This window comes from Synchiropus splendidus, chromosome 3, assembly GCF_027744825.2.
Source record: "Synchiropus splendidus isolate RoL2022-P1 chromosome 3, RoL_Sspl_1.0, whole genome shotgun sequence".
NCBI lineage: Eukaryota > Metazoa > Chordata > Actinopteri > Syngnathiformes > Callionymidae > Synchiropus > Synchiropus splendidus.
In genome coordinates this window covers 17,241,021-17,372,748 of record NC_071336.1, presented here as the reverse complement: position 1 = coordinate 17,372,748, position 131,728 = coordinate 17,241,021, and the positions used below count along the sequence as shown (strand labels likewise).

Sequence of the window (131,728 nt, the reverse complement as noted above, 5' to 3'; positions counted from 1 at the left end):
AGTTATTTTAAATAAATAAGTCCTAATATATACTTTGCCATATTGCCCAGCCCTTTCTTGAGTCATTTCTAAAACAAATGCAATTGTTTTTGCTAATAGCATGTCAAAATAGCTGAGTGTCAGTAGCTATTATCTTTCACAAATGAAAATTGACTTTCTACACAATCAGGCTTTGCCTTAGGTATCTTGAGTGCTGCGCCTCCGGATTTTTTTTCAATGAACGAAGCGTGCTGTGACCTTGGAGGACAAACACAGCAAACGCTGTATAAGTGCTCTTGAATGGTAAAATGATATTGTTGTCAAATGATGTGAGTGAATGTCTAATTATAAAAACTGCATAAAAACTGGTGAAGAAACGCCCCACTGGAATGTATTCCTGCTGGTTTGTCTCCTTACAACCGTCCTATTTCACAGACAAGTGAGAACACTGTTGCCAATTCATATAAGTGATAGTTTCATGTTCTAATCGCCATCATCTCTATGAACAAAAGGAAGTGTCTGTAGGTGGCCAGGACCAGTGGCACAAGCAAAGCATCAGCGTCAGATGTCCTTGATCGAGCCTGAGGTGGGGGAGCAGACAGGCTGTGAGTGACGCCGGCTTATTTCCTCACGTCGTTAATTACCTTCATTAAAGTTTAAGGGGCAGACACAAGTGCACTGTTTGATTTATTCTGTCAATCACAGCCAATCCGGGTTCATCGAGTAAACATCCCCCACGGATCAGGTCTTCTGTCAGAGTTTTATTCCGGCTGTACGTCAAGGTTGGATGAAGCAAGGCGCCAGTGTCCGAGGGAACAGCGTAAGATTATATTGGATTTTGACATTACGCTTAAAAAAGGGCATGGCATGAGACTAGAGGTGCTGAAGGAAAACAAACCTGATAGGAGAATGGACCAGATCTATCTGAGATGCAACATGAGAAATCCTTCTCTCATTATGATGCAGCTCAGATGCTGCGCTCGGCCTTGAAGCCGTGTGTGCTGGATGTCAAATGAGGCGGGGGAGGCTTGATTGGAGTCAAGGCTCTGCTGGTGGAAAACTCAGCAGTGACGACCACTGGGAGCTAATTGGTCTTTGGCATTTAACACATTGTCGAAGGGGGTGTCGGGAAACATGACCTGGTGTGCTTCAAGTCACACTTATGAATAACACAGTTGGATCATTCATGGACAACAGGAGAGGGTGGCGGGGAGGCAACAGGTTGATCTGGTTAGCCAACGTTTCTGCGGAGTGTCTGATGAATTTATCGATGCTCAGCCCAAGGCGATTGAGTCTTTACAAGTCACAAAAGTGCTGAGGTTTGTTATCGTTGGGATTGTGTTTGTCATAAACAAATAAAACCTATCCAGCAATGTGAGTTGTGAGTGAGGGCATCAGTAAGACAAGAAAAAACTAGAACGGTGGTTTTCTCACTGTAATTCTTTTTAACATTATGACAGTTGTTAAAACAAATTTCTCTGGCAGATTATGTTACATTTTTCTACATATTAATATACACCCACATCCCTCCACTCCGCTAGTTTTATTGCATGCTATTTTATGTCCACATGAAGAGTTTTCCACAGTCGACATGAAGAAATCCCGTCACGTAAAGATACTCATTGTCATCAAGTCGAACTTCCTTTCATAGCTTCTGTTTTGCTTTGTTGGGTCACAAATGAAGTCACTTTATTTTACAGCTTGGTAGTAGCTGTACTCCAGTTGATAGTACAGCTACTGTTGACTGACAGACTACAATCAGTTTTCAGTAATAAATAAGTTCCTCTAATAAGTCTCATGCAAAATTCTGTTTAGAATAATGACAGGATTTCAGACCTCTGCCAAAGGTTCATTTCTATCCAATATTATGGCTCAATATTTGTTTTCTCTGGCATTTAAAGTATCAGTGGCATCAATAATGAATTTAAATCAGCTGAAGGGGGCAGAACAAAACTGGTGCTGCAGCTCAAGTCTTAACAAAGAGTCATTACTTAAAGACACGAACTGAAATTTTTACTGAAATCCGTTGAGCAATTTCGATGTTATTTCACTGACAGACAGACGAATGAGGGTGACATAACCTTCCTGGCGGTTATCATCAATATTGTCATTGACAATCAGCGAAACACACTCACTGATTCAGTCAAGGTTAGATGGTCTGAATAAAAGAATGCTATTCATGTAAGAAGAGAAAGAGATGTGTGGGATGAGTGCTACATGACTGTTGTTCAGCAGCACAGAAGATAATGCTGGGAATTGTACAAAATGGTTCGACCATGAGTCTTTTCATCCGAATAACTATATTCACTCACCTTCCCCAAATTTAACTTCAAACTTCGAGTCTGAAAATGGTTGAAAAGTGGGCGACAGCAGTTCTTGGTCAAAAGGTTTAACTTCAAACAAGTCTCCGTTATACAGGAACGCACTCACTCTATGACAATGATCAGTCTCAGGTACAAACTGGGAGTGGTTTTTGGACCATATGTACTTGTTAATCTCACCTGAACTGGTGGTTTGAACTATCAAGGTAATGGACGTAGGTGGAACGTTAGGCAGACAAAAGTGCATGGCGTCAACTAAAAAAATGCAAAGTACTGAGAATGTAATGTGATGGTAACATCAAATATGAGAACACATTAAAGACAAAATGAGGACACGACAAATTTACATGGCAAGATAAGATGAATTATTGTAATAATATATAACAATACGAGAAGAGGAGACCGTGATGAAATCATTTAGGATTTACTGACACAATAAAAATGATCTGTGAAGACGAGAAATAGATGGGAAATAAAATGAGTGGAGCTGCGGATAATAAAAAGATGACACACAGCAATGAAATGAATGGCATGAATGCATGATGAGATGGAAGATGAATGCTCTCCATGTGGCAGTCTGTTGTATTAGTAAGTCATTTAATAACAATAGCCATAAAAATGATTACATTCAGGTCATTAATTTAGTGATCAGAAACACTCAGGAGTGAATCAGGCAGGTCTTGTGGCATCCCAGCAAATATCTCCTAGTTTATTTGAAGGCAAATATTTAAAGTGAAACATGTAAGTGAACAGGAAGAAATCCCAAAATTGTTTGTGAAAAGGAATGCACCTTTGGAATCTGCGGTAACTTTCATCAGTTGTTGTCAAATGTATCCTGGAGCTGCGAGCTGATGCAAATATGTTATTTATTTCAAATCAATGCAGCACCAAGGTCGCATCTGTGTTTATGAAAAAATCATAGCAGGCATTTACGTCGGCCCAGAGATGACGAACAAGTCACTGACGTGCACACATGATCCAGGTGCCTCTGTGGCACAGCTGCCCCATGTGACCTCAGAGCTGGACATTCTCGACCTTCCACGGGCCAAAGTCCAGAAGCTTCCAAGGTACTTTGATGCTTCCTGCTCTTCAGTGGACAGCGCTGGATTTCAGCTTTAAAAAAATCCAGACCTAGATGAAAGAAGAGAGGTAAAGCAAAAGCAACAGTGTGCTGATTGTCACCAACCTCAGTTCACAAAAAATATTCCATACTTGTTTTGTATAACATCATTTTCTTAGCTATATATTCTATGTGACATTTTGCTTTTAGCACAGAATGTTTTCTATGGCATATGATTCAACTTTATCAGAAGCAACTTTATTGCCATAAAATAAAATAAAATAAAATATTTTATATACAGTAGATGTATTCATGTTAAAGCTAAGCCACTTCAGTTTCCCAGTCAGTAATGATTGATTCCTTCATATGGTGTTCTGTGAGAGTCTGTTACCGAGTCCTCGAGCAGAGCAGCTATGGGAGTCCCACGGTGGATGGATTGGAAGAAGGGCAGCAAAGGCGGACGTAAGCGTTGTTTACTTCCCACTTCGAGGTTGAAAATATTTCTGAAATCGCCTATATGCGGATGTGGGTCTAACAAAAAAAGAGAGATTGTGCAACGTTTAGTTCTGTCTCTGCCTGTCAGTGGTCGTGATGCTCCGGCAGACCACATGAGAGACGAGGCTGCTGCCAAAGGATTCTCTTGCTGCCTTCATGTGCAAAAGGCTGGAGAGTGCTAATGGCAGGAACGCTTTGTGTTTATTAATCTGATTTTGGGAAGAAATTGAGCTTTTCATATTGGAACACAGTGAAAAGAGAGGAAGAAAAAAGTGACACATTTCTCTCAGCATCTTGATCCTTTTAGGGAGAATCACATTTTTATCCGGTCAGACAATCCTCACACTCATCTGCAGACGTGGTGCCTCAGCCACTGAAATCCATCTATATCGAAAAAGACAGGCTTGATGGATGCACGGTGGAGGGGAAGACGTGTGCTGCTGTTGCACTCCACCATTTTTATTTCATTATTACTTGCACTGAAACGCCTCACCACCAACATCCCTCTACACCAACTGCTTGTTGTGATGTAATCACTCAGGGAAATAATGTGATGAATAATAAGATGACCTCAGATGATCATCTGCTTCATCTCAGGTGCTGCTACTTGGCTGTGAACATTCTTGAAATAACTTCTTCTTCATTGTTTTCCAGCCCCTAAAAAAATGTAAAATTAAACAATATGTTAACAAAAAAACATTTTAAGTGTATAGTCTTTTGGAGTATCTAGTTTATGATGTTTAAGTACAAAATACAGAAGTTGCATTATTTTTCTTCTGTCTGTTTGCATGGCGGCCCCTCACCACAGTCGCAGCATATATTGTACGTGGCCCCTGAGGAAATGTCCACCCCTGCTTTGCTGTGTAAACGTGCAACATGTTTGCTTTCGACTCAGCAGCACGTCATCACACACCAAACTAAAAGACTGTGGAGCATCCATTGTGAGATGATTCTCATTGGTCCAAGATTGGGTCCATGACTAAGGTGGCCATTCTCACAGGTCTAAAATTCTAGGTAATTAAGTTTAAACTAATGCCTGTCACAGTCCCACCTCTGGTAACAAATCCTTCCCATTTTTATGTGTTGTGCCGATATATTTCACAGAATGCTGTGAACTTTTATTGGAACCATTCGTGAAGGGAATGATGGCAATGTACAGTACATGATGAGACAATAGCTGTTTGCAACCTTGGACACACAGTAGGATCAACACATTGATTCCTGTTTCTTTTCTTTCATTTGTCTGTCTTTATCCTATAATAACAAACAATGACTCCTCCGTGCTCGCATCTTAGGAAAGGAACCGCTGATTTACAGCACATGGGCCAAAAATCAACAAGACAGATCATGTAGTTTCAATCTGTTAAATAAGTCGAGACTTAAAATGCAACTGGGGTTCAACTTGAAATGTTCAAACTTAAGGTTAATTATTTGAAAGCCTGTATCAGTTCATTATAATGCAGCAATGTTACCCATGATAAAGTGAAGTTCCACCAGACAACCTACTGACATTATTATTCAATTTTGCATAAAAAAAAAAAAATCAATTTCAGCTTGAGTAAGAGTTAAGTAAGTGGCTCTCAATTGTCTCTGACTAACTACTACTTCCGCTAATCACCGGCTAAATCAGGCTACATTTTGGTCGATCTTATTCTCATTCAACAGAATTGACTGTCAGAAGGGCCGGCAGTGACACACAGTGACAGTGCGAATGACGACAGAATTCAACCAGCTAATGGTCAAGGCCTCGGTGGAGCCCAAAGTAATGAGGAATCGTAATCACTGAGTGGCTTCAGGACTTTTTATTGTTGGACAGTTCATATACCTACCTGCCACTTGGACCTGGTCCAACCGATCAAGCGCGCACACCTTAACCAACGAGGTGTCAGCTGAAACAAGCAACACCAAACTGACAATCAAGGGATTGCAGCGCTTAGACACCTTAGAACACCCCTGAGACTGGACTCTAAGTCGCATTTTCGGAGGAAGCTTATTTTTACAAAGTCTGTTGCATGAAGCAGTAACACCATGAAGGTCTTCCTGGAAAGTCATTTGTATTCATCATTCCCAATATAATGTTGCACAGAACACAGCCAAGAAGCTGTATAAAGCTCTGATGACAGGAAACCTGCTGGCTTTTAACCATGAGTATAGCACCAGAGTATAGTCCACAAAGTACTGGTGGTTTCTATCTATCTATCAAAGCCACTAGTCAAAGATATTCAACACACATCTTCCCAAACCTAGACGCACATACTTAGACTTTACATGCACAGCAACAGATTGCGATGTGGATCTGTGGACGAGGTGTTTGAAGGCAGACACACTGACAGTCGGATGTGTGCAGGTTAACAACCAGTTCAAGCAAACATCATCAAAACTGGCCATAGTTGATGGTCAAACAAGTCCCATCTGGTCAGTAGCACTCTTTATAACAAGCAGGAAGCCTTGGTGTGCTCAGATGTTCCCTTTAATACACTGCTGCTGAACTAGGCAAACAAATGAATGTTGTGTAAAACAAAGATGTCATGGCCTCTCTTTATTGACTTTTACAGAGACTCATCTCGGTGTGATTTGTCCTCAGACAAATATAGATGAGATGAATGCAACGCTCCAGTCCGTCCATCTGAGTCGCCCGTGGTATTTGAAGCCAGATGAAAGCACAGCATGGCAGAAATGTCAATGTTTGCTAAATATTTCATCCATGTGTCGTGAACGATGAATAGTCATGTAGCGGGTGTGATCCCACCAGAGTTAACCAACAACCAAATTAGCAATTGGATTTCCACTTCAAAGCACGCACGGGTGTTTGTTGCTCAGGAGTGGCAGCTTTTGGAAGCAGAGGGTGTGGCGCTGCACATAGTCCTATGATGCTTACGACTGTGACTTTAAAGTTTTGAATGCTGATTCACTGTACATTTTATTAGACTGAGCATATGTCCTGGTGAGTTCCGTCAAACCAGATCCTGTAATGCACATGTGACTGAAGCTTCGTTTCATCTTTAACATCAATCATATACAAACTAAATTTGTGTTGGGTATTTTGTGTATTCAAGATCCAGAGCTTTGAAGTCTCAAATCAGCAGCAGTTGACCCAACAAACACACATACAAAATGCTGCTGACAGACTGCCAAATACTACAGTGCATGATTTGTGAATACATGTTCAACCAACATTGTATTGTGAGTCAAGTTATGACCCAAAATACACACTAATGAAACTAACTTACTCAAGTCAATAGTTGGACGCAGACCATAACTCTGCCTCCGCTTCCCATCTGTGTAGTTTGTTGTGAGTGTGGTCCTCTTAATAAAATAGGGTACACACATCAAGATTTTCAAAATCAAAAGACATTTTTTAATTAATCAGAGACCCAACACCACACAGATTAAAAAATCTATATGGTCTTGATGTCTGTGGTGCTCTCCATTAATGTCAACGCAGCTCACCACATATCACCAGTATTTAGATTTAGTAGCTCGCCATCCAAGCCGGAAACATTGAGGAAACTTTGCAACAACCAGAAAGTACACGCAACATGGGATGCCAGGAGTTTTTTTTTAAGGGAAAATGTCAAAAGATAAAGAAGAATTACTAAATGCCCAAAAAAACAACCACTGCTAAAAAATGAAAATTTCATTCCGAGCTTCATGCCGCCAAGACAGTGAGACCTGTCCCATCATACCAATACAGGTGTTTAATTTACACTGAAGTACTTAAATGCGCTGTGTCTGCTGTGTGTATCCTGTGCGAACGTGAACTCATAAGGTTTCTGGGGAGCGAATATTGTGAGAAATGAAAATAGTTCCTGAAAAGAATCTAAAAACCATCTAGCAGTGTTAAAAGGGTTTCGTGTGGTGGGAAGTCATTTCGTCCAGCTGTAATCACACGCTCCTTCTTTCAGTTACCACCCGAAGCTTGTGACCGCGGGTGAGGTAAATAGGAAACTATAAATCCTGGACAATAAGCTAGAATTCGGACATGGGTAGCGACACTCAAGTGTGCCTTCTGATCTGGCTTTCTTCTGTTGACTTGTTTATCGTTCCACACCATTCTCACTGTAACCTGAAATACCAAATGGAGGCCATCTTCACGGCACTGTGCAGCAATTAAACCTTCAGCTACATCCTCCCACAACTGATGCAAGTCGTTGACTCACGACAACATGGAGAAGTGAGCGCTCCGACTGACCAGCGATCGATGGAGGATTTAATATCTGTCAGCGAGAACCGTGATTGGCTCATCTCGGAAGGATGTAATGGTGGTGTGGTCACTCGGTGAAAGCTTTATAAATACTTAATTTAGTGGTGAGATACTTATTTACCATAGATCACGAAACATTACAGTCACCGGATTGATCCTGAACGGCCTTTACTCTGAGTGATGCTCAGACGCTGTCAGATCAGTAATTGTTTCATCTGGATCCTGTTTGCGAATAGAGACAAGCAGCTCAATAGCAATTGATTTTATGTTAAAGAAAATAATAAAATGCAACGTTATTGCGGCAAAAAGATCTGATTGAAGATAGCTTTTCGGAAAAGTTAGGAGCCTTTTCTCTGAAACATTTGAAATCCAGAGAAATCATTCAATTGTGGAGAGGCTCGTCCAACATGAGGCAACCACATGAGGAGATACGCTCTCTTCTGTCAGTGCAGTTTCCTTCCAGTCCAAATAAATTTGAGGTTGACTGATGACATTGCAGTGTGTCTGCATGTGTCCTGTAATAGACTGTCAACCTCTCCAAGCCCCGCAAATCCACAGGAGAATTCAAGATCACATCCTTTTTACTTGGACTTGTCATTGATTTATTCAGCAAACTGATTCTGCATGTCTGTAGTACCAAGTGTTCCTCCACCAAGTGATGCGCCACTGTTGACACCAACTGTGTTTACATGGTCTTAGATTAACTCTTTTGCAATCCACCTGTGATCAACATGGATATATTTCAACATTATGTGTTTCATAAACCACATAAACAGCTGTGATCATTTTAATAACCGTCTCTAAATAACAACTAAACCAATTTAAATGATATCAGTGGGGCATACGCTCACTATCAATGAACACAGGAATATAGATGTTTTTCTATGAACATAAACTCTTTGAAACAGGCATGAGGAGGACACAGAAATGCTGCAGGAGGCTGCTTCTCATGAACAGTTTTCTTAATCTACAAACACACTCATGACAGAGGTCAGAGAGGACTATAAAAACAGCTGAGTTTTTGAACAATGAAGTCGGGGATGATGGTGATCAGGTGGAGATGAAGCAAGAATCAGACAGTAAGGACTCAAGTGATGCTAAGAATGAGCTGCTGCCCAAATTCACCGTGGGACTTCACCTTGCAAAGAGCAACTAGCTACACCTCTCTGAACACAGTCGGCCCAAAGAACTACTTCAAATTCAGGACAACACAAAAAATTCCCTATCAGTAAGTACATAGTGCTTTAAAGCTCCCTGTCACAAAAAGTATATGTCATTACTGTATCACTACTGTTTCACATTCACAGCGTTTTCTTTGACAGCTTCATTTATTAACCAATATGAAGTAAGTTCTAATCACAGAACTAACATTGAGCCAAATTTGTTTTGACAAGCTTCGATCGGAGATGAAGCGGGAAAGTCAATATTGGAACTACAAATGAAACAAGGTCATCATGTTTGCGAGCACGATCACTGTATCACCTGTATGAGGACATTTGGTGCTGCTGTTGTTTGAAGAACTCCTTGTTTCCTCTCCAGCGTGAACTAAATTGATTTTTTATTGACCTGTTCTTGTTATTCATTGATGCATGCATCATAAATGAACTTACTTAAAGGCAAGACATCATAAAGATTCATAAATGAGAAGGTTTTTTACTTATTAAGTGCAGATTTCTCCTCATTAATGACAATTTTAGAATCAAACTACTGTCAGGTTCAAAGGTGACACCTGAAAAGATGGGCCAAGAGAGAACTTGGCTTTTGTTATCAACATGTAATAGAGTGGAAACATCATAAGGATTATCATGAAGGTTTGGATGTCATTTTTTTAGGGTTTAAATGTAGAAATCATGGTGAAATAATGGCAGAAAAAAGAAAGAAAAAAAACCCATAATATTAATATAATATATATATTATTATATAATATATAAAAATGTATGTTATTCATAATGACTGATTTTCAAACCAGAGTTAAACAAGAGCCAAATGCAGAACAGCATCTCGCTTCATCTGATTTGACCTGGTAGTTGCTCACACTGTTAGCACTTTGTGAGGTGATAGTTAAGATGCGATATCGCTCCACTGAGCTTGTTGACAATGTATTAACTAATCCCACTGCTGCCACCAACATAGCTGAGCAGGTGGACTGGGGTGTAGAAGCCGATGCTCTTTATCAGAACGAAAACAATTCAGCACCCACACCCACTCCTTGCCACACCTGAATAGACAACCCAAGATGGCTTCCTTGAGTCTGAATAGGAAGTAGAAGAATCACTTTTGCTGTGATGCCCCTTCCACCACAGTCCAGCCTCGCTGCCAGTCTGGTGACAGCACTAGTTTGAAACAGCTGAAGCAAGAGACCTGAACATTCTATGTAACAATAGATAATGATGATGTATTGTTGCTAGTTTATGGTAATCACTAGTAGATACTGGTGCACGTCATGCAAGTTTGCAAAAAAATTCATAGTATCTGCCAATAGGGGTAATATCACAGAACTGTCCACCCACCATTTATCACCTTGAACATTTTGCGACAGCAGATAGTGAGTTGTTTGAGATTTTAAAGTTCAATTATGATAGAATTGGAGTTTATATTTTTTTCCTGAGAGAAAATACTCAACATAAAGTTAAAGAATAAACTGAATGATTGTACCATTATTATAAAAAGTTTTCTTGATATTGTGAATATCATTATTGTGATTTTTATCCCCCACGATTAGCGTGAATAGAAAATCAGATGGATGGATGGATGGATGGATGGATGGATGGATGGATGGAAGCTTTTTAGACGGAGACTCCAACAGCGGCAGAACAGCAGGTTGTAGGATGTGACACCTTCCAAAATCAAGCTCTCTTGACGTGAGTGGACCAGAAGTGGAAAGTCCTCTCTGCAGGTGAGCAGCAGGAAACAAGTCACAGGATGAAGAATCCAATTTAAAGACTCAACAGTCTGTAACAGAAGAGACAGAACACTGATAAGGGGAGGAACACAGAAACACTATATGGATCAAAAGTCAAATTTTGTACATGTGTAATCACCCCTTTATGAAATGAATATCGACATGGATGCTTTAGCCTAACTTGTAATGCAGTGTCCACTATTACAGTAGAAATAGCAGAAACTGGAGGAACTGCACAGAGACAAGTGTGTCATCCCTTCAACATCTGTTCACTCGCTGCTGGTTTACTGGTGGATAAATAAACAAATGAGTCACCAGATTTGCATTTGGCTGTATAATAACGCAGACAATATTCTGGCATCAGAAAGGCTTGTTATCATCTGCCACCAGCGAGTTGTGTGGCCTGTGGGCTTAAAGTCAGTTCTGATTATGCCAAATATGATCAGGAAAACAGCAACATGGATGACTGTTGACCAAAAGATGAACTAGATAATAGAATTAAAACATGTTCCTATGTCTTTAAAACTGGTTTGTATTCTTTTATTCTTTAATTATATTATTATTATACCTCTCAAGACAAGATGAGGAATCCATCGAAATAAACTAAGCTTTTTGAATCTCAGATAGAGGATGGAGTTGAACAAAGAGGCTTTTCAAAGCTCACAAACAGATGCAGGGCTTCTTCTAAAGAACATGAATATGATTCTGTGTATCTGATAACAGTATGCTGTGTGGCACATGTGTGGAACACCCTCCTGCCACAACCTCCGAAGAAGCATGCCATACCATGGGTGCAGAATAGTACTTTGTTCAAACTACTGCCATGCTAAACTAAATGTAGTTTTACAAACATCAAAGTAGCTTTGATTTGATACGCTTGTTGTAAGTTTCTTTGGATAGAAGACTTGAACTGTTAATGTGGGCCTGACTCAAAAATATGATTTTATCAATATCCCCTCAGGTGAAAATAATCTCCAAGTGGTGTGAGGCCTCTTCAGTGACGATTTGCGAGTGCTGTCCCATCTGTTCCCGGTCGACAGGGGATGTTGAATTAACCCAACACCTCTGTCCTCCCTATTTCACAGATTGTAAAGAGTGTAATGAGGATGAAATGCTCTTCAACAAGGATGAATCGTGTTTGAGATACTCCAGATATGTAACGTGGACGCAGGTGGTCAGATGTGATCAGACTGGCTAAGCATTTTAAATGATAATTTTAGTTATGTTAATCCCAACGGCAGTAACATTATGCATGCAATACCAGAGACAGCACCAGTGAATCAGGCTTTCTTGGATGACATCTTGAACATTGATGGCCTGCTGAGCTCAGGCCAATGTTTGGTGTGGATTTTGCATTAGTGTAAGCATTAGATCGCTTATTCCAGTCACGCGCTTCACAGTGGCAGTCTGCTGGAGCTTCATAACTAAAATATGTAAGCAGATGTTCATGGAGTCTTCAAGTCACACTGAGATTGTCGGAGATGAGCAGTGACGCCTCAGCCTCCGTGTCGGCCACAGAGACCCATTCATGAATGTGTAAGAGCAGAGGAGAGCGCTGGTTGAGTCCTCACTGTCAGAACAAAACAAAATCATATTCATTCCTGAACAGAACACAATGTTCCGATAATTGCATGTGCGACTGAAAAAGTGACTGTCTTATGAATAATTGGGTGTGTTTGAGGATAATGACTCACTCATAATCTTACCAGCAGACTGTACTACATTTATACAGTCTAGATTATACTACAATTTTGCAGCAAAGCTAGCGGAGAGCCTCTCTTAAGAAAACAAGATTTGATGTATGAACGTGTATTTGGAAAGGAACCAATCACTATCTAGTTGCTTTGTCAAATTTTTTATATATTTCTGGTGAAACCTTCAGTTAGCACACACACATGCACACATGGGCTTGTTTATCTTACTTTGTGGGGAGCAATTCTTGACAAAACACTCCCCTTGTGAGGACCGTATGATATTTTGGGGACATTTGGCTGGACCCCACGATGTTTAGCCTAAATTCAATTTGAGGATGAAGACTTCAAAATAACTGCATCAGTTTTACAATAGCACAATAAATCACAATGGTGGTTATATTCAAGTTTTTATATCACCTTATTTAAACTAAAGCTCTTTTCATGTCTTGAAAATATTTGTATAAGAATTACAATTTTATAATAATTTCAAATACATTCAGAGTAGTGGAAACCCTGACCATTGTGGAGCGAAAAACATCCTTGAACAAAAGCAAACAGATGCTTTTGTTCAGGGATTCCTCCATGTTTGTTGTTGTTGTTATCATCCTAGCTGCGACGTGTCTTGTGCATCAGTGTGATCAGTGGACCAGGACTTATAAAGGTTCTGTGTTGTCTGTTTTTAACAAATTAAATTAAATTAAAGTGCTGACCAGCACATCTTACAGATGACCATCCCTCATCATCCAGTGGCTCTCCGTCCTGTCATCCCCTGTTCTCTTTACACCCAGTGCCAACAGTCACACAGGTGCTCACGCGAGCCATGCTGCCTTCGCATCAAGCAGCATCCACCACGGCACACACATCCCCACAATGTTCTCCTGCTGCTCTCGGAAATAGACAAAATATATTGCTCTTACATACAATTGCTAATTTCTTCTCTGCCACACTCCAACACCTTCAGCACCACCTCATGTGACGCTGTTGATGCTAGGTGAGAATAGGCTTCCACAGTATCATTAAACGTTATGCTCATGTACAGTAATTATATTTAAGTCTGTGATCCATTTTGCCAAACCTTCTTTCACAATTTTTTTCTGAATGTCCCTTAGGCGCAGAAATGTCCAAGCACCAGCCTGTGGGGTCCTCTGTGGCCCTCGTTCCGATTTTAGGACTTAAGTCGTGCGACCACTGATATCCCTGCACATGCACGTGAGAGAGATGCTGCACACTGAAAGAGCCGGAGGAGAATCATTCACCTCCTTCAGTGTCTCAGTCTCCTGCTGTTTCTTATTCCTGGTGCAAACACTTGACTGTGGTAAATGTGTGCGCCTGCTCTGGTATATCCATGATGCCACCACTGTGCAACCCTGCTGCTCTGCATCCTGTCGCTTGCGAGCTGAAAAGGTCAATACAGGTAAGATCACAGCTCGGCAGGACAGGTAACTCGTCATTATCTTCTCCAGCAAACACTCTACAGTGGCCCAGAGCCAGAGCCATCACTGGGGGCTTCAGATCTACAAGTTGAAACTGAGCCAGAGGTCAAGCGCTGCTCTCATTTCCATCTGCCTCTTTGTCACCATATGTTCTTTAGTGAACAATGTCTCAGTGACACACTTTTATCAAGAACCTGCTCTAAGGTCAAGGAGAGCTGGAATAGTACGACCAAAAGGATAAAAACCCACCAGTATACTGTAGAGAGACAAAGTGTACTCTGCAGTGCCACACGTCTGATTTGCCAGTTTTCCACCAAAAAGCTAATAATTGTTAGTTTTGATTGCTGCAATTGTAATTACAACAACCATCACCAGTTGCTCATGTCAGCAACTATGTTTTTATTATGCCATTGCATTCTTAATGAGTCACTGACAAGACTCTGGAATTGTTCCTATATATAAATCATATATCATTTACAAAGTTGGTCTGATGAATTATAACCCTAAATAAGTGTAAAACTGAATTCAAATTCAGCACAGTGCTGCTCTAAGCGAGGACCAGAAATGTGTCGAAAACGTGCCTTGGTGAGTAGAATAAGATCCTATCGACGCATCAGTAAACAAGGCCTTCAGCTTCAGTATCAAAGAGATGTCAAAGTGTCGAGTGGCAGTGGGATATTCTAATCCTGCCCGTCAGCACGTAATCCCGTTATCCCCCAAAAGATGAAGAGTGTCAAAAGAAATGGGTGAAGCAACCTAATGAGGGGCAAGCGGTAACCACAAGCATCATCAATATGAAAAACTCTGTGATCATTCGGCCTGAAAGTTTGCCTCACCCAGGTTCTGAAACTGACTGCAATGCAGTGTGGTTTTCACACATAAACAAACAGGAATGTATCATCAAAGAGCATGACACACAGTTCATCTTTATTTTTATCCGACTCTAACGCCGCAGCGTAAGACACTTCATCCTCTGACAGCCGTCCAGAACGACTTGGTTTGAATGAAAATAAGTCCTTTGTTTACATGAACCTGCTCTTCTTCCTCAAAACCTGCTGAGAAATTGCTCCAATCTTCGCTGATATTGCTCGCGATTTCCTCCGCTGTTTACAGAGTTGGTACCTCCGATTACGTCACAAGATGGTGCCAGCTAGTTTTGAGTCTCTGAAAGATGATTGTGGGTAGATCAGATGGTGCAACTGGTCTTTTAAATGGGAGGTTTTGGAGCAAGCAAGGGACAGCCGTTTACTGCAAAAATGGATGGGAATTATGCCGCTGTTTGGCTGGCTATCTGCAAGTTATCATTGAAGACAAACCCCGTTCCTTACGCTGGAACCCACGGAACATTGTGGGAATGTGGCTGGAAAAGAAGACAGATCATCCAGTCGAGTACAGAACTCCAAATAGTTTATGAAATACCATCTTTGTGCTCCTCACATGAACAAGAATACGTTTGATCGATGTGGGAAGTGAAGCTAGCTGTGAGAGTCTAAATGATGGTCTGTACTGGGTTATTCCGTTAAAAAAAGCACACATACCCAAAAATGGAGTCACCAATGACCAGCGTGGTCGGAGAGAAAAGTGAGGCATTATATTGTGGCAATAACTGAAACCTGGAAATGATATTTTCCATAACTCTATGTCAACTTTTCAAAGAAATTAAATCAATAATATGAAACTAATGAAATGAGGTCTCTTTTGTTGTTTGAGTAAAATGCCATGCCATGACTCAGAGTGATGAAATAAATACAATGCTGATCAAGAAAGGCCCAAGAATGAATTTCCCGTAGTGTGATGAATTCACTGAACAGGTTTCTGATTGCAGGGTTGTGTGCGAGAAGTAATTCAAAATCAAGCTTCTCTTGTGACCTATTAAATAGAAACTAGTTAAAGGTTTTTAAAACTAAAACACATCCAAACCTATTTTTTTCACTCTGAAAGGCAGAGAATATATTGAAAACATCGAACATTACATCTTTCAAAGTGGCAAAGCAGCATGTGACCCACTTGATGATTTTTTTTTTACTCTACATGTTATCATTTAGATACAAAGATCAAAGGCAGCAAAGGGATTTAAAAGGTGATAAATCATTTTGCGCGATGAGCTGGTTAAACCTGACTCTCTGACTGAGGTGTTGTTCTGAACCACTGTACACCTCAGTCCATAGATCTCTGTGTCTCTCCAGGGAAATAGAATGGTGGTTTTCATTCACAGGGCTACTGAGGGAGAAAATGAGACACCTTAAAAAAAAAAAAAAAAAAACAAGAACTTTGACGTCACAAGTCAGATTTCTTAATATCTTTCAATCTCCACATCAACATCATCATCATCAATTCAAATTGATCGTATAAAGCAACTACTTCCTGCCAATGTTTGACAATGGCTGTGCTCTTGTGAGCATCACATGCCTGGGTCATACACGATATCTCGCCATCTTGCTGCGTAGCCCCGTCTGTCTCATCCATGTTAGTAGGTTTTCTTTGTTAACAGTAGCAGCTGCTAGACGTGTATTGACTCAGAGTCATTATCCTCGTGTGTATATGACGTATCAAGCTCACTAGTCAAGCTCAGCCAAGTTTTTTTTTAATGATCTTGACTCGTCATTTTGTTATGAGCTGCCTGTCAAAATTCAATTATACTGTCAGAGGTTACCGGCTCATCGGCCGATGGATTTTAATAAAAACTGAAGGGCTTTGATAAGAGCCTCAGCAATTAACAGAGCCAAGGCGACGAACATGGCTTTGTTTACTCCCCTCTGTAATTGTATCTGCAGCCTCAATCACAAATTGATGAGGCCCCTCTTCACCTGGCTTCACACCGATCTATAGTGGTTTGGTTTGAGCTGGAGTATAGGACAGTGGGAAGTGTCCGCTGTCGTCTCTCTCTCACATGGTTTGCTCTAAGTTGACATGTTTTTTTTTTCTCCTAAGCAAAAGCCTCCTGGAGCTGAAACCAAATGTCACCCAGGACCCCAACCGAGCAATTCTAACCTTGTGTTACCTTTCCCCACCAGGTGCTCCTACATCTCCATGTCACTCTTGTGTTGTTGCCCACTGACATGCCAGTGGGTCACTGTCTCACTTCTTCTTATTATACAACACATCATCAAGTTTTAGATCAGTGACCAGGATGTGTATGAACTGTTGCACTCTTGCATTACAGGTATGTCGCCAGTAACTCATGCTTTGTGTGTAGAGTCGGTTTTATTTTCAGTTATTTATCCTAAAGCCTCAAACAAGACTATGTTCGGGTTCTCTTTACTCCTCTGCAGTGCCCTTATCGGAGCGGTTTGGTAATATTCTCACCGTACAGATGACCCTGGCATTTTTATTTGATGTCTGCTGATGTTCATGATATTTCTTCGTTTCACTACATAGCCACCCTTATTTTTCAATGTCATCTTCCTGCCTCGTACTCACTTATCTCTGCTCCTGCAGCCAGTCACCATGTAAGCCACTCCTGTCTGGGATAACAAAGTGCTCCAGAGCCCTGGAAAGCAGTGGCTGAATTGACGGCATGTCATCAGTGTCTCATATCAATGACTCATCGAGGCCTGCATGCCCCGAACTGTCACCGGCCTGTCGCTCTCTATCTCACTGAGCTGCTCCACCTCGGAGTCTCTGAGCGCCGGACTCCAACACGATCTGAGCAAAAGTTACACAAGACGGGAACGCGTCCAAAACGCATGCTGACGTCACTTTGATGCATGTGGAAGGACACTTCACCTTCAGTAGTGAGAGATTTAAGATATTTCGTGCTGCATCTCGAAGCTGCATGCTTGAAGTAACACTATTTACAGTCTCTTACCTTCTGGATTAAAATACAAGAACTGCTATGAGGGGACCAGACAAGTTCATTTGTACCATACCGTTCATACTGTACTTCAAATGTGCATAAAAGACAAGAAGTAATTTTCCTCTTTGAAATGTTAAAAATAATTTTGTCTGGCATAGAAATTATATTACAAATTCTTAACTAATGTTTAACTCTCTTAGCGTAATCTCTTTTAATCTCTTTCCTCATTGATGTTTTGTTTACGACATCACATTGCACCATGTGGTGCTCCTAGAATTGGTACACCGAAAATGTTCCCTGTGAACGGAGTTTATTCTGTTTTGCTTGGTTCAGTTCTTTATTTTTCTCTGCCATGTATTAATTAAAATTATTGTGCTTTAAGTCCCCCTAAAAATTAAAAGAGAATATTCTACACAGTTCATGGATCGTAAATCACTGTTGTGTAATTGGATTAACCGGTGTAAAAGATGTAATATCAGGTATACATCAAGCTAAGGTCATAAGGTATTTGAAAGTTATGTCTGCATAGCTATTTATGAGAGGTGTCTGACGAATTAGCAGTTTGAATCTTAATTGACAGAAACACAAATGAGGGGAGACGGCCCTGGACGGCGGACACTATCAAGAGGAAATGTAAGATTGACTCAGACTGAACTCAGATCAGATTATTAAGATGCTTCGGTGGCAGCTGTTGGCTGTTCTTTCGTCTTCGTCTTTGAACAACACATTTAAAATTCTAATTATTTTGGGCTAATAACGGTCACTAGTGGGGGAGGAAGATGTTTTCTGAGTCTTATTTCTGATGTCAGGATATTCCTATAGAGACAGGAGCTCTTATAAACTGAATGAGCTGCATATAAATAACTGAAGGCTGGTGTCCATTTATTGCCTTTGATCACCTTCTGACATATAACAGCGCAATGATGTGTTGGAGAAGACAGTTTGGGGGTGCACTTGATCAATTGAACCCCAATAATAAATGAGACATGGAAAAGTCTCTCTGTCGCCGCTGTCTCAGCTGACCTTAAAGTCATTAGAGATGTTTCCGGTGAAAGGCTTTAAAGGTGAGACTCATTAATCTTTGCTGACTTTTTTGAAGACAACTCTTTATCAGCAAGCATTTAGATAAAGGACCATACTGTGATCCTCAGAGGAGAGATCCTTCGTCTGAAGAGAACATTATTTCACACTGATGTTGCACACATTTGGTTGAGGTTTTCCTTATTCTTCTCTGCACCATTTTCAGATCATCTTCGTGATAAACTTTGACAGATTAATGCCTTCATATGCTGAAAATTGGGTTTTATTTCATGTCATTTTATTGTGGAAAAAATCCTACTCGTTCATTATATACTACTATTTGAGTTTAAGCTCATCTAAGTAGTATAGTATAGACAATTATTAATGGAGGGACCTTTATTGTTCAAGTGTGGAGGCTCAATCTATACCCACCGATCACCTGTCCTATAAAACGCTATTTATCTGACTGTATCGCAACACAGAGTCCTCAGAGTCGATATTCAACAACCCCCTGGATTTTTTTCTGGGAAGCTGAAATCCATATTCTGGGTTGAGCAGCCTGTTTAAACAGTTGAACTACCGGCAATGTTGTTTATACTCAGACTCATTGAACAGATGCTATTTTTAGCGTTCAAACCCTGTAGAGGCTGACAATAACAAGTCTCTCTATGTGTGTTTGTGGGTGGGTGGGTGACTGATTTAATTTAAATTTTTTCAGTAAATTATTATTTACAATCACTTTGGTGCATCCCAGAATATTGTTTCAGCCTGCCTGGCAAATTAATTCATCATTCGATGCATATGAAGGGAATAATGTCTTTCATAGGGTCAGTGATACATGACGGTTCAGGTGAATGTGCATGCAATAGCTCTCCAATGTGTTTTCTTAGTCTGTTTTTGATTAATTTTAATAAGGATAGACGTATTGAATATGACTATTAGCATGATAATACTGTCTAGCTAAGAGCAGTATATGTTTATTAACAGTAGATTTTCACATACAGGCCACACGGAGGTTCGTCATTTTTGCATATTTTGACACAAAAAACTGTCAAACATTGTCCATTTGCCACACACAAGATTAAAACTAAATACTTCAAAATTTCAATGAGATTAAGTGATCAGATTCATCTTGTTAGCCTTTTTTTCCCATCAAACTTTTCACTTGTAAACTTTCAGCTCTGAAGTTAACAAGAAATATGGGGTCGTAAGCTCAGTGTCATATTGACCTTTGCTTGAAACAGCGGAGACCTTTGCTTGTTTGTTAGAAATAGCTTTGTATTCTGCAGTATCCTTCCCCTGCAGTCGTCGATCAAAAGCTGACTTCAAATCTTAAAACTTATCTGCTAACTAATCTGCTTTAAGTAGTATTGTTCACAGAAAAAAATGATGAATGGGATTGGGGCTGTAAACACTTTTCTTTTTTTTGAGACAATTCTAAATATGGATATTTCTCTCTAGAATCAATATTATTCAGTATTTTTCCACATTCTTGCCGGCAGCAATGATAAACGCTAGAGTTAGAAACTTCTTTAGTTTAGAAACTTGCTCTACAGATCAGCCAGTCACAAACACAAGTTTAATATTCAAGGCATTTATTTTGAAACCCAAATAAAACAAGAATTGTATACTGTAATTGTATACGAACGACTCCTTGATGGACCCATGTAGCTATTGCAAGGGTTATCACGTGCTGCCGACTGCTGTGATCCAGGGACGCACTGTAGCATAGAACTGTTGAATGCAGCTCAGGCAGTGTTTTCTGAGCAGACAAACTATTTAACCCCAAGGTTTTCCAGACGGAGGATCTTCCACCTTGCTGTTGCACATACACGGAATTGAGCATCTATTAAGAGTGAGTAATACTCCACCGAACACTCATAAATATTATTGTTACTATCACTCATATATTATTTCCAGGGGTCAAATAAGAAAATTATAATCCAAATGATCAATACTATCCATTCATACTACCAGTAGAATCGCTCACTGCTGAAACATTTGTCATGCACTCTTATTGTTCATCCTCGAGTATTTGGAAAACTTGTCAATTTATTTCAGTGGCAGTATGGTGGCTATTAAGAATGAAACATTTTTTTAGCGCGGTTGTCCATTGAGGGGAGAATAGTCTAAAACAATTGAAAAAATACGATCTTCTTCAAATGCACCCAAAACCTTTGATTCTGTTGACTTTGATGCACCTGATCTCAATGTTAATATGAGACAAACGCACTGCAGACCCAACAATGAGAGTTGAAGTATTAAATCCATCAAATGTTTGCTATAAATAAGACTGCCTGTCACTGCATTTAATATCTGTATTTAATAAGCCCATGTTCACTTTAGTGTTTTCACACACTGAACTTTCAATCGGCTCAGTTAAGCAGTTGTTGTGATGCATTCATTTCATCATTTTCAGTTCCTCCCACAGGATGGAAACTTCTGTTTATGTGTCTCATAAAAACATCCTGCAGAAATGTCAGTAAATTGACCCGTCAGTGACACAAATCAATAACTCAAGTTCATTAGAAGTTCATTAGAAGACTTCTGTAAATGCACCGCAGCACCCAGGCTAGTGGAGCTCTCATCTGCTGTCAATGGGATCCATCTGACAGCACATCTACTAAAATTCTGTAGGTTAGTGGCAAGATGGAACTGGAACTATGCATGAATGTAATATAGTACAATACATAAGTTTGATCGAATTAGGACGTGAAACAAGTTCTTCGACGAATTTAGCGTTGTGTTGTGCTACATCCTGAGGCACCATGATACAATGACACACCATCTTCTGTACATTTCATTGCAGACAGTTTTGAGGAGTCTGCTGTACAGTCGTCTTTAGGTTCAATAGTTTGTAGTAAACAAAAAGCTACAGCTCAAGTTTATATCACCATAACAGCGCCGAGAAGCAAGAGAGTCAAAACTCTGCCTTTGTGTGTATGTTCTAGGATAAGATCTTTAGATATGTGATGTGTGATTATCTTTGGAGGAGGCCACCCATCTGAACTATGTGGTTCAAATTAAAAAGTCCAAGTAAGCAACTCTGTCCGTCTTCAGTGCACCAGCCAAGCATCTTAGCGTCACACAATGGCGCCAGCGTTTGACCCAGTTACGACAGCCAAACATGGTTGCTATGGTCTGCATCTCTACGTCATTGCTGGTAGCAAAATTTTTATGTAATTTCTCTCTATGTTATTTCTCTATCTGTCTATGCAGAATAAAAACCGCTCTAATGGTTGAATTACGTCATTAACACTTAAAGTGTTCCCTGTTTCCAAATGTCTATTTATTTCCACAACTGTTTCCTTTTACATTTCAACATTTTCTACCACTTTTATTACTTCATTGTGGCACAATTCTGCTGTTAATTCCGCTGTTGATTAATTTCAATTCTGCTTTATTGTTAAACGCACTGGACACCATTCCATTCTTTCCATGCTTCAGTTTTCCAGGAGAAATTTTCAAGTGAAATACACAGACAGAGGAGCTGACCCCATGGAACCAGCAGAGCAGGAGGGTTTGTTGAAAAACATTTTAGTATTACACATGAATTACAATTACACTTTTACTGTTGATGTGAGTTATTATTGAAATTATCAATGTCAATTTGCCCAACAGCAGTGCACCTCTGCAGTGCTTACCAAATATAGCCATCTAAAAATAACACACTGATCTCTCCCAGTGCAACAAAGCCGACATATTTGTAAATCAAGCACAGAGTGATTTCCTGTCTGCTGTCATCCTCCTGTCAGCCAGTCCGACACCTGAGCTGCTAATATTCCCCAATTTATCTCCTTCAGCGACTTTCTTTGGCCCGGCTGCTCGTGTTCCGCGCAGTCTTTCTCCTCCTGGTCTCTCTGACACCCTTTCCCTGACATACTCTGGAGCCTGACAGACAGATCTGTTTCATGAGAGGTTTCCTCTCAATTAATATGGACGTGGACCCCCGTCTGTCCATCGGATTTCGGGCTTCACTGACACTGACAAAACTCCACAAAAGGCTGTGAAGAATTGGACAATCTAAATGAGGTGAATTATTCTGAAGCGGACAGGTTTTCAAAGTTTGCTGTCTAATATTTAGGGGGTGTTAAACCCTCTTAGGAAGTTTGGCTCGGTCCATGTCCATAGAGAGAATCCAATATAGAGCAAAGTGGAAGAGCTGTTTTGTACTGAAATGACAAAGTTTTCCATTGTGTCAGCGTGTGTTTAACATCTTTGAGGGAGACAACATTCCATCCTCGAGTAGGTGAAATCTCTTCTGAATAAATGGTACACAACTGAGATAGTAGCAAGGGAAGATGGATGACCTTCCGCCCTCCAGGGCGGGAGGTCATCAGAGAAACTGACCTTCATCCCAGCAGCTTCAAACTGAACTACATCATGACAGAGAATAGATCCTGGGGACGAGAGACGAACAGCAGCCCTGGCAGAGTCCACTCCCCACTAGGAACCTGGAATGCAACCTGGCCACGAGCATCGCCACTTTGAAGTGAAAGAATGAACATCATAAATAAAGGCACCTGCTTGCAACATCGTCAGATTTGTCCATTTAGTCCATGAATTAATTGCTGAATGGGACAAACATAAACCAGGACTTGTCATCTTGAGATGAAGCAGCCAGGTGAGGAGGCTGCTACCGAAACGGGCAGAAATTATTTCCAGCTAAAATTATAATCCTTTCCAGGAACTATGTCCCACTCTAAGAACCGCCGCTCAAGAAACCGATAATCGTTTAAATATTCCTTTAACAGTGATTTTGATCTACAACTTCAACTTTTCAGGGTAAAAGAGGCGAGGAAGGAGATCTTGTAGTTCATCACGTCTGTGACAGGACATGCTTCATCCACTGGCGCCAGGAAAATGAGAGCGGTGACATCATTTGCTAATGTATTAGGCTTTTATAGCGTGACTGCCCAGGAGCTTAAAATAGAAAAAAGGTTACGCTAAGCTGAGGAAAGGAGACAAATAATAATGTTTAGAAAACTGTGTTTTAAAAAATGAAGATGTGGAATGGATTAACTGTTGAACTATGGTACTTTTGAAAGGTAAAGCTGTGTTACAGAATGTTCAGCACACACTGGTGTTACACTTTGGATCAGCGTCCTGGTATGTTTTTTAAAAACTTGTGATTGTCACGCTCCCCTCACGCTGACTTCATTAGCGTTCGTGTCTGTCTCTCTTCTGTGGTCGCCATATGTCATCGTCAAAACAGCCCAGCTCACACCATCAGACGCTCCCTGCCTCAAGAGACCACCAGCTCATTAGAAAGGTTGTGGCGAATAGGAAAATTGCAGCTTAATGGTGATACTGATGGTTTCTGGTGTGACTCAGGAAGTTGCTTCATAAACACAAGGTAATCTCCACCACTGTGCATATTAGTACATGATGTTCTTGAAACTGACAAGGCTGTGTACCAATGCTTTATAAATGCATTGATTTTTGGAAACCTTTGTTTGTGCCCAAATATTGAAGCAGATGACAAAAATAAAAGTTTAGTCCGAGGAGCTTAGGTCCAGAGTGTCCCCTGCCTCTATATCCATGTAGTGAATGAGAAATGTAATGACTGTTTCACGGTGTGATAGAAAGCACTGATGAGGAGGAATTGTTGAGCTCTCCAGCACACAATTCTATTTTAGTTAAGCCGACTGAGAATTTGGATGAAAATAAAAATTAGGTTGAGACAGGTCTCTCTGCCAGTGTGGTACGTGATTTGGTCCATCACTGCGAATACTTTTGATATTCCGTTCAGCGTCAGCTGGATGCCATGTAAATACTTTGATCATCATCTGGGGCCACAGTGTGTCAAAGATTACTGAAAAGGTAAAACACAAAAATAGTTGTGCAGGGAATTAAAAGCATTGCTCCACAGGAGAAGCTGTTTTATCTCTCCAAGTACGCCACCAGGCTCCCAGTGTATAAAGGTTCCAGCATGCACTGGGACGACAGATCAAAAGAATAGAAGTGGAACTGCTTTCCCATATTAAAAAAAGAAAACAAAAACACATTAAATTAAAGCAAGTTGAGAGTTGATGTGTCTGAAGTAGCTCCGTCCTCACAGCTGAAAGAGGATTATTGAGACGCACAATAAAACATAAAGCACAAACGTTCTCAGAGCACAGACATCCATGCAGCTTCATCTTCTGAATCTGTGCGTAACTTTTTATTTTAAACACAGGCAAACAAACTGACAGACAAACCGACATCATAGAAAATATAATCTAACAGGTGGAGGTCCAGAGCTTTGCACAAGTACAGATATTTGGTCACAACTTCAACATGTGATCGACATAGCAATGCTATACTTCTTCGTTGCATACCACTTGCCTTCTTTTGGGTTCCCAAAAAAGGGTTGTCCACTTTATTTCTTCTCCATTTTTAATTGGGATTTTCTTTTTCTTTTTTCTTTTTTTTGTAAGCGCCATTGCTGATTTGTACAGAGCCCCAGACCTGACTTGGCAAAAAAAAAAAAAAAAAACGTTGCCACAAAGTAAGTAGAAAGTGAAATACTAATTCAAGGGAACTCACTTTCGCAGTGTAATAGAAAGCACTAATGAAGAGGAATTGTTGACCTCTTGAGCACACAATTATATTTTAGTTAAGACGACTGAGAATTTGTATCAAATAAAAATTTGGTTGAGACAAGTGTCTCTGCCAGTGTGGTACGTGATTTGGTCCATCACTGCGAATGCTTTTGATATTCCTTTCAGCGTCAGCAGGATGACATACAGAGCCCCAGACCTTGGCAAAAAAAAATTTAAATCGTGACCACGAAGAATGTAAAATGTGAAATACTAATTTGAGGGAACTAAGTACAAATTCGTGGGCACAAAGTACTGACTCGAACGAAATGAAATACTAAATTGTGGCCAAGTATTCAAAGTATGGCTTTCTGGTCATCCCTGTGATTCACTAGGTTGCAGGTTCACGTAAATAACAAGGTCATGAAAGTACCCTCCCATTAAATAAACAGAACTGGTGCCACAATACTACATATATCATCGTGCCACACAATTGTCTCTACCTTAAAGAAGAGGCGCTAATGAGGGCGCTAGAGAAGGTGCGCCTCGGATTACTATTTGGTGGGCACGTTTTACTTATTTCGTGGCCATGATTTTTTTTTCCTTGCCATGTCAGGTATGGGCCTTTGTCTGGGCATGTTTGTAGTTAATTGATTTTGCAAACCTCGTAACACTGACCTCTACAGTAAATCAGCAGTTTGAAATAAAGATATTATAGAGTGTTCAGATTTTTTCCCCGTCCACTGTGGTATCACAGTGTCTACTACTGACAATGCATCCCAGCACTTTCATCCTTCATCACGGCAGCGGAGCAGCAATGCATCCGTCTTCAGGAAAGTGCTGTGCTTGTTACTCTGATCGGAAGACGAAAGCACAGAGCAGGTGGCCAACACACTGTTAGTGAGGCGCCAGTTCTCAGTGTGAAGACTGGCGCTAACCTTGAGTCTGTAATCTACTAGGCGCAGACCAAATGACTGAAGCATTTCACTTCCTTTGATTCTTATTGAAATCCCCATCCAGTCAATTCATGAGCTCTAAGGAATCACTCCAACATTGACACTCCCCTTGCTGTCATGTCGCCCTGAGTCTCCACATTTGTACGGTGTGAGAGGCCAAACTGATATCTTCTTATCTGACCATCAACACAGATTTACAGAGTCTTTCAATAGGATCATGTCAGACTTATGTTTTGTAAATGATTATATCAGAGGGATATAGAGATTTATGAAGACAAAGCTAGGGACATAGGAAAGAAAGCTGAAAGCTTGGGCACATGGAGAGGAGAGACAGGAGAGGTAGTATATGGAGCTACCATGAAAACAAGGAGGAAGACCACCACACATGTTCATGGATGTGATAACGGAGGGTAGGCGGGACTGGAGGGGTAAGAGGTTTTTTTTTTTTTTTTCGTGCTGAGGTCTGAATTTGTGAAACTGTGCATCTAATTGGACTCTGAGAGGGATCACACAGATTGTTTTCTATAGCCGGGCCATCTGTTGAGAATTTGTTGCAGCCATATTGGGGTTATGTTGGCCCTCGTTCCTCCATAGCAACCAAAATGTCAGACGGTGCAGTCCTTCACAGAGAGAGAGGGAGAAACGTGTAACGTTTCTGTTGGGCTTCAAATCTTACGACCACGTTGGACCACGTGAGATGATCCCTGCAGACGCACTCGAAGACAGCATTCATATTTGGTGTAACATGCCACAATGATCCAACCGTGAGGTCTGCCTGCCATAGCTGAACCATTAGGGGCCACACTCGCTCACCCACTCCCTTCTCTTTGGGGCCCATTCCTTGTATTTTCTATTGACAATGATTTGGCTATAAATGACAGTACCACAGCGAAGTTAGATGTTAGAGCACCCTTCAAGCTATTGTGATTTACTGATGATTAAAACGAAAATGTGTGAGCTTGTCTTTCCTTCTTTGTGGGGACCAATTCTCTAGCTGGACCCCACAATGTTAGGCCTGAATTTGAGGATGAAGACTTCAAAATATCTGGGTCATTATATATGGGCTTGGTTCAGAGTCCTGGTTAAGGTTAGCCATTTGTTTTGGATGGTTAGGTTGAGGGTGAGAGGCTGGGGACAGGGTTATGCCAATGATAAACTTTGCAATGTCCCCACAAGGATAGAAATCCAAGTGTGTGTGTTTTTTTAATCATTTTTTAATCACTGTTTTTGAAAAACAGTTTCTACAATCGGTGGATCAGCTGGGTTTTTTACTGAGGATTACTGAACAGTGCTCCAGAGACATTATCAGAGGTCAAACATACAAAAAACAAACCAAAAATAAATAAATGAATAACTGAATAGTCATATTTTATCTTTTAAATAGTCTGTGTCGGCGTTGGTCTCATCCTCCTCATTGGTTGTGGGTCTCTGTATGCTGAGGTCTCGACATGGTCTTACAGTAACGCAACGCAGTCTTGACCACTACAAATAATACTTGCATGAATCCCAATGAGTCAAAACAAAAATCTGTATTTGAAAAGGAACAAAGATTGCTAAGACCTTATTTGGGCCTGCTGCAGACAAATATGAGCAAAAGCATTATATATTAAGAGGAACAATGCCCAAATCCTCCATGACACCTCTTCTTCAAAATGTAACAACTGTATTATAATCTTCCACCCACAGCCGAGGTGTGGAAGTGTTTTTCAATGGATGGAAATTCTGCAGCCACACTTCTCCCCACTTCTTTCACGGTAAATTGCATATTCCCTTGAGATAGAGTGCGATGACGTCAAACTTTTGCCATTCATGGTTCCTGCATATTCATGCTCAAGGTCTGGTATTGACTGTCAGATCGAGTCTGTGTGGAAATCAAGTGTAGCTGGTGAGTGTCAGTGGTGCGCGAGTGCTGATGAAGCCTGCCAACAGAAAGGAAATTAAGTCACTGAATTAAAGGTCATGACTGAGAATAAAGTTACACCGGTTTTATCCAACTGTTAAAGGATGGGAACGCAGCCAATTTGACGGCAGTATGTGTCTCATAAGGTCTTTACTTAAACATCTTTGTATGTGTTTCAGCGTGAATCTATGGAAACATGGCGGCCATGCAACGAACATAAACGTGGTGGGGCGAAACCCCGCGTGGAGACTGCAGAGTAACTATCTCTGGAGCTGCCCTGCCCCCTAGTGGTTGAGGAATTGTTCTGCGTGCATCCCAACTCCAAACCATGAGTTTGACCAAGGGCGTCATGCCATGCCCGTTGACTCTGACTTAGATAGGTCAAAGAAACCGTGTCCACTTTTCATAACACATTTGGCTTTTATATGATATCGTCCGTATACTTCATAATGTTGAGCGTCCTGTTCGACTGTTTGTCCTGCTTGTATTGTTGCTCGGATAACCGTAAATGTTGTTAAAGCCAATGGCGACATCAAGTGGGCAAATTATGAATTGCTATTTTTTTTCGATGTGTCGTGACGAAAACATTCACTGAGTAACTATTTTAAATGTTGTTGCCATAGTGGAACCAGAGACAATTGTATGATTAGTAAGCGAAAGAATAATTTTCATTAACACAATATTTAAGATCACGTGTCACCAGTGTTTGTTTGCTCAGACACATACACACACACAGACCCCATATGACATGAGTAAGCACTGGTGAAGCGGCCCACCATCCAAGATAAAACAGTTGTTGTGCACTAAATGAACTTATGCACACACATAATTCATACTGCAAGAGGTTCAACAACAGTCAGAGAAACTTCATCACACCTAGTGGCGAACATACAAACCAGTTTCATTTCAAACGCCAGGTGATGTCCAAGCCATGAGCATGGGATTTCAGTGAAGGAACTGCTTGGTGCAAGTTTTTTTTTTTTTTTTTTTTTTTTTTTTGAAACACTTAATAAACGTGTTTTTCCCTCCTGCATGGTTTCCGTATACATCACACCAGAGATGCTGGTGAAACAGAGGTCTACTTACTTACTTACTACACTCAGTTTTGACCATCTGGTTAAAATAGATTCAAATTCTCCAAGCATGAAAATATAAAAAAAAAATTGGTAGCTTCTTTAATGCCATATAATATCAACATACGGTTTATCAACATGGGTAAAACCGAGGAGCTGGTGGTGGGCCTCTGTCAGGGCCAACACTCTCTGATATCTGGTATGGAGAGGATGGCATCATACAGGCACCGGGGTGTGAACCTTAACTGACAAACTGGACTGGACTATAAACACGGATGCTCTTTTTAACAAAAAGGCAGAGTTGGCTGTTCCTGCTACGGAGGCAGAGAGACTGCTCCTGAGGACCTTCTACGCCTCTGTGGTGGCACCAGCTGTGGAGTCATCTGCTGGGCGGGTAGTATTACAGACAGGGGCAGAAAGAGGCTGGACAGACTGGGGAAGAGGGTCGGCTCAGTCCCGGGCTACTCTCTCCAGTCGGTGGAGGAGGGGGGAGACTGTGGCCAAACTGTCATCCATGATGGCCAACCTGTCTCACCCCCTCCAGGACACCCAGGAGCTATGTCGACGTTAATTTCTGTCCGGTGCTGTCAGGTTGTACAGCAGTAAAAGCTGATGGACTGACTGATGACCATTCTTGATCATTGGTTTATTATCTATCTCTTTATACAATTTATTGTTTATATCATAATTTATCATTATATATGTGGTATATATTTACTTATCTTTACTTAGATTGTATTTATTTTGTCATAATTGTTTATACATTATAGATATTTATTTGTCTTGTATTGATAGTTTGTGACTTCACTTTTGTTTTCCAGATGTTCGTCGTGTACCTTCAATGTCTTTGATACGTGTCAGTGTCTTCGTTGTCATTGGCTGCTGTAACATGTTGAGTTTTCCCATTGTGTGGCTAATCTAACACACACATCTAATCTAATCTAATCTTAGTATTACTCGATCCTTTTATGTGCATTGTTGAATAAGAGAGCGTGTACAGGCTCACAAACTGCTGTTTGTAATTACGTAAAAAAAGTGGAACATGAAAACTGTTCGAAGTGGACAACCCTCACATAGGCGATCTTTGAACCCAGTAAAAATTGGATGGTTCACTACCCATCAGTCACCGCGGTAACTGCCTGTCCAGCTGTTCGGTACCTCGACAACATTCGGATTCTCTTGGTTGCTGCCGGCACTTCGACTCTCGAGGCTTTCCAGTCCCGTATCCAGGTGACCCGCAGACCTGTCTAGGTCGGATGCTGCGTACGGCGGGGAGGTGTACCTGGAGGAGGAGAAGAGACCCCGAATGAGAAGCTTCCGGTGCGACCACAGGAGTCGTCTTCTGCTCAGCTAAAGAGGTTAGCATGCTAACATAGCTGAAATGTTCTTTAATCTGTGCACCTATAACCACAACAGAGCGTGCACGCGTGTGCTGTGTTTTAACTGTTGGTGTTGTGTTAGAGGAACGTCCTGTGCCGCTAAGCTAAAGGCTAAATATATTTGTTTTCTTGGTGTTGGGTAATGGCATTAGTGGCATTTAACATTATCCCGCATCCGTGCTTTGTGGTGACAGGTATAATCTCGACAATCAAAGTAATCGTTCGATAGTATTATTTGGGGGGAAACCACGGTCAATATTGTATTTACGATCGACTTAACGTAGTCCACAGCTATGTGTTTAGTTGTCTTTTGATCTGATATGAGACTTACAGCATTAATAGGTATTCATGCGGAAGATAGATATTCGGTGGGCTGGTTAATATATTGGTCGTTGTCACAGTGTCTTGCGATGCAGCAGTTCTTTTAATTTTATTTTCCAGAAAACTAACAAGAGGTTAGAAATGCAGGCGTAAACAATGTCCTGCGTGTAAACCTGGAAATATGGCCGTTTGATTGGTCCGTCGCCGGAGTTCGCAATGCTGATTGGTCCAGTCGTCAATCGCTCAAACTATGGCCTCAACTCCATAAATGCCGTGGTAAAATGCGCTCAGTGACACAATTGGCCTTTTGGTTTGTGTCCTCAAAGTCAAACTGTGTTGTGTTTGAACTGCGGCAAGAAACGGACTTTCACTTATTATGTAGCTTGTCTTTAATGTGCCTTCAAATCTAAAAACTACGAGGTCTGGAAGGAATTTTATCAAAGGTAAACAATATTATATATTATAATATTATTAAGAGACTGTGAATTACTAAGTTTGTGCTGCCCATTTTCAATGGTGGAGTTAAGGGTGTATTTTAATGCAAAATTTAACTTGTCAGGAATTTGGGATGGAACAGGTGAGATGATATGAAGCCGTATTTGAGTTTTTTTTTTTTTCTTTTTTTTTAGTTTAGCAAATTTCAATAGCGCCTCCACCCCTCCGTGGTGTGATGTACAATCACAATCAGGTCAACTTTTTTTTTTTTTAAGTAAACTCACCATGCAATCTGAAAGCTGAACCATGATGAAGAAATTCAACTTCAAGTAAACATTTACAACCTTCTGATAAAAGTTCTAATAATTACTGGAACATGTTATTCTAACAATATGTTTCATTATGCTACTTATATCCTGCTTTGGGGAACTTGAGGACCATTGACTCTGTTTTTTAGACTTAAATGTGAACCATGTCTTTTAAGTTTTGATGACTTTGACCTTATTTTTACATTTAATTTTTACTAGTACAAGAAAAGAAGGAAATACAATTTTTTACTGTATGTAGAGATTCATTGAGGATTGTTTTAAAATTAGGACTTGTTGGAAATGCACCTTGCCTGTATCTCCGTGCGTCCATTTGCTCGTGAGAATGACTGCCAAGAATCCAACAATATATATATCCAAAAAATGTGTTCCCTGACAGAGGAGTCTAATACATAAGCAGAATTCTGGGTCAGCAACTACGCCTGACTTGGCCTTAGCAGTAGTCCGGTAGAGCGACAAAAAACTATCTGAGGTCTTGACCCATTTATACACAAAAGTTTCTCCACGTGGGCTCCGTCCTAGTCTGATTGGTCCTCAGGCGTTGACGCCAGTGCCAGTCACTGGCTCCCTCGTAACCATGGCAACAAACACAAGGCACACTCCCCTACTCCGGACCCAGGTGGCTGTTATCAGGACCAGCTCCTTCCAGCCCTGGAGAAGATAGTACTTTCCAGCGTCCTCCGTCTAACCTTGGACCCTCTAATAAGTCACAATGTCTGCTCAGGCCTCCAGTATCTGCTTCACTCCCGTCTTTGTACTCCACCTGTAACTTCTCTTTCTCACGCACACTCAGCCATACACTCTCATTCAGCATTCCTCCATCTGTAAATAACTTCTTTATTAGTAACACAAGCAATTCCAACAGTAGTAATATTGTATAATAAATGCACAATTCCCATTAGAGTGCACAACTGGGATCTAATATCAATCAAAAGTCCCTAAAATCAGCATAATACGGGATGACTTTAAATTTGATTGCATATAACAAGTTATCATTCATGCAACTTGTGTGCAGAATGTGCTTATCATGATTCTTTATGAAACTGTGCCTCTCTTTTAGACAGGTATGCTGTGCTAGTTAAGGTTTTTTCTTTACAAAAGAAACTTTATCACGCCAACCGACTCAAGAGCTTTCCTTCTTTGTACAGGTGATGGTTCCAACTCGTATGAAGCTCCGTGTTCGGCGCCGGGCAAATGTTTCTGCTGATGCTGCTGGAGATGACAGGCCATCAGAAGAGGAGCCACGGAACAGAGCAAGTGCCAGCCGCAGCAGAAGGAAGAAGACTAGCAATTCATCCACAGCTATCGGAGCGTCAAGCTCACCTCCTCCCTCTTCGTCTGCCTCCGCGTCTGCACGGACTTTGGCACCCGAGGAGGCTTCACCAGACTCTAAGTGCCCCATCTGCCTAGACCGCTTCAATAACTTGGCATACCTGGACCTCTGCTTGCACCGTTTCTGCTTCCCCTGTATTCAGGAATGGTCCCATAACAAGGCTGAATGTCCTCTCTGTAAGCAGCCATTTACCTCCATCCTGCACTCTGTCCGTGCAGAAGGCGAGTTCAAGGAATATGTGCTGCGTCCACAGCCTACAAACAGAAGTGATGCAGTCACTGTTGCTACAGTAGCAACAGTAGGGAGCGACCACCAGATGAGACTGATGCTGAGGAGGCACAGAGCAAATGATGGTGGCGAGACAACCAGTCGGCGGCGTAGGAGGGTGAGAGGTGGACAGAATCCGAACGGAGCTGATCGACCAGCTGTGTGGGAGTGGTACCTGGATCCTCCTATGATTCCCCACCATCCTGTCCCTCCCGCAAGTGCTGGGGATTTTGAAGAGGGTGAGGTCCCTGATGCAAGATCAAGGGTGGACGCTGAGCGTGGTGTAATATTTGATGGTTTGACTGCTCTTGGCGGGACTGCAGCGTCTGTCGCGCCAAACAACCGTGCCTCACGCCGTTTAATGAGCCGCTTAGCGGCACGACTACGCGTGCAGCGAGAAGGTGGCTTAGTGCGCCCCCTGAGGGAAAGGGAGGCGATTGCTTTCCGTCGCTCCCTCTATCGTAGCAGCATTCAAGTCACTGGCATTGCTGGAATCAATGGCCACCAACAGCAACAGGACGTATCAGCTGAAAGCTTTCGATGCAACCCAGTTGCACTGCACAGGCTCCGCCCCTGGCTTCGGCGAGAGCTCACGGTGCTCTATGGTGCTCATAGCTCATTAGTTGATATTGTGCAGCGCTTCATCATGTCCTGTCTGGTGCGCCACGGCCTGCAGGAGGTGCGTGTCCTGGAGGATGAGATGCGTCCTTTTCTACTGGCCCGAACGAACCACTTTTTGCATGAATTGGTCTGCTTTGCTCGCTCGCCGCTAAGCCTGGACTTGTACGACCAACAGGCTGTGTACGAGCCTCTGTCTGCAGCTATGGAGATCGATGGCTCAAGCACTAGCTCAGACAGCAGCTCGGTCATTGCCATATCGGAGGGTGAGGAGAATGCGGAGACAACCACCATGAGACCAGAAGAGGAGCTTTTAGGTGATGTGGCCAGAGATCGTGCTAATGGCATCCATTCAGGAAGCAATCTTAGTTTGTCTGGGTGGGACGACGACACCCCTGGGCCCTCCTACTCCACCGCCGAGCAGTCAAGTACACTTCCCTCAGATTCACTGAGGCCTCCATCCAAGGCTAATGAGAATGCGAAAGAGAAGCCTGCAGACGAGGAGGGAGAGGAAGAGTGTCTCATTATTGGCTACAAGAAACCTATTGCAGAGAGAACTCCTGAACTTGTGCAGCTGTCGTCTGACTCCGAGGTAGACGATGAGAAGAAGGTGGAGACGGCTGCAGACAAGACTCCACCTCCTTCATACTTGCCTGCAATTTCTGCCTCCACGTCAGGTGCCTGCCAGGATGAGCAGCAGTCCAGTGTGTCGAAGGAGGCGCAAGAGAAAGGCTCTCGTCTGCATCCCGACTCCTGGTCAGATTCTTCTGACAGCAGTGCGATATCCGTATGTGCCATCAGTCCACCAGAGGCGACGTGGAGCAAACAGAGGCACAAACTAAACGGAAAGCGCTCTCATTGTGACGCGTCAAGAGAGAGAAGAAAGGTTAAGAAAAGAAAAGCGGATCGCCCTCATCATCTCAGGAAACATGGAGCTCATTCCAACCGTGACCATTCCCGCTCTTCTTCCCCTTTGTACTCCAGCATTGATTCCAACTCCCCGGCGTCCCCTAGTCTGCTGCATTCCCGAAGAGATTACTTCTACTCACAGGATTCTCCATTCGCCTCTTCCTTCTCCTCCTCCTCCTCCTCCTCCTCGCCATCATCATTCTGTTCATCCCCTCGGCCTACATCACCCATCTTGAACACGTCTACCACCCCGTCAATGTCACCTGGATTCCAGGATCACTGTGAAGAGAAGCCTGGCGGGAAGAGGAAGTACAAGAGTCGGCATCTTGAAGATGATCCATGCTACAAGCCACCTGGATCCCGAAATCAAGGGAAAAGAAAAAGAGGGGAACGTGAAAGAAAAACGAGGGAGAGATCTTCAACTCGTGCTCGCAGAGTGGGCAACAGTGGCAGAAGGTGAGGACTTACGAGTCTGTTTCTGAGCATTGGCTAACAACCAACTGTGTATACGGAGGAAAGCCAGCTAGAATGTTTTGCTTTCTCTTGATGGCAGAAGCAGGAGGTGTCAGGAGGAGCGGAGCCCTAGTGTGGAGATCATCTATGAAGGCACCGTCAACTCCACAACACGGGCCAGCCATAAGCCTCACAAGAGACGCAAGAGAACACAGCAGAACAGGTACTTCACTGTCTTGTAGTAGCACCCGACCTGGATTGTAACTGTTTTCTCTTTCCGCTCCCTCAGTTGTCCACTCATCATCACCATTGACAGTGACGAGAGCCAGGCTGGCGTCATCAGCGAGGGCAGTGGCTGCAGCAGCCCAATCAGCAGTCAGAAGACAGTGGATTTCTCGGACATCCCTCCACTCCCATTGGCTCCATCTGAAAGTGTGGGTACGACCGTGGATAATGATGCGGCTGAACTTCCCGCTGACATCCTGGAAAGACGATCCGACGGGTCTGAGGTGGAGTCTTTCCAAAGGTCCAAGTCTCAAAACCTGCTCACACTTGACAGCGACTTTGACCTGGATGTGACTGATGATCGGGACCTGCCTCCTGTCCGGCCAGGGCCAGTCAGAAATGACTTGAGAGGCACTGAAAGAGGAGGTGTTGGCGTGGAGGCTGGAGGGCCTGAAGATGTGCCTTCATATTCCGACCTGCTTGTCAAAGTTCTGAATGATTTGGAGGGTCTGGCTGCCAAAAGCGGAGCCCACTTGAACTCTGCCGCCAGGTGTGTGCCCGAAACAACCAAATCTGAAGCGGCCGCCAAACGATCAGGAGAAGAGACCTCGGATGCGGTGCGGCTTCATAGCTCCTTCCTGCCTTTGCCGCCTCTCCAGCTGCACAAAGCAGAATGTCCTCAGCAGCTGAAAGAGACAGGCCCCATCCAAACACACAGTAATGCACCACCACCCTTAAAGTACAAAAATTCTGGTAGTCCCACATCTTACCGTGAAGTCATCCCACCCATCACATCACTGAAACAACATTTTGCACAGACTCTGGCTCTCAAACAGCAGGGGTCCTGTACAAGTCCCGCAGCTGAATCCCTTAGCCTGCTTTTACCTGATCCGCTCTCTTCAGCCAACTCCCACATGCTTCCTTGTCCTTCTCGTGGCACCTCAGTCTCCCGACATCAGCCCTTTTCCTCTCATCTGAGTGTTGCCTCACCAGGTCACAGATACACAACTGTGTCCCCTGTTGAAAGAGATGATCAAACATTGTCCTCCAAAGAGAAACCGACCTTGAGCAAATCTACCTCTGAAAGTGTCAGAACATGTGCTTCCAGTCCGGCAGTGCCCTCTGACTTCCAGTTGTCCAGCGAAGCTCCAACTGCGGTCCCGTTGATGGAAAGCGCTGGCAGCTTGAACAGCACTTGTTCGCTTGTTCCCTCAGCTGTGCTAACTGCTTCTGAGAGATTTTCCCCTGCTCTGCACACTCGCTCTCCAGAACCAGACTCCTACACTGTTGCCAGTCCACATGAGGAGAGGGAGCCACTGCATGCCAACAATACTCTTCACAAACACTTGAATCACCAATCTGCTGCCTCCAAAAACCAGCTCCTATCAACAAAACCACAGACGGACTCCAAATCTCTCAACCACTATGAGCCGGGACCACTTGCCCATTCTTCCACACTGCACGTTCCCTCACACCTTCATACTCCATCGCCCACACACACTTGATCGAAAATCATCCAGCAGTTCAAAGGTGCAGAGACTTATATAAAAAAATGTTCTTTCCTAATTTTGTAAAAAAAAAAAAAAAATCAACATGGAACTTCTCCATTAGTTTTGTTTCTACATATATTTTCAAATGTGGTTGGTTACTTTCATTTTGATTTGTCAAGTGTCATTCAACATTCCTTTAGAGTTTTAACTCTCATCGTACAGAAGCGGTATGTCACAGTTGAAGGTGTGTGATGACTCGTGAGATTTGTTTAAATATGGTTTTAGGCTGATCCTGATGGGTAGGGCGCTGGCTGGTCATCTAGCGGACTCGTACTCAATTTACAATGCAAGATGTTTGTCTGCAAACACATTGATGCTGTTGAACTAAAGAGCCAGTGTTGCAACCTGATGGTGAACTGTTCTATTCCCTCACGTGGAGATCACTGTGATGTCCCCTAGTCAGCAGTGTCAGGACATGCCTCGAGTGTGAACTGAACGATTGTTCAATTTATCTAAATTGGTTTCAGCCATCTTCCTATATTCAGTAAATGCAACTATAAAACAGAAAAGGATGTTTCTGCTCTCACCTCAACTCATGTTCTTTACTGAAAATAAAAGATTTTTCTTGTTCACTGTTGTTAACTACATTTTTGTCAGCCCACTTTCATTTACCTTATTATTCATATCTGTAGCTTCTTGGAAGAGCTAGTGTCCGATAGTTCTATCTCATAGAAGTTGATACCATGTCTTAATACTGAGTCAAACTAGATCGCTCAGAAAAAAAATCTAAATTAACTTCTGATTTGTATGATGATCACTAGAAAGGCCTCACTCGGGACTTTTAGTTCCAGTAAGTGTAAGCATCTGAAGTAAGGCTCGATATAAGACAGCGCTTTTCACATACATATTTTTTTAATTCATACGAATTTTTAAAGGGTGATTTAGTGTAATTAATGCAGTGGCGTTAATGCTTATTTTACATGTGTTGAGTTGACTCATTTTCCAAAACGAATAGTAGAAATGACACATGTATTCTAATTCCAATTTTTTTTTAAATAAAGTTTGTACGGATGCACAGACATTGTGACGACAATAAGTCAGTCTGGGATGACAATTCTTTACTTCACTGTTTAACCTAGACGCCAACCTTTGCTGGCATCTTGCTGCACATGACTGAAAATTGGAGGGTGGCATTTGGCACAGCCTGGTGTTTTTTTTTTTGTTTTTGTTTTTTTTTGTTGAATGTGTTGAATTTGAAAGTCTGCGAATTTAAAAATACTTATTTTAAAAACTTTTTGGAAAATGATTATGTGTAAAAAATTTCGAATTCAACTCCAATTTTGAAATGCATCTATACAAATAAGATAAATAAACCGTTTTTTTTTTTTTTTTTTAATTCAACTACTCAATATTCTGATTGCACTTCCATGCAGATCAATTTTTTTTACCTGTTTTAATTGTGCAATGTCTGGGACTGAATGGCGTCTAATGTCGACTGTCGCTAATATCACACTAAGAATTTCACTTCTGATCCGTTTGAAATCCTCCAGGGTTTCGCCACTAGATGGCGACTCCACCCGTCCGTTCTTGCCCAGCAGAAACCGAGCAGCGTGGAAATAATGAGCCCAGGGGGAGCGGGAGTCTCACACTGATTAAGACGATCAGGGTCCATTAAATGGCTTTCAAACACGGTGCGGTGGGCCGGCGCCAAGTTTTGACTGATGAGAGACGCGGGGACCACTCAGGCAAGTGCAGAAATGGCAGAAAGAAAAGATTGAAAGGGAGAAGCTGGGTGCCCAGGTTGTTGTTTTCATGGCTTCACTTCCATAGTTTCAGTGTCGTTGTATTCCGGCTGCCATCAGTGGGTGAATCACTGTGTAGAAGAGGGGCTTGAGGTGGCCCTTTTTACTGGGATTTTCGGTAGCTGATCCGGAGTGGCATGTCCAAGTGGCTGGAGAGTTGCCAGGTGGCAGGCTCCTACATCAGTGGGAGTGGAGGGCAGCAGTCCAGCGGAACTGACTGCGATCTGCTCCTTTGTACAAGGATAACTCAGTGCATTGACAGGGTCTCCAACAGGCCACCTCCTGCTCAGAGTGCGAGACACTAACTTCACGAGGGGCCCTAAAGCAGCCGGCACTGTGATGGAAGATCAGCACCGTGCAGCTGGGCGAGAACAGCAGAACTGGCAGATCAGCCAGTGGAGCCTTGTGCTCGGTCCAGATGAGTATGTGTGGCAGGCGTGAGAAACGCAGCAGCGCTTCATCTGAAGCGGCTGGAGTGTGTTCAGTGGGCCACCACTGCCACATCTCATCGCCGTTGGTTCAAGAGCCATCTGGTTCCACCGACTCAGATCTGGTAGGAAATCTTGACCTGGATCTGATCTTCTGACTTTTCATTCGAGTGAGACTCAAATGTTCCCGTGGCTCTCTCACATATGATGCCACTCATGTCACTAAAAATGAAGAGCTCTGGGATGCAGCCTTGCGCATCACCCGTGAACCTTTCAGGAGTCATGATCCGATAAAAAGGTCACGCAGGAGTCATCAAACCTACCGGCCATCATTGACTCATGTTCACTGCTGAATGGGTGCAGAGAACTTCAAATCTCATATCACTAGGGGATAAAGACTCAGTCCTATGCTAAATAAGGAGGTGTTTAAACCATGTGATGGGCTGAGACCAGCCACTGAGACTGACTTTACATTGACTGCACAAATGAGACGCGCTAAAATGCCGTCTTTATAATCATCAAGCCTGCAACCAAGTGGTGTTGAGAAGACATGGTGGCGCCCGCCTTTGTTGGGAGCAGCTTCTGTGTGCATTCATGACACATCCTGATCACATGTCCAAATTATTGTATTAGAACTCGGCACCTTTGCACTTAAAAGCTCCACCCACATTCTGGAACATCGGTGGTGGGCCATTGTTAGCGCTGTTGCCAGGCAACACGGTGCACCGTTGTCAGGGACAACCAGCCTTTCTGTCTCCTGCTCTCTGATAGCAACACCATTACTGAGATGACAAGCCCACACACATACTCATATTACTACAGTTGTGGGGACATGACGCACACCTCAACCTCTGCTCAAAACCGCTCTAAGAGCAGCTGTGGCTTTTAAACCATGCCTGGTCCATCTATATTCCACTCTAGTTTTTTTGTTCTATATTAGCTAGGCCCCTGGAAGAGACCAGCAAACACGCCTTCCGTCTCGAGGTAGCACAAACATAAAGGCATATTGCTCATTGTCATGCCAGCGCACACACACATTATTATGCACCATATTATATGATGCAACCACCTGACATCCATATTGCTTCGGCATGTGCTTGCTAATCTTTAAATGCCTCGCATGACGGAAAACATAAGCGTCTCTCCTGGACTCAGCAGCCGAACGTTTCTAGATTTGTTTTGATCGTCGACGGAAAAACAATTAAACGTGAGACACGTTGTTGTTCAACAAAAACGTGGGCTGCGAACGTGCCGTGGCTTCTGAACCTGCATCAGATGATGCGTCGCAGGAGCCAGATCTGAGAGGTTTTACCGTGAATCAAGGGTAAAATGGAAGGCGAGATGCTTCCAGATGCTTTGATCACAGTGATGGCTGTCGACGCGAGCTGCTTTAGGTTTTCAATCGTTGCTATGTTTAGCGTTTTGTATAGCCACGGAGGTGCCAGTTCTGATGTTTCATGACAGTTTCTGAGGTCAGGATGGACTGGACTGGTTTGTCTTCCTGTAGCCTGATTCAAGAGAGAAATGTGGAAGTAGTAGTTTTAGTGGCATCAGCTTGTGGAAAGCTGTCAGGTGATAAGCGGACTGAAGAGCGGCATAGTTGTTGGCGTCAAAATAAAGTTAGGTACTGGAGGTTTAAATTACATGGTGATAGAGGAAGGCAATGTTAAGAGGATAGACAGCAGGGGTTATGTGTGCCATCGGATATTGAATATGAATTTCTCATACTGAGTTTTTTTCAGCATGATTTCAAGCAGTTACATTGAAATGTAATGCTATTTAAAATGATCATAATTTGATTTATGATGAATATCATAATATCATATTCAATATCCGATGGCACAGATGCAAACAGGATATGTTAAGATGGAGGACTTTCAGCGGTGCCCCCTGGTGAGTAATGCAAACACAAACAAGAAATGAAGGCGATGCGTTGAGAAACTGGTGGCAGAACTTAAAATAAATCCCATTTGATCTGGTCCAATGTTTTTGATCTTCTGCGAGTCAGATTGATATGACTGTGTGGGTGTGGCAAAGCCTGTCGATGAAGTTTGCGCTCAAAGGCAGTTGCGGTGTTTTACCTGCTTCGTTTCAATCCAAGAAAGTTTCACCTGGACAAAACATTTCACTTGTCAGCAGGTCCTACTGTAACAGGCCTTTCATTGACAGTGGACTTGAACCGGGGGCCTTCCAAGAACAAGGTGACACAATCCTTCATGGTCCATGCAACGGCACGCGACCATGTCTCTTAGTCTCCCTGGAGATGTGCATGTGTTTGCTTGTGGTGGTTGAACGTACAGAAATAATGTATACTTAAACAAAAAGTGCCCACATAACAGCCCACTTCAGTTCAACAGCTGCAAGTGTGCGTTGAAGGAGGGAATGCTCCGATGCAGGTGCTGAAGACAATTGATTCTCAAAAGATGGAGGACTGATAGACGTGTCATCTCACACTGGGAAGGTCCTGGGTTCACATGCTCTGAAGACCTGCCTCTTGTCAAAAACTGAAACCGGGAACATTTTGACCCCTAAATTCTGATACGAGTCCCATAATTATCTCAAGTCTAAGCTGAGATGAAGACCTCCATTAGAAACATGCGTCCCATGTGAGTTGGAGAAAACAGACGTACCGGAAATGACATGTTTAATGTGGAATGATCACATCTGATCTCTCTCAGTTCAGTCCAAAGACCTTGTGGATCCACAGTTTAGCTCAGCCCAGCCCCATGCATACAAGCGGCGCTGCTAGAAGAACTGGTTCTGGACTCTCTTTGAGGTCCAAAAGAGGGTTTCTGTGAGACTTCCTGGATTATCGTGGGTGAAGGTGCCAAATTAGAAGGAAAACAATGATCAAAGTTCTACAACAGCAGAGGATGCAGTGAGATTGTGTTCTACTTTTTACATGGCAAAAATACAACAGAGCCCTGAGAAGATTCTAACTTCAGACGTAATTAGAATTCTGCAGTTCCCCTCTGTGGACCGTGGAGAGAGTTGAGAAGCAGGTCATATTTCAGCCTGAGCGCTGCCCGATAAAAATCAATCTAGGTGCCTTTGATATTGTCAAGGAGGAGGTAGACAGAAGAGACAGTGATGTGGCATCTGTAGTCCGATACTGCGGTGAAGTTGTAGTCCTTGATAACAGTCCTGGATCACTCCCTGCTGAGGTGGGCCTGTTGTCCCTCAGTGGTGAAGTGTCGCGTTTGAGGTTCACGTGTCGTCGGGATTTGGTCGATCTGCTGTCACAGCAAGAGTCCAGTCGAGGCCTGAATCTCTCACGTCTCGCGGGCGGGTGGGGAGGGGGGCAGTTTGGCCAGAGTGATTGTTGAAATGAATCTGTCTGATCCAGGGAACAAGATGTTCGCGAACTCTGCTTGTATTTTCCGTTCTGGTTTCAATTAGCATTCGAAGCCCATTCAGAAACCCAGCTTTGGGCAGGAGAGCAAATGGCAAGCGCTCACTATGATCACCTTTAAAGGCTAAATTATGTTGTCAGTAGAATTTGTAAAAAAAAAAAAAAAGAAAAACGACTTTTGATGAAAACATTTTGTGAGAGAAAGGTTGAGCGTAACCAAACTGCCCCCACTGACTTCCATTCTCCTTCCTTTGAGGAGATGCTGGAAACCTTCAGCTGACAGTACAAAGTCTTTAGATTGGGGCCTCTCGATCGGCTAGAAGAACCATCGGAACGCCTCACCTGTGGGGACGGACGGCGGTCGCTGCGAAGAGAGAGGCGTGAAGAGTAAATTAGTTTGACTTTTCACTGGTTACGAGGGTGAAAGAGAACAGCACAGATGGTCATGTTGTAGGGTAGAAAGATGCCAGAGAATGACACATGTTTCACCATCAAATCCAGACCTGGAAACGCTTGTTCCATGCCAACTCACCGCTCTGTCAACCATATTTGAACTGGTGAGCATTGTCAACTGCAACTAAGACTCAAGGTAAGTAAATCCGGCCTCTGAAGCCAAAATGTCCAAACACCAGCGTCACATCTGACTGACCGAACATCCACACCATTCCAGTGCAGTGTGTTCCAAAAGCTCTTTCGGCACCAGGATGTTTTGGCTGCGGTTGGAGAAAGCTGTCTTTCTATTTTTAGATAAAAGAACGCCAAACCTACTTTAAAAAACTTGTGATCATTGTCTGTCAGGTTGACATGAAAACTGGAAATGATGAGGCAAGAGTGTGAAACCACCTGCTCTCCCTCTCTCTCACACACACACACACACACTCCCTGTCACTTGACGTTAGCTTCCACCGGTCCAATTAGCGTGTAAATGAGGGAGATTAGAGCCGCTAATTCACCGTCTTTTTAACACACACACGCTGGTACCGAAGTGTGTGTGTGTGTGTGTGGATGCTGAAGGAATAATTAGTGATAGTTTGTGGAGACTCCCACAGGAGGAAGCGGGAGATGTATGGAGCCATCAGCGAGGTCGGATGCCGATGCCAATAAATTATTGATTTACACTAATTCTTCGTGCACACACACTCGCACAGGCCGCACGGTTGTCGAGACCATAAATATTGTTCTCTCCCCTTTACCCTGCTCTATCGCTGTGAATCACTGGCGAGAGAGACGGAGATGTGTGTGTGTGCTGAGCTGTGCTGGCTCGTGTGTTTGGAAGGCTGCCAGACGCTCAGCAGGGACAAGCTCTCACTTTTCACCACCCACCATCTGCACAGCGCTCACACTCCGAAACACACACACACTCACGCAGTGGGGTGAGGAATGCCGTTGCTCGCAGTGATCTGGGTTAAGTGAGCCAGGCCACGGGAACACACATGCGTGACAAGCGCACACACACACACACACACACACACAGCGAGTGGACTCCCTGGGTGCAGCCATTCAAGTGCTTTGTTTTGTCTCCTCTCCCGTAGGGCCAGGTTACACGAGCGGCAGGCTCATGGAACCTGATCAACGTCCCCATTGCAGTTACCTGGCCTCCTAAATTGTTTTAAAACACAAGCCACGTTCCTTTTTCTAAGTGAACATCAGAGGCTTCATTCCAGGGATCCTTGTTGTGTTGTGTGTGAGTGACACAAGTGCACAAGTTACAACTCTCTGTCCAGCCGTGTGCCCTCACCTCCAGTGAGCCTCCGCCTCCCGGTTTCTTCTTCAGCTCTTCACATTTCCTGAACTTGCAGATCTGGTGACCCGTCTTCCTGTTTCTACAGGAGGAGCACACGCCACAGTTGATGAGCCGCCGACACGGACCGCATACTCCGCAACGTTTCCTTTTCCTTTTGGCCACTGCCCCGGACGAGGAGGAGGAGGATGAAGACATGACCACACCGGTGGCTGTCACCCCTGAAGAAGAGGGCGAGGAGGAGGAGGGGCAGGGTGAGGGGTTGGCATGCTGTTGGCAGTCCGTCAGCGCTCGCTGGCTGCTGGTCATCTGAAAGGCGCTGCTGGTGTCCGAGATCCCGCTGCCTGCTGATCCCATTGCCATCACAATGACACCAGGGGGTAACCCCAGACCCCCCAAAAAACTGCCGCTCATAACTCCTCCACCATTGCAGCTCCCTCCTTCAGAGAGACCCATCATGTCCGGGTGGACTTGCTTGTTCATGACCCCACAGTCTGCGCCTCCTCCATAACCCGGTAGAAAGTTTCCGTTGCTCGGCGCCATGGCGGGGTGGTGCGCTGCTCCCTGGGCGACAGGAAGTGAGGTGGCAGTATGTCCGTGTTTCTCTACTCCCGCCGCCTCACTGCTGCTCCCGCCTTCTGCCCTCGACCCTCCACTGCTATGATGCATGCTTGCACTGTGTGGGTTTGTGGAAGCCATGTGGCCCGCCGTGGTCGCGGACGGGTGGTGAAGCGGGTGATGGTGATGCGCCGGCGCAGTTGCCACCGGTTTGGGCCGACCCCAGAACATGGCAGCCGGGTGGTTCATGTTGACGTTCATGTTTTCGTGGCAACCCCACGGCGCAGTTGCCATTGCACCCAGTCGAGTGGCGGCAGGAGGGAAGATCGGCGTCGCCGCTGCCAAGCGAGCTGCCAGTTTGGCAGACTGAGGAAAGTTTGTCACGTTCATGTTGACGTTGCTTTTGTAGAAATTGGCGATGGAGGAGCGGTACCGGTCCATCTCGGTGGTGTAATCCAGCATGGGAGCCAAAGTCGACATCTGAAACAAACATTACCAATGGAATGAAAGATAATCGCCAACTATGTGTATTCATTTGTGTCAGGTTGGAGTTTTACACAAAGTTCATTGAAACAGAAATGCATTTTTTTAAAGAGATGCTTCAAGTGAGGAAGAGAAAAATGTATTATTATTATGTTTTAAGTAAATAGAATGGAGTGGATTTTTACAAACCCTAATCTTCCAGATTTACCCAATGAGAGGCAATGTAAGATGTTGCACAATGAGGATAAACCCAACTGTTAAAAGTCATAAGGCAAGTTCATGCTTTGTAAATTGTGGAGTGGGTTGCTTGGATTTTACACACCGGCAACGGATGATGAGAGCGATTGTACTTGCTCCTCCTGGAACCATGAATTGCCCAGATGTTATGGTTGTACAACAACAAATCTCTATTTGACTGTGGGTAGTGGCATCAAAAGAAGTCCAGCCGTCATCTGTTAAAGCCACTCACCTGTCCCTGCCCACTGTAGCTGGGGTGGTTGGGGTGGTGATGGGCCGAGGTGGAGCTTCTCTGGAGCATAGACGAGAGGTCACTCTCCACACAAACACCACTCGTCATGCCCGACATGACGGAAACTCGCTCACACTTTAAGCTGGCGACCTGTTGCTTCTATGCCGTTGAAACTCCTTGTTCTGGGAGATAAAAGTGAAAAGTTAGTCGGCTTGATGAAAACCTAGGTGCACTCCTGTGCTCTGTTTGGACCCGGGTTCAGGTTCAAGAGGCTTGCTAAGTGACCTAGCTTCAATCTGCTTCACCTTTGAGTGTTTGAGTTGAGCGTTTTAACAGGCATTGACACTGACAGTCACAAGGATCACTCCTGTTTTTGCTGTGCATCCCAGATAGCCAGATGCCTCTGTGGCCTTGCATTCATAAAAAGAAGCAAAAACAATCTCCAACCTGATTTGTGAGCTATGTCTTGGCTGGTGCATTTGAAGTTCCACTGAATGCAGAACTGTGCCTCAGTGGTGAATACGGTAAGAAAGGAAACAATAAGCCTGATATCCACTCAAGTTTTCGCGTCACCACAACATAAAAATCCAGTTTAAAATACTGCCATACATTAACTATTGCATTGTGTCACTGAAAACATCTGCTATACCTTTTTACACCAACACCAAAGCTCATCTGCGACACTTAGTGGTCTTTCCTGATATCTACTGATTCACAGTAGAACAAAGAAGGAGCCACGGTTAGTTTACGCTTAGCTCACACAAGCAGTTCATCTTTAGGATTTCAAGTTTTGAGGCGAGATGTCGAACCCATGTCATCATTCATTCTACACTTTGGACCATTGACACTTCCGTCCCAACCTACGTAAAATAAGCTTAAACCAGGGATGGGCAAACTGGTCCTCAAAGGGCCGGTGCAGTGCAGGTTATTGCTCCAACCGATAATGCGCACAGTTTAACCAACAAGGCCAGCTGAAACAAGCAACACCAGACTGACCATCAACGGATGGCACTACTAAGACACTCCTTCTGTGAAAAGGTTTCCTCTTGAATGACTGGAAGAAAAAACCTGCACCCACTGCAGCCCTTTGTGGAACACTTTGCTCACCCCTGGCCTGAACCATGTGGTGAGGGTTGGCCTGATCTGCTGGTGGCCATGATCTAGCTCTGCAACAACTCTGTCCCACAACTCTGAGACGCAGATGTCTTATAGGCTGCTCAGGTGACGTCTCAAGATTGTGATTCGGACTGTGCAAGAACTTCTGCAGTGTTTATGGCCAGCGAAATGTACATATAAATACTTTATTTCCGACCCAAATTCAGATCAGTCATTTATATGAAAGATTGTTCCCACAATTTGTGTGTGTGACTGTGTGAGAAATGACACCTGACAGGTGATTTTTTGCAGAAGGACAGGTGCACACTGACCTCTGACCTCTCTAAACCCATTCAGTCAAGTGTGTGATCTTCTGTGTGTGTGCGCGTGTGTGTGACTGCCAAAGACAGAACATGAGTGTGTACACACGTCGCCGTCCCTCAAGAGTGAGTCTTTGTGTGCGCGTGTTTGCGCGTGTGTGTCAGCAGCAGGCACTGAGAAAATGTGTGTCAGTGTGTGTCTCCCTCTGCACAGAGACACGCACACACACACACAAACACACAATCCCTCACCACCCTCCGCTTCTCCCTCCAGGCGTAACTAATTACCAAGTCTGGTCAAGCGGGCCACGCGAGCTCCGACAGAGGGTCACGGTGGCCGCCAACCGCAAGGGGAGAAACGACTCTCCCAGGCGACACATCAACACCCTCCCCTCCCCCTCCCCCCAGGCAAAGAGCAAGGAAGCCAAGGATGAGGATAAGAGGGAGGGATGGAGAGGGTGAGAGAAGGAGGGGGGGTCAATCGGGAAAAAAACACAGATCCGATAACAGCCGATAAATACCGTGAACACAGCATGCAGTCCGACAGAGGAGGAGAAAACAAGAAGATGGACGGCGCGTGTTACTGCTACTTACCAGGCCCGCGAGGAGGAGGAGGAGGAAGAGGAGGAGGAGGGTGATGAGGAGAAAAGGAGGAAAGAGGAAAAGAGGAAGAAGACCGTCTGGGAATTAGCCCGCCACGGATCATGGCTGGCGGGGAAGGAGACAGAGAGAGAGGAGGGGGGGAGAGGAGCACCAGGAGGGATTTGTCGGTCTGTCAGTACCAAGGAGAAAAGGAGGAGGAGAGGGAGGAGGAAAAAGAAGAGGGAGGGTGGAGGCGGGGGTGGGGGTTGACGGATAACGGGGGGCGGATGGATAATCACCTGGGCTTGGCACAAGCGAGCGCGAGGCGGGAAGGAGGGAGAGGGAGAGGTGTTAAATTAGCCAGGTCGAGGAGGAAGCGTCTGTTTGGGACCCTGCAGGGTGGGAAGAAAAAAAGACGCACGAGAGGGAAGAAAGGATGGAGAGACGGAGGAGGGGGTGACGAATAATGGTGGAGGTTATGAACGGATACATCGTCCCCGCCAACAGTGAAGGTTGAGGGGAGGGGGCGAGCAAGGGGCGAGGGAGGTGGCAGGAGGTACAGCCGCTGATGTTCAAGGAAAAAAAAGGAGTGTGTGTGTGTGTGTGACTGCGCGCGTGTGTGTGTGTGTGCGAGACCATATGCGTGCGTGAGCGTCAGTGTGTTGGCTTGTGCCCTCCACCGTGTCTGCTGCTGCTGGCGCCGCCCGTGGCCACGCGCCGCGTGCGCAGTATGAGCAGTTTGATTGGCTCAGAGGGAGGTGAGAGGAAAACAGAAGGCGTGAGAGACTGCTGCCGATTGGCTGGCTGGGAGAAATCCACACGTCTGAGAGAGAGAGAGAGGATGGATGAGCGCGAGAAGGCGGTGAGCTGAATGGACAGTTCAACTTGGAGAATTCAAGTTGAACTGGTGCAAAAAAAGAGGGAAAAGGACAACTATGTGTTTGTAAACATGAATTCCTTACTGACTCATCATGAACGGTTCCAATTCAATTTACTTTTTGGTTCACCTGATGAGAATTGATGCATTAGATAGAAAAAAGTTGTATGAACAAACTAGTTTATATTTGAGTCACTGTACCAAATCGAATTCCTCTAATCAAAATTATATAGGAACCAAACTCCATAATTTATTGCATTTATTTTCAGGACAAATATTCGCAACTTATTTTGTATCAATTCAATATATCGATTAAAATGTAAACGAATGAATCGCTTAGCAAGCAGACAGCCATTGGCGATGATACGGTTGTGTATTTATACAGATCAGCAGTCAAATGGATTTGGACCAGCGCATGACTCACAGACTGACGGGAATGTTGCAGTAACACAGTGTATTGAAGCAACTTTGAAAGCTGAAATACTGACCAAGGTCTTTATGAGACTCGGCCTCAAACCAGTCACCCTCTCTTGCTTACTTTTCTGCTGAGCCAAGACGTCCCATAGCCAGAGTGGAAGCGTTACTTCCTGCTGAGCACTGCAATGAGAAAATACGTCACAATGTCTGATATCGGTAAGAACTGCCTGCGACTCTTCAAACAGCGGTACTGAGCGCAATGAATGAATGTTTCAAGTGCCGTTCATACAAAACTGTTTACATGCCTTTATTGTATCCAACATTATGGGATGTATTGTCCTGTAATATGGGTTTTTACTTTATGAGGCATGTCTTTGAAAGTAATGTATTGTTTTTACTTGTTTGTGTCGACAAGACTGTAACGCTTCTTAAACAGGTGACACGTCACCCTCTAGTGGCGATATAGTGAAATCGCAACGACGACCAGACCCCATCTTTATCACGAATTCCTCGTTTAAAATGCGTTTTTTGTCAAGAAAATACGTGAGACAGCCATGTGATGTTTTGGATTCAGTACCCCCTTTTCTTGGAATTAACATAAAATAATGAGCAGATGACGTCGCAGGTATGTGAGCTTTTCGATTAGCCCATTTGCTAACGCGATTAGCGTTGTGGCTTTTGGGCTTGATGCGGGTGGAAGCAGGCCGCTAAAGGGACATAAAGCTCTCGTCTTTTAAAATACATATAGTTTGGCGTGTAGTGTGTGATGGTCAAGTACAACCAAACCTCTTAGCGCCCTTGCTGTCATAGCTTCTGGTTGTAAACAAAGCTTCCGAACGCGTGACTTCGAACGATTGACGCTGAAGTGTCCGGAATAAACCCAAAGTATGAGTAAGATTTCAGTCGGCATCATCATAATATCAGCCTTATGTAGATCCGAAGCGCCTGTTATTATCAGGCGTTGGTGGTATAGTGGTTAGCATAGCTGCCTTCCAAGCAGTTGACCCGGGTTCGATTCCCGGCCAACGCAGGTTTTTTTTTCCTCAACAGTTTCATTTTATATTACTGATACAAATGATTGCATATGCGTGGTAATCTAAAACCAACAGTGTATATCATCTCTTGATTCATTGACAAAATACCTACAAATGAAAAACCCACACTGTCTCTCAGAGCGTTTCACACCTATGAACTGCATTGGCAGGCTGCTACTAAACAGTGATGCCAAAAACGAACAACAACCTCTGATAATGTCAGTCATTTCGATCTGTTGTTTATTTTTGTCTTGAATTTGTTCTGTGACATAGCTAACTCTCAGCTTCTCCAGGCGCCAATCACAGAAGTAAAACATTTGTATGTTTATGCATGTCTTGTTTTTTTGTGTTGTTTTCATTCAAATTCCAAACAGGGCCTGTCATGAAATGTTTTTTTTTAAATTACAGCTCTCTACCTAGGAACAGACAACCACTCACACACGACTGGATTAGCATGTTAACCGGTGGGAGGAAACTAGAGTGCCCACACAAGCAAGAAGAAAGTAAACCACTGCCCTGAGCTGGGATCCTCTTGCTGTGAGTGTTAACCACTATACTACCGTGCAGCTCTGAAGGACATTGAATTTCCATTATGAGTTCACAATTATTTGCGTTGTCTTGAAGGTGATTCAAAAGTGGTACAAGCAATTACACGCTCTGACGTGAACTCCACTACAGCCATGGGCAGATACTTCTACAGTGAGATTGACATCAAGAGGCCTTGGCATCAAGTGCTTGCTGCTTTCTGGCAGCGCTACCCAAACCCTTACAGGTACAGTTTGTCGCAGCACATGTGACTTATTGTCACACACCTATGTAGGTTAGTGCTGTGCTACAGTCAAGGTTTAACTCAGATCAACTCACAATTTGTCGTTGTGCACTAGCACCCATGTCCTGACAGAGGATGTGCTGTTTCGCGAGGTCACCCACGACAATCACCTGGTGTCACGACGACTGCTGACAAAGACCAACCGGCTTCCGCGCTGGGCAGAGCGCGTGTTTCCCGCTCACATGGGCCGAGCTGTCTATGTCCTGGAGGACTCGATCGTGGACCCACAGTCACGCACACTCACCACCAAGACCTGGAACCTCAACCACAACAAACTGATGGTCGGTAAACGTCTGATTCCTGTGAAGTATGTCAAGCAGTACACATGTTTTCATTCAGAGTTGGTGAGTTTCTGATCTCCTGCTGGCAGACTGTGGTGGAGCAGAGTTTGTATGTTGAGGACGACCATCAGGAATCCTGCACCAAACTGAGGAGGGAGGCCTGGATCTCCTCAGCTGTGTACGGACTCACCCGCCCTATTCAGGTGATATTCATGATAAGTAAAACCACAGCACTGAGGTGCTTAATGTCCACACTTTCTCTGTTTGATTGAGCTGGAGCTTGTTTTAATTGACATTTACAATAAGAAAAGACACTATCAAAGGTCCAATTCTCCCTCCCTTTCATGATGTATTTACTGGCTAAGAACGTCACGAGCTTGTCATAAGACCCTTCCTTGTCGATCAGGAATTTGGACTCGCCAGGTTAAGAAGCAACCAAGCCGAGGCCCTGAAGGGCCTGGAGTTTGCACTGGCCAAGCTGGAGGGTGAGACACAAGTTATCGCCAGGTGATGAGTCTTTATTATAACTAGGAAAATACATCTTTTTTGTGTCAACATGATGACTGTACATCACCGTGTCACGTTAGGTGGCTTCAAGTATAAAATAATAGGTATTAAGCTTAGTTTTATTGTGTTATTACCATGATGCCTGAATATTGCATGCTTGAATGGGATTCCAAACAAGGGGCACTGGCTTCTATCCAACTCTGTAAGAGTTGCCGAAATGGGATTACAGATAGATCAGGAAATTCCCACCATGTTCATTTATGGCTCCCCCTCGTGGATTAAAGAGGTATTACATAAAGTATTAAAAATAAATTGGAACTTTGTGTCTTCTGAATGAGGATTTGAAATTGGTGAGCAATATATTGTCTTAACTCTACACATCAGACACGTCACAGAATATTGTATAGTGGAAAATGTCAGCAGGATCAAGGCAAATTTAAATCAGGGACTTAACTGTCTTTGACAGCTTTCATCATTTAACTATACTCTCGCATTATTTTTGTCTTCAGCAGCAACCACAGCGATTCATCTGAGACACACTTGTCAAAGCCCACACCAACCCAAAACCCCAAAGAGTTTGTCTAACCCTGGAATATGAATCTACAAAGAACTTAGGTGGAAGACAAAAAAGAAAACTATCACAAACTATGTCCATAAATGAAGATTTGTATCATAACAAAAACCTCCTGAACAGAGGCTTCATGTTAATACTATTAATATTTTTGGCAGGTGAATATGGACATTGTGCCTGTTGTATTTTGCACAAATGCCTGGTTATGTGAAATTTATATTTACTGTTTGTTATGAAGTGTGTTTACAGACACGAGGTATGCAGATATTGGGAGCACTGTTCTACAGTACTTAACTGAATCTTGAGTGGTTCATCTATATTCAGTTTATTATTCAGTTTTATTATCATTATCATGCCCCTATTTATTATCATTTCCTTTCGCAACGTGCTCTAACAAATACATTTGTGTGATCTTTTTTGAGTCCCAGCGTTTCACTTTGATGTCACGAGTATTCCAAAAGCATTGCAACCATCAACTCCATCAAATCACTGATTCCATGTAGGTTCCCACTCACACCAGAACTGGACCCAGAGTGAGCATTACCGGCTGTTGCAAGCTGTTTTGACTCAGAATGATGATACCTGAATGGAAGTCATGAAGCAAAAGTGACTGTCAGTGCACTACACTCAACAACCATCACACACTGTGAACATCAGTGCTTTACCAACACATTGCTGACCAAAAGTTTGGGAGTTAAAAGTGCATTTATTTGAACCAGCCATATCTCTTCAAATCGATGGCATGAAATTATGGAAATAAAAATGACACTTCACCTGATATTTATCATTTAAATATAATGAATTTTGCTTTGGATAAAACATCACAATAGTGTCTGCCATTGACATCATAACAAATACAACAAATTAAATGTAGATTTAACGGAATAAAGACTCGTCCAACAGAATCTCAGCACAAGAACATTTGGCTTGGAGTTTCAGTTGGTAACAGAGTGAAGACATTTTGGTATTATCAGGAGCTTAACGGTTATTCATAGGCTAATGTTCACTTCAGCGTAACAGAAAAACAAAAAGTGCAAAATCATCATCATCAGGGAAGTAAACCGCTACATTTTCAACAACAACAATCACATTTGCAGGTTCTCACTCAAGAAGGAAGAAAAAACATTTCAAGATCACACATATTGGTAGAGCTATGTCTAAAACTAGCCGGTAAAAACATTTCAACAGAACCATTCCACGCACAACACTTGTATTGTATTGTTCAAGCCTCTTGAGTTTAATATCTACTGCTGACACAGATACACAGGAGTCACCGGAGGACATGTCCTGGAGATGGACCTTGACTGTAACACAGTCGATGTGCTTGGACCGACCTCCACTTCTGTGTATCCTTCGTCACTCCAGCTGCATGGCAAATCTACGCAGACTGGAGTGAAGTGCAACACGCTTTGGTTTCACTTAAATGGGAAGGTGCCGGGTGTTCAGAAAACCATTTCTGGCATAGAAGTGCGCTCTGGCGATCACATCATTGGCAAAGTCCCCACAGGGAGTGTCTCTGTCCACGTTTTCAGAGGGTTTTAAACTGAGGACTTTGTCCTCACCTATGATGTAGCTGGCTAAGGCACCTGGAACACACAAGAAACATTTGTTTTCTCACTTTCCTGCTACTTCAAATGCATGATGGTGATGTTGCTTCTTCTTCTTCATTGACATTTGGGTGTTTCCCATCAGAAGTTGCCACAGCAAGTCAGCCTCCTGCACCTCAACCTATCTTGCTCACACTACACTCTTCGTGTCCTCCTAAAATATAGGCTTGTAACTGTACAAATATTCAGCCCTTCAGTGCAGTTCGTACACGGACCACTCAGGGTACGCGCAAAAGTGGTTTAATACGTGTTCCTACACGGTCTGCAAAGCGGTTGCACACCACAGTCCATAAGCAGCATGGCAGCCTCAACAATTCAACAACGGGAGCTGTGTTGAGACTATGATCTGGCAGGTCACTTTATGAAGTGAGCACTGGTGCGTGCTTCGATGACCTGGCTGCTGACATCTGAAGTCTAGCAACCACCCACACCACGTCACTACCACTGAAACTGGTTCGCACGGTTCATTTCCAGATTGAAGCGAAAACCAAATGCAATAGAGCAACGCTGTTGCACTGTAGGAATCTTTTTAGTAAGTATCGAACCATCCACCCTTTAACAGGAGCATTGAGGCACACACACTTATAATAGTGAGTGAGGAGGCATCAGTGCTTACGGTCTCTGAATTTGTGAATGAAAAATAATTTGATGTTCAAATAAAATAAAAATAATACAATAATAAAAATAATGGTTTAAAGTTGGGTTTTTTATGGGCATTTGTATTTTATAAAATTTTATTTAGAACATTATTTTAAAAGAAACCTGTAATGCTGCACCTATGAGCAAAAGAAGTTACTGAATAAAAAATGCATTTGTGTCCCTTGCTGTAGCAGAACCGTACTGAAGTTTTTGTCTACCGCTACACACCTGAAATATTATTTATTAAGAGCTCATTTTGGTCGAGTGCTTCTGTACGGAAACAGAGATTTGCTCGGGTAGTCTACGTTAAAACCGCAGTAGAACACACTAGCACTAATATAGCTGAAAGGCATGACAGGATAGGAAAGTTAGGAGAACGGCAGCTTGTGCTACAGCAGAATTCCACATGTAATCACTAAGTACTTGCAGACTGAGTGACCTTCAATGTGGAACATAAGTGTCAATATCGCAGCACCAATTATCAATATGAAGGTCATTCAGGCGGCATGTTGGCATGGATGGATAATTTGGACTTTTCAAAAATACCTTTGAGCCACTGCTCTCTGTTCCACTTTGGACGCACTCGCCACATAGTCTTGAGGAGCTGAATGAAGAAGGTGACTCCCTGCCTGATGTGGTCCCTGCTGCGTGGTTCACCGGACACTGCCTGGTAGTAGCGGTTGACCTGAAGTGAAATGGGAAAATAGAAATGAAGCCACATTATAATCACAAGTCCAGGTAATAATGACAAAGGGTGGGGGTCATTGTTGGGCCCAGCTACTTCCGTTGCTGTGTTTATTTTGGGGTTTGAAGAAGAGAGCTGTGCTGAGATCAGCATGAGGAAGTGTCTAGAAAAGTGTCAAGACAGGGTGTGCCAGGTCAGACGGTGGACAATGGTCCACTGGTGTGTATGTTTGTTCCTAACAGATCAAATAGCATTAGCATTAGTTTCACGTACAATATTCAACCTTTTGACCCCAGGCTGTGTTCTGAGGTCATGACAATTGTTAGAGTTTAGCAGTAGCCTGCAGTGAGACACACACGGGAAAACCTAATCATTCTAAAGTATTTATTGATTTAATCTCAAAGTTCCACATCTGTAAGTTATATTGTTGCTCAGCCGCAATATTCCTGTGAAATTCCGATAAAAACCTGCCAAGCCCAAGACCTCACCTGCATCAGTCCGTAGCAGTTCTCATCACCTAACCCGAACCCGTTGGCACGAAGTTGGGTTCCAGCATTAGACTGTCTAGAGATGATTCCAGCGATTAGACATGGCGCTACCTTGAGACTGCAGGAGGTGACAAGGTGATAGTCAGAGGAGGTTCAAGTTTTACCATCATTTGTTCCTTTATCAACCATAGCCACACTCTGGACAGGATCTCAGGTGGGCACTAACCACTTAAGGAATAATAAGGAATTACGTCAAAACATTTTTCAAAGCGTGTTCTGGAGGCAGTCCATAAATAAAAGATGATATAAAAATACAATGATGAAAACAAGTAGGTATATCAACAGCTCCAACCCGCAACAGGCCATTTCACGCAGGAAAATATTAGAAAAAGAGAAAACCAGGAAACTCTCATCTTTAGCTCTCAGTACTGTCAAGTAAAAGCGCATGTGTGTGTGTGTGTGTATGCATGTTGTAGACCAAATCTCTGACAGTGAGAATGGCAGCGGAAGTCTCAACACCTTCTTAAGGTCAACGCTGACAGGAATGACTTGTTGATTCTACCAGGGAATCACTGTCCGTACAGAGACCCGACCTTCCACCTCACTGTGATAACTGAAGACCAACCTCCCCTTGTAGCCAACATTGCAGCTGTGACTCCAACATGAGAACAAGATGGTAACCTGGAGCCACCTGACCTCGGCAGCTCATGCAGGAGCTTAACATTTTCATATGACAATAGTCAGGCGAAAATGCGTCCACGTGTGCAGTACGCTGTCGGTTGTGAAAGTTGTGAAAGGCCAGTCCTTAATTTTTATGAAATAAATAACTATCTCAATGTGGAATATACATATTCCAACGTCTGAGTTTGCACGCTGGATTCAACTTTGGTGCACACAGATTTTGCTGTACGAAAGTGCGTACGCCACATTTTTGTCTGCACGCAGCTTTGATGTATGAAGCCCCAGAAGTTTGTGAATATTTCTACCATGGTAACTGCAGTGTAAGGTAGGAGGATGTTATACAGTGTCAGAAGAAAAAGTGCCCCCGGTGAAAATAACCACCCAACAGGAGAAGGAGAGCCCGTGTGAAAACAAGGAGAAATAAAGCCACAAGTCTAAGGGCACCTTTCTTTGCTGTTCTGGTAAAGTGTTGCAGACAAAACATGGTTAACCCTGTCAATAAACTGGTGGAGTATTTTAAAAATGAATGAAGCAAGCACAGGAGCTTGTAATTCCTACTCTTTTCCAACGTCCAAGATGTCTTCTTTGAACTGCTCCATCTCTTGGAGGTCCAGCTCGGCCAGCCTCTCAGAAACTGGAACTCCTGACCACGGTTGTTCTGGTGAACCAGCAGAATGCGGTGGTAACATGTTTGTAGTGTTACATTCAACAGAATGTAACACTACATTCTGTTAATATTAGTTACTGTAATTATGCTGAGAAACACAAGGTCACCTCTGGTGCACAGGCCTTTCAACATGGCTGTCTCCAGTGAGGCTCCAGTAGTGGGGATGTCGTGGATGTCCTCATAGCCTGAGGGCACAAAAAAGAGTTGGTGTCTTAAGTGTCACATTTTTAAACTTCCTTTGATGGTGTGATCCACAATAAACAGATCTTCAGAAGATATAACTGCTAAGACCAACTGAGAGGACCCCAAGAAGACACTGGAGAAACCATGAGAAACACCTTGGTATTCGCTGCATGGTACATTATTTTGTTACCTTTAATGAGTAGGAAATTCAAACCTATTACCATTTTCCACATCTGCGAAGAGAAAACAGATTTATAAAATTAATTCATTCAGTGTGGAGTTTTAACCTCGTGTTTATGTTGCATGCTCACCAGCCAGAAGTCTCTCACGTTCTTCTGAAAGGAGAAGAACATCAACATTTAAGTCAAAGTGTTTCAGGTATTGCAGGTGTTACATTTATGTGAAACACTGATTGAGTAAAGTTCTGACAGTTTAGCGAATATTTCAGTAGAAATTATTCTTTACACCAGTGCACACAGAGTTCTGACAGAATCATTTAAACTTGCCATCAGCTGCGTCTTCAAGAAGTCCCATTCGAATCATCAGAGCTGTGATGAGAGAGGTCATTGAAGCAATGCTTGAGTCACCAGCCACGTCGTCTCTGACACAAACTCACCACTGAAGCCCAGTTGGTAATCAAATGGAATCCTCCGGAGCACCCACACGATGAACAAAGCCAGGGCGACGACTATGGCACAAACCTTCATGACTTTCATGAAGAGGTCAGAGCCAGATGTTTGCAATTTGTCAAGCTTAAACTTGTCTGCAAAACATGAGGTGTGCATGTCGGCGCAGTTTGAAAGACTAACTGGTGAGATGATCTCAAAACAAAACCTGTGAACGCCATCTTGTTTGTTTTCACTAATGTTGATCCTGGACTGGCCACGCTGCAGATGATGGTTCCGTTTCTGAAACTTTCTGTCCAAATTTGGGTCAAGACAAGAAACAACTGTAAATTATTGTCAAATACAATGCAACACTTGAACTTTAGCTGTGGCTCCTTTGGTAAAACTAAAAATAAATAAATAAAACACCTAGACATCACTGGGTGTAAAAAGAAAGGTTTGTTTTTGTATTCATTAGAGAAAATCCTTCCTGCCAATTTGCTAGCATGATCGTCGCTGTCGCTGAAATAACAGTGTGTGGTATTGAGACACACATGAGGAAGTGATGGTCTTATGTGTGGGGAAATCCTTGGGCTATTGCTCTACCTTGAGTTGTAAGATTCAGTGACACGCTGACAGATTGGCAGCCGTCAGGTCCGATTCCTTCCTCCATCTTGTCGGTGAGGACTCCACCATGGCGGTTCAGCAAGGAAATCCGAGTCTTTGGGATCCAGCCGGTGGATACACAGATGACAAATAGATCATTCTCAGCAGAACGTAGGACACCCATGTCAACTGCGGAGCTTTCACCTAAACATGAAAGAACTCATTACCTGACTGTACCATTTATTTACATGGACATATACTTTGTTGCTCTTACAAATAGTGACGTGAACAAGCAGCTCTTTCCGTGCAGATTCAGAACGTCTGATGCACCTTCAGAACACGCAGAAGAACAATGTTACTCTAAGACCAAGGCTATCTCAACATAGGAATTTATATTCAAGGTTACACTTAAATAACTTCATTTAGAATGAACAGTATATATCTGGGCTGTGTACCTGTAATGGCCAGCATCTTGCCGAGTTACTCCAATAAGCTTCAACTTGCCATCTTCCAGGGCACTTGATCTATTGGCATATTTTGAGTCCTTGTCCCTCACCAGCTCCTCCCCATTACGCACAGTTAAGACCACTAGCTCTAAGTCATTGAGCTTCCACATCCACTCCACAGTCATGTATCCTGAGTAGGTGTCAGACACGTCCCTGTTGCAGGGAAGGATGAGAGTGTGGCCAGAAAGTACATGAACGAATGACTGGTCCTCCAACGGTTTCCCTGGGAGGACAGAGGCGACAGATAAAATACAAATGACAATTCACATATCAAACAGAAAATAACGTGGGATCAGGCTCTGACACGCCACGTATCTGGAAAATGTGTTTCTACCCACAGGGGTACAATCCTGGAACATATCAAACAGATAAAACTACTTGAAGTTGTCTCTTAGCTCTTAGACGTCCACATGTTGAAGAAACACTCACCTATTACCGTAGTGACCAGGACGCCCATGAGCAAAACTGACATACTGCCGCGCTCTAGCCTCATTTTCGACGCGCTAAACGAACATGTTTTTAAAGAGATCATTAAGGCAGGAAAAGCAAAATCATATTAGTATCAGAACGTCCGCAGACAGCGGCACCAACCTTCATGACGTATGAGAAAAGGAAAGTACTCGTTTCGCGCATGCGCAGAACAGGGCCTCCTGGTTGTCGGACCAGGCTAACGGAACTTGCGTTCATAAACATGAGGACAGGCGAGCCTTTGCTGTCAGCCACGACTGATCCAGAATAGATCAAGTTGGGGCTTCTGAAATGGTCATTCTCAATTCTCATCAAACTACACAAATACTTGTCAATGCTTGTCTCATAGCACGATCATAAAACTGTTTAGAGGAGCTCAACACGTTTTCTCACTTCAGATGTGGCAGCAAATACAAATAGTTTAGTTGTAGCACCCAAGATGGACACGAGATGTCACTGCTTTGTAGTTCATTTAGAGCAGCGACAGTGTTCGAACTGGATTCACGAGGGATTCCAGGCACCGAAAATTGAATATAGTCACATAGTGGTCAAAGGTCAGAGGGAATCATTATTGTATCGCTTCAGTGTCTGAGTTTTTGTTTCGGTTTCCTGACCTCAAGGTGTTTCCTGACTCCACCCTCCTTTCTTCTTTCTTTCTTCCTTTCTAAAACACAAGCTGACCAGCCAGTCTTGTGAAAGACACCAAAACAATAGTGACCTCTTCAAATAATATGGCAAAGAGGAAACAATCTGCCTGTGCTTCATGTTCCAACTACACCCTCGGTGAACTGTTCAACTGAAAACAGTCCTTACATATTGAAACACCACCATGAACACACACTGCTACACTTGAACTCGACATGCTTTGGCATGGAGCTGATGACAACTTATTTACAGAGACCGGCGGTTGAGTGCTACTGGCTGCTCATGCCGTGGATCAGACAAGAAAGTGTGCATTGTGAGAAGTAGAACAGGTGGGTGTGGTGGGTCCTGTTACATCCTGTATGTAAAAAACATGGGCATGGATACAGAGATGGCCAATATCTAGTGGGACCTGTCAGTCCAGCTTCCAGTGAAAAACAACACAGACAAATGTGAATGTTTTTCAGTTTCATGGCGCAATTAAAACAGCATTTCACGTAGGTCGGTCAGGTATGGACCACTGAAAATTTATGGACATTTCTAAACCAAATATTCTATCCTCTCTAGAAATGTTGACTATAAGACTCGAGACACTAGCACTCACATGCACACAATACAATTTCAGTCTTTTGGTCTATAGAAAGTTTACCTGTCCAGCCAAAGGCAAAGAGAATAGTCTTATTAATAACATAGAAATTAAAGACTCCAGTAAGTGAGCTGGGGTTTATCTTGCGAATACGACCTATTTGAGGTCTGCCATTATGTGTCTGACTCTGCCACTGCTACTACGGTCGCCGTCGAAATATGTCGCAGAGTGAGACGTCTGTCGCTTAGGAAGGCGAGAGAGCGGCACCACAGGACACACGTTGGTAAGACTTTGCCTCAAAATATATTTGCCAGTGGAAACACGGTATCTATTTAATTTTTCTAGTTCTTGGCATAATCAAACACTGTCATCTAATGAGCTTGGAAGCCCTCTAACAACACTGGATTGTCCCGTTCTTTTGTCTGATTTACACTAAATTCTTAGAGTATATCCTCAACCAGGACTAGTTAGAAGACGCCACAAAGCTCAACAAAGATACAGAAATGTACCTTTTCATTGATAACTAGTGCTACTGGATTATCAATCATTTATTATTCATTAGCATTTATCTGCATAGTTCTGAATTATAATCCACGCCACAAATAAACATTGAGAAAATTGGGTTTGCACTGAATAGAACCAATGTAATTCTCAGTCATGATAAACCTCTTGATCTATGTTGCTACACTCACCTAAGATTTTGGGGTCATGAAAAGAAAGAACTGGAGTGTGGATACAATCAGTGACTGGATGGTTGGACTCTCTAGTGACATCGAGTCATCCGGGAGAGGCTCAAAGTTAAGAGGTGTCTGGTGAGGAGTCACCAACCCTGGGATGGATCTTGGATGCTTGTCTAAGGAGGATGTCTCTGCTCTAGAAGAGCTGGAAGGGGTATTCTTTGTTCAGACTGCTGCCCCTGAGTTCTAGCATATTTGACGTCTTTGGTGCCAGGCCCATTGTTCTTGTCTGGTCTTCTGTGTTAGCTGTAAAAATCGGCAGCACATTAGCTCAATCGCCCAAGTGATTTGCTTTTGTTCTGACAGAAATATTTTGCCACCAACTGGTGTCGCGCTCGTGCCCCGAGGCTGACTGACTGGTTCTCCACTGAGCTGCTCCGTCTCGGGGCCGCGCACGCACTCACGCACGCACTCACACCCGCCGCGCGGCCAGGCCACCGGCCAGCCTCTCTCCCCCTCTCCTCTCTTTCTACTTTTAAACTCTTCGTCCCTTAAAAAAGTTTCTTCTTCCCGGTCCACCGACCAACCAGCCCCGGACACACGACGAAAGGGCCGGCCATCGCACCGGACACTCGCCGGGACACCGGGATTCAGCTGAGATTGAGCCGGCAGTCCCACCGGGCCGCAACTTTTCCTTCGGTCCCCATTTTCTCTACCGGCGCTGTGTACCGGACGGTGACGTCAGACGGTAAAACTTGGTACCGCGGTCGGTCACCGTAAAGCCCGGAGCAGCGAGCACAAGTCCGTGTTCCAACTAAAGACGACCAAGCCAGTGTGGCACGGCAGCGCCCCCACCCAACTTTTTTGACTTTGTCCCCGTACTGTCAGGCCTGCACCGGAACCAGGATCACGGCGGTGTCAGTGGCAGGGCGCACCCGCTTTTGTTTTTGTGTTTATTTTGGTTTGGTTCCGCTACTCGAGCTGAGACATGGTGACCGTGTGAACGGGGCAGCGCGTGGGCTCCACGGGACTTTTCTACGATTCGGTTCGAGGTGAGTCCCGCTGTCTTGTGCCGTTATGAACCAACTGAACTTTATTATCGGGCGAGTTCCACGGCAAAACGGATCACAGTGCCGGTAATACAGGTGTAAGACATCATTTCTGTTGCTAATACAAGTACAATTCACGCATAACTTCTTCACGAGTTATTCATGTACGTTTTATAAACTTAGGTTCGAGGCCTTTTAAAGATGACTGTGTTTAGTCAGATCATAACACGGGGGATTTTTTTTTATATCACTCGAGTTGAAATGATGAATTGGCCAAACAGCCATCTTGAGGAGATTCTTATTTTGTTTTAAACCTGTCAGAAACTGATCATTAACTTCTGCTGTCAACAAGGTCCAATCAGATGTTGGCGCACAGATGGGAACATGTTCTTAAATGTGTATATTTGTACATTTGTTTTGTATTATTGTGTGAGTTAAAGTACCAACACAAAACTATCCAAATTTCAGACAAAAGCATCTCAAGCAACATTCCCAATCAAGTGAATTGGTAATGGTTGTTAGAAAACCCAATATGGCCGCTCCAAGTCTCACATACAATTAAATACAAATCACAGTTTTGGCACTGACATTTTATTTATTTGGTTATTCAATTATTTAGCTGGTCTACAACCCGTTTGTAGTCGATTACCGCCTCTTGCTGTCATTCACTCAGGCTGATATTGTGCTTACATTGTCAACAGTCGTCTTTCTTAAGGATCACAAACAAGTTGACTCTTATGACATAACGTCAAGGAGCACATGAGTGAGTGTGAAGGATAAACATCTGAATATGCTCATAAATGAAGTTGAGGATCAAGGTTTGTTAGTATTTATCATTTATTATTCTGAATATTTTATTTGGATGAGGAACAAAAACAGCTTAACATTGGACAACAAGGTTTTCCCCATTTGCTTTGTAGTGGAAATGACAAATGAAAAAGAATTGTCTTATTGTTCAACACAGTAGTACTTGACCAGCAGAACTATCAAATCAGCTCCTTAAGTCTCAAACACAGGCATGTGGTGACACACTTTATTTTGATTATAAAAGATCACAAGTTGGGCCTAAACTCACATGTTGGAGTAGTGACAGAATGAAAAAACTGAATTAAAAAAAAAGTTTAAAAAAAATATATCAAGAACTATTTTGTTACATACAAAAGAGCAGTGTTCTGAAAGTGAATGAAGGAACATAATGAAGTGTATTATTGCACAGTGTGGGGCACTTAAGGAAGGGGTCAATGTGTTTGTGAAGTGCTGAAAACCTTATCGTAGGTATCATTTTAGTCTGCCAAACCGCCCAGTTGTGTTATTTTCACATGCTCCGAATAAATGAAATGTCCCTCCACTAATCAGGTACTGGAGAAGAAGACAACAGTTACATAAAACAGCAGCACTAAGTTCCACCTGTGATCTAATAATTCAGTTATTCACACTCTCTTGTGTGCCACACTGTCTAGCTCAATTTCTCTGGTAGATTGGTGATATCGGTTGAGCTGCGGGACAGTTGTGTTGCTGAAGGACGAACAGCCAGCGACTTTTCATGAACGATGCAGAGTTGGTGGCTCACCTCTGCACTGTTCGTGTCTCTAAAGTTAGCTTGGTGGCTAAAGTAGCACTCAGCAGGCATCTCAGCAATCTCTGTGTATGTGTGTTGTGTATTTTTAGCCACATGTTGTTTGGATTCTCTGCTGATGTTATTAGGCAACACCATGAAACCAATTCTGGGAACCCAGAAAACATTAATTTTATAATCTCTGTTAATGTCTTTTGTGGTTTTTGTGGGGGTGGAGAGGCCATACCTACTGCTTCTTCAGTGGGTTTGCCTGTGATGATGAATCTACTCTCTTGTTGACAACGTGAGACATCGCAAGACAGAGATAATTGAACAGAGGCTTGTCATGTGATGAAGTATTGACGTCCACTTAGGGTTTCATCCAGGCTCATTTCATGCCCTACTGCTAATCATAAAAGAGAGACATTTGAAGTGAATCAAAGTAATGCTATCCTGGTCTACCACTTCAATACTTATTATACCATTGAATGTGGCATATTTGTTTTCTTGTTTTATCCATCTTATTGTGTTTAAAATCAATTCTTAAAATATTGTACTTTATTTTTTAGTGTCTTTGATTCCATCATTGCATATTTATTGCATTTATTTTTTTGTTCAGGTTTGAACACATTCTCTGTTATTTGTTGACTTGTATACAGATGTTGAGAACTGACATATTGAAACTGTCATGAATGTAGTTTTGTTGTTTATTGTAAACGCTAAGCATTAAACCTCAAATACCTCTGTAATAATTAATAAGGTGTACCCTTATAGAAGTAAAGAGACTGGTTAGGTGTTACTTGGGCAGAACTATTCAAATCTTTAGTGACATCACCACCGTGTGACATAGTGGGATTAAATGTAAATAAAACATTTTGGCATCCAATCTCCTAACCACATACTGTGGAGATCTAAATCTATGTCACACTTGATGCACTAGATGTGTGACAGCAGCATTGCGAAGCACTGATGATTGAATCTGAGGGATATTGGTTCTTTATCTTAGTTTAATGTCTATTAAAAAATGTCAATATTGATTTCAATGGTTACTGAGACTATGGCTCAGTGTAGGTTTTATAGAAAGACAGTTTTCAGATGTATGACTTTACTTGGATCAGATCATGCGAAGAAAGTGAATTAGAGATATTAAGTCTTCAACCTTTTTTCTGATCTAAACTACTCTTGTGTCATGTATTGATTTATTCTATTGATTATCGCTGTCGAAATGTTCAATTCCCACCAGCTCAAGAAGACAGGAGCCGTTTACAATTCTATTTGCACGAGTGTTGAGTTGGTATACTTTTAAATGAATCTCAAACAGTTTCTTCTTTTCCTCATGGAAGCTGTGTTTTCCCACACTTGTGTGTAAACTAGAACTAATGTGGCACCATCAAACAGATAAATGGGAGTAATATATAAATATATGCATCCAGTCCTTTTTTCCCCTCTTCCTAATGAAGTCTGTGGCTTCTTGATACATTCCATTATTATTACTCTTTTGAAATCCAAAAGCAAGTGGACTTGGTATCATGTTAACAGTTCTGAAACTGCGCAAACTATTAAATCAACAAAATGTGTTTTGAATGTTATACTTTTGCTAATTTCCAAAGTTAATATCCATATCTTCTATAAGTGCGAATCAAGTCTGAGGAAAACTTTAGTCGACAGTTGGCGCTTGTAGTTGTGAGTTTGAGGGTGTTGAGCAATGGTGCAATTTCCAGTTCATCCTGACTGTCACCACCTTCGACCCTGGTTTTTAAGGATACGTGGTTTAAAAGTTGTCTGGCAAAAATGTTGAACTTCCTGTGAGAGAAAGAATGCAGTCCAAATCTGACTGATCAAATAACTGGACTGAGGCTTGATTGGGTTTCAGTGGTCTCAGTTAGAGCTGGTCAAACTTCAAAATATTCTCAGCCTTTGATAGCTACATGGGTGAATAAAATATGATGGAGGCAAAGTGCACTTTGAAGCTATTTCCCCTGTCTTTGAAGGCAGCACACTGAACATGTCATGTGATCAGAAACTGGAGACACGTTTAAACTGACAGAGTTTAAAGCGTTCTCTACAAACTGGGCATCGACTGACGCTATCTTTAGGCGCGTGTAATGTCATGTGTTTTACCATTGGAAGAGCTTGAGTGTTTGTGTGTGTGCGTGCCTGTGTGGTATGTAGACCATTCATTATCACATTCCTCGACAGAGGCCTCCATATTGCAGCAAACTGCATCTGTAAGTCCACATGACCCATGCAAAAACAAGTCTCAAATCATGACGACACATGAATAAATGTGTTGGCAAATAATATAACACGACTGCCTCATACAAACCAGATTTTTAATTAATCTTATAAGATGAAGTCACACCTCACCTTAAAGTCCTCTTAGTTTTATGGTCATTAAGGTTTTGATGATGTAATTCGTGGATAGTTTTCTGCCCACAGCCAGGTGGAGGTCCAGTGTGTTTACCTCATGATGTATCACGAGATGGATTCACCTGGATGATTTCCATGTTAATCTCTGTTGTGTAAATGTTCTCTCTTTAGCTGTCTTGCTAACCGGAGAGCTTGCTCCCCGCTTAAAGCTGCTGACCACAGTTCCACTGGAATTCCTCTTTCCGTTTGAAGCCAGAAACACTTCTTTGTGTCTCCTCCAGCTTTGTGAACGGTCTGTTTAAACAGCTGGTTAGTTTGACGAACAGCAGCTTTCAAGCTAGCGGGGCCTGTTGAACCAGATGAGCTAAATGGTGGTTGTGTGCTGAGATGCCTGGTCTGTGATGTCACAGGGTCTCTGGTATGTCGACTGCTTCCTCACCTAGACTCATGCATCGAGTTAAGAATGCTCTCCTGTCCGTTGTGAGAATGAATGCGCTTGTTTCCTTGAGTTTGCAAGCCAACAAATCCTTCTATACCCCATATTGTTTTATTCAGGTGAAGAGTAGACTGAGCACACCAACCTCCCTGTGTGAGTCCAAATTTGTGGTGTACTGTGTTATGAAACCTTAGAAGATTTAGGTTCACAAAAAGCATGTGTTTTCAATGCATACTCTGGATACACTGCTGAACAGTGTGTGTCGCTGGCATCAGAATAAATACTTAATAAGGAAAGTCAACTGTCTGCCTCGGTGGTATCCGTTTTATGGTGAGACTAACTTCTAAATGGAGCTGCGGCTCCAAACGCAGTCTTGTGTTAAAAATGTAAACAACCAGGATGACATCACATGCTGCTGATAACGGTGTGATCCGTCAATAGTCTGATTACATGTCTCTGTCTCTGTGTCAGACGTTAATCTGATAGGGCAAAGGTCAACCCGTATAGGATCAACTGGGGGAGGACCGTGCAAATATGTTTCCCGAGAAAAACAGCAAAAGGTGAATAATGCTTGTGACAAATGATGTAAAAGAAGGGTAAACTAAAGAAAATGAGGCTTGCCGTTTCCGCAGTAACGTCGCAACATAACAGTAAAGGAATGTAATGGAGAGAGAAAAAAATGTGGAAACAAGAATGGAGAAAGAGCGAGTGCAGAGAGCCAGCAGCAGTGAAAGGAAAGTATTTTATGGGTAAAAGAGATGAGGGGGAAGACCATGTTTTTTTGTCCGTATTTTTTTGTCATTCAGAGCTGTTTTATTTATATTCACTAAAATTGTTTAATGCCAACAGTTGGAAAAACCTGAGATGTTACCTTTTCGTTTTGATCTTTGGGCTAATCTGTGCTATTTTGTAGGTTATTGCTTACTTATATATATACTATATATTACCAATGTGATTCTGACTTCCTTGCGTCTTGTGTCCAACAGGTGAGCTGAGAGATGGCGAGCGCCTCTGTTAAAGTGGCGGTGCGGGTGCGGCCGTTCAACTCCAGAGAATCGAGTCGCAATGCCAACTGTGTGATCCAGATGCAGGGAAACACAACCTGTAAGATACACTCCATCACAATTGTGACACACCTGTTAAAGCTGTTCGTGTCTATAGTTGAGGATTGTCCGTCCCCTCATGACTGCCAAAGCCCCAACCGCAAGTCAAACCACAGTTTAATGGAAACTGATGCAAATTAAAGTGGCATATTTTGGGCTGTCAATCAAGGTCTACCATCAGCTGGATTTCCTTTCAAAAGAATAAGCATCAAATTCAACAACAACAACATTGCTTTTGTCGTGTATCTACCAAAATTCCCTTCGTACCAAGTCAAAGCTGTGAATTAGGTCTGTCACTCAAAGTTAAATGAAAAATAGTTTAATTCCACAATACATTCTTGTAATATAGCAAAATAAGCCACATGGAATGGATTAAGTAACAAAACAGTAAGTCATGGTATTTTTTCAGTCAATTTTTATATTACTCGTGTTTAAAAGCTTCCTTATTCACCACATTGATTTACTCTCCGAGGGCTTTCATTTCATTAGATTCAGTGGCACTTTCAGACAGTTCTTTATTGGTATAACTCCAAAAACCTGTTTGGTTAGAAAAATAGGGTACAGTACTTAAATGAATGTTAGACTTCCTACTATGAGATGACATTGAAGGACTTTGCATTCACGTGATCAGTATGCTGTCGATATACAATGGTTGTGGGAATCCAAACCGCTGAGATGCTTTTCTCAGGCAGTTGTATACTAGTATCTGATTTCCGACACTACTCTTTGGATTGCAGCCAGTCTAATTACCATGTGAGAAGTTATATCAAAAGCCTTATCAGATAAAAAAAAATGAATAGAAGGGGATCACTCATGCAGTAAAGCTGTGTTTTAAATAGTGAACTCTTTTTTTGTCTCTTATTTAGGTCAGCATTTTTCACATGTTTGTGTTTCTGCATTTATTTATCTAATATTTAAACAGCATGACTGTGTACAAGTTTGCACAGCTGACTTACATGCCTGGTTTGTGATGGATAAATATATTTTAAGCTGAGCAAAGTGGAGCACCAGTTTGTTAGCGCATCAAATGGAATTATACCTTCCTTTCTATTTGTCTAGTACCATTTTCCACCGCAGGGGGCATTAAATGGCATTGCATTAGAGTAATATGTACTGTATATCATTCAGTATACGTCTTTGTAAAATATGGGCCTGTGTTATTGCTGTTGCAAGTTCAGAATTCACTAGTTGTGTACTGGATGGATGCTGACTATTGATAGAATGCTGAGATAATCCCATGTCCTGATTTGTCGTGTGTGTCTAACAATGCCAAAGTCAACACCCACATGTGTTTCCTGCATCAGGCTGCAGGTCTGATGTAATGACAATCAAATGTTTGGATGGATTTGTATATCCCCATTTTCCAGATTATCTTTCTTTTCTGTCCATCTAGTAAGTGCGGGAGATACCATATGCAATATATTTTACTTATATTTCACTTTAATATTCAAATTCAAACATCCCCAGCATCATTGCTTAACAGGTTTTAGACTATTAAATGAGAACTTTAAAAAAATGTCAACATAAAACTGAATAATTTGTCAGTATTTGTTGAAAATATTTGTCTCTATTTTGATAAATAATTGAAAGATAGGTTTGCTGGCAACAATAGTGATCATTTTTAATGGACTGCTTTTTAGTCCATTAATCTTGATTATTTGGGTTGACAGATTTTTCTTCTTCGCTAGGGGACAAAAGTTGTCTTTTAAAACCAGTGGAGCACACTAAAGATGATCTTGGTAACAGTGTGGGAAATAAGAACTGTTTGCTTGCTCATCAGTCGGAATTCGGTGTCTGTCACTGGTGATTCCTGAGATGCTTGTGGTGCTAATCCTCCCACCGGAGATTCCAGTGAACCGTGTACATGAATACTGCTGCTGCACTGACAGGGACAAGACAGTTATGAAAGGCAATGTCTGGATTTAAGTGACACTCACGTTAACACTGCACTTAAGTAACTTAATCCCATTTACATGTACAAGTTTGATCAGAGAACCGGTTCCATGTCAAACACCTCGGTCACATGCGAGGGAGGCTTTGGGACAAACACAGATGAGGGTTTCTGTCTGACTATCAACAGGAGGTGAAACTGGAGCTGAACATCCCAATGAAGTTGTGTGTGTGTCAGTAAACTGCTGCTCCTTTAGTGTACTTATTTACTCACTCACCACTTCTTCTCAGTTCTGAACTACATGAACTCTGTCACTGCATTAGGACAGGACTAAAGTGTTTGAAGTTTCGGACGTTTCGGAAGTTTTGAAACTCAAGTAGAGAAGTTTCAGTACTTACTGTTCTATTCATCTGTTCATTTTTTGAGACCATAGAGAATGTCCCTCACCAGGTATTGTTCATGCTTTACCTGGCTGTTATTTTGGAGCTTAAGATCCACTGCTGATGAATGATGGATTACAATGAAAGTGCTTAAACAGTCCTCTCTCCTTGTATGTCAGCATTAAATGACATAGCTGAGCAGTCTGTGGAGTGATCATTTATGTAGTTCCTCTCTCACTCTCTCTGTTTCCCTCCAGGTATCAGCAACCCCAAACAGCCAAAAGATGGAGCCAAGAATTTTACATTTGATTATTCCTACTGGTCACACACTACAGTGAGTTTGGCGGTTAAACAGACACACAAAATATTTAAAGTAGCTGATTCTGAACTCTTTTTCAACAGTCGGAGGACCCCAATTTCGCATGCCAGAAGCAGGTTTACAAAGACATTGGAGAAGAGATGCTGCTGCACTCGTTTGAAGGTAAATGGGACGAATGAGCTCAGTTTTTGATTAGCTGTGAACCACGTCTGAACACTGATTCTTCAATCTCAATTTGATATTTTGTTTGTTACAGACTTTGTCACACGTGAATATTAAATGCAACAAAATGGTTTTTTTTTTGTAGTTTAACAAGACAAATAATTAATGTGAAACATTCAACAGTCAACACGATAAATTAAGACGCCACAAAAATATACATAACAAAAGAATAAAATGGACAAATGAACAACCCAAAAATACAACAATAGTGTGCATTGAGTCCAGTCCGAGTGTGCTGCAGAGAAGCAAATAAATATAAAAGCAATCTCATCTAATCTGATGTTTGTTTATGTTCGTAGGCTACAATGTGTGTATTTTTGCGTATGGCCAGACGGGGGCAGGCAAGAGCTACACTATGATGGGGAAACAGGAGCCTGGCCAGGAGGGGATCATTCCTCAGGTGGAACTCTCAGCTTTTCCGAACTTTGACCTTTGTGACCTCTTATTATCTGCACACTAACCAAATAACTACACTTTTTCTGTCTTTCTGAAATCACCAATTACATTGGATTACACGGCAAAGTGCAAATATTTCTGATTAAGTTTCAACTCCAGAAATGTATTGTTGCACGTATTCCATGGTCTTTCCATATGTATGTAAGTCAATGTTTGTGTTCAGATGTGTGAAGACCTGTATCAGAGAATTGGGGAAAACACGGACCCAGACCTCACCTACTCTGTTGAGGTGAACTCTCCTCACAAGTCCCATCTCTCCCATCTCTTGTCATGAAACCTTCCCTGACAACTGCTTCATGTATCCAGGTGTCCTACATGGAGATCTACTGTGAGCGAGTGCGGGATCTTTTAAACCCAAAGTCTCAGGGGACGCTGCGAGTGAGGGAGCATCCCATCCTTGGACCATATGTGGAGGATCTTTCTAAACTGGCCGTGACTGGTTATAACGACATCTACGACCTGATGGATGTTGGCAACAAAGCCCGGTCAGTCATGTGTAGATCGACTTTCTTTATATGGTATTGTAGCGCTTGGTTTCCAGTGGCTGCGCGACAGTTCTGTAAGTGGGTCAGCACAAATCAGACAGTCATATGGGAGCAGATAGATTAACCAGAAGTGTTTATTGGATCACTGTGTTGCGCTGTAAACTACTTGCCCATGATGGCACATACTTTATCGTTGCAAAACCTCATGAATAAATCACTCATTACAGGACGGTTGCCGCCACAAACATGAATGAAACCTCCTCCAGGTCGCACGCCGTCTTCACAATCGTCTTCACCCAAAAGCGACGGGACCAAATGACCGGCCTGGACACGGAGAAGGTGAGTGTGTCTGCTTTCTTCTCATTGCCGAGTAACTGGTTATGGACCATCAGTGATGACGCTTCCTATTTTCAGGTCAGTAAGATCAGCCTTGTTGACCTGGCTGGAAGTGAGCGAGCTGATTCCTCAGGGGCAAAAGGAACTCGGCTAAAGGTCAGAGGTCACAACATCATTATTTGGAAATGTTCCGGCTCTGGTTGATGTGCATAACTGGGTTTGTTTGTTTTCAGGAAGGTGCAAACATAAACAAATCTCTGACCACGCTGGGAAAGGTGATATCAGCGCTGGCAGAGATGGTAAGTCATGGAGGTCTTCTGCGCTCTCACTGACCAATCGTTGCCTTCATAATTGACATTTATGTTCCGTTGGTCTTACAGCAGAGCAGTAAGAAGAGGAAGAGTGACTTCATCCCCTACAGAGACTCTGCTCTTACCTGGCTGTTAAAGGAGAACCTGGGTCAGTACTCTTCTAGTTGCATATTGCATCAAGATGATATGTACCTCATTTAAAGCACATGTACAGCGCAAAGCTCATTCACATCATTGATAACGTGTGTTTCAGGGGGGAATTCTCGAACAGCCATGATTGCTGCTCTCAGTCCTGCTGACATCAACTATGAAGAAACACTGAGCACGCTAAGGTCAGAGGTCACACGACTGTCTACATATCAGGTGTACTCGCACCATTACAGCTTACCGCTAAGTACACGGACACTGGATTCGTTATTTGTTCAGGACCTCGAGCCTAACCAGTGCTGAGCCCACAGGTACGCTGACCGTGCCAAACAGATCCGTTGCAATGCTGTAATCAATGAAGATCCAAACGCCAAACTGATCAGAGAACTGAAAGGTGAAGTGGAGCGACTGAGGAACCTTCTTTTCTCCCAGGGACTGCAGGAGCTGCTGGACAACTCTGGTAGGCATACAGTATACTGGCAAATTAAAAAAATAAAAATAAAAATATATATATATATATATATGTATATACGTATATTTACAGCCTATGTAGAAAATTGTTCATGTAAACCTAGCTACCACAAATGTTTTCCCTTTTGTTTACGCATTTCACATGCTCATTTTACTGGCACACACTAGTGAACAAGCTTTGAAACTTTTCCAAGCTCGGACAGCATTTATGGACATTGTAATGCGCGCCATGTCAGACTTTGGTATGTGAGCTATTTGGACATGCGTTCTGTTTAAAACTGGATGTAGTTCAGGTTTCAGAAACAGTAGGAAGTCACAAGTCATTGGATATTTACTGTTCTTTACATAACCAAAGACATTCCGAACCCTGTCTCCATTTGACTCTTTAGTCAACCCCGAAGGTTCTAAAGGTGTCGCAGGTGTGACAGCCACAGGGCATCTTGACGTCACAGCCAATGGGATTCCTCTTAAAAATGGCTTCGCCTCTCCAGGTGTGTTTTCTGTCTTTTTCCACGTTGCATGTCATTTTATTAAGGGTATCAGCATCCTGTTCTCAATATGTCAGTCTTTAGAAATGAAGCTTTGAACATCGACCTGCTTAGGTTACAGACAACAGATGCAAGGGACTTAGTATTGTGAAGTTCTGCGGTCGCCAAACAATAAATGCTGAGTGGTCATTTTAAAATTTCTTCAGATGATTCTCTGCCTCCTGGTGACCTACCTGCTGACTCAAATCAAAGGATTGACCAAGAGGGGGAGGAAGCCATTGCCATGGAGTCTATCAGTAAAGAGGAAGCAGCGGAGAGACTGATGGTTGGATCGGAATACGAGATCATTCAGGATTCATCATTTAATAATAACTTTGGTTGTGGTGTGTTGCAGGAGACTGAGAAGATCATTGCTGAACTCAATGAGACCTGGGAGGAGAAATTACGAAAAACAGAATCTATTAGACTGGACAGGTAACTTTTATTTTTTATGAACTTCAGATCACTGATGGACATGGTTGTGCACCCACTGTTGTTACTAGCCGAGCCTGTAACAGACTCTTTAAAGCAAAAATGAGTGTTTCTCTTTTCTTAAGTTAAGTGTTACAACAACATGTATTTTAATGAGACACCACTCTGGTTACATGTAGTTATTGTGTCCTGGCAAAAGCTAAACCGTTAACACAGTCAAATTTCAACTTCATTATTTTTTTTAAATAATCTTTTTATAGATTTTTCTCAACTGTAGTGCAGATTGATATAAACTAAAAATCCAAATACATCACTTACTAAGTCATAAGTCAATAGTTCTGCATGAAAAAATAAAATCAATCAAAACACTTCACCGGTTGCTGCCTCTTCTGGAATTTTTCAGATTTGTGGTTTATGTCACATGTCAACTTCTCAAGAACAAAAAGAGGTGAAATTTGTGAGACCCGTATGTCAACAGCAGATTGATCAAATCATTGCAGTATAATACACCTCTTTAGCGAGAAACAAAAATAGTGTTAGATATGACTTGATATCTGCATCCAAGAAAATACCACATGAATTGTTAAGTAAATAAAAGGGGTCATCGGGAATTTTTTCCCAAGAATCTCAAGAACGATTGAATGGGCATATCGATTTGATGATTTAAATACCAACTGCATAAACGGTATGGCTAATGCTGGGGAATCACATGGAACGTTTGTAGGCTACTGATCATTTTTAAAATGGTTTTAAAGTGCAATTAGTACATTTGGAATTATAGAGAATATACTGGATAAACACAAATGATTTTCTGCCTCTCATCCTTTGCATTCTGAAAACAATTTTATTATGTCCTCAGGGAGGCGCTGCTGGCAGAGATGGGGGTGTCCATCAAAGAAGATGGAGGAACTCTGGGCGTATTCTCTCCCAAAGGAGTAAGTTATTGTTATTGAAATCTGCCTGTTGAGAGATCTTTGCAACCTAGCGCCTGATGAACAGGAGGTCTCGCTGCTATCACTTGAATCTGGATCAATAAAGATAACTGATTCTACATGTTCATATAGTTTCCATAGACAGGCTTCAGCCCTGAGACCAGGGGTGTCAAACGGACCCACAAAAGGGTAGCAATGGTTATGAGTTTTAGTTCCAACCCAGCTAGCACATATAGGTTAACCAATAAGTTGTCAGCTAAAACAAACAGCAACACACTGACAGTCAACTCAGTGCAATGTTAAGAGACCAGATGAAAGCCAGCACCCACTGCGGGCCATTGAGGACCGGTTTGTCACCCCTGCCTTACACTGAGGAGACTGTGTAGAACTGTTTTTCCTGAGTTGAAATTTGCCACTTGTTGTGACTCAGGCATCTCTTAATGATGTCATCTGCTCAGTGTATTGTCCTGCTGAGAGAGAGGAAGTGGAAAAGGAAAGACTGGGCGCTGCTGATAAAGCTGGGATGTTCTGAAGCCACAGAGTTGCATTTTGTATCACACATTCTGTGTGTTGATCTAGCAAGCTGCTTCAATGGTTTCAGCAACTAGTAATGTACTGGTGAAATTCTTGGGAAAAGTATGTATCTTACCTGATACAGAAACACATGAGCTCATTGCGATATCGTGGTTTGGCAGTGGAAACAACTTCATACTAAAGATTCCAGTAAATGTTTTTCCAACACCTCGCCATCATATTCATTTTAATCATGGCTGTGTCTCTGTGTGCAGACGCCTCACCTGGTTAACCTGAACGAGGACCCTTTGATGTCCGAGTGTCTCCTCTACTACATCAAGGAAGGAGTTACCAGGTTGGAATTTTGACATGAGAATATAACTCTGAACAAATGGACTGATCCATGTTTTTCTTTTTCAGGGTTGGACAACAGGAAGTGGACATCAAGCTGTCTGGTCACTTCATTAAGGAGATTCATTGTGTGTTTGTCAGTGAGACCAACGAGCAAGGAGAAGGTTAGTCCTCCAGTACTGCATTTTATTAGACATTTCTGTCTCCGTGTGTCCTGTTCGTCACTGAGCGCCCTCTGCTGTCGATAACATAGTACTGCATGCCTATTAAACTTTCTCCTGCTCTCTCTGTCTAAAAAGCTGCCTAGGAATCATCCAGGTATCTTTCATATGAGCAACTTCCACTTTTCCATCAGACTTTTCACACTGTTTATACTGCTCAGCTATTAAAAAAAGTTTAGCTTGCAAGCTTAACAAGGAAACAGTGCTTTCCTGTTTGTTTTTAAACACAAGTGAAGGATGATAAATCCATCGTGTCACTTGGTTGTTTCGTCTGTGATAGGTCTGATTATATTGCTTGTCTCCTCTGTCCAGTGATTGTGACGTTGGAACCATTAGTGGGAGCAGAAACCTACGTCAATGGGAAACAGATCACCGACGCTGTGGTGCTGAAGCAAGGTGATATGCCTCCTCATTGTTTTCCTATTTACAGCATTAGGGATGCTCCGATCGATCAGTCACCGATCATCATCAGAATGGCAATCACTACCTGTCATTGCTGATCACAACTGCTTACGTTTGACAGCCGGCGCTCTGATGAAGCCCCGCTGGTTGTGACGCGTCTGTTCCTCATTACTACCTGCTCACTCAGTCGCGGCATGTCTGCTGTGGATCTTATTTCAGTCCGTCATGTAAAGTTTGCATCTAGCAGCACATGCACGGGAAACTGCTCCGCAGGGAAGCGTCTTCAAATTCAACGCGCCATTTAAAGCGCCAGCACTTGACAGAGCAGCAGCAGGCTGTTAGCACTGAGCAAGATGACCAGCCTTTCTCAGGTGTCATTTACGTGGAGATGGAAACAACCGGATCCATCGTCTGGGAGTCCCTCTACAGTATGTGAATATTTCACGGACACAGCACAGTCTCTAGAGATTCATCTGTGACGTCTGTCATTGAATTAAATGCATTTCAGTTGTCCTTTTGACAGAACAATTGCTGCATTCAACAAGGTTTTTCTATTTTTGCCACCTTGAAGAGGTATATAAAAACGTGTCTGAATTCAAATGATTTAAAGTTCATTTTATCACATCATGAACACGGAAGGCCTCATCATTTTGATTACAAATTCATTCTCAATCTATGTGATCGGTATCGGTGATCTGCAGCAAAAATCTTGATTGGAGCATCCCTAAACACCATAGATGCCCTTTTGGATTATGTTGCCTTAGATCTGTAATAGACCTCTAAAGCAATTGACTTTTTATTGCAAGGCAACCGCATCGTGATGGGGAAGAACCATGTGTTCCGATTCAACCACCCAGAACAGGCCAGAATGGAGCGTGAGCGTAGCATCACAGTGGAGCAGCAGCTGACTGAACCTGAGGACTGGAACTACGCTCAGAAAGAACTTCTGGAGAAGCAGGGAATTGACATCAAACTTGAAATGGAAAAAAGGTAACTTTTTTTTTTTTTAAGCCGGACTTGATCTTGAAGAGAGACACAAGCATCAACACTGCCCCTACTGCTTAGAGAACATTGTATTTGACTGCACAGCTTGAGTTGTAGTGACAAACTGCTACTGTTGCAGACTGCAGGACATGGAGACCCAATACAGAAAGGAGAAGGAGGAGGCTGATTTGCTGCTGGAGCAACACCGACTGGTCAGTTTGTGGGATGATGTTGAATGATAGAAGAATTGCTGACACTACTACTATATGTGTGTCTGTAGTATGCCGACAGTGACAGTGGTGATGACTCTGACAAACGCTCTTGCGAGGAGAGCTGGAGGTTGATCTCATCACTCAGAGAGAAGCTACCTGCAAATAAGGTTTGAGATGTTTCTTCTGTAGGTGTCTGGTGAGGTTCCCTGTGAGGCTCACACTTTGTGTCTCAGGTGCAGTCCATCGTGAAGCGCTGTGGCCTTCCCAGTAGTGGGAAGAGGAGAGAGCCGCTCAGAGTTTATCAGATCCCTCAGAGGAGGAGGATCAGCAAAGATCCCAAAAGAGTTACCATGGAGGATCTTCGCATGCAAGCTGTGAAGGAGATCTGCTACGAGGTGAACCAACACAAACATGCGTGTTGAAATCACCAAAGTTGTTACATCCTTTCTCATACCGATTGCTTCTCTGTGGTCCCCCCCTCAGGTCGCCCTGGGAGACTTCCGTCACTCCCGGCAAGAGATTGAGGCGCTCTCCATCGTGAAGATGAAAGAACTGTGTCGCATGTACATCAAGAAGGATTCCAACGAGAAGGAGAGCTGGAAGGCCGTGGCCCAGGATGTCTGCGACACCGTGGGCATCGGAGAGGAGAAGAGCCCCCCGGCTGAGGAGGCGGGGGGTGGAGGTGCAGCCGGTGAACGGGCTGAGGTGAAGGAAGGAGAAGGAGAGGGAGGGAAGGAGAAAGGAAAGATGTACGACCTGAAGGCTCATATCGATAAGCTAACGGACATTCTGGAGGTGTGTGTGCATTAAACAAATAGCTTAGTGCAATACACCGACTTTGACCCATGATCCTTCAGGAGGTGAAGCTGCAGAACAACATGAAGGATGAGGAGATCAAAGCTTTGCGGGACCGAATGATCAAGATGGAGAGCATCATTCCTGTTCAGGTTGGTGCCATCGATACCATTCTTCCTACTGTCCTGCTGCACGTCATCTTCCACGGCCTATTTCTGCAGGACGATGAGGTGAATGGAGAAGGAGGGGCTTCTCCCCCAGAAAACGCTGAAGAACCAGAAGTCAGAGTGCAGAAGTTGATGGAAGAAGATCCGGCTTTCAGGAGAGGACGCCTCCGCTGGTTGAAGCAGGAACAGCAGCGGCTCCAGAATCTCCAGCAGCAGAACATCACCAAGAAGCTACGGGGGTTGAGCCAGAACCAGAATCAAGGTGCAGGGGTGGATCATAGCTCCCAAGGCTTTGTAAAGGTTCAGGCAAACTGATGCAGATCTTCTCCTTTCAGGGTCAAATTCTCCCACCGTTCCTGTTCACCTTCCCGGGACTGGACGATTCATCCCTCCACAGGAGTGTAAGCTCAAGTTCCCTTTCAAGAGTAACCCAGCCCACCGGTTATCATGGGGACCGGCCAGCGCCGCTCTTCAGGCTCTTGGTTTGGACGACGTCCCAGGAGAGGGGGCGGAGCCTCGGGAAGAGAGGGACGGAGGTGAGGAGAAAGCGACCCCTTCGCCTCCTCCTCCTCCACACAGCCAGTCTCCTGGTCTCTTACCACTTCCTTTCCAACCTCCGCCCCCCCGCCACCGCACGCCGAGCCCCCATCGGGGCTGGCAGCAGCGGAATCAGGGCCACCAGGGCTTCAACCACTTCCACCAGCAGGGAGGAAACCAGAACCAACCGCGACAGTACCGCCGCAACTCTTTTGACAGCTCCACCCACAACAACACCAAATACGACAATTCACAACATCACGGTGGCGGCGGGGGTCACCAAGGGCGACCCAGGCAAAGGAGGGGGGCGTCACCTGGGCCAGGTGGGGAGAAAGGAGGAGGAGGAGGAGGAGGAGGCCGAGGAAGGGACAGAGACGGAGGCTTTCACTACAATCAGCGCCAGCATCATCAGTTTCACCCCCACCCTTACTACCAGCACCCCAATGCACCATTCCAGCCAGGACTCTTCCCCAACTACCACAGCCTCCCTCGCACCCGGGCGCCGGCGCCGCCGCCCCCTGACATGCTGATGATGGCGGCGGCTGGGATCCCTGTCGCCGGGTGGGGCTTCACCACCCCACCGCGGATGAGGCGGCAGTTTAGTGCACCCGATCTGAAAGACAAGGAAACTCCCATGTGACCTTCTCATTCTGACCCTTGAACTTGCCCATGCAGATTTCTGATCGGTGTAATGTCACAACGATGGCGAGAGTTGGTGTGTGTGCGTGCGCTCGAATGGCTGTGTCAGCACTTTTACTTTGTGCACATTTGCTGTGTGTCTGTCTGTTTTACTATAATCCTCCATATTACTGTAGTCGACTGTTCCATCACTACTTCTACACTGTTCAAGAACACACACTAGTGTCTCCGTTGCTTCAGGGTTTTGGGACAAGTTGAGTTTTTATGTTTTTAGTTGTTGCTAATGCCGTTTCAAACCGGGCTAACTGGCCTTTTAGCTCGGCGGAAGAGCTGCTGTGTGGCCTGCCAGCCTACAGGCCTTCAAGGATAATTGTTGTGATCCAAACCAGGCTCATAGCTGAACTGAAAGAGGATAGAGGAAGACTCGGTTAGTTTGACCGGCTAGAGGAGCATGGTGCTAGCTATGAGAACGGGTCTGAAATGAGATATCTTTTTTTTTTTTTTTTTTAAAAGCAACATTCAAGTTTGGTGGGAGTTAGCTGTGCTTCAGTTTTAAGATATGATTTTAAAGGCAGAATCTGATTTATGATTTAATATATTTTCAAGTATTTGTCCGTCTTAAATGGTAGTGTTGACATTGTAGGGAGAAATTTAGAATCTTGGGCCATTCACGTCATATGATTTTCTGACAGATTTGTGAATTCAGTGTTTTGATCTTGGATAGACCGACAGCTGATCGTGTTTTGACATAAGAACATCAAAGTGGAATAGTCAGCAATGTGGCCATGGTGGTGAAATGAAATATGTTGCTCCCGCTCTGCTTGAATGCTGCGACGCTACAAACCAAAGAGTCGTGCTGCACCAACCCACTGAAGGGGTCGGTGTGGACTTGGATGATAATGTAACGGTGAATCTATTTAAGGAACCTGCACATCATGTGATATTGGTCGTGACTAGTGTGTGAAGTGGATGTGGAATTTGAAAAGTTGTGTCTCTGGATGATGACAGAGAGAGAGAGAGAAGAATGTCATGAAGTAGGAAGTTAGAAGGGAAATAGAAAAGTCAGCGATTTAGAATGTTTTTTTGTAGTCAAGTAGTAGAGTGGGTATATGAGCACAAGACTGCTGAGTCATTGGTCTAGTAACATACTCTATTTTGATTTTGACTGAAGTGACATCGACTGAAGTTTGATGTCAATTGAATGGAAATATTAAACAAGTGACTATCGAAAGTTGAAAAAGCAGAGTCAACTTTGATGTCATTTTTCATTGAAAAGCGTCTCGCTAGCTCGTAGAGTCAGAGGGTGAAGCGAGGCTCCGCCCTCCCTCAAACGGTGACTCACCATTGGCCAGCCGAGCTCTCAGCTGGAGCAGAAGCCAGGATGAAATGCAATCCTAGACGAGGCATGTGCACTTTACCAGGCGACGACCCGCCTTCAGGCCAGTTGGACTGTTGAAATCTGATTCAACTCATGGAGCAGTTAGGAAGCGTTCACTTTCATTCTCAAGCGTTGGTTGACCTCATGCTTCAAAAGTGCCTGCCCCGCAGGTGGAGGTGGGAGTTTGGAGGTCAGAGCTGAACTCTAGTTCTGGTGTGTTAGCGTCGCTGTCACACTGGACAGCTCCACATTCCTTCTAAATCAGAGGAGATGGACTGTGGGCGGGAGTGAAGCTCCTCTCACCTGCATCTTAACCAGCGTGTCACATTCAAGAGTGTGGGAAACGGTCGCGGCCCCTCAACTGACTAAGATCTGTAAACATCTTCCTCAAGAGTCTGGCCGGTGGCGGTTGCCGTGGTGACGACCAACACAGGAAGTCTGACATGACGAGACAATCTTGACCAACTGCTGTCGGCCTGATGGGAGCTAAAGATTTTCATGCATATTTACTTTTTGAGTTCTTTCTTCCACCATGTCATCTGATGGGTGTTTTTTGTTTTTTCTTCTAGTAACTTTCCTTTATTTAACCAACGTTCTTCATGTCTTTGATATTTTTGTTAAGTTTGCTGTAATTAATAGTAGAATCTTTGGGATGCTGCTACAGGAAGCGACTGCGTGTGTATGTGCGTGTGTGTGTGTATTCGTGGCTGGTTTTGTTTCTGGGTTAATGTAGAATCATGTTTCACGTCATTAAGTTGGTTTCCCAGTTTTTATTTTATCTCCTAAGCAGACGTGTAGTGTTGGTGACGCCCTCATGCTAAGTTTCTGTGACATCATCAGTTAAGACGCCTGGACTCTGGAACATGATGACGTCACTGTCAGGCCTCAGTCCCATTGGCCCGGAGTGTCAGTACAGGTGTTGTATCAGGAAACAAACTCAGGCTCCACCTGCAATAAAAAAAAAGAATGACACTAACTCCTCCTTTTTGTTGGCTGTTGTGTTTGAACGTAGTGTTGAGCTCACCGTCCTTTACCCCTTTGTCTGTGTATGTGCTGCCTTTCAAAATCCACTTCTCCACAAACATTCAGATAAAGTGTGTTATGCACTTCATGCCGCCCCTGCCGTCAATTAACCAATGACTTAAGAGACTGAAACTATTCCCATACGAGGCTCAGCCAACTGGTGTGGTCACATATTTTCTTATCAGTGGACAAAGTTCTACATGCATGGTCCCATGTTTCTCTGGAACAGTTGAGCTGTTATGATTATATGGGCCGAATGTTCAAATCAAACTGATATTCCAAGTTCTATAATGATGCATCCTGTCTGACTGTAGAGTTGGGCCTTCTGAGTGAGACTATGCGTGTGATGCAGGAAGTAGCATGGGCTTTATCTACTGTGACAGACGTGGGGGGCGGAGGGTCGCCGGGCCAAACACCAACGAGAAACAATCTTTTAAATGAAAGTTAATTATTTCTGAAATATTTTAAAATAACAAAGTGTAATTATGTCACAGTATACGCATAAATGTTATTTCATAATTCAATTTCTCATCCATTTTATTTATTCATTTTATTTTCAATGTAAATCACTTTTTAAGTGGTGACTGTCTTGGTGACAGAACAATGGCTAAAGCCTGATATAAAGTTTAAAATGCTGGTTAAAAAGACCATAACTCCTTAAAGGAATTTGAATTTAAAAAACAAACAAACTAGAAATGAATGGTTTAAATTCATGCCCATTAAATTCATGTGCAGCTAATGCGCTAATGTGTATAAAAATAAAAATATTCACAAAATGAATGGATATGTTACAATTTTCTATTTTAGAGGTAAATATGACTTTTTCATTACATGGACAAGAATATGCAGGGAAAAAACGAATTACTTACAGAAAATAATTAAACTATAAATACGAATGTTCACAGCTGCATAAAAAAAGAGAACCAGAACAAATCTTGGGTTTCCAGTGGCCAGGAGGCTCCGAGCTGATCTGTGTAGAGGTGAGAGTTGAGGTGGCTGAGGCCACGGTGCCTTTCCCATGATACAGTAGGAGCAGGTCCGCGGCAGAGCCATGTGACATGCCGCACACCACCTGACATGGTTGAGTGGAAGACCACGGATGTTGTCTAAACTGTTTCATGAGATATCAGCATGAAGGCCTATTTTTTTGCTCAACCAATTCTTGAGGTGACGTGGACCTGAAGCAAGTTCAGAAGTAGGGGATGAGGCTGCAGCCGAAGAGGAGCTGACGGAGACAGATAAGCGTCAGTTTGATGAGGGGACCTCGTAGGAAAGCTGTCGTGTATCAGCGAAAACATGCGCTTCCTGTCTGTCAGTCACAACCGCACAGGCTCACAAAACCTCTTGGATCCCAGTGACGGAGCGACACTTGAGCTCTGGAGAAATGAAGCTCCGGATCTTCATCCTGCTGGCTCTTCTCAGCTCGGCTGCAGGTGTTGAAGGCTGCCACAGTGACAGGGATAATGACCACCGGCCGAGGGTCAACTGCAGCTCTGCAGGCTTCAGTGATGTACCAGATGGACTCGAACCCACAACCCAGGTACAAGATGACCCGCTGTGCTCGATAACTATCTGATAGTTGGAGTTGTTCTGCTTTCATGAGCAGAAATACACGGTCAGGACATGACTATCTAAATCAGGTTTCCTTCAGTAGATGCACCGATGGACTGGCAACAAGCGATAATACGGGCTGTGCATGGTAGTGCTCCGCTCTGAGTATCTGACATACAAGAAGCAACCGACAAATCTTGTTTTTAGGTTTTGCTGTTTCCCAGGAACCTGTTTTCCAGCCTATCCTGGTCCTCCTTCCAGACCTTCAGTGAGCTCTATGAGATTGACCTGACTGGTAACAAGGTGAGAGAGCTTCAGGCTGCCTTCGCGTCACCTTTGTAACTGAGATACCTCGCAGATTCCAAGTGTCCCCGCTGGAGAGCGGCTGCCCAACCTCAGTGTGCTGCGTCTGGGATGGAACCGACTGAGATCCCTGGGTGACGATTCCTTCGCAGCGAGTCCTTCTCTGACCCAGCTTGAGCTGAACAACAACGGCATTCGGGCTCTGAGTGACGCCACCTTCTCTGGCCTCGGGAAGCTGGAGGTCAGTGAAACATTGCATTGCGCATATACAGAGGTCAAGGATGAGCAAGTCTTCCCACCCAAGGTTCTGGACCTCTCTCACAATGAGATCGGGACTCTTCCTCCAGCTTTGCTCCATCCTCTCACTGCTTTAGAGACGCTCTACCTGGAGTACAACAAGGTCACTTGAGAGCCACTGTTGTGTTTGTAGGTGGCACTCTGTGAAACTAACAGACTTTTTGGTTCCAGATCCGGACAATGCCTAACGGCTGGTTCGACAAGAAGCCGTATATTCTTTACCTGTTCCTCTCAGAAAATCCCTGGCATTGTGTCTGTCCTCTGAAATATTTCAGCATTTATCTGTTCGACAACGAAAACGTCTACGTGCGGCACGGTGCTACACACAAGCCTGACACAGACAGTGTGGTAAGACCACGCACTCTCCTCCTGTCAAGTCTGATCCCTGGCCTCCATTCTTTCAATTGCTGTACTGTAATTGAACTGAAACACCACAGAACACATCATCTCCTTGATAAAAAAAAATCATGGTCTTTTCTCAGGCGTGCCAGACTCCTCAGCGGCTGAGGCAACGGCCTGTCATGGATCTGAATGAGGGCGAACTGTGTCCTGTTGTGACAGATCCTGCGGCCGAACCAGAACCAAGCACTGGCGCCGCCACTGCAGCTACTTCTGCATTGACTACTGCGACACTCCCAACAGGAATATACACTTGGTCCCCTGAGACCACATATTTGGGAAAGTCTTCAGATGAGCCGGTCACAACTGTAGGCAGAGAGTCATCGGTGTCCTGGGCCGCTCTTCCATCAACAACTGCGGGTCCGACCCACCCACAGTCTAAAGAATCAGTGGTCAGTTATGAAACAAAAGAGCCTCCTGCGTCCACCGCTCCCTGCGAGATCCACCACCTTGCTGGTAGAACTGATGGCTACATGGCAGCTGCACGGAGCTTTTGCTTCTGGTTGTTTGCTGGAAGTCTGGTGCTCTGCCTCTTATCAGCAGTGTGTGTGCTCATGACCTTGGGTACCCTGGTGGCGTGGTACAGGAAGAGGTACAAACCTCTGAAAGCTTCTCTGAGAAGGACCAGGCAGAGGAAGGATGCTGTGGAGCTGCAGCAGCACCAGAGAGCCAGCAGTGCCGGGGGAGTGACCGCACATTATCGCTCCATGTTATTCGTCTCCAGAGAGGCAGCAGACTCTTCTAAGGGGGCTGAGCTTTTGGACTCACCAAAGGCAGAGAACAGGGAAGCGTATCAGACAACCACGTATCACCCATTTAGCAAACAATAGCAGCAGCAAGGATGGAAGGTGGAGATAGAGGAGCGCAGGGTTACTGAGAGGGATGAGAGGAGAGAGTGGAGGAGCCGCACACTTTACCTCAGGCAGAGAGAGAAGACAAGGGAGTTGGAGGGTGGAGAGTAGCATCGAAGACACACACCAGCTACCCAGAATGCCATCGAGCTTGGCCACACCTCTTGATAATGAGGAAGTTGAAGTAAAAAACACATGATGAACACACAGACGAATATCACTTATTAATGTCATTGAAAAGCATTGGTTGTATCACTAACATTGACCTTCAGAGGCGTCAGTTTGCTCGCAGGTCACATGTTTATGCCTTGTTTTAATGTTTCATTCATGACAAACACACTTTGTGGTCTGCGTACACCATAAGCTTCAGGTCATGGTGGGACGACTCTGGCTCAGCACTTACAACTTGCTTTCAAAGGCAACGTTTTGCTGACCGACGGCGGGGCCACTGGACGGCGAGGCTCCGCCCTCTGTCTCATCAGCTGAGATGTCAAAAACACACACCGAACTTGAGATGAATAAAATGTTCTGGTTCACCCTCATCTGTTTCGTGTGACATTTCATTCTGACCTTTGACCTGCTGCACCAGCAGACGCGGACCTGCCAGGCCGATGCCGAGCGCTCCGATGGGGGCTGTGGTCAGGATTGCTAGAACGGCTAATGTTAGCACGTCCAGGCCAAACTTGACGAAGGCTTCATTGCCCTCCTCCCTCGCCATGTCCAGGGCCTTGGAGCCGATGGCCGCCTGAGATGAGAAGTACAGGGTCAAATCCGGACCATCGCCCCCTGTCTGGTGCACCCGCCAAACCTGCACAGTGGCTTTTGGCAGCCAAGCGACCGAAATGAAGAGTTTCTCCTTCAGTGTGAAGCCTCCAAAGTGGACCACCAGGAAGGTGATGAGCAGGCGGATCACCAGGCCGACGCCGATGCAGGCCAGACCCAGACCTGGAGCCACCAAAGGTTGATAAAAGTGTAGCTCAATGAATAAGTAAATATGACAACCACATGGCCAAGAGATTCAAATCTGACTGTTTATGGAACATGGAATATGGAAACACATTCAGCTTCATTCCCAAAAATTCCATCGCAGCCAGTTCTTACCCACAGTACTGGGACTGAGGGTTGCTATGGTGATCTCAGCTCCTATCAACCCAAAGAGCAGCGGCTGAAACACGTCCCAGGAGCGCCCCACCATGGCGGCCACTGGTACCTACCATGAGATGGAGAAGTTTTTCTCAAACACTTGACAATTCATCTAGAATTCATTGCAGCGAGAATCACTTTGTCAGACTTCCAGCCGAGAGCAGCCATGAAGGCCAAAACCAGAGTGCAGAGACCACCAGCGCCGGCGAAACCAACAACATGACTGCAGAAGACGGAAAATATGGACAGACCCAACAGCATGAGGGTTCGGGTCAAGACCAGGTCCTCCTGAAAACATGGATGAGTGAAATTCAGCAACAGCACCAAGACCACCGCACCAACCAGACCTGGTCTGAACACGGGAACCAGCACAAGAAGAGACCTAGGAAGAGCCCGGCAATGATTCCTCCGACCACCTCCAGCAGACCCTTCAGAATGTTCATCCAGGTGGAGCCTGCAGAGCTCAAGACATGAGAAGCAGAACCAAGCAGCTCAGAGGTTTTTTGGTGCTCAGACCTGTAGAGAACGCGATCCCCAGGCAGGTGGAAAACCCGGTTATTGCCAGGATGTCGTCAAAACTCCCAGCAGCCATCAGAAGAGTAGGGATGCCCTAAACACACAACATAACTCAGACATTCGATTCTTTTGGACTTCACCAGAGCATCATACGGAGAAGGAAAATTCAATGCTGTGGATTTAACCACAAACTTTATTGACAGTCACCAAAATTACAAAAAAAAACACAGCAGCATTTCGACTGGCATCCTCTGTAGCGGGGTTCTGCTCCAAAGTCCAAAACAAATGATGGTCAAAACCTTCAGAAAAAGGTGCAATCTATTGTCTCGCAAAGGCGCAGAGAAAACATTGACTATTTACAAAAAGTGAAAAAAGGCTGCAAAGAGGGCACACTTGATGGAGTTCCACAAAAACACCCAAGTCAGGGTTCCAAAAATAGCGAAGAAAAAAAAACAAAAACGAACAGCACACAATTCACTTTCGTGATCACTTTTCAACTGGTTTTCTCTGGTCTCCAACACTCTTCTCAAACAATACAAAATGGCCTCCTACAGACTTCTTTTCCCCTCCCCTGGACAAATCACAGGGCATCAAATTCCATTTAACAATAAACACTGTTTCCGTCCTTTTATAGAAAAGTGTACCATTATAATGTATTTATTTTTATAAGGCCATTTCTCCCATTAAATGCCACAAATTAAAGCAAATAGAATGTTAAACTGCGTGACTTAGAGAAAGTGCATGACAGCAGCAGAACATCACAAAGACCACATACCAGCTGATACTGAGTGAGCTTTGTTGAGCAACACCAGCAGGGGAATTCAAATAGGAAGAATCACGACAAACTAGAAATCAATTAACCAATAAAACAACTTCCATAACTGAAAAATTGTCTACCCTCATGTCAATGATGAAGTGTATTGACGGGGGATCAAACCCAACAAGTTTAGCCAGGAAGGATTATAGAATTATCAGATCTATTGCAAGCTAGTTTGAATAAATCATTCATTTGAATGTGAAGGAGTTTGTGAGCAGCAGGTGTGAAAAGCCATATAGAAAAAAAATTGTAAGCAAGATCGATGTATTTGCGCCCCCTAGTGGCAGATGGCATTGATGACTGCAGGTCTTTACCTTCTCGACTCCATATCCTTCTTTCTGGAGCAGCAGCATGGATGGAACGACAACAGCAGGGGAGACTGCGGCCAACACAAAACTACACAGACACACTGACTTGTCAAGTGACAGGAGCCTCCACTTGTGTAAACGCAGAACACTCACCCCAGAATGAAGCCCCAAACCCAGGGCAGGCCCAGCAGCAGGTGGGACACCAGAGCGACGGTGCAGGCCTCCACCATGCACGGGCTGATGGCAACACGCACACACACAGCTTTCAGGCGCCGCAAGGCCTATGCAAAGCCACAGTCAGAGAGATGAAAAACACAGCGTGAGTGTGTGGAAAGTACCGAGGGATCCAAGCCCAGGCCGGCCCGGGTCAGGATGATGGAGAGCGCGATGTTCCTCAGAGCAGCGGACCAGTGGGTGTCGATGTAGATGGCATCGGTGATGTAGGGGATGTTTCGCAGCAGCAGTCCAGCCAGCAACATGCCTGGCACACGAGACACATGAGACGACCAACCAACCAGCTGTGTGAGGACCGGCCCGGGGCTCACCCAGCAGAGGGGGGATCGGAGGGAGGGTGGGAAACTGGATCATTCCAACAAGCTTCCCTCCCAGCACCGAAGTGATGAAGAGGATGACGATGCCAAACAGGTTCCCCCCAGGTAAACACTCACTTCCCGTGATGGACCAGACCACACCGAACAACAGGGCAAACAGGACGGCTGGGGAGGACGCAAGGGTGTGAGCCTCCCGAAGAACCAGCCCGGTCGCCATGGTTACCTTTGGTGATGAGGAGGCCGAGGAGTCCCCGGGGGCGAGGACACCTGTGCCTCAGGCTGATGCAGGACGGGCACCACATGTCTGTCGGCATCTGCAGGGATGTGAGGGAAATTCCCAAAATAAAACTATGACTCGACAAGAGGCCTCCAATGCAGACGGCTGATGATCAAGTGGGCAGGTCATGAGTCATGAGTGACGGGGAAGATGGGTCACTCTCAACGCCACTGTGAAGAAGTCAGAACCCGAGAGCTGCTTCACTATCTAACGTGGGATTACAGGTTACTGGTGCAGCTGCCAAGAGCCAAGGAGCCAAGAAAAGCTGTGGGTTGAACACAAGTGATAATAACGGTGGAGCGCACCTTCACCAGAAATATAAAAATAAAACATCTGTCATTCTTGGAGATGAAACTTAGTCACGTATCTCAGCGTTTGGTGCCACGATAGCAACACAAAAGGTCAACACAAAAAGTCTCCAGAGGGAAGCTGTTGTGGGCCACACAGATAACGTACAGTAGAGGGCGCCAATTCTCAAGTGGCTTTCCCCTGGAGCAGGTTTGCAAAATGAAAATTCCACTGTGACGGATGTGAGTGGCCGTCAAGTCAAAGGACAAAAGCCTTAGAGGTGACGGAGATTTTATCATGCATATGTTGTGAAAGGAAAGAGTTATGTCATGACATTAAACGCTTAAAAATTTTATTCGATTATGTGATTTAGTTTTAAATGCCAATCTTATTTCAAGACTCTCAATATAGGTCTAATGGGAGATGTTTTTAAGTAGTTAACAACAACAACAGACTGCTGTGCTCAAGACCCGCCAGCCCACATTGGGCTCATTGAAAACAAGCGCATGGCATATTAAGAGAACCAAACTAGCAGATCTGACGAAGAAAATAACTACATAAATATCTACATTTGAGCTTTAATTGAATTATATAAACCGATTATCACTTCAGTAACGTGCTGATAGTTTTGTATTGGAGGAGACTACATTTCAAGATCAATAAAGAGCTGAAAACAGGTTTAAAATATTTTTAGCTCTTTATATCGCTGAGAGCGAATGTTCGCTGACTGAAAAAGCAGGGTTTTTTTTTAGCTTTATTAATAATGCTGAGTCAAAATTTACAAACATTTATTAGTGTTTGTAAAATGCCTGTGAATGACCATCATAAAGTTCAGGAACTCCATCAGATCAGGGGAAGAAAGGTTCTCCAAATAGACTCCCTGATGAATCTGCCTCACACTGGAAACTTATGATCATAAGTCACCTGCTGCCATCAAAGTTTCCACTCTGACTTATGCGCGCGTCCTCATCCGCGACATTAAATGGGTGACTTCTCACCTCAGCCGTGTCGCCGTCCGGCTCGTCTGCCTTCCTCTGAGGCACCACACTGACCCCTCTGACCTCCTGACCAGCCTGGACCTTACTGGCCGGCCTCACCTGCAGATAGACACAAGCTGAATTGAAGGGGTTGAACTTTGTCCTCGACTGCCCGACTCCACCTGCTGAGGAACTGTGGGGAGTAAGATAGTCCCACTGAAAATATCCTGAGGTTAAAAACTATCAAAAATACATCCAAACTGAAAGTTAGCCAAGTGTGTTTAACTCTTTGCTGCTGCTCTCCCTTAAAGCCCCAGCATTGTGAAGTTTATACACACGTACTCATGTGTACTTAAACACACACACACACTGTTTGCATATTCTCACGTCTTCTCCACATTCTTCTCCTTTTCTTCCTTCCTTCCATCCATCTCTCTTCTCCGTTCTGACACATTCGTCTGAGAGAGATTAATTGTTCCGCAGTCATTGATGCTGTTAAACTTATAACAATAATGACCGTAACCATGGCGACGGAGCTTGGCCTCAGACGTTAGAAATAAACTTTATTGTTTGACATGTCACGATGACATGTCGCTCAACAGCCCGACACATGTGGCATGTTGACGCTGGACACTAGTTTAGGCTCAGATAAAGTGGGACCACGGGCCTTACGTCACGATGAAGTCATCATTTACGCCTGCACGATCATTCGTGATCTGAAAATGTTTTGGGCTCCTCCAGTTAACGCAAGGGTTTTTGCACAAGATTTGTCATCATGATTTTGGCAGCACAAACGTCTGGGAGCGAAATGGTTTTACAGTCTCGATGGTTCGCTGTAAATTCTACTGGGCCATAAACCTGTGATTGTTCACTGCTTATCGAGTCATGAAAGACATTTAGCGATAAGTTATACGAGTCTAATCGAGCATGTTCTCACTGCGGCACTAGTTTCACTGTAAAGCCTTCACCTATGAGACCTGTCCTACCTGGTTTGTAGGAGCGAGTCAATCATTCATCGGCGCTCGTAAAGCTTCCGTTAAAGATTTAAAGCCACGCGCCAACCTACACTATATAAAGAGAGACGCCGTCGCTTTGTTCTGCACAGACCAAGTTTTTCCTCGATCATTTCAAAAACCATGAACCATGATTCAAGACCTGGTTTTCGATCAGACCTGGCGTGAGAAATGCGCTACCTCAGCTGGTGTTAGAGTCAGCAGGTCCTTGTTGGTCAGACAGTAACGCTTGGTGGATTCTTCGTCCATCATCTGCAACAACAACAACAAACACAAGTCATAACCTCTAAAGTCTGTGAGTGTAAGAAGGCCATCAGTTCTATCTGGACCCACTCATGCTATGATACCCATAATGTTCCACGATAGTTCATTGTTGCTACAAGGCTAAACTTTTAAATCTGATTTTCCGTTTGGTCAGTTTCAGTTTTCAGTCCGTGACATACAACTGTATTTAATTATGACTCACAGTTCAAGCCACAAGCTCAAGATGGGTCAGAACATGTTTGGATTGTTGCTGTGTCCCGAGCTGGTACCCTGCTCAACAATTCAGATACAGGGTGGTGCACCACTGAATAATTCGGAGGCCAGATTGGACTGGCACCTTTCAAACAGCTGGCAGGAGCCATGCAAAATACTGTTAAATAGCGTAGTTTCAGTAACAGATATGTGTTTGTTTCAAAGGCAGTCTTACCTTGAGAGGATGTAGAGAAGCTGTCTGGACAACAGTGGACAAGACGAGTGACCACTGAGTCACCAACACACACTCTGGTACAAGTGTGTGTGTTTGTTTGTGCTAATAACAGCTGGCGATAGATTTTGCTGCACTTGTTGCTTTGGAAATGACAGTGTAGCTCACACACACGCACACACACACACGCAGCATCCTGCAGACCTGAGCACATCTTGTTACACTGGTGTAATTACTGGTGTGAGAGGGGCAGCATTGGCACAAACACTCACACAGATGACCAGAGAATGCCTGCATACATCCACATACCCAGTCACACACACTTGTATCTCTGTCTTTGTGGGGTCCACTCATTACCATCATGCTTCTCTGAGCCTCTCACCCTCAACCTAACCATCCAAAACACATGGCTGACCTTCACCATGACTCAGAACAAAACTTAAACCCACTTATAATGACCCAGTTATTCTGAAGACCTCATCCTCAAATTCATGCTTAACCGTGTAGCATCCGGTCAAATGGTCCTTACAAGGATAGTTTTGGTCCCCATAAAGCAGGATAAACAAGTAAGCACACACACACATACTAAAAAAACAAAACAAAACTCAGACTGGACTGCGTATAGATTTATTGTGGCGACAGGAAGTGAGAACCCACATTTTCACAAACACACAGAGTTCACCTTCCTATACTGAACAAGGAACGACATCTGAATAAGAAGTGACACCACACCTGTCGAAGGTCCTCACCACGCACGGACACACAACTACACACAGCTCATGGCAACAAGCCTAACATAGAAAAAGCAGTAGAAAAATACTCTTAAAAAAAAACAAAAAAAAAACAAAAGAGTCACTTGGAATGTTCTGGAAGTCTCGACTCTGACAGACAGTACGAGATCTCCAGAGAAAACTCAAAGGTCAACAGAGGGATTAACACAGATGATGTTCAAATCAACATTTCGCACCGATCCCTGCTGGACCTGTTCAACAAAACAAATGCTTGGAGTTGAAACCGAGTGAGAGGCAACTGTTGCTCAGCTGGGCTGACTTGTTACTGCCAGTGTGTTGAACATGGGAACAGAAGTTACATTACATTACAACGTTTACTGTTCTGCTCTTCTGTTAAGTACAGGCACCTTGGAGTGAAGCATTGTGGGAAGTGGAGTGCTCAAGGGAGTCTGAGCTAGCAGCATCAAGATGGATGTTGGTGAGCTCACGCAGGTTATTCAAAATCGCTGAGAAACCACCGCCTCGTAGCAACACACAAAATATGACTTGAATAAATGCAACATCATCGTAACAGTAGTGTGTTTGTCATCATTTACAAGCTAACTATACACACGGCAGCTAGCATCTGAGGGCTGTCAGTGAAGGCAGAGGCACAGTTTGAGACACTGGAGGTGGGCAGTGAGTGGCGATGACATCACTTCCACCTGGAATGCTTGCTACAGGGAAGCAGGAAGTGGCACGCGGGCGTCAGTCGGTCAGGTACGTGTGGATGTATATCTGCTGCTGGATCCAGGGAGTGAAGTGCGTGACATTGCTGTACACTCCGGGGCCCAGTACCTTACTGAAACACACACTTCCCCATGACGTCAGCCCGAACAAGGTCCAATGACTGTTGGGCTCCTGACACACCAGTGGGCCGCCGCTGTCGCCCTGCGTGGACATGACACGCGTGTTTCAGATGACTTGCACAAATGTTGATGCATTGAATGGAGAATTGTGAAGACTGTTACCATGCAAGAGTCGACGGTGCCTGCATCGTAACCAGCGCAAAGCATTCTGGGAGTGATGGTCTTCATGTCAAAGTAGGACTGACACTGAGAGAAGGAGATGATCCGAACTTCACCTTCCTGCAGTTTAAAGGGCACTAAAACACAAAGACTTTATCAATACAGGACTCTTCGGAGCTATTATTCAGATCTGTATTCCTGCTTAAACATGATCGAGATCATTCAACCAGCTTCATTCTGCTGGACTCGGACTGTGTTTTTTACACTTTATTACCGAGTTTGACTCATCGAAGCTCAGTTGTCCACAAGACCTGACCCTGAGTGTGTGTTTGTGGGAACCAATTATTGACAAAACACTATCCTTGTTAGAACTTTGTGGGGACATTTGACTGGAGCCCACGTGGTTAAGCTTCAATTTGAGGAAGAAGCCTTCAAGGGGTGGGGGCTTGTTTATCCTGCCACGTGGAGACCAATTCTTGTGCATTAAGACCGTGTGTGAGCAAGTTTTCGTTGCGTGAGAGAAATCTGAACCCCATCAACATACTGTCCAGGCCATGTTGGATTTCTCTTCGAGGACTTACTCTTGTTTCCCATGTGACCCCAGCCAGTGATGTAGCAGTAGGAGTCGGGCAAGGGCAGCTGGTGAGGTCTGGGCAGGCACACTGGTCTGACAAAGTCGCTTTCCTCCACCTGTCATTAACACACAAATACTCATCACACCTTCATCTCCACCGGTCCTCTTAAGGTTTCTATCTCTAAGATTTGATATCAGGATCCAGAGCGGCAATATATATATATATATATATATATATATATATATATATTTTTTTTTTTTTTTTCAGTGTTTGCAGTGTTTGCTTGTACAAAACTAACCATTCAGAGTCGCTCACCTCCGAGTCCAACTGCACCACACTGATGTCATAATCCACCACCGCCCGGTTATATCGTGGATGTACAATGATAGAGCGCACCCCACGGGTTTGGCTGTGGGGTCCCGGGTGGTCCAAGTTGTTGATGCCCAACACCACCTTCCACAAGTCAGCACTCTCCCTCCTGAGGACGTGGAGTCATTATTCACGCTGTGCTTTTATCCCCACAGATCCGTGTCTCCTCTCACCCCTCAAAGCAGTGTGCCACAGTCAGAGCCCACTTGTGCGCGATGAGGACGCAGCCACACACGTGTCCGCTCTGACCGCTCTGCAGGGAGCACTGCCAGGGCCACGCTCCATGTCTTGAAACCCGACCTCCCAGAATCCTCTTCTTTCTGTGCGGATGGAGAGTCAGGGCAGGACGTCTGCCACAATCTAGCGAAGACAAACAACGTCAGCTTCACCTGTGTGTCCAAAGCCTTGAGCTTTCACAAGACTGGATAATGTATCTGAGCATGAGTTAGCACTTTAAAAATCACAAGCTGAGATGTAATTACCCTCTCTGGTGCAGAGCAGTGAAACTCTCCTCCTGGAGTGACACGCATGGCTGCAGACACACGACATCAATCATTCACCTGATCCAAGATGAATTGTCGAGAAGCAATCAAATTTACTTCACGCGTTACGTAGCGCCCTCTGTTGGCCAGCGAGTACAGAACATTGTTGCTACGCATCACTTTAGAATAGAAAAAATAAAGTTTAATCTAATCTAATCCAACAAAGTGCACCATATTCTTTTCCTGTCCGGTCATTTCATATACAATGCTATTCAATTCCGAACTATAAGACACATTATTCACAGTATTGGATAGAAATCATTCCCAGTATAGGATAAGATGACTGGAGATTTCACATATCTACCGGACGTGAAAACATCAGTGCATTCTGACAAGGAATCTCAAATGAATGAAACTTTTGTGTGCTTCGATGTCAATAAACCTATATGTGGACTTCAGACTAGTCTCTTTGTAAGTCAATGATGCTGACCTTCTCTTCTCCAGACGAGCCTGTAGGGCAGATCCGTTCCTCATATGCCACTCTGGATGGACATGAAGCCAGCGGCGACGCCCCGGAGTGTCAGGCTGGTCGGGAACCATTGAAATAGATGTAGGAACCCTTCGGACAAAGACACGGTGAGAAGAATTATCGACAAAAACATACCCGTCTGTGTGTGAATGTGTGTGTGTTACTAACCTTACCCTAGTCCCAGCTGGTTGCAGGTCAACTGACTGAGCTGGTGATTCCACTCGTCGGCGCACACCTGATACTCCGCAGCCGTCTTGAACACCGTCAGGATGGAACCAGACTGATCTTCCAGGGACACTGAATGGGAGGAGAATTACATTTTTTTGTCAAAGAGCAAGATAATTCAGTCAATAGATGATGTGTTCACAAATGTATTGTTTATTGTTAGTATCTGTGTGCAAGTGTTTACCACAATCCCACTCATCCGAACTGTCAGAACAGTGTTTGGTCCCGTCACACCAAAGTGTGCGGTGGACACACTGGTGGTTGTTACAGGGAAGCTCATTGTCCCTGCAGACAGCTGCAGAAACACACAAAACGCTGCTGTCAGAAAACATATAACTTCATTGTTGTTTGAAGCAGAATTTCTGAGACGCTCACAGCAGTTTGCCTCGTCCACCAGTTGGGGGCAGTCTGGAAATCCATCGCAGATCATCGTGGGTTTTATACACACTTTGCTGCCGGGGCACTCCCACAGAGCACGCTCCACACAGCCTGACAGAGGAGCATTAGACACTGGTGTAGCTTCTTATCCATCCAGCTTTTCAAAAATTTCTGCTTGTCATACCACAGTTGTCCTCATCGCTGTGGTCGTCACAGTCCAGGTGTCCATCGCAGCGTTTGTTTGCCAGGACGCAGCGGCCAGAGCGGCACTTGAAGTGGCTCGGTGAGCACTCTAGCATGACATGAAGGGAATGAGATTTTGGCTGGACCATCTATGTTATGGAACCAAAGGGGTCACACACACACCATCGACCCCCGCCACTGGCAACAGACATGTCACATTAGCGCCCTCTTCAGGAAACTGGTTACAATCGGAGTCGTCGGGCCACTGTAACCCCACAATGCCGAGCACCGACTCACACTTCTCCTTGGCATTACGACACATCGATCTGTGGAAAGAAGAAGATTCTGCCTTAAAGCGATTGTTGTGTTTAGGATTGGATGATTCATAACGGAAACACATTAAGTAACATTTATCACAGGGTTGAAAAAGTAAAAGGTCTTCAAGAGTTTAACTAGCTATCTGTGTCGGTGGTTTGACCTGCAGGGTGGGACCCTCTGAAAAGTGACGGGGTCACACTTGGGAACCAGCAGCGTGCAGGCGTAGAACATGAGGTACTGATAGCAGCCCGTCTGGACCAGAGCTGGAAACAGCGAGGACTCCCAGGACACGGAGCTCTCCCTCTGGGACAGGTGGCCAAGGTAGTTGGGGTAGCTGGTCAAGTTGTAGGGCAGATTCATGCATAGCTCCAGGCTGATCGGTTCACACGGCGCTGAGGAGCACAGACGGACACGGACCATCAGGACAAGGGAGCAGGAGGGGGATTCCTACAATGTTAGTCATTGTTTATCGTAAAGACCTACTGCAGTTGTTGCCATTTCGTGGGTCACAGGGTGTGTTGGTGCCACCGCACGCAGACGTGCATGTATTAGAGATACAGCTCGGTTGTCCAGGCAAACACCCACCCTGAGCTAAAACCCACACAAAATCAGAATCAGACTCACAAATTGAAAAATGATAGGTGGAAAGAGATCTCACATTGCTCTCGGCTGCAGTGCTCTTCATCACTGCCGTCCTTGCAGTCATCCTCACCATCGCAGCGAAACGCAGATGGGATGCACTGACCGTTTCTGCACTCCAGCAGCCCCTGACTCTTACAAGCTGGTCACAAAAAGACAAGAATTTTATCGAAAGCGCGGTAAACTTTGGATACACTGAAAGATGAAGCGACATAAACTCTCACAGCAATTGAGCTCATCACTCTTATCCAGACAGTCGTGGTCTCCATCACAGATCCAGTCCTTGGACACACAGCGACCGTCCCCACAGCGGTGTTCACGAGACAGGTCACACACTTGAACACACATACGCATCGTCACGTCTTTCAAAGGCGACAGGAATATTAATGCAGGTCGTACAATCAAGCAACAGCATCAGACTTCTTCGTTGGAAAAGCATGAAACAGAATGATAAGCTCACTGCAAAGGTAAATTCTCAGGCTCACTTGGCATCACATAGAGTTACTGAAGAACCAGGAGTTTATTTTTCTTTAATAAAACGGAGGAGATTGTTTGCATTTGGAGGTGAGCAGGTAGGAAGCCTGCCCTACACCCAAATACATACTGGTCCTCAACCAATTTCAGAGGACGGTTTAGTGGCAGCAAACAAAACTTAACATTCACTACTCAGTTCAATGCAGCAAGTGCTATGGTGTGTTTGTAATCTCACCACAGCTCATTTCGTCGCTGAGGTCTCCACAGTCATCGTAACCGTCACACACCAGTGCAGGAGGTAGGCAGCGCCCCGTACTGCAGCGGAACTCTTCGTCAGAACAGACTGAACACAGGAACACATGATTATTGCTCTGCTGGTCTACACAGTTCTATCTATCTATCTATCTATCTATCTATCTATCTATCTATCTATCCATCTATCAATCTATCTATCTATCTATCTATCTATCTATCTATCTATCTATCAATCTATCTATCTGTCTGTCTATCTATCTATCTATCTATCTCTCTCTCTATATATACTGTGTACATATACATTAGGGGTGGGAATCGATTAAAATCGTGTGATTAATTAATCTCAATAAATCGCAGTTTAATGATATGAGAAAATTTGCCACATTTTCCAATTTGAATGAATTTGGTATATTGCTGAATCAAATGATGGACCCATGCATATATTTAAACAACAAAATATTGTTTATTTTCAGTTTGACAATAGCACAATAAATCACGATGGTGGCTATATTCAGGTTTTTATATCACCTTATTCAAACTAAAGCTCTTTTAACGTCCTAAAAATATTTGTATAAGAATCTCAATTTTATAAGAGTTTCAAATGGAAACCCTGGTCATTGTGTAGTGAAAAACATCCCTGAACCAAAGCAAACAGATGCTTTGGTTCAGGGATTCCTCCATGTTTGTTGTTGTTGTTATCATCCTAGCTGCCACGTGTCTTGTGCATCAGTGTGATCAGTGGACCAGGATCTCCAGCACTTACAAAGGCTCCTTGTTGTTTGGAGAGCAAACAGTTAAATTAAATTAAAACCAATTAAAATGTTTAAAATATTTTCACGAGTTAATCCAAAGTTAAAGTCCCACCATATATATATATATATATATATATATATATATATATATATATATATATATATATATATGTTGCTCCTACAGCCAGTTTCACATGTACTTGTTGGCTTGCCACCTCATATATTCTGCTTCATTTCAGCAAATGGAACATGTATTCTCTTGGAGTGCTTAAGCGACTCAAACCTCCTTTTTAGGGTTTCGGTATAGTCAATCCAAACATGTCGTAAATTCCTATCTATGCCTGACTGCTGGCGCGTTTACCTTTCAGCACAGTAAATGTCGCCAACCAAAGAGAGCTAAAGATCTCTCTTTACGTTCCTACTTTACAGTTTCCTTAGATGTTGTCATGACAACTCCTTTACCATCTCACATCCGGAAGGCCTCACCGCCGTTGGCCAATCAATCACCCCCTATAAAGGTACCATGACAACGGGCTGCGAGTGAAAGAAGTTTACAATGGGCACTGTTCCCTCACCACAGTGAGTCTCGTCACTCCAATCGTCGCAGTCGTTGTAGCCGTTACAGACTAGCTTCTGCGGCACACAGATCCCTGTTGCGCACAGAAAGTGATCCTTGCCGCCGCAAACAGCTGTTAACCAATCACAGAGGAGATGGTGGTGAGGGCACTGTCGAGCTAAAAACAGCAGCAGGTGTTTACTCACAAAATCTCCCTTTAGTTTGACGCGGTGCATAACACGCAGGGAAGGCGGAGTCCGAGCCTGCGGTTGGTGATGTCCCAGACGTGATGTTAGGGAACTGGGAGCAGCGTAGGAAGTCTGGCCAAGAGGCATTAAACATCTGGAGGACCGGCTCACAACCATCCTTTGCAGCCTCACAGAATGAAGCGCAAGGCAGCACCACCTGCCTGCTTTTAAACGCACACACACAAAGAAACACGTGTGTCAGAATAATAACCAGACAGATTCCTGAAGTCCACCCCTCCAAGTGCAAAGGTCATGGAAAGTTGAAGCAACTGATACCGAACAAGTGTTTGCATTCTGCCTGTGTGTGAGTTATTTCTGGTCACATACACAATCGTGGAAACACATGCGTGTACCATCCTCCAATATACACCCACACACTCGCACACGCACGCGTCTTGTAGCTGTGGAGACATCATGGGCTCAAACTCGATCTGGGGTGCAGTAAGGAGCCTCTACTCAGCAGCTGCTCTAGTTTCCTGAACCTCGTCCAGATCGAGACAGCGCCAGTCACAGTGTGTGACGGCTGAGTCAAATAAACAAAGTCATTAGCGTGAAATCAGCTTTGAACGTTTGGGTTTTTTTGAGGTCCTGTGACCTTGGACCTACAAGTTGTAATCAGTTTATCCTGCAGTCTTAGCAAACACTGCTGCCTCTCAACATTCCCCAGGCCACTTGCGCATGTTCAAGACAGAGACAGACAAATACACAAATGGAAGATCGAGAGTGGGACAATGTAAACATTTTTCAAGATGCTTCTGAGCAATAAAACACGCATGTGACACACACTGTATTTACACATGACATATAATTTTAAATAATCCTCAATTTAAAGTCGTAACTTGGCCTGTATATCCCCATGTTGTGACTGTCGAGAAAAACCTTCCAGTGAATATGACAACATAACAAACGCTTTAGATGCAATTTTAAATCAGCTTTTCCATGAGAACATTGATAATAAACACCAAAGGGGAAAGAACCTTGCCATCTAAGCGGTAAATTAATATTAGACTTGTATTAAGAAGTGTGTCCAGACAATCGACGACATGCTGTACCTGCTGTGTGTGCTGTCGCTGTGGAAACACTCTGGCAAAGCCAGCGAGCAGCCAAACAGCATGATGTGTCTGTAGCAGGACAAGCGATTGAGATAACTGAAAAACCTGGGAACACACAACAACACATACCTTTTATCATATGTCTGAAGAAGTTTTACATCAAGTGCTCGTACCTCAGCAGCATGTCCACTTCTGAGCTTTTCACAACTGCAGCGGAGGAGGACAGCCATGTTTGGTTGTAGGGTAGCATGTGACATTGGGGCTCAACGATAAGCTGGCAGCGACCTGGAGATAGACAAAGGAAAACAAAGTCCTTTAAGTGGTGAGAGGTCATACTGACAATCACCCTGCGGTTTTATTAGGGGATGAGAAACAGACAGGGTGCGTGAATATAGTATAGTATAGTATAATATAATAATACTATAATATAATATATATAATATAATAATAATATAATTCCTAACATTGCGTCCTCGTCTTCTTCTTTTGTTTTTTTCCCTTGAATTCTGTTCCACGTCAGACTGCTACCTAAAGTCAGATGTCGACGGACAGTTACCCTACGTGTCAGTGACAACCTCCAGCGTAAAGACACTAAGGCACATGTGGGCAAAGTGCGGCACCGGGTGCAGCAAACGGCCCTCTGCCTGTATTTATGATGCCTCACAAGCAAAATGACATAAAGCATAAAGCGAGTCGTTGTGACACATTTGACTCCAGTTCTTGATTTATCCGGGTTTTGCCTCAAGTATTAAACATGCTTAATGAAACGGGTATGAGGTCACGTCATTGTCACTGCTCATATTGTATAAAAATAAATAAATAAATAAAATTGATTACATTTAATCCTTCAGTCTTTTGGATAGATGGTCCTTAGCACTTGTCACATGATATAATATGGATATAATAGGATATAATATGGCCCCATAAAATGTTATTGCCCATCCTGCACTAGGGTGTTCAGACCCAGGACACACACACAAAATAAAAAATGTGTTCATATGTCTTCTGGCTGATGAAACAATTAATTTACAAATAGCACATTAAACATTCAGACTAATACAAAACTTTCTATGCTTTCCAAGAACTCCAAAATACATGCTTTTTTACAGCAGTTTTGAGTTAAGTCAGGCCTACGACTGCCCAGTTCCACGTCTGCATGCACCAAGAGCTTCATAAGAATGTTGCTAAAGGGTAGCAAATGTAACAAAGGTTAGTGAACAGTACAAAGTAGTGGTCCACAAAGCTACTAAATCAAGAACAGCATGGCAATGAAAAGTATGTTTCAGGATTTCTGCCAGAAGTCAGCTGAGTCAAAGGCAAATTTATTCTCTGCCAAAGAGCAATATGACCATTAAGTTTAAAGCACTTCGCTACCATTTCCTGGTAAGAAATTACAATAGGACAAGAAATATATTGCTAAACAGCATTGTCATCATTCAAACCATCGCTATGAATGTGTGGTCGGAACTTTCAGCGGGCAGGTGTCTGCTGTAGGTCCGACATCTCCACAGCTGTATGAGGATGTCGGACACTCATTAGCATTCACCTCGGCGATACGCAGACGCAGAGAGAGGCTGAAGGACAACGCAGGGGAAAGATGAGGAGAATTTCTAAACAGCAGCTGAACAAATGATCCATCATTTCAAATACAGTCCATCCAGACGACAAGAGAGGACATCACACTCCACCATCCTGCAAATGCAGAGAGGTTTGCTATTGATTGATCGAACAGGACGTAACAGCTAAGTGAAGGGCAGACGAGGATTTGTACTTTGCTCTAAGTGATGATTGAGTGACTGGAGAAACTGAATGATCCAGGGGGTTTAGTTATAGTCCATACCTGTGTCAGGACCTGAGGTTGTGCTGACCGGCCAGGTGGTGCTCAGTGAAGTCAAAGAGGCCAGCCAATCCGACGGGGTTGTGACGGACCAGGTGGGTGTGTCCTGAGAAGAGGGAGCTGGTGGGGTTGTGGCAGACTTCACAGCAGGAGTGCTGATGTCAGTCGGAGTGATGGCAGTGGTGTTTCCGCTCTCTGAAGGCAAGGGACTTGTGCTGTTGCTGTGGTAGCTAAGTTGGTTGTCCGCGATGGGCTCAGGTGAGGGGAGGGGCGCTGAATCTCCAACAAAATTTCCTGAAAACAGGCAGGAAGGAACGTTTTGATTAAAAAGCAAAACTCTACAGCACTTGAATTTCAAGGTTTTTTTTTAATAATTCCAAACTGTCTGTTCAGAAAAGCCCAGATGTCCTGTCCAGGTCGCAAGAGAATCTGAACCCTAGTTGGAGGAATTCAATCATCTAGGGGCTCGTTCACAAGGATGGGAAGGACGGAGTGTGAAAGCTTGTTCAGGACATCGACACTGCTGCACCTCTGTATAAAGAGAGGTGAGTTGAGCTGGAAAATGGGTGGAAGCCACAGGACATACCCAAGACCCAGAGGAATCTGAAATCAATGCAACAATGTGGAGGAGGCGTGATGAAATTTCATATTTTCTATCATGTCACAGAAGGAGCTGATAAATATCAGATAAAAAAGTGCAATGAGTACAAAAAACATCTCACACCACCTGTGCATCGTTTCTCAACAATGGCGTTGCTGAGTCACAGTGAGTTGAGTTTCATTCACAATATCCAGTAAGTGTCTGAGAATGACCACAGTCCCGGGAACGTTACTGCATTGTGGGTTTACTTGCATCTGTGTGTAAGTCATGTAAGTCAACGACTGCTCAAGTTCCTATGATTAGTCATTCTGATTTGGTTACCATGGTGACGCAGACAGACTGGTATATTTACGCACAGGCATTCACGGTAACGTCAAATTTGACGTCATCAAATTCAGAAGCACAGGAAAAATTACACAAAGGTCACAGTTATGAACCACTGCAAGACTTGGGGAAACTCAAACGACAACCAGGTTGGGTCTGGTAAAGTCAAGGTCAGCTGAAGTTCTCGGTCCGATGAGTGAGATTTGAAGGAAACCATCCTTGCATTGATAAGAACCCTCAGTGTAGTGCACATCCCCCTGCGACCGGAGGATTTCAACAAAGAAGGCCTTAAAAAGGGCATAAAAATAAGGCGGAATTCAGATGTAACTGCATCGTAAAGGAATGTGAACCTTAAGCAGACGAGTAAAACTGCAGTCAACCTCTGGAAAGCATATCAATCAGATGAGTGTGCGTAAGACCACCAACTCTAATGTCAAACCAGACGCAGCTGGTCCTCAGCATGACTGCACACAAGCAGCAGTGAGAAGCACATCTCAAGAGCTTCCGCCTCCAGATCTTTAATGGTGAGAGACGGCTCACGCAGAGGTTTACAAAAAGCAGCTGCACACAAATCGGAGATGAAAGACAAGAAGTGGAGCACTGACTGATGTCATTACGTCAGATTTATTTGACTGCTTAGAGATAATAAACACAGAAAGAGGAGTGTGTGACGAAGATCAGGGCTGAGGAAACAAGAGGGTTGCAGACCAAGAGCTTTATTACCTGTATAAATATTTGGAATTCTTTGCTTTCACCCAAACTGTGTTCTGGATTGGTTGAGGGCCCTCTATTGCTGTCATGGTGATGGTGAGGTATGACACACTCGCACCCACACGTATGAAGTGTGTGTCAACTCACCTCCTCCAACAGTCTGTTCTGATGCTATTTGGAGGGTTTTGTTTTCCTCAAACTTCTCACAGCTGAGTTGGTTTCGATTTGGATATTATGATGAAAAATGATGACCAAAAAGGCCAGGTATGGAGTTTTCATTGGGGGGTTCTTCAATGCGACGGCAAGGGTGACGCCTTACCGGTGATGGCGAGGACGAGCAGCAGCAGGCCAGCCAGCAGACTGACGCTGGGCACCAGGATGTAGAGGACGAGGCGCAGGTGATTGTTGGATCCAAGCTTGTGAGGACACGCTTCCCCAGTCATCCCTGTTTCAGGACCTTGAGCTGGACTCTGGAAGCAGCAATCACAGTCTGTAGTCGACACCAGCTATCGACACCATGAAGTCAGCCAAACCAGCTGAAGTAGTGACGGAGGGAAAAAAAAAAGCTTTGACAAAGGTATGAAAGTGCACCATGTCATAGGAAGCTATTCCTATGGAGCAGATGAGCATCTCTATTTCTGCTGGACAAGTTATTTTTGCAGACATGAAGACACTTGACACCACAGCAACAACACTCTTTAAATACTATTCTCGGACCACTGACCCACTGTCTTTCCACAATCTGAGGTTTCCAATAGTCCACAGGGACCACCAACCCACTGGGCTATCACAACACTTATTTGAAATGCTTGACCAGAAACACCAACCATCTGTCAGATATATAAATACATATATATTACTGGGAGGTCTGAGGCGAAGTCAGTCCTAATGAAATGACTCCACACGCACTACATTTGCTTCTTTTTCTCTGATCCACAGTGTCTTAAACCGGCTGTTTTAAACTTACCCACCAACACAATAGATTATAACAATGTGATATTTTAAATACTTCACAGATAGAGGAAACTGTTCCTTTTTTCCCTCTAAGCATCTGGTGTCATTGCATTTTAAAGAAGTAACTTTCTGAAGAGTAACCTATGTAAACTCAGACTGGCCTCCTTTGTAATGCGTGTTTAACACATTGGAGATATTTTGCTTTACAATAGCAGCACAAATGCTTAAATTCTACTCACAATAATTGGTGTTATCCTATTTTTTCAGGTATTGTGACTTCCACTTGATATCCCACCATCCTCTAAATCACCCTTTTCCGCAACAGACATTCTTCGACTCAGACCCAACTGGCTGATTTCAAACTGTCTGTAAAGTTGACAAAGTTCAAGTTGTATTTTAAAAACTACGTACAGAGGTAGCCATAGACTCAGACTTCACACATCGATTCAGTTATCAAGGGTCCACTTGCATTCGTAACGTGATTCAGTGTGAGCCATAGCATCACTCAGTTCTTGTGTGCTTTTTTTTCGGGAGACTTTAATCAGACTATCAGGGGTGTTGGCGTTATCAAGCACTTAGCAATCGCTATTGAAGGTGTTAGGCTTATCAGGTTTTGGCTTTAAATATCAGACATGCTGTTGGTAGGAACGGGCTCCCAGTTGCCAGTGCCGTCACTCCTCTGGACTTCACGTGCTGATACACTAAAAATAATCAGGTTACATGCACTTGCTAATGGATGCTATCACCTAAACCTGAGACTAAAGATACAGTGGCGGAAAAACGTTTTTGGACAGCCTTGAAATTTGACACTGTCTCAAATATTATCATGAAAAATCCTGGAAAAAAATGTTTTCCGTGATTTCAAAAGGTGTGGCTGCCTTATACGGACACAAACAAATACACATTGTTTATTGATGAAAAAGCAGCAAAAAATAAATAACATAACGCAGTAGAATGCGTGAGGTGTTCGAAAACGGTCATTTTTTATTCTCATTTATATCTACTTTTTGCTCCATTAAAAGCCATGGCCCACAGCCATGGGCACCATTTTTAGTAGAATTTTGACTATTTCATTTCCGGGCATTCACTCTTGCTCCAGGTAACTTTGCTGCAGGAGCAGAATTACAAGGGGAGTCAACGGGTTTTGTGAAGTGGAAGAAAAATCAAGACAGTTCAAAACCCAAACCAAGATCCAAGGCTTTTTTCCATTCACATCAGGGGTCTCAAACTGATCTGCAAAAGGGATGTTGTGGGTGCAGGTTTTTGTTCCATTTGCAGATCAGTTTGAGACTCCAGTTTGACAGCTACCAGTTACTCAGAGTGACAAAGCAGACTGGTCCTAGTCTCTGAATCCTCAGGACCCTCTATATATATATGTGTATATATATATATATATATATATATATATATATATATATATATATATATATATATATATATATATATATATATATATATATATATATTTTTTTTTTTTTTTTTTTTTTTTTTTTTTTTTTAACACCAACAACAAAAAGTTTTTTTTTTTTTTTTTTTATTAAACAATGTACAGCTGAATGATCTAAATCTATTGGTGTGAAATTTAAATGAAATCCCTTTATTCATTCCACTTAGTCTTTTGTCCCCCACCCATTCTAAGACTATTCCAAGATTGAAATTTGAAAACCTTAAATTTTCAGTGCTGAAATAGACGCCTACACGCACAGTTACTTGGAACAATTGAAATTGAGTGGGGGAAATTATTTTTTTAAAGAAAGAGTTAATAACATAAATAACTCCTTCAGCCATCACCGTTTGCTCGGTAGTTGGCATCACCCCCTCACGAAAGAGTGGCAGGACACCGGAGGACAGCTCGGGACATGAGACGGGACAAGGACAGACCGGAAGGACAGGACACAAGACAAGATGGAAGAAACATGGAGACTCACCGGTGCTCCGCTGGAGGTGACACCCGGGCAGGTCTCTCGCTGCGCGGACAACATGACCCGGTGCAGCCTCTGCTGAGCGCGAGACCATAGCTCTGTGCACCGGCGACAGCCGCGCGACTGACCCCGCGAGCGGCACAGTCTTGACTCCGCCCCTAACGCCCCGCCCTCCGTCTCTAAAGACACGCACGCACGCGGCGCAACTTATGTCCATCTTCTGCACTGGTCTTTCACCAGCATGGAGACCTGTCTAACACATGAGCAAATGTTGATCAAAGAGTTTAACATCGACCAGGTAAGTTTGCAACCTAAAGCTCACTGACACCACAGAACCACACTACCAGTTGAAACAACTTAAATATGTGGGGGATTGACTACTGCAGTTCTGGGGCTAAAAGTATAAAAAATGGCCGATGTGAAGAACAATATAATAACTCGAATGTTGTGTCGTAACTACTCTGTGTTTGTCTGCTCTTGCCATGACAGTTGTTATATATGCAGCCTTGTACATACATAACAGTTGATTTAAGACCCTGTCCCATTGGTGAACACACGTCAAACAAAAACTGTCTTTGAAATAACTAACCAGAGCTAAGGAACACGAAGACTTCAACACATGAATCCAAACTGCTCCCTGAGTGAAAATAAATAGGCGTGTACACATGGGTGAGGCGAACACTGCTGAGGATTGATATGCAGGATGTGAATGTTTCATCACCAACTGCATGTTCCACATGAAGCAAAACTACTTTAACATTTCCATGACACACTTTACACAGAAACAAGAAATGTACAGGACACAATACCCAGTCAACCTCTTAGGCTCAGTAAATAAAGAATCATTTTTTCCCATTGAAATGTATTTATTTATTTTGAAGTAGAGGAAGAGAAAAAAAAACATTTTAGTCCACTTTGAAATTTCCTTATCATTTCAAACACAATGACGCTCGATATTCAGTGAAGTGGATGACATTCAGTTTTCCACTATACATTCCAAGTATCAGCACAGACTCAAAGTACCGTACTGATGATAGGGATTTTAACTATGATGTCAATCGAAACACAAACTCATAAACTCTGATATTTCTGACTATTATCTCCTCCAAATACACACATCTGAAGGGAAAAACAGGTGCCAATCTAAAGGAAACAATAGAACACCTGATTGAAGAAACAAAATAACAAGCTCAGGTATTATGTCGTTCGTTCATCTCTCCCATCACAGTGTCTAACCAGATTCAGACGTAAACATGAAGTACGCAGCAGCAGACAGCACAGCTCCGCTGAGCGGAGCAAGAATGAAAGCAGCACATCTCCACCACCGTCCCCACCTTCTGCTCTCATCATCCACCTCTTCCCGTCTCCCTCTCTTCTTATTCCGACGCCCTCCTCGCTGCTGCCGCTTCTCGAACGCCTCGAGTTCCTCCTACACACAGAAGGACATCAGAATGAAGTCTTGTGGCACAATTCAGAACTGTTACCCAACACACGGTGGTGTCACTCCTGGTGCACGAAAAGGTTTGGACGCGCCTGTAACCATGTGTCAGAATGGTTTAATAACCTCAGAAGCTATTAAATCGTCAGTAGCTTTTCCAAATAGGACAAACAGCTGTGCAATAACATTTTTATTTACTTATTTTTTCTTCCTTATCTGGTGATGAGATTTATCAGACTAGGACAACTTCCCCTACAACGTCATTGAAGGGGAGGTGCCGGGTCAATAAGAGACCCTGAAACACAAAATGATCTCTGACAACCAAATCCCCTGGCTCATATCGATGGAAGAGGAAAACAATGTTGGAGCTTGACCTGTTGGGGAACACAGTGGAGACTGTTCTGCTGTGTTAACAGTACTATGTTTTCATTCTTACCTGTAGCTTCTTCTGCTCCTCCTCGGTGGCAGCTTTCTGCTCAGCCTCCTTGAGCTGAAAAATACAGGCCCACACATTATATCTGCTGGTCATCTATATTATCATTTTGTACCACAAAATGTCTGCTTGTTTCCCGCTCAAGTTTTCAATGTCTGACAAACACTTCCAGTTGCTTGCAGACGGTCAAGTGTGCACACCTGGATCACTTTCTGCTGCTGGTCCTTGCATGAATCATCACACTGAAGCCCTAACTGAGGTGCCATCGAGCAGGAGAACTCCTGAGAGACAAAAGAAAACGTGAATGGATTATCAAAATAAAACTAAAGTTAAAGGCAGCTGTCTACGACAGAATGAACCTGCCTTCTTAATTCTCTTGCAGGGACATCTGATCTTGACCTTCTGGTGACATTTCTCCTCACACACACCAGGATGACACGTCTGCTTGCATCGGTGACCGCAGCTCAACTGCACACACACACACACACACACACACATGATCTTATTACAGTTTGAGATGAAAGGGGTTTGCTAAAAGCACAGTGGAGTATTTGATCCAAATGTCTTCCACCAATTAGATCATGACTGAGTCTGTGTTGATGCACTCAGACATTCTCAGTCTCAACACACCATCACTGTATAAAAGGTATCAAATTCTCCTACATGCCTCCATCTTGTCTCTCGCATGAGCTTTGGGGCAGCTGAAGTTTCATGCACACCAAACTTCAGACGTTGAACTGTGTGAAGTAGAGCTTCAAGAAAGCATTTCTTCACTGAGAGTGTTTACGCTGGTTTAAAGTCACTAGCAGCTAATAGAATTTCAAAAAGTGAGGAGAAAAATGATTAGCGTTGCATGATGCAGCCCGTGAAGGGGAGATATCTGACATAAGTCGCTTGTCGCTTGAAGAGTTTGAGTTTGTAGCAAGCAGTGATGTGAATGCCGACACAAAACATTCTCCGCATAGCGACACTCTGTAATGGGGAGCAGGTGACTCCATTTTGCTGGTGTGATCAAGTTCCCATGATCCGACAGAGATATGAAGCCCTGTGAGGGCCACTATGAGGAGTTTACAGACTACTTAGTCTTCTAGTTAATACACTTCAAATAAACAAGACAGCACTTGCACTAAAAGGTGCCTAGAGTCAGTTGCCATTCTCTGATCTCCAGTAGATGAAAACTTTGCAAAAGACATCTGCCTGTGTAATGAGATACAACTTCTCAAGCAATAATGCTCATATATACGCACCTCTTTTGGACACTGATTGTTACATGAGCCCAAATGCACTTTTGTCTCCTCATCTGCTGTCACCATCTTTCTGTGAAAATGTTATTAGAAACTTTGAGCATCTGATCAAAAGCGTCCCTGAAAACAACCTTCATTCACAAAACAAACTCAGTGAACATTAAGGTGTGATCACTATGAGTGTCAGAAGTCTGGTGTGCGTGTGTACTCACAGACATTCCATATACAAAATGGTGATCTTGCAATGACAGCGTTGGCGAATCATCTGGCTGCAGGGCGGGCAATCACCTGGGTGACACGGTCGGGGGCAGGTGTGTGCGCAGCCAAGTGGGCGTGGCTTGGAACACCCCTCCTCACACACCTCACACTGCGGACAACACAATTTAGCTTCCATGTCTGATATGTACTGATGACAACTCGAGGTTCATGATGAAGAAAGGCATATGTTTCATTTGTAAAAGTAAGAGTACTTTTTTTTCTGAAAAACAACCTTAGATGTAAAATATGAAACATTTAGTTCAGCATTGTTAATGCTGCAGCTGACATATGTTGCTCAATTGTACTTCATAGGTTCCTTCATGTTGCTCTAGGAGCAACCATTTTCCCCCTGTTTTGCCTGTTAACCATATGAGTTTGCTAAATTTGCTCTTACTTACAACTTATGCACCACACAAAGTAACAAACAGCCAAAGTAAAAGTCGAGTTGACCTTCTCATGACTCTCCCATGTAAAAGACGGATTCACCTTGTTGTTGTCCTTCAGTGGGTGACACTCTCGGGTGCAGCTGTGGTTGCCACAGGTCAAAGGTTGTCCACAAGGTCTTTTACATGAGAAGGGTCCCCTACGATGACATGGCACTGGGCTCACCTAATAAAGAGACACAGGCTCTAGCCAGCTGAATGGGATAAATTACAGCAACAGTTTTTGTTCGACAGAGAAGGGCGAAGCTGACGGGTGAAGAGAATGGATGAGGTCAAAAGGACAGACAGATAATGGACCACGTCTGAAATAAAAACAAGCTGTGGGAAAGGAAACAGGACAGGAGGAGGAGCGGAAGCTGGATAAACGAGGAGGATCGAGACAGATTAAATGATGGGCATTCCAATTCATAAATAGTTTACCAACAGCACTGAATAATAAATGAAATGCAATAAAAATGTATATCTACCTCATGCCTTCCGAAGCAGGACCTGAAAGACAAATGTGGAAACTTAATTCACACACACAGGTCATTTTGCCAGTACGGGGCAGTGGCCTGGTGAGCTAAACCAAAGTATGAGTGAGTTCCTTACGTGGGTATGGGGACTTGACACGGTGGACAGGGCAAGGCCTTCTGGATGAAGGCCGGCTCAGAAGGTTGTTCCCATGGACCCGCAAGCTGAACCTGAAACACGTGAAAGTGAGCATGTAAATGTAAACTGAAACAAAATGTTCACATTTACAATCTTACCTGCTGGGACTTGACCAGCACCAAGTCATGGCAAGGCTGTGGGCATGTGTGGCTGCAGCCTGACAAGGGTTGGAAGCAGGTTTGCTTGCAAGGGGGACAGGGACCTGGATGGCACCGGTGTTTCTCTCTAGTTGGATGGTGGCAGCTTGGCGGATTCCTATTTAGACAACACCATAAAAAAAAGTTGGGTATGACGATCCAGACATGAACGCTTTCATACAAATGTCTCACTTCCAATAAGCTTGAGGTATCATTCATTTGTTCGCTACTATTTTGCTCATCCAACGTTCACTGAGGGCTGGAGCAGGCTAGAGGTCGGTGAGGGTCGGATCAGGTCACTCGTCCACTCACACATACTAAGACTTTAGTCAACCTCGATAACCGTAAGAAGGGAAAAAAAACAGATTTGCCTTAAGTTGGAATTTGCAACTTTCTTACCGATAGGCTGCAGCAGTAATCATTATATTCACAAAATGGTTCAACCCACTTAAAAGTCAACCCTTTAGGGCAGAGTGATATGCACCCAAAGATCAAGGAGTCACCTGCACAGCTCTTTACAGCGAGGGGGCTTGGTGCTCCGCTCACGGCCACATGGAACCACCAAGACAGTGGACCCGCATGTGCAGCGCACTTCCTCCATCTCTGGACAGGGGTAACAACTTCCTGTAGGGAAGGGAAACAAGAAGAAACCACATTGAACATTATAAAGAAAAGCAGAAAAAAAATATATATATAAAACTACAGTATAATTGAACAGCAACATGACCCATGTCATGTGCAGTGGCACGATTGACAACTATCGTAATCAAAATCACTCATTATCTAAATTAGAAGACAAGATCAGTCTTGAAGCAAGAAACCCGCACAACAGAGATAAATGAGCTTTTCCTTATTCAAGTCAGAAGCACGCAGGAAACGGTGATAGCCCATTGGGCCCATTTGCTTGCATAAAAATCTTATGAAGTTTGATTTTGACCTGGCATTAAGACAGAAGATTACTGCTGAAGTTGATGGAAAGCTACTGGTGAAGATAGATCTCATTTGTTTAGGTGATGCCTCCTCTCCTTCTTTTCAGATTGCAGACGGAGTTTCTCACACATGGTCAAGTTGTAGTTACATTCCTTCGGCAAAGCGTTTCGATACATTATCATAAAAGATACCGGTAATTCTCTCTTTAAGGTATTTAACAGCTGACTGGCGTTGAAAATGTGTGTGCATTTGTTTGTCTGTGGTTATGTGAAATCAGAATTTGGGATCTTTGGCCTTTCCCTGTCACAACAGGAAAGCACCATACTTATATCCATTCTCAAGAGAGAAAGGGTCAACTACTGCCCTGCACAGGGACTTGGTGTATGTTTAAGGGCTTGTATCACATCGATAACTCAAAGCACTCCCTTTTATGCAAGAGCTCAGAATTGACCTTATCTTAAAAATTAAGAGAAATAATTCGATCCAAGACAAAAATCCCCTACAAGTATTTAAAGCTACAGCACTGTTTGAGCGGTACCTTGGTGACAGACAGATGGGCATTTATGGTTGCGACACCCCAGAGTTCGTCCACAGCTCTGGTCACAAGGGGGGCAGTTACCAGGGCAACACTGAAACGAGGCATCATGGGAAAATTCTGGTTAAATAGCAACAAGCTGAAAGGTTCCAGTCAAGGTTTTCATCAATTATCTTGATGGAAAAGATTAGAGACAAAGCAGAGCGACATTCAGAGTCAAATGATAATGGAGGTGGAATCGGGCACAATCAGCAGCAGCTTCGCCAACCTTTTCATATCAGATCACACACAGAGCGGACGGATGACATTTCCACAACGGGAAAACAGTTAGAAGCACAGAGATGGCAAGTTCAAGAAAACACGCCTAATCAAAATGTTAATGAGATGGAAACAAAAACACCATGGCTTTCAGCATAAAAGTCCAGTTTTACATACACAAGAAATAAACAACATAAAATAACTGCAGTTCTTAGTTTTTGACTTCCCAATTCAACTTGAAATATAAAAGACTCTCAGAGAGAACATTAAGATTGACACCTTCAGCGATGTTGTATATTCACGTTGCTTTCTCTAATAATGGAGACACAGTCTGTCTGTGGGCTCACCTTCCTCCTGCATTGATGTTTCTGGCAGCTTCTGGTCTTTGGACATTTGGAGTCACACACATACTCTTTATGGCAAGGCATTAATTTCCTATATTTTCCACACCGACACTCTCGTTCCACCTCCTGAAAACCACACTTCATGAGCTCACCAACATATATATATGTAACATATAGTGTCCACGTCGCTGAAACGTAACCTGTCTGCAAGTCTCGCAGCTCCCTCTGTGACATCTCATCGAGCAGGTGTGTTTTCCGCATGACAGGCTGCGGTCACAGGTGTCTCCACACAGTGGAATCTCCTCTGTGCACGGAAGAGATGACCCTAGACTCACAGACAGAAACAAAGTGACGAAGATGAGAACTGTCTGTGTATGACAAAAACAACTGCCATTAGGTGTGTTTAACTCACTGCTTTTGCCGCAGGGACATGCTCTGCTGACTGACCGAGGACACGGAGGACACTTGCCATCATGGCAGATCATCTCACAGGTGTGATTTCCACAGGACAGAAGAGACCCACACACCTGAGAGAGGATAGAGATTTAACTGTGGAGACTGTGGACACAACTGTGTAAGTGACTTTACCTGTTCACAATGCCACTCTCGACTGGCACAAGGCCTCTCTACTTGCTCTCGGCCACACACGCACTTCTGAAGACTGAACCGTGGGCATGGAGAACACTCTAAAGGACACAAGGGGGAAGTTTTGACAGGGGGAAGTTTTTAAGTACATACTATTTGTGTGTACCTTTATGACACGGTTGAGTGCATGTATGCTGTTTGCATGGCAGCAGCTTGCCACAGTGCTGTTGACAGGACCAGGCCTAAAGGTACAAAGCAACAGAGCATCTTCAAGTTAACAGTACAGAACCATGAAGTTAATTTTTATCAAAGAACCAAGTCACTGATGCTAACCTTGTTGCTACAACGACGGGGAAGAGGCTTGGCCTTGCCACACATGCAGGACACAGACACCATATTGGGACATGGTGGGCAAGGACCTGCAAATAAATAAACAAAACACACCTGTTTATATACATATTATTTATGAATGCTTGTTGTCTGGGATTTTGGTGGATGTTTACCGGGGTGACAAAGCAGTAGACAGGTGTGTCCACAGGCAGGTTTGAGATCTTTTTGACACACAGAGCCACAAGAATGGGGAACCAACCAGGGATCGGCTGGAGGATCCTGCACCTTCCCACAATAGCACATGTACCTGACAAAATAGTTTTCAGTCATAGTTTTATCACATACACGTGCCAATATGTGAATGGAAATCAAAATTCAGGATTGGGATCAACAGCGTTGAGCTACAACTACAGCAACTTCCCATATGTGTTAATAATCAATAATCTAAGAAAGTCCACATGGGATGAGGTTTAACTGTAACGCTGCAGGGCATTCAATGTCAACTACTAATACACACAGCCAATCTTATCTGAATTCTCTTTGGGTTTATGGCAGAGATAGTGACAATCAAATACAGCTACCCAGACAGGTCTACCATGATCATCTCTTTTCATTGGAAATGCAGCGTCAGATTTGAATCCACCAACCTGTTGGGTGTGTCACTGTGTGGATACTCTGCTCGGCACTTTGGACTGAGGAGGAGGACACAGATGAGACGGTTCAGTCAAAGGCGAAAGACACTTATGTTTAAGCAAGTATAGGACTCAATGTTTTTGATTATAAAAATAAAGAGAAAAAGCCTTTTTTGATTCAAATTACAATGGGTTTACCATAGGGGGCAGCATACACCAATTTGTGACATTAGTAGTCTGCGGCTACTCCAGCAGGTGGCAGTGGAAGATCTTGGCTGACTCACCGACAAACAAAAGCCAGAAAGGGATGTCTGTGCCACTATTACAGGTTGGTACTAATTCTGATTGCACATGCTTCACTTCATTATAACAGTTCAGTGTAAATGTGCTTGTACAGTAAGTCTCTAAAATTGCCAAACAGAGGGCAACTGACAGAGCAGTTAAAGAGACTCCTCACCATGGCCACGGGTGCTGCTTCTGACCAAAGTCATCATCAGTGATAGAAGACACGAGAAACACTGAATCTTTTGCCCATTTCTGAATACAAGGGATGTGGAAGAGCGAGAAACAGCTGGTGCAGCTCCACACCTGGACACAGAGGTATCTGAGACCATGTATCTAGGGCCACACCACACAAACAATGCATGAATGAAGCTACACTGTGTGTGTGCATTTCTCACCGGCTGAGTCCTTCGAACAGAAGCAATACAGATCAGACAGGTGACAGCTCCTGACTGGAACAGTTCGCTGACATAATGACCCGTTCGGTCAAGATCAGTAGACTCTCCACCTGCAAAATCAGAACAGTTACAACCCAGCAAGAACTATGCAAAGCATCTTGAGGTAGTACAGAAACACAAGAGCACTTGTGATATTAGAATGCAATAACACAAAAACACATGTATAGTAAAACGGCTTCCACATTTAAAAAAAAACCCCAAAAGCTCGCTATCTGCTATTTCTGTTCAGCGTAATGTTCACTTCGAGATACCTCGAGGACGTGGACACCTGCCAACCAAATAACAAATGCTGAAGGTGCAACACAGAAGCTCAGACCTTGAAGGTGAAATTTAATGTAGACACAATTTAATATTTGTAGATATGAATTTGTAACTTTATACATATTGGATTCTAATTGTGTAACTTGTGTTGAGTCACTGCCTTTTCTAATATCATGTATTATACGAATCTTAAGGAGCTAACTAAGTTTTGTTACCATCTTCATCCAAAGAGGTCATCATTGCATGCAATGTTCATTTCTGGATTAGACCAAAATCATCTCAAATTATATGAATCCTCAACGAGGTCCGAGTGATTTTGGTAGCACGGATTTGTGCATGTGAGTACCTGAACTCACCTGTCTTGGTGGTGTAGGCTGTAAAAGTTGAGGCCAAAATCTTCCCTCTTTTTCCATCCTTGTTCTCCATATCTCCAACATCATCGTCTTCATCAGAGGAGGATGAGCTGATCTGACTTTCCACCAACCGCAGAGCAGCAGCTCGGTTTGACTTCTTTATCTCTTCGAACTTGGACTGGCTAGATGCACCTGCAACCCACCATGCGAAAGTCTGAATGATTTGACACATAAATAATACTTGATTTTTATACCAGAACACAAACCTTGCTGTGGTGCTGGAGAGGTCCTTGCCCTGCCTCTGCCTGAGCCCCACACCCCTGAGCTCCCTCCTGGCTTGTCTTGCAGCCTCTGTCCAGGTCGGGACTTTTCCCCATGACTCTCCTCATTCCGTCCACGGCCCCTTCCCTGCTGTCGCCATGCGGGCTCCATCCAAATGATGATTGCTGAAAAGGAGAGGTGGATGAAGTTATTTATAACAGTGACATGCCAGACGAAGTATGGAGATTATAGGGCATCCAAAACTAACCTAACCGACGTAAAACAAATATGCACAGATTAGCCAGGACCAAGTGAACATGGCCATGGAATTGTCCTTTCCGGAAGTAATTTAGTAAAAGATTTATTTTCCTTTCTTTACTTACAGCAGTATTGTGAGAATATTTTAATGCGAACACATTATTTGGTGCTTCTCCACAATATTCTCAAATCGAAGCAAAAATGTTCAAGCCACCATATTGTGTATGTTTTCCCATTTTATTAGCAACTGCAGTAGTGGCACGTATTACACACTAAGAGGTCGCTAGTTCTCCATGAAAATGTACTATGATCACATGTTTAATTAAATGTTTTGACAACCGCTTTTTACACATTCATTTCCCGTTTTCAGTCCATCCTAAAATTAAAACAAAACGCTACATTTAAGTATCGCTAACTGACGGCTAGCTAACTCTCATTCAAACACTGAACAATGCAACTTCATGGACATGGTCCATATCACTTACGACTTATATTATTTCTAATACATTGACTGATTAACCGGTAAAATAAAGTGCATGCAATTTTAGCGACTTGGCAGCAAAACACACCTTCAATATAGTTGGAGGTAGCAGCAAGTTGCCTGTCGTCCGGATTCTGTGCGCAGCTGCGCGCATTGCATCTCGGTCACTGTAGTTAACAAACACTGATGCATAATAGGAAGGCCAGGAAAGAGAACTACGAGCCCCAGAGGCACCCAGACAGTGCGACGTGTCAGCTGCTACTTGTTCATGCGCTGGATGAATTATAGGAAGAAAAAAAAAGAATATTTTAAATGATTTATAGTCAACATAAATACAGCTGTAAAAGAAAAAACACTACCGGTGGACTTTCTATAGCTGCGTCTTATACGTTTGGTTCATATTTTATTGAAGAAAAGAGAAATGAAGCAAATCGCATGTTTGTTTACATGGAGCTACTTTGGTATCCCACCTCTTTATTTGTGTCTGTCTGGAAGTTTTGAAATTGAGAGGTAAGGTAGATGACATCCAGCTCAGCACATTCCTGTGGCCTCATTTTTTTTGGTCATGACCACTTGATATTGATTGCCCAAAATATTAGGGAGTTAGTTGAAAACTACACTTTTGGGTTCGTTTTTTTTTTTTTTTTTTTAAACATTTAACTTGTATCACTACAGAAAGGAGGCATCAATTTACTTTGAGCTCTCATCCATAATGCATTATTACATTCATAATGCATTTATAAGACCTTATAGATGATGTCACAAATGTTCATACTCATGTATAGTAACCTGTGACACGATCCATAAAGTATAATAAGTTGTCGACTGAACTTACTCCACTAATAGACTCAAGAACCCATAACCTTAATTTAACCACGTTATATGCCACGTTATTACAAATAACACTATTCTCTCAATTTATCGACTGTATATTACATTAGAAACCATGTCATAAGTTGTCACACAAGATTATAAACATCCATAACATCATACATATTGTAGAGTGTTTGGGACTCGACGAGGCTTCATTGCTCACCTGCTGATCATTCCTCTGATGAACTGAGATTTCAGATGAAACGTCTGGATGAGGAGACATATCAACACCCAGTCACTCTGTGGTTCAAAATCAGTTTATTGAGGGACTGATAAGCAGCAAAGCATGGTCATGGTATACTAATATGGATGACATGTCTCTCTGAGCAACATTGTCTTGTAAAAAACAAACAAGCAGTTGTAACGTTTTCTTAACTAACTTCTTTCACTCACACAACAATGGACTCTCTCCAGCGTCCAAACTATCCCATTACAACAAAGCCTGGGGAAACCACTGTCATATGTCATGTAAATATCATATCCACTCTACTTTGTAAGCCAAACCTAGGTTGATGGATTTAATTTAAACTCTACTGCAAAACTTTTTTGCAGTACTACTTTTTCTCTTCTTCTTTGGTGGGTTGTATCTCAGGTGTGGGAGGGGGAGGGGCATCACCGGGTTGATCAGGTGGTACAGGCAGCTTTTTTTCCAGTCGGGTCACACGATGTTTGAGTTTACTGTGTGTGGCTTCATGCTCTGCCAGCAAACGGGCGTATCGGGTCTGTAGAACATCTAGAGTGCTCGTCATTCGATCCACCTTCTCCTCGATCTCTTTGGGGTCTGGGCCTTGTGCTGCCACCTACAGGACAGAGGGAATTGCTGCATCATATAACCTGCTGAAACTCTCAGCTGCTGTATGAGATCATGTGACGTTACCTCCAAGTCCAGCAGTCCGTCCTTCATGAGAATTTGCCTCCCTTTCTCCTCGAGCAAGGCTTTAGCATCGGGATACTCTGTTAGAGCTTCCATCAAGTCATCTTTGGACAGGCAGAAGAGATCGGAGTAACCAATGCTCCTGATGTTGGCCGTCCTTCTGTTTCCTGCTTTGCTGCCTGTTAAAGAACGATGCATTCAGAAGAAGAAGTCAAATCCTCTTTGTGTGGTGAAAGCCATCTACAGAAAGCACCATAGTGTATGAATCTTAAATCACCAACTGCTGCAGTGCAGCATGAAAGTTGAAGTTATAACAATATAAAGCGTAATTACCTTTGATTGCCAAGATGCTAATCTCCCCGAAGTAGCTTCCATCACTTAATACTACAAATTGTTTGATTCCGTCATCTGCAACTACAGCAAGTTTCCCCTCTTTGATGATGTACATCTCACGGCCAATGTCACCCTTCTTGCAGATGTAGTCTCCAGGACTGTAGACCTGTGGCTGCAGCTTCAGCACCAGTTCCACCAGCAGACCGGCCTCGCAGTCTGCAAAGATGCGCACCTGGAAGGCGACACAGAGGACACACTTCAGGTTCATTTGCGTCTGTGAATCGTCGTAGATGATATGTCAAGCTCTCACACCTTCTTCAGGGTGTCCAGGTGAACATTGATCGCAATTTCAGCCCTCAGTTTATCAGGCAGATACTTGAGCACCTCCCGCTCATCCACAGCTTTCTTGTTGGTCCACAGAAAATCGAACCACTTGATCACACGCTTCTCCAGATCTTTGGTCACCTGAAGGGTAAATATTATTCAGAAAAACCTTCAAGCCAGTTGCATTCACGGCTTTCATGAAAATTAAAGCGTAAATATGAGTGTGCATGAGTATGTGCGTGTGTATGTCTGACCTTTTTTTTTCATACTTATCAAGCCACCTCCTTGTGAGGATGTGCCATGTGTTTTGGATGGTTCAGAGTGAAAGACTGGGGAAAGCACTATGTCAATGAGAGGTTCTCACAAATATGTGTGTGTGTGTGGGCTGGTTTATACCACTGCGTGGGGACAAATTCTTCTGTGTGTGTGTGTGTGTGTGTGTGTGTGTGTATTAATGCATCAGTCCACTACATCAAAGCCAATCCATTTGACAATGACTGGCCTACCTTCCTGAAGCTCATGTACTGCTTGATGGCATCAATGCGGGCCTGAAAGTCTGCCCTGGCAGCGTTCATGTTGGTGATCATGGAGCCCACGTTACCAACGATGGTAGCAAATATCAGCACACCCACCTGGAGGAGCAGTTATGGAGTTGAATACTGAACATTGATTTCCATTATCATATACTACTACTATTGAGTTTCTATAGCCTCTCCAGCAGTTCTAGAGACAAAGTCAGTTCTGCAGGTCTGAAATGTGAAGCTTGGAATATCATTCCTTCCCTCCATTCATGCCTCACATTTGTACCACATGGGTTGTAAAAGTTTGAGAATCCTATCAAGAGGCAATATCCTCATTTCTTATATCTCTTCTCAAAATAGTGTGAGGACCTTTACAATACCAAAAATATTCTCAAGTTTACATAAATAAAGGGCTTCAACTTGGCACCACAGTGCTGATACTATTATATTCTTGTATTTTTACATATGGTGACATATATATATATATATATATATATATATATATATATATATATATATATATATATATATATATATATATATATATATATATATATAAATACAAGTCTTGAGAAGACAATTAATTGATGGAGCACCCACCAAAAAGTCTGTGACAACAAAGAAGTATTCCGAGTTTTCCACAGGAGGTGGAGTCTCTCCAATGGTGGTCAGCGTCAAGGTGGACCAGTACATGCTGTAGGCGTACTTCCTGACAAGACGACCAAACTCAGGATCGGAAGGATCTGGATACACAAACCTGTCCGCGCCAAACCCTGTGGTGGCAGTAGAAGTATTGACCCACAAAGCCACAACGCAACCAGAATTCAAACCCTGAAGTATACCAATGGCCTTGGAGAAGGAATAGTATAGACAGGCGTTCCAGTGGATGATGATGACGATGTACATGACCAGGTTGGAAATTCTTAGAGCATTCGGGTAGTTAGTTCTGGTCTCAGTTCTCTGGAAGAATTCCAGCATCCTAAACAGAGGTAGAATGAAGGTTTCAATTTGTCATGGTGGTAATAATAGACCAGGAAGCCCAGTTTTACATTCAATCGTACCATACCTGTTGAACCGAAAAAGTTTATTGAGGCGAATCTCAGGGTAGGTGAGGCCGAACACCACATATAGCACATCCGTGGGAATCATGGAGATCAGGTCCAGTTTGAACTGTAAGCTGTTCATGTAGCGATCCCGCAGTTTCTGCTCATCCTTCACGAGCAGACCCTGCTCCAGGTATCCTGGACAAGCAAGCGCACAGATAAAGCACTGAGCGTGTGTTTGTGCTTGCATACAAGCTTGTACCAGTTCTTGTCCGAAAGACCATATCGCCAAGGTAGACCAAGTCGCTGACCAAGTCCAGCAGGAACCAGAGCACCAAATAGTCGGTCTGCAGCTCCTCGAAGCACGCTCTGGCAGGACACAGACACAACGCTGAAGTTCTGAACATAATGTGAGTATTCAAACATGATTTGAGGTTGAATGTTAGTCATGTCAGAGTGGTGGTGACTGGATTACCTGGCAATTATCAAAGTCCAGTTGTACATGACTGGGATGGTTATCACAAAGAGCCAATGGTAGTAGGTGTTCCCAGCAGGATCGATAACTCTGATCTCTTTTGGACTATACAGAAAAGCAATAAATAACAAAGATATTTGATGAGGTGACTATTGAATCAGTCAACCTATTGGATTTCTTTGTATATAATGTAATGATCACAACAAAAATCCACATTAATTGCTAGTCAATTCAAACCCAGTCTTCATTTTAATTTACTTTCCATTACTGTCTCTTGAATAATCCCAAACCTTGCTATAATAAAACCAAATACAAATTGTATTCTTCTTTCCTGGGTCAAACTTACACTGCTTCCTTTTCCTTCTCCTTTTCTTTCTCCTCTTTCTCCCTTTTCCTTCTCTCCTTCAGTTCCTTCTTCTCTTGTTTCTCCTTCCTGCGTGGTTGAATTTGAAGGAATCAATCAACGAAACTGGTTCAGTAACCGTTTATTGTTGGAGGAAGGTTTGCTGAAAAACAACGGACATAACTAGGCAGACTTACAACTTCTTCTCCTTAGCTTTTTTTCTCTCCTTCTTTTTCTTCTTTGTCTCTTCTTTCCTGTAACAAATCAACTTTTTTACAGACATAGCAAAAAAAAAAAAAAAAAAAAAGTAAATTGTTGTCATGAAATTCTAATTTTGGAGAGCGAAATACTAATTAATGTTTAATTAATTATTTACGTCGGTTTCCTTCATATCTAATAACACATCCCTGTTTTTTACACACAATTTGATGGCGTTATAAACGTGGTCTAATTTGCTATGGAAAACACAATGGTTTCTTATAATGGCTCTCAATGAAAGCAGATAGTGGTCAGGTGACGAAACGCACGTCGCAGCAGCACGAAGCCACGCCTCCGAAAAAGATGGGTATATGACGTGTGGAGACATGATTGTGGTTGGCTGGGGGGCGTGTGCTTGTTCAAGTCTCCGCCGGGAAAGTGTGCCCGTAGTGACTCAGATGAGACAGGACGCAGGTGACTTCAGCCCGAATTGCCAGCGGTTCTTTACTACGGTTCGGATCCACGAGTTTGGTGAGGTAAATAAATTGTAACTTGCTCATATAATTGAAGTGATGTGTACTTTTATATTACAAGTTATTTCCTACATGATTTAATTGCCGCTAGTACGACCATGAGAGTGCAATACACAACCTTCAGACTTAAGATGAAATGTGTGTGTTGTAAAAAGCAAGTGTGTTTCTCACTCATCATCGTTGTTGTTGCTGTTGTTGACGTTGAAAACTCTTGTTTCTGTTTTCAGATCCACTCTAACAAAAGAATAAACACAATCAACATCTGTAAAAAAAATACCAATGCCAAAAATACCAACTTATTTTATAAGTTTCAAATTCATTACATAGTTAAAAAAAGATTTGTCAATTGTTACAACCTCGTGGCCATAATTTAGTTGTGAGTGAGTGGCACTTATTTCTTTTATCAGCTGCAGCGTTTGTACTCTGGGACTCATTCTCAGCATATTGTTGTCTGTTGGTATTTTTTTGTGTTGAAAATTTGAATTGTATTTGAATGATTCCCACGAAAACCAGATTAGTCGTCTGTTGTAAGTCTGATTTGTTAGTTGTTACTAGTCTGGTATGGAGGGTTTTCACGGCGCGTCAACAACAAACCCGGAAGTCTCCATGTGCGAGACTACTCACTGGTCAACACAGAACGGTACGGAAGGTGATTCTGCAGCATTTACCGGAAAAATTGTGAATTATTGTCGTGTTTTGGGCTATACGAATCGTTCCGATCGTGAAAAACATTATCGACTTCCAAAAGTTATGTCACAAAAAGTCATAAAAAAGAAGAAGTATAGCCTAAATGACTATTATATTGCTGTGGGAGAGAATACATCGAACTTTTATCAGAACATATTTATTGATGCCAACCCACAGTTTTCAGAACGTTCAGTTAAAAAGCTCTCTCACACACACACACATATACACTCAAAATGAAACGTCAAACTATTTAAATACGTCACATTCTCATATAAGGTGCAAATGTCGTCGATGACTTGGTATAACAGTTTCCTGACCCATCCGCACACCATCTGGTTATACGCCGGATGACGCGGTGATGACGCGCCGTGAAAACCCTATAAGTTTCAAATCCATTACACAGTTAAAGAAGATTTGTTAATTGTTACAACCTTGTGGCCATTTCGTTAGTGGTACTTATTTGTTTTCTCAGCTGCAGTGTTTGTTCTCTAGCACTCAGCCTGTGTGCCTGCAATATGGTCATGTGACTCTCAGTGGCTGTGTAAATAGTGTAGCTCCCTCTCAGCACATTGTTGCCTGTTGGTAGTTTTTTGTGTTGAAAATTAGATTTTTTTTGGTAATGATTCCCATGGAAACCAGATTAGGGGTTTGTTGTACGTCTGATTTGATAGTTGTTAGTAGTCTGTTATAATGTTGAAACATTGTCTTACATAAAGTGATGACTTCAAGGAACCTGAAGTTGGTTGCCTTGTGTGTGTTTTCTGAACCAGAACCCTCAACTCGGTTGCTCTAGTGATCATAAAACTGATGATAACATTTTGCTTCCATTTGGTTACAGATTTATTGAGAAGGAAATACTGTGTGACATGAGGCCCTTGTCAGATGCATGCAATCTCTGAATATATCAGGTTTTCTTCATAGGAGTTAATGACACATATGCACAGTGAAATAAATGACTCACTGATCAGCGGCAAGGCCGAGCCCCAAACCACCCTCACTGTCAGGCAGGACTATAGTTGGAGGACTGGCTAGTGGAGTTACTTTGGTCATGACCGTTGTCGTCTCTGTTTACTGTCCACAAGAGATGGGCTGGGTGTGAATGAGCACTCAGGAAAACATAACACCTACAATCCAACTAGGAACATGACAACAAAAGTGCTAAAGATACTATGTAGCATTATAAATGAGAAGACATTTCACAAGAGCCTCTTTGCTTTACTCACCGGTCAGATTATAATCCCTCAGTTGAGTTACATGGCCACAGAAAGTCTGTCAGTCTAAATCCCACTGGCAGCAGTTTATTAAAATAACACCATAGAAACAGTTTGACACAAATAAACAATCCAAAAAGGAAGAAATGAGAAAAGTGACAGACGTAATGTGAGCCTCCTTTGTCTCCCTGACAAGGATAAGGAGATTACAGACGGATGAACATCCACCTGACCAATGGGTCATCTCAACATTGTTACATCTGATCACATCTCTGCTGTTACGGAGTGGTTGGTTCATCGTAGGGGCAGTAAATTATTTGCTTAATAACCCTCCAAGAATGTCGAGATCTGGAGGGGTATTTTTGGAAACAAAAGAAGGAATGCAGAAGCTGGTGTGAATGTGGCAATTTAGTCTAAAGTAGTAGAGTAGTAAGAACGCTTTCATTCCTTCTGTGTTAGCGGACACACACACACACACACACACCGTGGTCTTATCACACATAAGCCAATTAAATCTGCCTCATCATTCTGTGTTTGTGTGTGTGTGTGTACACAAACTCATGGGTGTGTCTTTGTGTGCGCTGCATGAGCGAGTTATCTCTCAGGTATGGTGAACATGGTGAACTGGTTTTCAAGCCCTCAGCAAACTCTGCCCACCTGCCAGCTCTGACTCGAAGACAATAATGAATTAATGATAATGCTGCATCTGACTGTGTCTCAGATTCCTTATCAATATCAGTAGGACCCCTGGCCTGTATTACAGGCACTTGGACCCAGTTCTAAAAGGGAGGCTGCTAATCTGAATACATGGTATGTTAAAATGGCTGACCACCCACAGAAAAAACTTTTGGTTTCACTTCATTTTTGTTTTGTTGAAGTCAATAAAGAAACCAGCTGTGTGACATAGTTGGCTAAACATTTCCATGTTCCATGTTGTCAGGCAGCGCAGTAAACTGTGATAATGTTGTTGGACTGAAGAGTTCTCTGATCATCTCTCTGTCACTTGTCAGTCAGGAAGGAACAAATGAAGTTCACCATCGTCCTCATTCTGACCTTTGAGCTCTTCTCTTTTGGTCATTGGATTGAGGGCCTATCACATCCTCAAACAAAACGTGAGTCTTAGCTTTTCTGGAATTTGAAGCAAACATTCAGAACCAGCGAAAGTCACTTCTCTTACTTACACACAGCCATTTTAAAAGCAGATATCAAGCTAGTAAGGAGTGGACACACTCATGAATAAATAGATCCTGCTGAACGTCTTGACTTTTGAGTCAATGACTTTATTCTGTTTATTTTTTCTTCTCCTTCTCAGCTAAACCCACGATACAAGCCCCCAACGGAGGGAAGGTTGTTCTGCCATGCCCACTACAATTCAACAAGAAGCATTCAGATTTAACATGGAAATGGACCAATCAGTCGGAAATAAAATATGTTTTGGTGTACAAGGACGGACGTGAACATGCAGGGGAACAAGATACGTCTTATACTGGCAGAGTGAGTCTGGAGGATAGTGAGTCACCATCTTTATTGTTGAGAAACGTCAAGAGTACAGACTGGGGGACATACATTTGTACAGTCCACACTGATAAAGGAAAGGACACCCGGGTGGTGGAACTACAGGTTCACCCAGATGGTGAGCTCTTAAACTGTTCTTAATTTGTCTGGTTTTACAGGATGTAGTTCATCTCTAACATCTCTATTTTCCTTCCCTTTCAGGCACAGCAGGAACTGGCCACCTAATCAATTCAGCTGGTACTGCTGTGACTTCGCAGTCAAGTTTAATTATCATGGCTATTTTATCAATGGTGTTGGTGTTATTTTGCCTATGATTTTCATTGAATTGCTTCGGGTCGCTTTGCTTCTAGGACCATGAGATGAAATTCTCAGCAGACAATCCTAATCCTAGTACCTAACGTAAATACTCAGCGTACTAGGCTGAAGAAAGAATTCAAGTTCCTGCTATATATATATATATATTTTTTTTTTTTTCTTTTTTTCTCATATCTGATCAAACCCATTCAATCAGGTCCATAATGAAAATGTCATTGTGAAATGAAATTTCACAATGGTACATTAAACTAAGTGCATGGCATAGCATTTTAATTATGAATATGTTAATATTTTTACTATGTTGCGTTTTTTTTTATGTATTCCATTAAAGGTTTTATGTTTTAATGAAGCCAAAACAGTTGTGCACAATTTCAGTGGTGTCGTGTTTTCAGCTGTCAGTCTTAAGCAGTTCACATCCATAAACATTACACAAAACTTTTCAGTGACAAGTCGAACATAAAGGATCTGAATCCACTGATCCTTGAGGCTGCAGTATCTGCATCGGATGTGAAAAAGGGGTACATCCCAATTATTGATGTTAAAAGCACTTCAGGCCACTGTGGTTCAAGCTTCTTGCATTACCTTTCTGAGCTGATCAGGCTGAAATAAAAAAGGAATGTGCTACTTTTACACATGACGGTCTGAGTGTGATTAGATAGGAACAGTTGGGTTACCCCAGGCTACAGGATCTGTGTGTGGTGGGGACTTCCACTGGGTAAACTCACTCATGAAGAGCTGACATGAGACTGCGGTGGAGGAGAAGTAGAAAGCCTCACAGCTGCAACTCCTGACGGGAAATGCTAAAAGCAAAGAAGAAAGAATATCCAAAACATTTGAGGCTTCTCATAACTGTAATACTAGAATAATGTCAACCCCTTCCTGGTTTTATCGTGTCTACTATTCAAAAAGAATGATGCCTTTCTTTTAAAAAAAAAAAAGGGTTTACTCACCTCCATGGAGACGGAGATAGTAATTAATGCAGACAAGGTGTTTCACCCCCAGGATGTCATGGATTTAAGGTTTTGTTACTTGTATATGTTTTATCTTTTATTAACATTATGCGTTGAATCGCATGGCACAGATTGTGGTTGGTGTCTTGAAATTTTTGGGTAGACAAAACCAGTTTTGCTGGTTTGGTGAGTTTTCATGACAAAACATTTCCCTGACACATTAACTGGCAAACAAACTACAGACTTAGTTGGATAGGAGAGGTGTAGTTCTTTACAAACTTTCAGGATTAGTTAATGACCAAATGGAGGTGACAGTTAAGATTTTCATTCTGGCCTCGCATCTGTTCCACACCTCTGGACAGTTAATTCAGGACTTAACGCTTCAACAGAGTGCAGGTATGCCATGTAATCTTTATTTTATTGTATATTATATATATTGTATTTATACATTGATTTTCACACCTCCATGGAGCTGTGAAGGTCAATCAAGCAAACCATGAGCCCAAGAAAAATACAAATGTTTTTGCGCTCACATATTTTTTGTTATTATTTATTATCATTTTATGTTGGTAGAATTCATGGTTAAAAAATAGCTTGCAAGCCAGAAGTGTGTGGATGACCTTCCATGCAACCATCCACCAAGTTGACTTTGAAGATGTTTTTATCGTATGATGTTATTCATTTTAATTTTCTTCCTTTACCCCTGCTTCCCCGCTCGACCAAAATAAGCTGTTACAGTCCAGCATGGAGAGGACATTGTTCTACCATGTAGGGGATCAAATATGAGGAATCTTGGGGCAGTAACATGGAAACGGCTTGATCTGGATCCAGAATATGTAATTACATATATTGATGGAAGGACGACAGCTGAACTCCAAAATCCATCCTACAAGGGCAGAGTGAGCTTGGTGAGCAGCAATGTGGAGGACGGCGATGCATCTTTATTGTTGAGGAGAGTCACATGGGATGACAGAGGAACCTACATTTGTACACTCCACCACAGTCAGCTAAACGAAAACTACAAGGTTGACCTATCAGTTCTATTACACGGTGAGTTTAAATGTCATTTAAAGGTGATTAAAAAAATGACTAAAACAATTTAAAAAAGACGGTACAGTACAGTAGATAGATCAGGTAAACTCAATATAATAGACAAGTTAAAATGGAAGCTATTGTAAGGCAAAGCAGGACAGGAGAAGTATAAAATGGAACAAAAGGCCAAATTATATCCCTTCAAGAAAAGTTCAACCAGCGAAATATCTATCAAATTGTTAAGCCAGAGGCAGTGAGATAAACTGGAGGAATGAAATGGGTATTCATGATGTCGCACGCTGTGATTTTCATATCATTGCTCTACATTTATTTTACCAATATATTGTGTTAAATATATTCTACATGCTATGTGCACAATTGGACGATTTGCTCCATCAGCACACACAATGAATAAGAAAAGCTAGCCTCATGTGGGCAAATCGCCGTGATCACACTGGGGCCATTTCTTCCCTGCTGTGCTACTGTCAGAAGTATGAACTACCCTCTGTAGTTCCTCCAGCCTGTGGTCACACTATTCTGGACTGGCACATGTGTCTCCATCATCACATTGCTTACATCATTACATTGAACGCAGTCATAGCGCCTGACTTGCGAAGACACGGTTGCAATGGCATTTTTGTTCTTGCTCTATGAAAACTTGTCACACCATTGCATGCGCTTTTAGCCACCACTCCAAAAGATGCCCACATATACATATATATAGATAATTAGATAGAAAGATATGTATATATAATAGATAGATATGTAAATAAAATTCATGGTACATGTCCTGACATCTGTCTCTCCCACTCAGATCTTGGAAGGCAGCCAGAATCTACAAGTCCAAATTGGCCAAACTTTGGTTTGATTTTTTTGTTTTGCGCAGCTTGGTTCCTATGTATATGTTCATCCACTGCCTTCTGTAGAAATGGACCAAGTATTTTTGGACGATTTCAGTTTCCTCACCCTTGATTTATTGTCAAACACTTCATGAAAGTTTTATATGAAGCAACCATTCTTTTCATGGTTTGGTCTGGACTCCTCATCCCCAGGAGTTAAACATATGCATTTGCACGTGACTCCCTTCAGGGTGACTACCGGTAATTAAAATGACAGTTCATAAGTCGTACACAGCATCAACTGGACTAGAAATGTGATACACACATTATGTTACATGGCACGTTATATGACCTCTGTATAATTATTATATCGGAAGGCTTCTTAAGTGTTACATGGCATACAATTCAGTTCATAATTCTTCTCACATTATACAAAGATTGAAAAGGAGTAGAGTGTTCACCAGTTCTTTTCTGTCCCTAATTGTCATTTTCCCTATTTTTTGGAAAAGTGTTTGTGTGTAGCTGTGCATAAACTTGTGTCTGTGTCCTTTTCATTGTAGTGTGTGTTACTGTCAGTCATTTTTGTGTTTTGCTGAGTTGTCAGTCATTCCTGGTATTAAAGAGCGGAAACGTTCAATTGCTTTTAAATAATAATTTCCTTGTGTTATCTACTGTCCAGCAGAAGGTGAAGTCAAACAAAAGCGGTCCACTGATAAGAGCTGACTAGACTGTAAAATGGATAATATTCTGGTGAAGCAGAACTAATCTGATCCGGAGTTATTGTGACATCAGCAGTTATATTTCAATAAACCATTTGCTGAAAACGGTTTTCTACTCACTCATGCAGCGGATAACATTTGAACCTTGTGGGGGAATTCAATGAAAAAACTAACTGAATACACTCAACTTCAACGCCAGAAGGAGTCAAACTAAAAATACAATACAGGAACAGAATAACTACTTCTATACTAGGAGAAGGAAAAAACAAAGGCAATTCAAAACTTCAACACAAGGTGGCGACAGAGTAAAAAAAAAAAAAAAAAAAAAAAAAAACAAAGCAACAGTCGAACGAGTCGAACAAGCGTCCTTGAGCGCGTAGCAAGTCCAGGAAAGCGAAGCAAGTCCACAGGATCGGGGGGAAGAGGAACCAGGTTAACAGGCACAGACACACTGGAAAACAAAAGAGGTCATTCAGCAAAAACTCACGAACGGAAAGCGCATGGCAAAATGTCCATGGTCAGGAGAAGAATCATCCACGTTATCACGACGAACACGTGTTCATACCAGGGAGAACACAAGTGACGAACTGACACCGGTTGTCATCTGGCCGGCTTTCCAGCAGCGAGCGGGATGATTGAGGGAGCGGATTAAGGTGTGTGTGTCTGTGGCGAGAAAAAGAACCCCAATCCTGGAAGAAAGGCGGAGAGAATGGCGGGAGCAGGAAGCAGCCCAAACCAAATATTACCAGACGGAGGGAGTTCGTGACAGAACTAGTGAATTGACATTTTATTACAGTGAGGAAGTGCAGCTCATCCCGATAAGATGAGCACACCTTGACTGACTTCTGTTGAAACAAGTAAAACAGGATTTTGTGTTGATGTTTTATGACCTAAAACATGAGATCACATTTGCTTCAATAGTGGGAGATTCTCACAATGTCTTTTTTTCACAAACAGAACCTGATTTTTGCTCACCAGCAGAAGGCATTTGACTGCATGTTTAAGATCCCAACCCAATAGTCAGTGTTTTGCTTCGAAGCCCAAAGCCGTGCTCAGACCCAGAGAGGCCCCAGCTCAGTGAGTGGAAGCTGTATATATACCCTAACCCTTGGATTCGCCAGGGGTTCCAG

General features: G+C 43.3%; 10 protein-coding genes, 2 long non-coding RNA genes and 1 other non-coding gene across 23 annotated transcripts; 7 read left to right on the top strand and 6 right to left on the bottom strand.

The window, feature by feature from the left end:
- The first annotated feature begins 30,337 nt into the window (after nt 1–30,337).
- Nucleotides 30,338–37,740, top strand: LOC128756483 (E3 ubiquitin-protein ligase Topors-like). Its single transcript, XM_053861037.1, has 4 exons — nt 30,338–30,712; nt 32,964–35,398; nt 35,496–35,618; nt 35,685–37,740. The coding sequence occupies exons 2-4, from the start codon at nt 32,967–32,969 to the stop codon at nt 37,123–37,125; spliced, it is 3,996 nt and encodes a 1,331-aa protein (XP_053717012.1). The 5' UTR covers nt 30,338–30,712; nt 32,964–32,966; the 3' UTR covers nt 37,126–37,740.
- Nucleotides 37,741–42,836: 5,096 nt separating this feature from the next.
- Nucleotides 42,837–50,125, bottom strand: LOC128755286 (CXXC-type zinc finger protein 5-like). 6 transcript variants are annotated; one of them, XM_053858515.1, is made up of 5 exons: nt 50,021–50,125; nt 49,356–49,414; nt 45,944–46,125; nt 44,431–45,471; nt 42,837–43,056 (listed from the first exon to the last, which is right to left on the bottom strand). In XM_053858515.1, the coding sequence occupies exons 3-5, from the start codon at nt 46,058–46,060 to the stop codon at nt 43,009–43,011; spliced, it is 1,206 nt and encodes a 401-aa protein (XP_053714490.1). In that variant the 5' UTR covers nt 46,061–46,125; nt 49,356–49,414; nt 50,021–50,125; the 3' UTR covers nt 42,837–43,008. The 6 variants fall into 6 exon arrangements, with proteins under 6 accessions (XP_053714490.1, XP_053714494.1, XP_053714493.1 ...); XM_053858519.1 differs by lacking the exons at nt 49,356–49,414; nt 50,021–50,125 and adding exons at nt 48,240–48,763; nt 49,306–49,317; XM_053858518.1 differs by lacking the exon at nt 50,021–50,125 and having other exon boundaries at nt 49,306–49,990.
- On the top strand, nt 49,489–54,769 carry LOC128755287 (PRELI domain-containing protein 1, mitochondrial-like). Of its 2 annotated transcripts, none has more exons than XM_053858521.1 (7): nt 49,489–49,859; nt 50,677–50,805; nt 50,893–51,040; nt 51,153–51,378; nt 51,468–51,581; nt 51,785–51,885; nt 52,398–54,769. In XM_053858521.1, the coding sequence occupies exons 3-7, from the start codon at nt 50,949–50,951 to the stop codon at nt 52,468–52,470; spliced, it is 606 nt and encodes a 201-aa protein (XP_053714496.1). In that variant the 5' UTR covers nt 49,489–49,859; nt 50,677–50,805; nt 50,893–50,948; the 3' UTR covers nt 52,471–54,769. The 2 variants fall into 2 exon arrangements, with proteins under 2 accessions (XP_053714496.1, XP_053714495.1); XM_053858520.1 differs by having other exon boundaries at nt 49,490–49,859; nt 52,395–54,769.
- Nucleotides 50,193–50,264, top strand: trnag-ucc (transfer RNA glycine (anticodon UCC)). Its single transcript has one exon. It is a non-coding gene; the product is annotated as a tRNA-Gly (tRNA).
- Nucleotides 53,143–61,797, bottom strand: LOC128755284 (uncharacterized). Of its 3 annotated transcripts, none has more exons than XM_053858512.1 (13): nt 61,644–61,797; nt 59,073–59,346; nt 58,892–58,947; nt 58,618–58,821; nt 58,241–58,324; nt 58,023–58,169; nt 57,913–57,954; nt 57,718–57,741; nt 57,331–57,408; nt 57,115–57,214; nt 55,876–55,993; nt 55,249–55,387; nt 53,143–54,042 (listed from the first exon to the last, which is right to left on the bottom strand). In XM_053858512.1, exons 2-13 carry the CDS (start codon nt 59,246–59,248, stop codon nt 53,876–53,878), a joined length of 1,335 nt encoding a protein of 444 aa, XP_053714487.1. In that variant the 5' UTR covers nt 59,249–59,346; nt 61,644–61,797; the 3' UTR covers nt 53,143–53,875. The 3 variants fall into 3 exon arrangements, with proteins under 3 accessions (XP_053714487.1, XP_053714486.1, XP_053714485.1); XM_053858511.1 differs by lacking the exon at nt 61,644–61,797 and adding an exon at nt 60,883–61,036; XM_053858510.1 differs by lacking the exon at nt 61,644–61,797 and adding an exon at nt 59,553–60,808.
- Nucleotides 61,798–61,951: 154 nt separating this feature from the next.
- LOC128755283 (kinesin-like protein KIF1C) lies at nt 61,952–82,255 on the top strand. Of its 2 annotated transcripts, XM_053858509.1 has the most exons (28): nt 61,957–62,548; nt 67,893–68,010; nt 70,538–70,614; nt 70,683–70,761; nt 71,121–71,221; nt 71,441–71,506; nt 71,584–71,762; nt 71,990–72,101; nt 72,177–72,254; nt 72,332–72,397; nt 72,479–72,557; nt 72,663–72,741; nt 72,868–73,016; nt 73,417–73,518; nt 73,722–73,840; nt 73,910–73,989; nt 74,846–74,921; nt 75,707–75,786; nt 75,852–75,946; nt 76,316–76,399; nt 77,212–77,395; nt 77,529–77,601; nt 77,670–77,768; nt 77,835–77,996; nt 78,085–78,396; nt 78,459–78,548; nt 78,618–78,825; nt 78,899–82,254. In XM_053858509.1, the coding sequence occupies exons 2-28, from the start codon at nt 67,905–67,907 to the stop codon at nt 79,738–79,740; spliced, it is 3,777 nt and encodes a 1,258-aa protein (XP_053714484.1). In that variant the 5' UTR covers nt 61,957–62,548; nt 67,893–67,904; the 3' UTR covers nt 79,741–82,254. The 2 variants fall into 2 exon arrangements, with proteins under 2 accessions (XP_053714483.1, XP_053714484.1); XM_053858508.1 differs by having other exon boundaries at nt 61,952–62,548; nt 78,459–78,825; nt 78,899–82,255.
- Nucleotides 82,256–83,522: 1,267 nt separating this feature from the next.
- Nucleotides 83,523–86,066, top strand: LOC128756173 (platelet glycoprotein Ib alpha chain). Its single transcript, XM_053860460.1, has 6 exons — nt 83,523–83,680; nt 83,899–83,994; nt 84,050–84,235; nt 84,299–84,394; nt 84,463–84,639; nt 84,774–86,066. Exons 1-6 carry the CDS (start codon nt 83,525–83,527, stop codon nt 85,518–85,520), a joined length of 1,458 nt encoding a protein of 485 aa, XP_053716435.1. The 5' UTR covers nt 83,523–83,524; the 3' UTR covers nt 85,521–86,066.
- Nucleotides 85,941–92,543, bottom strand: LOC128755959 (sodium/hydrogen exchanger 9B2). Its single transcript, XM_053860074.1, has 15 exons — nt 92,535–92,543; nt 91,612–91,683; nt 90,440–90,538; nt 89,100–89,190; nt 88,871–89,041; nt 88,664–88,806; nt 88,479–88,606; nt 88,332–88,413; nt 87,201–87,294; nt 87,032–87,138; nt 86,823–86,972; nt 86,643–86,751; nt 86,350–86,486; nt 86,079–86,286; nt 85,941–86,023 (listed from the first exon to the last, which is right to left on the bottom strand). The coding sequence occupies exons 1-15, from the start codon at nt 92,541–92,543 to the stop codon at nt 85,941–85,943; spliced, it is 1,683 nt and encodes a 560-aa protein (XP_053716049.1).
- A 288-nt stretch (nt 92,544–92,831) lies between these two features.
- On the bottom strand, nt 92,832–107,325 carry corin (corin, serine peptidase). Of its 2 annotated transcripts, none has more exons than XM_053859856.1 (24): nt 107,248–107,325; nt 104,685–104,835; nt 102,733–103,023; nt 101,066–101,177; nt 100,893–100,997; nt 99,799–100,004; nt 99,612–99,725; nt 98,265–98,372; nt 97,780–97,890; nt 97,575–97,697; nt 97,400–97,507; nt 97,077–97,308; nt 96,782–96,924; nt 96,600–96,707; nt 96,413–96,526; nt 96,222–96,332; nt 95,986–96,109; nt 95,774–95,902; nt 95,284–95,333; nt 94,975–95,161; nt 94,748–94,910; nt 94,439–94,547; nt 93,861–93,994; nt 92,832–93,780 (listed from the first exon to the last, which is right to left on the bottom strand). In XM_053859856.1, exons 1-24 carry the CDS (start codon nt 107,299–107,301, stop codon nt 93,598–93,600), a joined length of 3,270 nt encoding a protein of 1,089 aa, XP_053715831.1. In that variant the 5' UTR covers nt 107,302–107,325; the 3' UTR covers nt 92,832–93,597. The 2 variants fall into 2 exon arrangements, with proteins under 2 accessions (XP_053715831.1, XP_053715832.1); XM_053859857.1 differs by having other exon boundaries at nt 99,799–100,001.
- Nucleotides 107,326–108,072: 747 nt separating this feature from the next.
- Nucleotides 108,073–117,948, bottom strand: nfxl1 (nuclear transcription factor, X-box binding-like 1). Its single transcript, XM_053859381.1, has 25 exons — nt 117,902–117,948; nt 117,080–117,259; nt 116,817–117,005; nt 116,140–116,249; nt 115,917–116,047; nt 115,475–115,519; nt 115,001–115,134; nt 114,831–114,916; nt 114,664–114,739; nt 114,501–114,598; nt 114,325–114,439; nt 114,113–114,237; nt 113,916–114,038; nt 113,314–113,404; nt 112,349–112,469; nt 111,807–111,963; nt 111,649–111,740; nt 111,525–111,546; nt 111,101–111,223; nt 110,569–110,723; nt 110,360–110,429; nt 109,476–109,580; nt 109,313–109,393; nt 109,116–109,169; nt 108,073–108,670 (listed from the first exon to the last, which is right to left on the bottom strand). The coding sequence occupies exons 2-25, from the start codon at nt 117,243–117,245 to the stop codon at nt 108,473–108,475; spliced, it is 2,667 nt and encodes an 888-aa protein (XP_053715356.1). The 5' UTR covers nt 117,246–117,259; nt 117,902–117,948; the 3' UTR covers nt 108,073–108,472.
- Nucleotides 117,949–118,934: 986 nt separating this feature from the next.
- cnga1b (cyclic nucleotide gated channel subunit alpha 1b) lies at nt 118,935–125,429 on the bottom strand. The gene is made up of 15 exons (XM_053859378.1): nt 125,241–125,429; nt 124,979–125,088; nt 123,502–123,564; nt 122,797–122,853; nt 122,603–122,689; nt 122,257–122,361; nt 122,044–122,150; nt 121,805–121,979; nt 121,581–121,717; nt 121,339–121,511; nt 120,724–120,849; nt 120,206–120,358; nt 119,894–120,125; nt 119,564–119,739; nt 118,935–119,486 (listed from the first exon to the last, which is right to left on the bottom strand). The coding sequence occupies exons 2-15, from the start codon at nt 125,065–125,067 to the stop codon at nt 119,241–119,243; spliced, it is 1,926 nt and encodes a 641-aa protein (XP_053715353.1). The 5' UTR covers nt 125,068–125,088; nt 125,241–125,429; the 3' UTR covers nt 118,935–119,240.
- An 807-nt stretch (nt 125,430–126,236) lies between these two features.
- LOC128755613 (uncharacterized) lies at nt 126,237–127,246 on the top strand. The gene is made up of 3 exons (XR_008414160.1): nt 126,237–126,340; nt 126,541–126,861; nt 126,945–127,246. It is a non-coding gene; the product is annotated as an uncharacterized LOC128755613 (long non-coding RNA).
- Nucleotides 127,247–128,246: 1,000 nt separating this feature from the next.
- On the top strand, nt 128,247–130,003 carry LOC128756297 (uncharacterized). The gene is made up of 3 exons (XR_008414211.1): nt 128,247–128,404; nt 128,738–128,916; nt 129,855–130,003. It is a non-coding gene; the product is annotated as an uncharacterized LOC128756297 (long non-coding RNA).
- Nucleotides 130,004–131,728: the final 1,725 nt, after the last annotated feature.

Coding starts and splice junctions, on each gene's coding strand:
- LOC128755959 (XM_053860074.1), bottom strand. Junction 90,539..91,611: donor TGACTCTAACACCAGCTGAG/GTAGCGCATTTC, acceptor GTCTATCTGCAG/GTGAGGCCGGCCAGTAAGGT. Junction 88,807..88,870: donor TCCGATCCCCCCTCTGCTGG/GTGAGCCCCGGG, acceptor CTCGTGTGCCAG/GCATGTTGCTGGCTGGACTG.
- LOC128755284 (XM_053858510.1), bottom strand. CDS start 59,655: ATGATCTCTTTAAAAACATGTTCGTTTAGCGCGTCGAAAATGAGGCTA. Junction 59,347..59,552: donor CCTGGTCACTACGGTAATAG/GTGAGTGTTTCT, acceptor CTGTCCTCCCAG/GGAAACCGTTGGAGGACCAG. Junction 58,170..58,240: donor AAACAAGATGGCGTTCACAG/GTTTTGTTTTGA, acceptor CATGTTTTGCAG/ACAAGTTTAAGCTTGACAAA.
- LOC128755287 (XM_053858520.1), top strand. CDS start 50,949: ATGGGCAGATACTTCTACAGTGAGATTGACATCAAGAGGCCTTGGCAT. Junction 51,041..51,152: donor CGCTACCCAAACCCTTACAG/GTACAGTTTGTC, acceptor GTTGTGCACTAG/CACCCATGTCCTGACAGAGG. Junction 51,379..51,467: donor TCAACCACAACAAACTGATG/GTCGGTAAACGT, acceptor TCCTGCTGGCAG/ACTGTGGTGGAGCAGAGTTT.
- LOC128756173 (XM_053860460.1), top strand. CDS start 83,525: ATGAAGCTCCGGATCTTCATCCTGCTGGCTCTTCTCAGCTCGGCTGCA. Junction 83,995..84,049: donor TTGACCTGACTGGTAACAAG/GTGAGAGAGCTT, acceptor GATACCTCGCAG/ATTCCAAGTGTCCCCGCTGG. Junction 84,395..84,462: donor TCTACCTGGAGTACAACAAG/GTCACTTGAGAG, acceptor TTTTGGTTCCAG/ATCCGGACAATGCCTAACGG.
- LOC128755286 (XM_053858515.1), bottom strand. CDS start 46,060: ATGTCGGGCATGACGAGTGGTGTTTGTGTGGAGAGTGACCTCTCGTCT. Junction 45,472..45,943: donor GCTACAGTGGGCAGGGACAG/GTGAGTGGCTTT, acceptor TGTTTGTTTCAG/ATGTCGACTTTGGCTCCCAT. Junction 43,057..44,430: donor GAGGCGGAGGCTCACTGGAG/GTGAGGGCACAC, acceptor CTCTCTTCGCAG/CGACCGCCGTCCGTCCCCAC.
- corin (XM_053859856.1), bottom strand. CDS start 107,301: ATGTTGTCCGCGCAGCGAGAGACCTGCCCGGGTGTCACCTCCAGCGGA. Junction 101,178..102,732: donor AACCTCAGGTCCTGACACAG/GTATGGACTATA, acceptor GTCTATCTCCAG/GTCGCTGCCAGCTTATCGTT. Junction 97,891..98,264: donor CAGCGACGAAATGAGCTGTG/GTGAGATTACAA, acceptor TGTGTGTTCAAG/TGTGTGACCTGTCTCGTGAA.
- cnga1b (XM_053859378.1), bottom strand. CDS start 125,067: ATGACCAAAGTAACTCCACTAGCCAGTCCTCCAACTATAGTCCTGCCT. Junction 121,512..121,580: donor TTCCTTCTCCAAGGCCATTG/GTATACTTCAGG, acceptor CTGCCACCACAG/GGTTTGGCGCGGACAGGTTT. Junction 120,359..120,723: donor AGTACATGAGCTTCAGGAAG/GTAGGCCAGTCA, acceptor TTTACCCTTCAG/GTGACCAAAGATCTGGAGAA.
- LOC128756483 (XM_053861037.1), top strand. CDS start 32,967: ATGGTTCCAACTCGTATGAAGCTCCGTGTTCGGCGCCGGGCAAATGTT. Junction 35,399..35,495: donor GTGGGCAACAGTGGCAGAAG/GTGAGGACTTAC, acceptor TCTTGATGGCAG/AAGCAGGAGGTGTCAGGAGG. Junction 35,619..35,684: donor AAGAGAACACAGCAGAACAG/GTACTTCACTGT, acceptor CCGCTCCCTCAG/TTGTCCACTCATCATCACCA.
- LOC128755283 (XM_053858508.1), top strand. CDS start 67,905: ATGGCGAGCGCCTCTGTTAAAGTGGCGGTGCGGGTGCGGCCGTTCAAC. Junction 71,222..71,440: donor AGGAGGGGATCATTCCTCAG/GTGGAACTCTCA, acceptor GTTTGTGTTCAG/ATGTGTGAAGACCTGTATCA. Junction 72,255..72,331: donor CAAAAGGAACTCGGCTAAAG/GTCAGAGGTCAC, acceptor GTTTGTTTTCAG/GAAGGTGCAAACATAAACAA.
- nfxl1 (XM_053859381.1), bottom strand. CDS start 117,245: ATGGAGCCCGCATGGCGACAGCAGGGAAGGGGCCGTGGACGGAATGAG. Junction 114,917..115,000: donor TCTACTGCTTTGTCACCCCG/GTAAACATCCAC, acceptor ATTTATTTGCAG/GTCCTTGCCCACCATGTCCC. Junction 109,581..110,359: donor ACAATCAGTGTCCAAAAGAG/GTGCGTATATAT, acceptor GTGTGTGTGCAG/TTGAGCTGCGGTCACCGATG.